At 32.8% G+C, this 121,223-nt stretch overlaps 12 protein-coding genes and 1 pseudogene across 22 annotated transcripts; 6 read left to right on the forward strand and 7 right to left on the reverse strand.

Annotated features, from left to right (window-relative positions):
* Positions 1-3,903: 3,903 nt before the first annotated feature.
* Positions 3,904-10,115, reverse strand: LOC108329221 (uncharacterized). Of its 2 annotated transcripts, none has more exons than XM_017563339.2 (8): positions 9,964-10,115; positions 8,775-8,815; positions 8,489-8,609; positions 8,330-8,393; positions 7,227-7,548; positions 5,589-6,629; positions 4,689-4,838; positions 3,904-4,602 (listed from the first exon to the last, which is right to left on the reverse strand). In XM_017563339.2, the coding sequence occupies exons 2-8, from the start codon at positions 8,799-8,801 to the stop codon at positions 4,171-4,173; spliced, it is 2,157 nt and encodes a 718-aa protein (XP_017418828.1). In that variant the 5' UTR covers positions 8,802-8,815; positions 9,964-10,115; the 3' UTR covers positions 3,904-4,170. The 2 variants fall into 2 exon arrangements, with proteins under 2 accessions (XP_017418828.1, XP_017418829.1); XM_017563340.2 differs by having other exon boundaries at positions 8,775-8,829; positions 9,964-10,092.
* Positions 10,116-19,154: 9,039 nt separating this feature from the next.
* LOC108328681 (uncharacterized) lies at positions 19,155-20,129 on the reverse strand. Of its 2 annotated transcripts, none has more exons than XM_052873689.1 (2): positions 20,028-20,129; positions 19,155-19,902 (listed from the first exon to the last, which is right to left on the reverse strand). In XM_052873689.1, exon 2 carries the CDS (start codon positions 19,868-19,870, stop codon positions 19,487-19,489), a length of 384 nt encoding a protein of 127 aa, XP_052729649.1. In that variant the 5' UTR covers positions 19,871-19,902; positions 20,028-20,129; the 3' UTR covers positions 19,155-19,486. The 2 variants fall into 2 exon arrangements, with proteins under 2 accessions (XP_052729649.1, XP_017418063.1); XM_017562574.2 differs by having other exon boundaries at positions 19,155-19,846; positions 20,028-20,110.
* A 2,483-nt stretch (positions 20,130-22,612) lies between these two features.
* On the reverse strand, positions 22,613-25,601 carry LOC108327778 (cytochrome P450 72A68). Its single transcript, XM_017561476.2, has 5 exons — positions 25,175-25,601; positions 24,828-25,045; positions 24,179-24,420; positions 23,435-23,822; positions 22,613-23,311 (listed from the first exon to the last, which is right to left on the reverse strand). The coding sequence occupies exons 1-5, from the start codon at positions 25,464-25,466 to the stop codon at positions 22,880-22,882; spliced, it is 1,572 nt and encodes a 523-aa protein (XP_017416965.1). The 5' UTR covers positions 25,467-25,601; the 3' UTR covers positions 22,613-22,879.
* A 1,226-nt stretch (positions 25,602-26,827) lies between these two features.
* LOC108329601 (uncharacterized) lies at positions 26,828-31,679 on the reverse strand. The gene is made up of 6 exons (XM_017563886.2): positions 31,314-31,679; positions 30,363-30,436; positions 29,086-29,235; positions 28,497-28,782; positions 27,729-27,962; positions 26,828-27,538 (listed from the first exon to the last, which is right to left on the reverse strand). The coding sequence occupies exons 1-6, from the start codon at positions 31,467-31,469 to the stop codon at positions 27,179-27,181; spliced, it is 1,260 nt and encodes a 419-aa protein (XP_017419375.1). The 5' UTR covers positions 31,470-31,679; the 3' UTR covers positions 26,828-27,178.
* A 5,124-nt stretch (positions 31,680-36,803) lies between these two features.
* LOC108329359 (DEAD-box ATP-dependent RNA helicase 3, chloroplastic) lies at positions 36,804-42,628 on the forward strand. 2 transcript variants are annotated; one of them, XM_017563530.2, is made up of 10 exons: positions 36,804-37,342; positions 37,429-37,562; positions 37,954-38,368; positions 39,113-39,211; positions 39,645-39,869; positions 40,463-40,840; positions 41,239-41,379; positions 41,493-41,588; positions 41,711-42,042; positions 42,182-42,628. In XM_017563530.2, the coding sequence occupies exons 1-10, from the start codon at positions 36,917-36,919 to the stop codon at positions 42,267-42,269; spliced, it is 2,334 nt and encodes a 777-aa protein (XP_017419019.1). In that variant the 5' UTR covers positions 36,804-36,916; the 3' UTR covers positions 42,270-42,628. The 2 variants fall into 2 exon arrangements, with proteins under 2 accessions (XP_017419019.1, XP_017419020.1); XM_017563531.2 differs by having other exon boundaries at positions 37,957-38,368.
* An 872-nt stretch (positions 42,629-43,500) lies between these two features.
* LOC108328568 (anaphase-promoting complex subunit 13) lies at positions 43,501-44,882 on the forward strand. 2 transcript variants are annotated; one of them, XM_017562446.2, is made up of 4 exons: positions 43,501-43,651; positions 43,872-43,984; positions 44,093-44,146; positions 44,667-44,882. In XM_017562446.2, exons 2-4 carry the CDS (start codon positions 43,909-43,911, stop codon positions 44,726-44,728), a joined length of 192 nt encoding a protein of 63 aa, XP_017417935.1. In that variant the 5' UTR covers positions 43,501-43,651; positions 43,872-43,908; the 3' UTR covers positions 44,729-44,882. The 2 variants fall into 2 exon arrangements, with proteins under 2 accessions (XP_017417935.1, XP_017417936.1); XM_017562447.2 differs by lacking the exon at positions 43,501-43,651 and adding an exon at positions 43,661-43,787.
* Positions 44,883-45,746: 864 nt separating this feature from the next.
* Positions 45,747-62,287, reverse strand: LOC108328941 (uncharacterized). Of its 2 annotated transcripts, XM_017562850.2 has the most exons (21): positions 61,737-62,287; positions 61,559-61,643; positions 60,899-60,938; positions 60,566-60,808; positions 59,603-59,702; positions 59,441-59,515; positions 57,869-57,967; positions 57,365-57,481; positions 57,153-57,268; positions 56,934-57,033; positions 56,197-56,555; positions 55,556-55,880; positions 54,606-54,820; positions 53,893-54,111; positions 50,595-50,781; positions 50,063-50,307; positions 48,739-48,831; positions 48,543-48,644; positions 48,043-48,427; positions 46,848-46,985; positions 45,747-46,779 (listed from the first exon to the last, which is right to left on the reverse strand). In XM_017562850.2, exons 1-21 carry the CDS (start codon positions 61,866-61,868, stop codon positions 46,126-46,128), a joined length of 4,029 nt encoding a protein of 1,342 aa, XP_017418339.1. In that variant the 5' UTR covers positions 61,869-62,287; the 3' UTR covers positions 45,747-46,125. The 2 variants fall into 2 exon arrangements, with proteins under 2 accessions (XP_017418339.1, XP_017418338.1); XM_017562849.2 differs by lacking the exons at positions 60,899-60,938; positions 61,559-61,643; positions 61,737-62,287 and having other exon boundaries at positions 59,603-59,755; positions 60,566-60,706.
* A 4,991-nt stretch (positions 62,288-67,278) lies between these two features.
* Positions 67,279-69,673, reverse strand: LOC128195377 (probable glucan endo-1,3-beta-glucosidase A6; annotated as a pseudogene).
* A 1,305-nt stretch (positions 69,674-70,978) lies between these two features.
* Positions 70,979-77,214, forward strand: LOC108329369 (cathepsin B-like protease 2). Its single transcript, XM_052873690.1, is given in 10 exon segments — positions 70,979-71,349; positions 71,427-71,486; positions 71,837-71,917; positions 72,011-72,223; positions 72,395-72,469; positions 72,632-72,757; positions 72,876-73,094; positions 76,584-76,697; positions 76,802-76,837; positions 76,924-77,214. Coding segments are annotated over 10 exon segments (1,122 nt in total). The 5' UTR covers positions 70,979-71,286; the 3' UTR covers positions 77,059-77,214.
* Positions 77,215-80,957: 3,743 nt separating this feature from the next.
* On the forward strand, positions 80,958-93,035 carry LOC108328993 (uncharacterized). 5 transcript variants are annotated; one of them, XM_052873691.1, is made up of 20 exons: positions 80,961-81,618; positions 81,728-81,847; positions 82,026-82,097; positions 82,203-82,273; positions 82,365-82,464; positions 82,555-82,653; positions 82,873-82,999; positions 83,950-84,083; positions 84,162-84,221; positions 84,387-84,622; positions 85,538-85,967; positions 86,696-87,019; positions 87,142-87,744; positions 87,831-88,004; positions 88,694-88,921; positions 89,013-89,296; positions 89,929-89,966; positions 90,492-90,756; positions 91,022-91,144; positions 92,340-93,035. In XM_052873691.1, exons 1-20 carry the CDS (start codon positions 81,466-81,468, stop codon positions 92,470-92,472), a joined length of 3,774 nt encoding a protein of 1,257 aa, XP_052729651.1. In that variant the 5' UTR covers positions 80,961-81,465; the 3' UTR covers positions 92,473-93,035. The 5 variants fall into 5 exon arrangements, with proteins under 5 accessions (XP_052729652.1, XP_052729653.1, XP_017418433.1 ...); XM_017562943.2 differs by lacking the exon at positions 89,929-89,966 and having other exon boundaries at positions 80,963-81,618; positions 90,484-90,756; XM_052873692.1 differs by lacking the exons at positions 91,022-91,144; positions 92,340-93,035 and having other exon boundaries at positions 80,958-81,618; positions 90,484-90,695.
* Positions 93,036-94,088: 1,053 nt separating this feature from the next.
* Positions 94,089-102,683, forward strand: LOC108327087 (glucose-1-phosphate adenylyltransferase large subunit 1). 2 transcript variants are annotated; one of them, XM_052873694.1, is made up of 15 exons: positions 94,089-94,790; positions 95,173-95,295; positions 95,385-95,558; positions 95,854-95,946; positions 96,101-96,184; positions 96,266-96,324; positions 96,407-96,500; positions 96,597-96,709; positions 98,169-98,241; positions 98,373-98,453; positions 98,549-98,635; positions 98,725-98,829; positions 99,013-99,119; positions 99,396-99,456; positions 101,153-102,683. In XM_052873694.1, exons 1-15 carry the CDS (start codon positions 94,554-94,556, stop codon positions 101,252-101,254), a joined length of 1,593 nt encoding a protein of 530 aa, XP_052729654.1. In that variant the 5' UTR covers positions 94,089-94,553; the 3' UTR covers positions 101,255-102,683. The 2 variants fall into 2 exon arrangements, with proteins under 2 accessions (XP_052729654.1, XP_017416289.1); XM_017560800.2 differs by having other exon boundaries at positions 94,091-94,790; positions 96,269-96,324.
* Positions 102,684-103,079: 396 nt separating this feature from the next.
* LOC108326985 (mannan endo-1,4-beta-mannosidase 4) lies at positions 103,080-106,279 on the reverse strand. Its single transcript, XM_017560628.2, has 6 exons — positions 106,178-106,279; positions 104,911-105,302; positions 104,626-104,820; positions 104,202-104,324; positions 103,633-103,829; positions 103,080-103,517 (listed from the first exon to the last, which is right to left on the reverse strand). Exons 2-6 carry the CDS (start codon positions 105,289-105,291, stop codon positions 103,169-103,171), a joined length of 1,245 nt encoding a protein of 414 aa, XP_017416117.1. The 5' UTR covers positions 105,292-105,302; positions 106,178-106,279; the 3' UTR covers positions 103,080-103,168.
* A 3,768-nt stretch (positions 106,280-110,047) lies between these two features.
* On the forward strand, positions 110,048-111,270 carry LOC108328257 (putative expansin-A17). The gene is made up of 3 exons (XM_017562090.2): positions 110,048-110,217; positions 110,324-110,645; positions 110,737-111,270. Exons 1-3 carry the CDS (start codon positions 110,085-110,087, stop codon positions 111,044-111,046), a joined length of 765 nt encoding a protein of 254 aa, XP_017417579.1. The 5' UTR covers positions 110,048-110,084; the 3' UTR covers positions 111,047-111,270.
* The last annotated feature ends 9,953 nt before the right edge of the window (positions 111,271-121,223 follow it).

Genomic DNA, 121,223 nt, shown 5'->3' on the forward strand with positions numbered 1-121,223 from the left:
CTCTAACCTACAACTTGTAACTTGCAACCTGCAATATGCAACCTACAACCTAGAACCTGGAACCTGTAATCTGCAACCTGCAACCTGGAACCTATAACATGTAATTTGTAACCTACAACATGAAACCTGTAACAAATAACCTATAACGTTTAACTTGTAACCTGTAACATTTAACGTTTAACATTTAACTTGTAAGGTTTAACCTTTAACGTTTAACATATAAATTCTAACCTTTAACCTTTAACCTTTAACCTTTAACCATTAACCTTTAACCTGTAACCTGAACTCTAACCTTTAACCTTTAACCTGTAACCTGCAACCTGCAATTTGCAACCTGCAACCTACAACATACAACATACAACCTGCAGCCTATAACCTGCAGTCTGTAACATATAACCTATAACTTGTAACCTATAACTTGTAACTTGCAACTTGCAACTTGTAACTCGTAACCTGCTACTTGTAATTGTAACCTGCAACTTGTAACTAGTAACCTGTAACCTGCAACCTATAACATGCAACCTATAACCTGCAACCTACAATCTATTATCTGCAACCTGTAACTTGTAACCTGCAACTTGAAACCCGCAACCTTTAACCTGTAACTTCCAACCTGTAACTTTCAACCTGCAACCTAGAATCTGAAATCTGCAATCTATAACCTATAATCTATAACGTTTAACGTTTAACTTCTAATGTTTAACCTTTAACGTTTAACGTTTAAATTGTAACCTTTAACATGTAACGTTTAACTTCTAATGTTTAACCTTTAACGTTTAACGTTTAAATTGTAACCTTTAACATGTAACCTGTAACATGCAACCTTTAGCCTGCAACTTGCAACCTGCAAACTGCAACCTGTAACCTACAACTTGCAACCTGTAACCTGCAACCTACAACTTACAACCTGCAACCTGCAACTTGTAATTGCAACCTGCCACTTGTAAATTGCAACCTGCAACCTGTAGCCTACAACCTGTAATTTGCAACCTACAACCTGTAATCTGCAACCTATAACCTATAACCTACAACCTACAACCTATAACCCTCTAACCTATAACATGCAACCTGCAACATGCAACCTATAACTTGTAACATGTAACCTGCAACTTGCAACTTGCAACTTGCAATGTGTAACCTGCAACTTGTAACCTACAACCTGTAACATGCAACATGTAACTTGTAACTTGTAACCTGTAACCTGCAGCCTACAACCTGTAACCTGCAATATGTAACTGTAACTTGCCTACAACCTGCAACCCGTAACCTGTAGCCTGCAGCCTAGAGCCTATAACTTGTAACCTGTAAGCTATAACTTGTAATTTGTAACCTGTAACTCGCAACTTGTAACCTACAACCTACAACTTGTAACTAGTAACTTGTAATTGGTAATCTATAACATGCAACCGTTAACATGTAACATATAATATGTAACCCCTAACCTGTAATCTGCAACCTGTAACCTGTAAATTGATTATTTTAAATTATTTCTTTAAATACGACATTTTAAATTCCTTCTTAACCTTTTTTACTTTGGTTTACTTTTTGTTTTCTTGATGTATTAGCTTTGGTGTTTGTATTGGTACATATTAGTTAATTAAATTTATTTTTAGACTTTTGGAATTCAATGTTCGTCGACATCTTTATATATGTGATTTACCACATTAATTACGTATGCCAAGTACGAATAATGTCTAATCGATATTCATTCATGTCAAAAATTATATGTTAATATGATTTTTTTTCATCTCTATTTATATATATATATATATATATATATATTCTTTTAAATTGATATACATATGTAAAATTAATATGATATAAGTTCTTGTACTTTTAAGACCACTTTAGGTATTTAATTACATTTTAAATTGTTTATCTGTTATAAATTTTAATTGTATAGAATAAACATTTACCTTTTAGAATTCACAAGCTAAATTACCTTATATATTAAAAATTATAAAAATTGAATCCTTTAACTAGAAATAACCTTACAGTTTAAAAACATTTAAAAATAAATTAATTAAAAAATTAAAATTGACGTAAATTGGATCCAATAATTACAAAAATTCATAATTTAATTTTTATAATTTTAAATGTAAATTTTTATAATTAATAAATAAAAGAAAGCATAAAATTGTACACACATAAAAATATAAAATCCTACACCTCGGTAAATTTTCTCTGCACCTGTATATATAGAAAAAAAATCATTTTAATCTTTTTGAATTGCGTAATTCAAAAGTTAAAAATGATTTTAGAATTACATAATTCAGAAATAAAAGATGAGTTTAAAATGTTTGGAGAAAATTAAAACTAAATCAATTTTAAATTACATAATTTAAAATTTATTTTTTTAGTCATCTAATTCGAAAGTCTTATTTTTAGAAAAAAATACTTCTAAATTACATAATATAAAACTTATTTTTAACTTTTAAAATTTTGAATTACATCATTCCAATGTCATTGAATTACATCATTCCAATGTCATTTATGAGGGTGGACAAAGTTGCCTTCATTCATAAATATAGACTCTTCTATAGCCAATTTATTATTTATTTGTCCAATTTATTCGTTTGAGTGTTGCTCCCTCCACCATCACAAACTCCTTACTCCTCTTCAAATTTTTTTATTTTCAAAACTATGTTTATGTTAAAGGTTAAATTTTTTTTACTTTTACCATGAATTTTTAATTTATTTCTCAAACTCTAATTTTACCTTGTTCATATTCCGTGAACGCAGCTACACCCCACTCCCATGTCAACTCAATCTTCTTCAACCTACTTGTATCCACGTCAGATATGAATTTTTAATTATCTTTTGTTGATGAAGTATAAAACTATCATGTATTCTATTATACCTAATACTTATTATTGAATTTTAGTTAATTAATTTTTTAAATTTGAATGATGAAAATCCATATCTGTCGCGGATACAAGTAGGTAGAAAAAGATTGAGTTGACATGGGGACGGGGTGCAGCTGCTGCGTTCTAAGAATATGAATAAGGTAAAATTAAGATTTGGGAAATAAATTAAAAATTCGTGATAAAAGTAAAAAGTTTTAACTTTTAACCTAAGAATAGTTTTGAAAATAAAAGAATTTGAGGAAGTACATGGAGCATGCTCTGGAGCAACACTCTATTCGTTTTTGTCAACTATCCTAACCATAGGCTCATCCACTAAAACAACCATATCCCTTGATATTACCATAAAAGCTAAAAAAATATATGAAAATTATTCTTTATTATATATAAAAGAATTAATTAAGTATTTAATCCTTAAATTTTTATGTGAAATTAAAATTTGTTTTTATTAATAATTTTGATATATTTTAATTTTAAAATTTTAAAAATTAAGTAAATATCTTCTTTTTAATCTAATAATGATAAATCTTATTAATATATTAAACACTTTTTATATTAATATATGAATTATTTAACCATTTTATATATTTTTATTTCAATATTTACTAAAAAATACATAAAAAGAATTTTAATATAATTGAATTAAAAATATTATAATATTTATTTTTTAAATTTAAAAATTAAAATGTATTAAAGTTTCATATAAAAAAGAATTTCAAATTTGCATCAACTAAACTCGTAAAGTTTGTGGTGAGTACATGGTCACTTAACGTTAAAAAATGGGAAATTTCATTGGACAATTGTATATATTATTTAAATATTTATTAGAGATATGAAGATGTTTTCTTCATTTTTGAAATTATCATTACCTAATACTAGTACCCATATAAGCATAAAAACCAAAAAAAAAAGTTCAGAAAAAAGTTCAGAAAAAAGCATAAAAACCACAAAAAAAATGAACAATTATTTAATGAAATTAACAAATATACTTTCTTTTATTGGTTCCAATAATTCACAAGACGAAAATAAAAATATTTCTGAGCTTAAATGGTAAGCTGACGCATTCCTATTCAAGGAACTATGAGATGAAAATGGGTACATCTTATGGTCCAAAATCAGACTAGTATACGTGCCAAGCACATGTCAAAAAAACCTAGTAGATTAGTCCTTTCAAATTGTGCCTCAAATCTAATTACATTTTCTTTTGGTACAACAAAGAATAATTACTCTAACTTCCATATGCGTTTTGCTGGCTGTGTGTAATGTCTCACAAAAATGCGTTTTGATGAATTCTGAAATAACTTGATCAACATTCAATTCGAACAGCACCACTCTCTGACTTTATGAACTTGGGCTTCCTTACAACTTGTTCTAAGCACTGAATAACATCTCCAACTTGGAAATCATACCAATTGCTAATTACTAGTCCACACTCACTTCCCTTTTTCACAGTATCCACATCCTGCTTCTCCCGCTTAAGAGACGTACAATGTCCTTCAAACACCACTTCTCCACTCCTCAGAAGCCTCATGGTTGCTGATCTTGTCACAAAACCATCAATAACACGACAACCAGCTATCTTCACATCAGGACCCTTCGACTTGCTCCCTTTGATTTCAAATATGTTAAGCACTTCTGCCTGTCCAGCCACCTGGGTTTCAGAAGTTCCAGGGGCCTTCTCTATTATCAAATTGCCTATGTCCTCCAAAAGGTGGTAAATTACACGGTGCAGGATTATCTATAACAACCATACAGAAGTCAACTTGAAGTCAAAGGTTTGTGTTAGAATCTCTAGCATGGCATAAGTTTACAAGTTAATAATACCTTGATACTGGCACGAGTTGCTGCCTGACTTAGAGCAGTAGGAGGACTTTTGACATTGAATCCAACAATGCAAGCACCGCAAGCTTGTGCTAAGTCCACATCAGATTGAGAAAGTGGCCCGACGCCAACATGGACAACATTCACCAAAACCTAGAAATTAAATTAGAGACTTTCAACAAGAAACTTAAAATTTCATGATAACTGCAGTATTTTGTTGGTTGATACAAAGCTGATTCAAGCATGAATGTCACATTTGAATTAAAAAGAAATCAGCATGTATGCCAGACCTGGTAATAATTAAAAGCAAATCATTTCCAATTTCCAAACTATATTGTGAAGGATCAACTGGAACTAATTAACAGTTATTAAATATATTTTTAAAACTGATTACTCCACTGAATACCCTTTCATATGTCATTTTCATCATACCACCAAACAAACATTATTATATGGGTTAAATGATGGCATTCATATAACTAATATATCAAGAATCAATCATATTTTGTCGTAAACCAGGCATTTTCCCCAAAATTCCTTATCAGCTATAAACGTGTCCATGAACGATTTCACTTTGTCTCACACACCACTAGCCACTCAAGCAATTTTAGTTTCAAAAAAGGATAAAACATAAAGTCACATTACCTACTGACAAGCTTAAATTGTTAGGATTAAGAAAAACCAAAACAGGAAGAAGGTCCAAACTAGTTAGTAAAGAAAAGGCTTTGATACCAAAAGGGTCAAAGCTGAAACTCACATCTCTAGCACTAGCATAATAAAAACATAAACTGTTTTCTCTGCCCTCACTCTGCCTGTGGATAAAAGGTGAAAAGCTTGCATCTATAAACACTAGCATGTATGAGCAAAAGAAAAGTTTACTATAGGACTATAATCTTCACAAACCTGAGCACTGTTTAAAGTTTTCAAAGCATCAGTGACAGCTTGAACAGTTCCCTGAACATCTGCTTTTACTATCACTGGCATTTCAACCCTCACTGGAACCTCCATGGAATCATCTGAAGTAGTTGGTTTGTCCTGTATCATCTTATCCCTTAGCCTGTTCTCCTCATATTTCTTTTGCCTACCAGAACTAAGCATTCTAGCTCGCTCCTCAGAATGAACGACAATAACATCATCACCAGCCATTGGCAACCCTCTAAGCCCTTCAATCTCAACAGGCATAGCAGGCGTTGCTCGTTGAGTTAACTTCCCTGCCATATCTTTAATAGCCCTTATTCTTCCCCATTGTGAGCCTACGACAACATGCTGACCACAAACTAGAGTCCCTGCCTTTACTATAGTAGTTACCAATGGACCACGTCCCTTGTCAAGTCTTGCTTCCACCACATATGCTTGAGCAGGCCCATCAATTCGTGCTTTAAGATCCATCATATCCGCCTGAAGTAGTAAGGCTTCCTCTAGGTTATCCAGTCCAATTTTTTCAGTTGCTGAAACTTCAACAACCTGAACATCCCCACCCATCTCCTCCAGCAGCAAGCCCTCTGAAGCAAGCTGTAGTTTAACTTTTTCAGGATTTGCACCTGGTTTATCACATTTATTAATTGCAACTACAATTGGTACATTAGCTGCCTTTGCATGGGACATAGCTTCAAGTGTTTGAGGCATGACACCATCATCTGCAGCAACAACCAGCACCACTATATCTGTAACTGCTGCACCCCTTGCCCGCATCGCACTAAATGCAGCATGACCAGGAGTATCAAGAAATGTGATTGATGCTCCTGATGGCATGACCACAACAAAAGCACCTAGATGTTGAGTTATGCCACCAGCCTCCCTGGCTGCCACTGATGTTTGACGCAAGGCATCAAGAAGAGATGTTTTACCATGATCAACATGACCCATCACAGTTACAACTGCAGAACGAGGTAAAATTTCAGTACCGTCAGCAGAATGTAGCCTCTTAACATTGATGCCAGCCTCCTGCAGCAGCAAGGAACTAATTAAGTGAATAGATTACACAAAAAGAGAAAAATGAATGTTCATCATGTGACAAATTGAGGCGGGGAAAGGAGGGTGAAGGCATGCAATACCCATAATGGATGTGAAAAAATAAAATATTGTATGAATACCTTAATATAATGGCTCAACCATGGTTTTAAGTAAATTTTTTGTTCAAATCTACCATATTTTAGGCCTGGTCTTTCCGGTTACTTTTCTTTCCTTTATTTTTCTATGCATACCGTAACCTTTAGACGGAAGGGAAGGTGCACAAAACAGCCCAATACCAACTAATTTCAGGAAAAGCTTCATAAAGCTCCACTTAACTCCATCAAAACTTCACCAATGATATTTTAGATTTGATTCAAAATTCAAATCACTAAAACACTACAAAAGCTAACTCCAAATCTCATATACTTTGAGCTAAAACATAAGTCAAACAAGAGCTACTTTGAATTTATTCTAAATGAGTTATGACAGGGATAGACAAACAAGTATTGGGATCAAAAGAAGATAGTAGGTACTAGTTCCTAATATTCACTGGTTAAAAGTCATTTGCCACTAAGAAGGAGAAAATACCATTGCGGCAAGTTCAGCAACATCCATGCTGAGAAGCTCAAACTCTGATTCAACCTTTTCACCAACATTCGTGAGGATATCCTGCAAAGAAGATACTGATTTTCCAGTGCGCTTTGCCAGTTCAACAAGGGTCATGCCTTCAAATATTTCTATTGTTTTATCAGGATTTGAATTGTTAGCTGAGACATTAGGACGGGCATAAGGAGCTTTAACAGGTGGATAGTTTCTACCATCCCTTTTCACATATTTCACCCTCTTCGGGGTCTTCACACCTAATGGTTCATCACTTCTTGCCCAGATAGGAGAACTAGCATGGAAGCACCTACAAATGTAATCAAAACACCTTATATCGGTGCCTTTTCCTTTTCATTTAAGAAACTTTTGCAGAAGAGTCAACTACTAAATCTCCAAACACTTCAGGATTTCAACTAATATCACTCCTTTATTTCAAGTAAAATGAAATAAGTTTTAGCCTAAGCATTTACATCTACAGGTGAAGATGATTGAAAAAAATCTGGATTATTTTATGATACGATTGATAGCATATTACTAATAATGCAATCAAAGCCCATCTAGATCCCTCTTAAAAGTCACCTGTTAATGCTAGTCACGTGATTTTCTTAAAAAAAAGGGATTAAGAACATAACAAGTAAAAGTTTTGCTCTAGAATTGACTAATCAAAGATCAACGAAGTATTTTTTTCCTCTACTGCTAATTATGTTACGTCAAATCTCACAACCCAATATAAGTAAGTAAATTTCACCCATCTATGTTCAATTTCAGAAACATCACAATTAATAAAATTATTTCTCATTGTTGAAACACCTATATAGGATGGTGGTAACACATTGGAATAAACCCATCTTATCACCAATGCAGTACTACCTATCTACTCGTACAATAGTTCTGATAAACTTAGGCTTCTTAAATGTTCCCTCACATAGTTGGCTTTCTGCTAGATCATATGTTCACATATTTGGAAGTTGAACTCCTGTTATTCCAATCACTATGCATAGGCCCGTTTTGTTATCATCCTCATATCACCTAACTGGTAACGCTATCAATGGTTTGCTTTGAAACATGAAAATTGATTACTATTTTACCGTATTCCACATTCTTTAGTCTCACTGCCAAAACCAGCCACTCCCTGAGATTGGTTGATGAAATCTGCATCATGTAGGTAAGGGAATTAGTGATTAGCAGAGTACGTACAATATAAGAGCAGGAAAAATAATATTAAAAGGACACATCATGTCAATTACCTGTCACGCATTTTACTGATGCATAAATAGATTGTGCAGCAAAGGGGGATGCAAAACTTGATCCTGTCACGTGCCTAAATGCCGATGCAGTCAAAGCTCTAGTAAAATTCATATATATTTTCTGCATTCAGGTAACAAAAATGAACATTATCAGAAACTGAATGAGCTACATAGCATAGTAACTTGTACAGGAAAAGTTCAATCAGTTGTGAACTGGTTAATTATCACATTTAATACAAATTATCGATAAAAAAGATATTGCATATGCAAATAAAAGTCGACCCACCTTCTTTCCAAGCTCGCGCCACGCCATTCATATGCATATAACTGCAAAAATAGGCCTAATGCAAATTATTTACAAAATAATGGACAGGGGAAGCTGTGGAAGTAATCAAAAGCTCATCAATGGTGAATTTATTTGTCCAAATATAGCCACAAAAATATGAGCAGTTAAGAAAGATTGTACAAGACGTCTCTACGCCTCTCGCCTTCCAGCCCAAAAGAGTTAGGATAATGATTAGGGAAGACAAATAATATTAAAATAAATGCATAAACGGGTCAAAAACCACCATACATTATAGATTTTTTTAAGTAACTAAAAAACTCAGTTTCTATACAAGATTTAGCAAATCAATTTGACAATGGCATTCAAGGAAACCAAGATCACCACTACACTTTTCTAAATGACAAATAATGTTGACACAGGCAGCAGTCAAATTGCATTTAATCAATTTCACCGATATAATACTACCCTTTTGAGTGTCAATTTGTAATTTAACATATTTTACTACCCTCTTTGCAACACCACAGTTGTCAGACATGAGTAGAAGAATAAACGGGAAATCATTGCCACATTTATGTCCATCTGTTGTGACTTGTAAAGGGCAAACTCACTCGTCCCAGAAGAAGCTGGAGCTTGGGGTGAGAGCTCAACAGCTAAACAACAAATCCAAAACCAAGGGTAACAACCAAGTGGATGACCAGAATGCTTGTGGGATGGACCAAAATAAAATTTTGACCCATTAGGAAAAATATTTCAAAAAAGGAAAAAAAAAATCCACCTTTGACGCATTTAATAATGGAGGGATTCAAGGATACCCAGTTAACCAATCAAACAATTTTACCAAAGGTAAATCCAATTAACCAATCCACCCATTACCTATCATGTCATTTTTCAACTTTTTCTTGTTCTTATTCTTGCTAAAGCTTGTGTGATCTAGTTTCAACTTAAATTGAGAAAATAGCATTTGGAGAAATATATATGGAGAAAAGTAGCCGTGATATAATGCAATATGATGGAAGCAAAGGTAAAACAAATGAAGGGAGGGAACATGATTAAAGCATAGAGTGCAATAGCTAGGGTGAGAGCGCGAGTGCAAACCTACAACAGCAACGTAAGGTTAATGAAATAAAGAGGGAAGATAAGAGTAGCGAAGAATTAGCTTATTGATAAGATGAAGAAAGAGAATTAGAACCTTTGAGAAAAGCGATTGGTGTGATTAACAAAAACCACGATTCTCCAGTGAGGTGATGCTAAGGAACGACAACGGCCACTACCACCGCCATTGGCCACTCTTTCTGAAAAACCACTTACTTGAAAATTATGAATTTGATCAAGGGTGGCTGTAATACATTATAAGCCCGTACGGAAAATGGCACAAAGGCCCAACTAGCTTCGCCCCACCACGAAGCCCATATATGAAAAATTATGGCAAGCATCCCACAATTAGTAACTGGACTCTAATAATGACAGAAAATTACTAAAACACCCTTCATCGCTACACATTAGTACATTACTGCTATTGCTACCCAAAACCGTAAAAAATTGTTTAAAATTTTTATGTTTTAATTTAATAGTTTAATTAATATTTCTTTTAAATAAAATTATTAATGGTATAATACTTTTTAAAAGTTATTTAAATTCTTTCGTTGTTCTTTCTCCCTCTTCTTTTATAGCTTTGTCCCATATTTAAAAAACCCTCCCCTTGACATGGATATATGCGGAATTCATGGATGTCATGTTTTTCGAGAGATAGAAAGTGGTATGAGATAAAGTTGAGATATTACAATAATTGGAGTTTATATTGGATAAAAATAAAGAAGTTAATTATTTTTACCTTTTTGGATCAGTGGATTCGTGGAAAGATGGTAAAATCCTGAGTCTATGTTTTGTTAGAAGAAAATCCCGCTGCACACAAGTTGGAAATATTTCTCTGAAAACTGCATGTGTATTTCATTGATCCATAATGACTTTAAATAACCGTGAGACAGGCCTTGGGCCGTTTACAAATAATAATAATAAACCTAAATAAAAACTGAAACAAATATAATAATCTATAATTAACTCACAAAATCCAAATTACCTATACTGCTTTTCAAATAAATAAAAAAGAGTCAAATAACTGTAATTGCCTACATTAAGTGAAACGTACGTAAGCAAACAAAAGAGTTAAAAAATTAAATCTAATAATTTTAAAGTTTATTTAACATGTTTTCAATAAAATAATACTTATCTCAAACATATAATTACAATATAATTAATAATAACATAATAATATTTAATTGTCGATATTATGTATATAACAATATAATTAATAATAACATAATAATATTTAATTGTCGATATTATGTATATATTATCTAAATAAATGTAAGTTTTGGTTCTCTATAATACAAAGAGACTTAATACATCTTATTAAATCATGTTTTTCAATATACGGAATAGAAGCAAATATATATATATATATATATATATATATATATATAATTTTATATAAATTATGATATCTGTTACATGAATATTAAAACTAATTTAATTTTTTTATTAAAATAAGAGAACTTTTCTTCTTTTCTTTTTTTTTTAAAAGTTAAACTAAAAAGGAGTTCCCTAAATAGGAGGGGATTACTATTTGTGGTAAGACCAAAGTGATAAAACTATATTTCTTATAAATAAATAATTTATTTTTAATTACAGATATTATTTTATTATATTTTTAAAATATATTTTAAGATAAAAATATAATATTTTATTTAGTATTTTCGTAAGTTTTTTCAAATTAAACAAAATCGTTTTTATAAAAATTATTTTTTTTCTGCTTTTCCGTTTGTCTTTCTTAATATATATTTCAGTATCTTTTTTAATTTTATCATATTTTTTTTTCTTGTTATGTGTTATTTAAAGAATTGTTGTTCTGATATTGATTGTTTTTCTTCACATTAATTTCGATTTTTTTGATTATGAGGGAAACCTTGTCATTTTTATGTAATTTTTTTAAATAAAAGTTAAGTTATTGCAAACTATTCTTTTGCATATAAGATATCATGTGACACATGATTAAAAAATAAAGATCAACAAGCATTATAGGCCAAGTAAGTTTAGAAAAAATAAATGAAAAATAATATTCTTAACTATTTTATGAAAAAATAAATATATTACGTACTAAAAGTTTTAATATCTAATAAAAGTAGTTACGCGCTTCCTTAATTTATATATTATTCTTTAAGTCCATCCAAAATTAATTCACTACTTTTTATTTTAAAACAAGTTACGTGAATAATAAATTGGTTTTTGTTTAAATAAAAAATATTTTTTTATTATTAATATACTTATTTTTGTCATAAAATAGATACAATCATATTTATTTACTTTTAGAAAAAAAAATTACTTGAACTATATCCATTTTTTTAATAAATATCCAACAATATTTTAGATGAATTTAAAAATAGTTTTTTAAAAACTTAACTTTTATATAGTTTCCTTATAATTAGAACATTTAAAATTAATATAGAATAAAAGAAACATCAATATGAGAGCAATGATTATGTAAATGACACATATTTATAATTAACATAGTAAAAGCTCTTAAAAAGACAATGCATGGAATTTGGACTTAACAGTTGGTGTACAAGATTTGTGATGAATACTTTTTGGCAAAAAAATATAATTGGACCATCGCTGTAAAGGAGTGTGTCAGTGAACACAGCAGCTAGCTCTTATTGTAGGTACTCTATGCCTTTTTTTGTACCATTCCAAACACAATTATATCAATTATTTCTTAGCAGTCACAGAAAGAAATAACCTGATTTTACATTTGGCTAATTTCAAGTTATGGTGTAATCAACATGTTCTGTTACTGTACTTCCTTCCCGAAACATAGAGCTTTCCACATAGTTATCGTTAGTTAAGATATACATGTATCAAAAAGCAGAATTAACCCCAGGAAAACAAAATTTCTTCACTTCACGCTACTCAAAACAACATCAATATTTTAATTTCAAAAATGATGAAAAATACAACAAAAGAAGTTAGTCAATAATTGGTGATGGAATCTCATACTGGATAGTGCTAACATCTTACACATTTTAATATTCAGATGTTCTGTATTCTAACATCTTACACTTTTTTTTTTACTTAAATTTGATATGTTATATAACGCTTCTCAGCTGACTGCATATATTTTAAATTTACTGTATAAAACAGAAACACATTCCTACGAGCCATTATAACATTATAGAAGTATGCTAGCAGAAAAGAATGATAACAGACAGAAAAATGTTGGTAATTAACAGAAAGAGAGTTTTCTGTGAAGAGGGATGGTCCTCCTTGATCTGCAAACGTGAGAGGGATGAGAGAGAACGGGAAGACCCCATTGAGTGGAGAGAACTATAGCGGGATATATGTTTTCCATGTTCATGCTGTTGACAACCTCAGTGTATAGTCTTACAATTCTGCTTGAAAACAATACCACTGCTAAGGAAAGCTTCCTACACCGTGACAACCTAAGACCACGCAATCTTCCATTCACAGACTTCACCCAACAACGTCTTCCATCCCTCATCATCTTTTCACTCGAACTTGTCAGCTTTTCATAGCCACATCTCGTGCGTTTGCTAGCCAAATATTGCCAACCCAACTTCACCATTGTGGCGTAATCAATCAACAGGAACAGATGATCGAGAGATAAAGATAACAGTTTTATATATGAATCCTTGAACTCAAACATAAAGTGATGGAATGGCTTGAACTAGCCATACCTTATATAATACATGAATGTGGCTTCATGATTCACCACACTTATTCTTTTCCATGAGGTTGAGGCAGATAGAGACAATGTTACCTCATTTTAAAACTTGTTCACACATGGCTACAAAAACGTTGCCACTTCAGAGTCTGAAAGTTGTTCTTCCGTGTTCCGAGTTAAATATATATCTGTAGCTAGTAATCCAAATTAGTTGGTGGTTGGAGGAATATTTGATGCATGTGCAATGATTGATGTGCCCGTTAAAAATATAACCTAAAACCTAATCATTTGCTTAACTGTGGAATGTATGTGGCTGTGATATTTAGTTGCTAACTATATATTTAATCATTTTTACCTTTTCTTGATAAATTTTCCCCAAGATCATGCTCTCATTTGTCCTTCTAAGAATATATCTACCAGTTTAGTCCAAGTTCCAAATCTTGTTCTTTGACTAACTTAACCACCCTTCTTCTTAATTATTTCTTTTCCAGAACTTTAGAAGGGTTAAGCTGTACCCCGCCACCATTCTGCGAACCTAATACCTAGCTATTCTTTTTTAGACATGCAAGAAAATATATTTTTAATACTCAGTCGTTGTAATTAAAGCATTCATTGAAATGTTTTATTTATAAATTTTGTATACGTCCCTATTATTATATATTTTAAAATTAAATAATTTTTTACAGCGTAAAGATAACAGAACAAAGCAATATTTTTAGTCAGTATTCAAATTTCTGTGATTTCTTACTAGCCTTTCTACCACACAACATATTTTCCATTTTGATGCATTTAAACAATGCAATATTTTCATATTTTTATCCTGAGAATTTAAACGATAGCAGGGTTGAGTCACCAATAAAATCAATCGATCATTAAATAAATTGCTCGGTCATGCGTCACAATACATTAATCTTAATATTCACCAATTTATAATAATAAAATATGATTATCCACAGGTTGTATTAGATCAATATTAAGAAACAATATATTTTAAAAACTATAAAATTTGAAATAATGAGATAAATTATGTACAATTACTATTATATTAATTACCAACAATTAAATATTGAATTAACTTTAATATTAAGTATCTTCTATAAGTTGGACGAACAATTTTACCCAACACTTAAATTTCTGAACAACGTTTTCCTTTCCAATAACATCATGCAACTCAAACCGTTTGATCTGGACCACGTCATAAGAACACATTTTTAATTCTACTCCTGAGAAAGCAAAAAAAAAAAGTCTTGCCTCATTGGTCGAAAGAGTGAGTAGAAACATGAGAGAGAGAGACATTCATAAATCAGAAGTCATAGGCCATAAACCTAATTATTTTACCTAACTCGTGAGAACACGACCAATTGGACTTTGAAAATGGTTCGGTTTCACCAGACCCATGTGTAAAAGTAACTTACGAACATATGCTATTCCTTGCATAGTAATAGGGTATTTGAAACCGTGTCACGAGTCTAAAGTAGATTTCTGTGCTATATCTGTGATCTACATCTGCTAGTGACTTTATGACACGGAAATAATCATTTTCTGGAGATTTTCCTTTTGATATGTCCCACCATTCAACTTCACAATAGTATAATCACAGATTCAATCATTTTAAACTGATAATCAAAATAAATAAAAGAAAAGGTAAATACACTTAAAGCAAAGACAGAAAAAAATAATAATATTTGGTTGACGTAATTTTTATTAGTATGTGACTATCTGATTTTATTTTTTTACTTTCTTAATATAAAGTTAATTTTTTTAATAAATAATGTGACAATTATTAAATAAGATCAAGTATATGTTTAATCATATTATTAATAGAACGAAAACAAGATTAAAAAAATAAAAATATTTTATTATAACATATCTTTATTATATTAAAAATAAAATATGTCTATCCATTTAAAAAAATGTAAGTGGGTATGATAAAAATAAATAAATAAAAATAAATGTATTTGATGTTAAAAAAAATCAATAAAACAAAAAGATTTTCATCACAATTTGAATTCAAAAACACATTCCGGGAAAAATCATCCACATTATAGCTTGCAGGAACGAGATCACGTAAGTTTTTGCTAAATTAATTTGTAAAAGTCCTTTTCCCATCAGAAGTAACTGTTTGATCTTTTTATAAGATATTTTATAATTTTTAAATAACTTTATTTTTTTATTATGTTTGTTAAATATTATGAGCATTTGTTGTATTGAAAAATAATTATAAAAATAAAGAATTATAAATAATGAATATTATTTTAGTGCAATTATAGTATTTCAAAATTAATTAATATTGTATTGATTCATTTTGTTATGTTAATACAATTAATTAATAAAATTTAATATAGTTGATTGAATAAAATATAAGTGTATTTTTGTAAATTATATATGCATTTCATTTTTACAAATAAATAAATGTCGTATGTTATTTATAACTACTAACAAGGATATTGGATTTTGTAAGTGTTTATTGGGTGTGCACATTTTTTTTATAGTTCTTTTACTTTTTGTATTCTTATATTTCTCAATCAAATTTTAGTTTATATAGTATAAGACGCGCTTTGCTGAAATGTATAAATAATAATTTCTAATATTAGTCTAATATATTTGATTTCATTGTTTTTCACAGTGTTGAATTATTTTCTTGAAGATAAGGAAACTAAATGGTTTCATAAAATTTTAAATTTAACTGTTTAGAATAATGTCTTCAATGAGTAGGTCATTTAAATGGTTTGATCAAATATAATTATGCTACAAAAAAAAAAATTCATAGAGTTGCTAATTAATTTATTTTTGATCAATTATTTTAATAAATTTTACAATAGATTTACAAAAATTTTGAACCAATTACATGGGTGTGACAATTAGAAGAAATGGACACAAATGGGTCAAAGCCCAAGTTGTTCGTAAAATTTCAGCCGTAATGCAATTTTCTTAGTTAGGAAAACTTAGACTAAGTTCAAGAATGATAAATGTATATGACAATTGAAAGTTATAAGTTAAATTGCTTAAATCTGAGATGTTATGATTAATGTAAATTATCAACTATACATTAAGTCTGGAAATGTTTGATGTGAACTCGATTATTTTCCTTTTTTTTTAATGATTAAAATCTGGGAAAATATTAGGATTGTTATAATTTTTTCATGAAAATTTAGTTGTCGTATTGTTATAATTTTGTCATGAAAAAATACTATGTATATGCATGATTTAAATGTCAATTTATTTTTGAATTTAATATGGTTATGTTAGATTGAGATGCCGAATGATTGTAAAATTGTATAAAATATTTTCATGCTATAAAAAAAATCATTAATGTGTGGTATTAAAGTTTAGTGTCATATGTAATCGTTGACAAAATGAGATAGCTATAATACATTGATGTATATAGAGGTCAGAGAAAGTACATTATAAAATTAAATATAAATAATTTTATTATATATATTTATTTTAATTTAAGAAATATTAACTTTTAAAAAATAATAAAATTTAATTTAATTTAAAAAAAACAATAATTTAAAGTAAAAATTAGTAAAATAATTATTTTAATTTAAAAAGTTATTTGAAAGAAAAAAAATACAAAAAGGATAAATTCTTTATATAATTTATATAATAGTATAGATATTTTTTTTGTTATAAAACCAATTATTTCCAACAAACGCTAAAAGAATCTAAAATATTTCAAGTGGAAGCTAGCAGGTTTGTTACATTTAGATAAAAAATAAATCTTATATTTCTTTTAAAAAATTAGAAATATTTTATTCTATACTTAGTTTTTATAATATATATATATATATATATATATATATATATATATATATATATATATATATATATATATGATGTCTAAGTTAATAATTCAAAAGATTTTAAGTCTTGGATGAATTATTATTTATCAATTCTATTATCTTTCTAGTTTTGAAATTTACACGAGTTTTTCGAAAAATAATAATTGTTTAATAATTTATATAAACAAGATTGTAATTTTTATATACTATTCAATAATCATATTTAAAATAATATATAAAAATTATTATAATCTTTTTAGTTAAATGGAAATTTTGTATTTTTTAAAGGAGTTAAATTGTTAAACTTTAATGCGAAAAAAAATTATTTATATCAGAAACTTTAACAAATTTTGATGTTCATGTCATGTCACGTGTCAACAAAATAAATATAAAATAAGAAAATTTATAATATTAAATAACTAAAACAACCTTTTATACACTTGTTACAAAAAATGATAATAAGGTAAATTTTCTAATATCTTATTTTCTTAATATATATATATATATATATATATATATATATATATATATATATATATATATATATATATTTAAAAAATTACAAATACTCTTATTACAAAATTATACGCCGATATACATTTAAAAATTACAAACGTTCTTATTACGTAATTATAATATTGCAAAATTAATAGAAAAATGTATTTTATGACTTTTATACAGTTTTTATAATTTTAATATGTATGTGAGTATTAATTTTAATACATCTTTGTTAAAATATGAATATTAAATCTAATTTAATTTTATATAAAAATCGTTTAATTTTATATAAAAATCGGTTTATATATACTACGAAATATCTCTCATAAACATAGAATCTTCAACAATATTTTATTTTAATAATTAATTTTTTTATCATCTTAGAAAGAAAATTACAGTTATAGGGTGTTTTCACAAGTCTGTAATACTGTTTATTTGTTTTTGTTTCTTCATCTGGTAGTTGCTTGCACGCTGTTTCATGCCAGTGTCTGACAGTACCATCTTACCCCTTAATATTTATTAAACGACATCGGATCGGATCAGATCAGATTCAATTACAATCCCCAAATAAATTGCATGTGTTCCCTTTGCTTCACATCTATGTTACCGTTGCCAATGCAAATGCGTTGACATTTCTCAAAATTAGTTTAAACAATAAAACCAACCTTTTTAACAAAATACTAGCAATAATTTTGGATACATATGACATGCATACGTCAGGCTTTAGAAAGGGCAAACAGATTGAAATAATAAAGTATGCCAATCTGATTGACATGCAAGCCTAGGATTTTTTTTTCCATGTAAATTTGTTTGTTGCAAGATTATAAATAGATATTTGATAAACTAGTTTCTCAAATGATTTTTTTACAGGTATCAGATTATACATTTAAAAATAGGTCTATCGATGAGTTTCCTTCCTCCTAAAAGTTGGTGATGTTATAATTGTATCAGATAGTTGCAAATGTATTTGCCTGTGACGAAAAAGCTTTACTTGGTTTTGTAGGTTTTAACTACTGACATTGAGTAAATAATTGTTGTGTAATAAATCAGGTCGTTGTGTATTTATTTGCAGAAGACCGAAAAGCTTCATTTACGGATGTACCTTTTAATTATGGACAGTGAGTAAACAGAACCATAAAGAATTGGAACATAGTTTTAGGTGAGTGCCTGCAATGCCTCGATTTCACCTTATCGTTTTATTTTTGTTATATTCAATAACTCATTAATATAACAGTGACAGTAGCAACTACCAAACACAGAGTTCCCCGTGAGTCTAGAATTCTTGATCAAACAAGAAAGAAGCTCCTTACCATTGGCAACTGGAATATAATGATAACATACTGAAAAGGAAAACCATCCACATAAGAAACTTTCTGCTGAGTTCTCACTGTTCAATGGAAAGTATGAATCCACAAACTTAACAGATAAAGTACATAAGAACCTATGATTGTGCTGGAAAAAAAGAAGGAAAGAAGATATGAATGACAGAAGAAAACAGACAGAAACACCGTTTTGAGACCAGTAACAAAGAATAAACAATATGTGCAATATATCTATTTCCTTGTCCCAATTTCCAACATGTCTTTGTAAGTACACGATAAAAGACTACACGTAGTAACTGATGAATCATGAAATGAAAACATTTTTTTTGTGTTTTTTTCTCAGTTGTGATGAGTGGATGAATAATGGTGCTACTACCAGAAACAAGAGGAAGAGTCGATTTTGCGGTTGTGGGCATTGAGAAGGCGTGAAAACCTTCTCCTGCGGTAATAGAAGCCGCATTTGATTCTGATCCTTGAAAACACCAACCTCCTAAGTTTCTTAGCAGATCGCAGCCTTAGCCACAGAATCTTCTTGACACGAACCAAAGAGCCTTTCACTCTCTCTTTCAGACTCTTCTTTCGACAGAACTGATAGCTTCTCAAGAACAGTTGCCTCTTCTCCATCATAGTATAGCTGTGCTCAGCGTCAGGGTAGTAATGCCCGAAAGACTCACTCCGAAATAACGGGTTCAGACTAAGACTACCCATCAGCGCGTTCTCACCACCTTTCCTCTGATTATCACGAACCAGTATCATGGTGGCACCAAAAGTTAAAACAGAAAAGACAGCTAGAACAAAACAATTCTAAAATTTAGCGCCATTAAATAGCAGAGAGAATGAATGGTTTGGTTTTCTAGTGACCAAAGATAGAGAAGAATGGAAAAGGGCTATGAACTGTAGAGATTCCACGCACCTTATCGTTGCTTGCAACGCGAGCCAAGCCGTGTGCCGCCGCAATAGATAAAGCTAAAGACACCTCCTTTTTTTTTTTACTCCCTTACCATGTTATTATTGGTTGGTTTCGTAGAACTCTTTCTTCTTCAAAAAGCCTAATACTTTAACACGTGGATCCTTCTATACGTTCTTGTTTTTTTTAATGGACGGTCACGTGTCTTCTGCCCGCATTCACCACTTTTTTATTACCTTTTTTTCATTGCATATTCTGTCGCTTTCACCAGAAGATTGAAATACAAGGCAATGCCATTTTCTCGTTACACATCATTATGAAAATTGAAGAATACAGTGATCAAACATGAAAATACTACGTGATATAGAATCCTACAAAAATAACAATAATCGAGTCATGAAATTAATCTTATTTTTTTTTAACATTTTCATATATCATAGATTTTGTCGCTCTTTCTTGCTTTATTTCACTATGCTATAAAATACGTGAGTGGCGATTAAGGAAGTCACAGTCTTATCCTATGATTATCCAGTGAGGGAGAAGCATAGTTGAATTTGGACGTTTTCCCATTTTTAAATTCGAAACACATTTTTTATTAGTTAGAGATGAAATTTAATAACACGTACTTAACAAAAAAACATATATAACACGAAATTTCCCAGAAAGGGGTGAAAGGTTCGTATGTAGGTCAATGGTGAGGGTTGTCCCTTGACGTGTAACAGTAAATGCAAGGAAGAATAGAAATCTTTGCAGACAAGTGACAACAATGGTACACAGTACCTAGCGGAATTCGAATAAACAAATGGTGTAGATGATAAAATTTGGTTGGATTTATGAATTAGAAATATGAGGAATTCATTCAGCATAAGCAATTGAGGTAGCATTGTTACACCTTTTCAAAGAATTAGATAAATTAAGAAATAAATCATCATGATATACGCAACCTGCGCAGGATATAACAGTGTTTGTGGTTGTTGAAAGTGTTAGATAAGAAAGTTTCAGTTCAGCTCTTTCGGTTTCTTACCAATCTACATAAGCTGCAACTACATTTAATTTGGCATCTTTCGGCATTATCTACGTGGATCTGCATTCTGTACCTTGTTCCAAATTAGTGGAAAACATCGTTTATCTTTGGATCTTGCTTGTAATTCTGTCACACATTTGTCTCGATCTCCGTATAATGAAGTTTTCAATATAAGGATTATACTACTAAGATAAACTTTTAATTTGGTATGAGTGCTACATCTTTTGAAGAAAATCAATTCAACTTGAGAAAAAACCTTCATAAAAGTTCATATCATTTTCAATTTAAAATCTTAAATAAACAGGTTTATATTTTTTTTCCTAATTAATTTTCTTATTTCTAATAAAGGTGAAACTTACATTCACACTTAAATTTCCTATAAGATTCCATAACTGAATGATATGCTTACAATAGTCCATTCAAATAAGAACAAGTTTAATTCTTCCACATATACCCTCTATCATTTTTGTTAGATATAGTCTTATTAAGTGATTAATTTTGTACGTTACATATTCCAAAATTATTAAATAATAATAATATAACCATTACGCAATTTTTTACTTCATTTTCCCATTAACTAAATGCATATTTTTGAAATATTAAATTTTTAAAATATTTATAATATAATCTATACTTTAAAAATATTATATGTTTTGAAGTTACAAATTTTAGCACAAAAAAATTCAAATCTGTGATTAAGGTAACCCCAACCCAATCAATGACAAACTTTCTTGATTGAGAAATTTATTCACACTTCCATGATTTTTTTTCATATACTCCCATAGGGTGTGATGTTAGAAGTTTAAGTTTGAGTCCATGTCATATTGATAGAAATAAAAAGTTCATCAACATGTAAGAAAAAAAATCATAAATAGGTTAAGATTTTGGGTTTGATAAAGTAAACTCCATATTGAGTGATTCAGACAAATTTTTGTTTAGATAATGTAAAAGTTAAAATTTTGAGTGTTGTGTTTTTTATTAGACAATCTATAAATAATTTTTTAATGTTGTTCAATAAATGCACAATAGAAAAGTAAATTATGGTTGTTGTGTTGTAGATGAAATAATATGGAATTATTATTATTCTTTAACATATTTATTTTATTGTTCAGTAAAATAATAATGAAAAGAATTATATGAAACGAAATACGTTTTTTATTATTCTTCAAAAAAAAATTATTGCTCAGTTAAATACGTTTTGTTATGAGATAAAAAATAAAAAGTTGAAATTTCTGAAAAATAACTTACCCAATCTTGTAATTCTTATCTAATTTGTTTGTCTGGTAATTGTTTTAGAAATTACATCATATATAATGATAAATTTAATCCAAACTAATGGAGGATTATTGTGAAAAAATTACAAATTGTACAAATGGTAAATAACAATGAAAAAATAATTTCAGATTATTTAATTTGAAACACAGCACACAGATTTTTAATATCCAAAATGCACCGTCCAAAATATTGGATAACACTGAAGAATATTTCAAATTGTATTGGAAACTTTCTAAATCAATCTATCCATAATCTTCCCAAAATCACATGAAGAAATTATGTGGATTGAGTCTTACAAAAACCCACATACATTCATTGGCGCAATATATATATTAGAAGAATTCAAAAGCATTAGCAACATCTGTTGTCATGATAAACAATTGCAAGCTGGAGCAAGACTCTAAAACTTGACTTTTGAATACATATGTTCTTCAATGGTGCAATAAAAGCATGTCAGCAGTAACATATTTTAAAAAAATAAAAGCAGCAAACTGCCATTAATTTGCATTTCAAACTTTGCAATAGTGAAATGCAAATCAAACAAGGCTTATTACAATTATTATACTTGCAGTTTACGTAAAATGACATGAGCACCATATCGGGGTTGAAGAGTAAGCACTGAAACAGGAGCATGAGCATAAGCTGGAGAAAGCTCAAATGTGAAATGTTGTAAAATCATTGACAAAGCCATCTTTGCCTCCAACATGGAAAAGTTTTGTCCAATGCACACTCTAGGACCCCATCCAAATGGAAAAAATGAAACTCTGCCATTAGTGGCCTTTAGAACTCCTTCAGAAAATCTTTCCGGATTGAAATTATCGGCATCATCACCCCAAAGTTCAGGATTATGGTGAACCATAATTGTTGGTAAGGAAACTTGCACTCCGGCAGGTAATGATAGGTTTCCAAGTTTCACGTCTTCGTCAACATTTCTATTAAGGCCAATTACTGGTGAGTACAGCCTAAGAACTTCATTCAAAATCATTGTGACCTGTTAACAAAAAAGTATTATGCTAAGGTATCAAAGACATAATCTTTGACATCAAGATAATAATAACACAAACCACTTGGTAAGTTTCACTTTAGAAGAGTCAAAGTCTGATACAGCACTTACAATCTTAAGGTGACTTAGCACAAGAAAATCGGGTTTTTGTTTTCCAAATACTTGTAAAACTTCCTCCCTTGCACGTGCTTGCCAATCAGGGTGCATACTTAAGATCACCATGGTCCAAACAAGTAAAGTTGAAGTGGTTTCTTGCCCTGCAAAGTAGAATAGCTTGCATTCCTCGATTACCTCTTCAATACTCATTCCAATAGTCTTACTGTTTCCATGTTCTTCAATTTCCTTGTGATTTGACTCCAAAAGTAAACATAACAAGTCATTCTCAGTAGTTTCACCCACCTCTAGTGCTTTCTCTTTGTTGTTAATCAAATCTGTAAGTGAAGCTTTTATTTCTCTGTTAATTTCCTTCATCCTCCTATGCATAGCAGTTGGTATAAATCTGCAAATAAGCAGAATGAGCCTCTCTCTTTTCAATATCAGTTAGCCTTCTATTATTTGTTTGGTTAACATAAAGCACAGTTTGGTTGTCTTCAGAGAAAAAAATTCTACTGCATAATGCAAATGAGACGTTACATTTAATCTTCCTAGCACAACATTGATGAATGAATAGACATTGAATATAGCGAATAGATCCTCAATGAGAAATGTTGCTTGCTAATACGTTTATTTCAAATGATAAATATATGTTAGTCAAAGTTTCCTGCATAAATATATGGTAGGTTAATTCATTTGAAAATTATTTAAGTGTTCATAGCTTTAGTTTATTCAACACTCAAGTATGCAAGTTAGTCTTACCTCCATCCAGGGATGTAATCTTTCATCATACTTTGCGCTGCAAGTTGTGCTTGCTCTTTTAGAAGTTCAAATATTCTTCTTCCTTCTTCATAACTACTTCCAAATGCAGCTCGAGCAATAATATCACTGGTTAAATTTTGAAGGAAAGGCCATAGATCTATTTCACATGATCCGTCTGAAGACATCTCCTCCCACTTGATAATTAGATCATTGCAACTGTTGAAGAATATTGGTAACATATTCTGTGATGTAACAAATTAAATGGCAAGGATTTCAAATTCACCTATCAGACTGGGCACTTAAGCATTCAAACTTCATGTCATGTTACTTTAAATTCTGACTTCACATCAAGCCTTTGGCATCAAGCCTTGGCTCCTTAAAATAAGTTATAACTCAAACCAAGTTCTTTTACTTGCGTAAGGATGTGTTGCAGGTTAAAAACTCTGGTAATTTTATTGTTCCAGTGCAAACACACCAAAAAGCAAATAATTCATCTGCATACATTAACTTCCAAGCACTGGTTGTTATAAATAATAAGCTTGCTTAGTTTTCAAATAACTATATTGAAACTCGTGTATCTACCAAAATTTTGAGTAGTTGACACAGTATAAAAAGGGTTAATACATGAAAAAATAAATTCATATCTAACCTTCAACTTTTCCATATTGAATGCAGGACTAACTATTCTTCTGTGCTTGTGCCATTTTTCTCCCTCATAATTTAGAAGACCAGTAGCTACTAACTTGACTAGAGGATTCGTGTCAGGCTTTGGAAAAGCATAGATCTTGTTAAGTACATCTTTGATTAACTCAGGCTCTGTGATGATTACCCTTGGTTTTCGTCCAAACCAAATAAAAGGATTCTTCCCTAAGTAGCATCCATACATATCATCATCAAATAATACTTTTTTTATTCAAACAAGTTGTTAACATGTGATTTATTTGGGTCACATTAACATTAATAATGTCATAAGTGATGTAAAAAAAATAGATTTACCATGTTTGATGACACTCTGCAGATGATAAGAAAAGACACGTGGCGCTATATCATGAGAGAGTTTCATGGTTTTGGATGTGACTTCCTTTTGCATCTTCATCATCTGCTTCAAATCTCCATTGAAAAGCCTGTAGGGGTTTCCTTGAAGGCCTTGATCTCTCATGAGTCTCTCTAGTCTCTTTGGCCTTAGCCATAACCAATTCAGTACCCTCCATGCGCATGTTAGAGTAAGAAGCACTATGAGAACTATGCAGGCAGATGCACTTGTACTTGTACTCCATGATTCTTCCATTGTTATATCTGGTAAAGAAAACCTATGAGGTTCTGGTTTATAGAAGGGAGAAGTTTGGCACTCACCAAAACACCTAAAATGTTTTACACATGGTTTTGAAAAGAATCGTCGTACATGGACACTAAAACTTTTCAGTCTGTCCCTATTCAACACTAATAGAATTAAAGTTATATTTTTATTTTAAATGAAACATAGTTTTTGATAGGTATTGAATAGAAATAGAAAAATTGAAAGCTGTCCATATATAATTTTTCTTTTGAAAAATAGCATACTCTTTTGACGATTAGATTAAAAAAGAATGGAAGATGAGAATAAGAGATAAACTATATATATTATTTCTTTTTAATATATAGAAATATTTGTTAACTTGTATCTATTTATTTTATAAATAAAATAAATTAGTAAATTATAATTACAACTTTCTTACAGTATAAAACTTATTGATTTCTTCTAACAAATAAGTATATATAAGTTCTAAATTTTCATATATATGAGGAATAAAATAAAATTTTCTCTCTATTATTCCTTTAAATCTAATTAATTAATAATATTAATCATTTTGAAAATTAAGGACAAATAGTTAAATAATTCTGCAATGACGGAGTGAGTTATTTTTTATCAAACTTTTATTCTTAATGTTAATGTTTTAATTAATTACTCGTGCATAATTTAGTTTGAATATTTTCACTTTTCATAAAACAGGTTGGCCGAAATGATAAGATGTTGCAACATGGTGCAGGAAGTAATAGCCTCTATTTAATTCTCAATTGTTAAAGAGGCAACGGTTCCCATATTTTTAAGTCCAAGTCAATCGAATAATCATTACACAAAATCACAGATTTCTGTCGACAGCATTCTCGTATCCTTAATCCAAGTCCATTCAAATAGAATCATTCCACTCAATCACAGAATGATTTCTGTCGACAACTTTCAATTGTAAATTTGTTCAATGCATTCTCGTATCCTTAATCTTGACATTACCGTAACTTTGTCAAACATATAAGCTTTAAAAATAAACAAAAAAAATACAGAATTGACAAATTAGAGGTATGTCACATAGTAGAATAGTTTAACATTCAAAGCAATTTTCCAGGAGCAAAAAGTTATTAAAACATAAGTAAAAAATACGACGAGTTAGCCGACCAAATTATTAAAAACTTAACGTGACCAAGGATGGTTAAGACAAAGCTTCACATGAATAAAATGCTCTGCATTTTCAACCCAGAAATGGTAGAAAGGTAACTGAGATTCTGAGAAAACCAGTATCAAACTCAAAATAAATATAAAAGGATTCCATAAACGTAAATAATGACAACAACATTATATTAAGCATAAAAAACAAGAACCAATATCTTATGGTGTATGGGAGAAAAGAATCAATTAATTCTAAATCAATATTTTAGTATTTTTCATGTTTAAACTCTTAGGCACGTCAAGAAGTTCCGTATCTACAATTTACACACAGGACACAACCATTGGAGACAATTACAGTATTAAGACCGAGATCAACATCAAGGACTGCTTTGCTTAAGAGTGAGGCCGACTAGTTTACAGAAATGTATGTTCGCACATGATCTGCTTAATTCCTTTCCCAGAATTTAAGAAACCACAATCAGTTCTTTCCAAGCACAGAAAATATGTCGGATGCCCCTCTAATCTCCTCCAGCGATAACATGTTCCCCCTCAAACCTACCTCTGAATACTCGCCATGATCACCTACCACCAGCTTGATCAACAGCAGGAACTTCTTCAGGGTAACTGGATACATCCAAGTCAATAACGGTTAAGTCATATGGTTCCGGAGTAGAATTGGACAAATCCACAAGCAAGGAAGATTTCGTTGCAACAGAATTTGAATCATCAGGCAACGAATTTGAGGGACTGCTACTGGTAGAAGAAGACAAACTTGAGAGCTGTATGTCATCCAACTTGTTTCCAAACATATTCCTATTTCTTCTCACTGAATCCATCTCAGGCCCAATTGGAACAAAAGTTCGCGACCTGTACTTCTTAGTTCCCTCCTCACCTTCGCTGTGATTATAGAGAACATATTCGTGATACGTTGGTGCAAACTGCCACAAGTTTGATTAGTATCAAATTATCCGCAGAGAAAATATGAAAGCAAAGGAGATTCATAAATTTCAACAATAATATGGGGAACTAGAAATGCATTGTGGCATAACGGTTGCAAAGCCAGGCATAAGCCTGAAGCAAATGCCATGTTAACAGTGTTACAGACAGAGCATACAAAGCAAGACTCACCTGGTGCACTGTATCATGGTAAAAATCATTTAACTTCAAAGCATGCCCAAGGCTAGCAGTCAAACCATGGGATCCACCTATATTAGCACCGGCATATTCTTTGTATGGGAATGCATAAAAGTGCCCTACAGCAGCAACAAGCATCTCAACACAAATGATAAAATTTTGGAGCAGGGCAGCTTCATCGGCATCCTCAATGAATCCAGACTTTGCAGCAAGGAAGAATAACACACCCTAAGAAATGAAAATAAATAAACATGTCACCTTGCTGCAACCCTCAACAGTAAAAAGAAAATATCCCTAGAACGAAACAACACCAAACTAACACTTAGTCATCTTTAAATTCTAAATAATTCCCACAGGACAGCAAGCTGTATATATATATATATATATATATATATATATAAGCAAAGGTGTTATAAATCCAGGGTATATCCAATGTCTGTTCAATAAAGATATATGACTTTATATCCCAAGATTTAAGACGCAAAATACTTATTTTCCTTCTTTTAAAGTGATGGAGGATTTATCTCCAAACAAGTTACAGCTCATCCCAAGATCAAACAGGACATCCTCATTTTACTTTACACTCATATCCTTTCTGAAGGTCACAAGAAAACAGAAATACAATTTCTACTCTTCACAATGTACCCAAAAAACGACACTCTTTTTTCTGTTCTTCCTATACTAAAATATAACCAGCAACAAGATACAGTCAAAATTAAGAGAAAACAATGAACCATAAATATGAATGAGATGTAAAATCACCTGCCAATAAGTCAGGAATACAACAGATTTTATTATAATAAACTTTGGAACTGGATTAAATGGTTGAAGTAGATCCTTGCATGCCACATAAAACAAAGCAAGCACATAGAGAGCCATTGTATATGAGATCATATAAATGATCGTAAGATACAAGTATGACTGCTTTGGGCTGAAATTTCCATCTTTATACTTCCCATTTGCATAAAGTACGAGTGTAACAACAACTAAAATGGGCTTCAATATCACAAACTGCAGACATCCTTGCTTGCATTTTCGAATGAAACGCCTGAAATATAAGTTTTAGAAGTGAGAAATGAATGTATATTATCATGCTACCATATTATAAGCTTCTACTAAAATCCAATCCAATGCCTCTCTGGGATGTCTAAGTTATTTTTCAATAAATAATCCCCAAAAATAATTCTGCATATCGTGTGGCAAATGATCATTCTAGAACTTACAAGTTACAAAATAGGTAATAAAAAAACTCCATAGAAAATTCAAGGTATAGTTTTCAAGGAATATATAACTAACAATATTCTGGTACAAAAGCTTTTAGTCCAAAAATATGAATCAGATATAAACCCACCCATCCAGCGGTATAGGAGGAAAGCAACAAGTCATCAAGCAGAATGATGGCTTCAGAACTCGACCACTCAAACTTATTACAACAGCTCCAGGACCACCAACCCATGCCAGGCACAACGACAGAAAATTATAAATGACCCAAGCTTCATAGCTGAAACGGTAGACAAGAGAAATCAATCATGAAATTGCACCAGTCTAATAAACATAGGTTGGCAAAATTCAGTATAATTTTAGGACAACAAAAAAATTGCAAAGTGCACTTAAATTTCCAAACTAAAATGTAGTAGGCAAGTACGCTAAATAGTACAAAGCAGAGTGCATGGAGATGCGAGCAAGGAGAAGGAATTGCCTTCTTACTATTGTGCTTGCATATGAAAGCACTCTGCAGCAGCTATACCACCTTACTTACATCAACAATGGAATGATGTAACTTTTCTTAAACATTGGAAGCTACTCGGTACTGTAACAATAAAAGGCTGTATTATCCCACCAGGTCCACTATATGAATCACACAAGGTTATTTGATTCGGTTAAAGACTAAATTTCAAAGATATTATTTACCATAACATAGGTCTTAACAACTTCTCCCAATATCCTTAAGAGTCTATCTCTCTTTCTCCTTCCGCAAGACCAATCAATTCTCATCATCGTTGGATCCAATTGTCTTCTTTATATGTTTACACTACCTTAACCAGTGCAACATTAGTATCTACTAGCATGTAATTACTTTATATCACGTGTTTTCTTGTTTGATCACAAGTTCATTTTAAAATTCTCACTTCTACTACTCTCACCCTTATTCTTAATATCCCTTTGAAATCCAACATTCATTGTCATTAACAGAATATAGCTGGAGAGCAATATGATAAAGCTTGCCTTTGAGCTTAGTAGGTACTTTGCAATTACAAATAACACACCCATTTTAGTCATCGTGCTGGAAGTTATTGTCTAAAGGTAAAAATTTAAGCAAACCATTGACATGTTTTCATATATGCTCTGAGGAAAAATCAATCTTGTTGAAGAATTACCCAAATGTTTTACTCCTAGGAATTTGAGCCTATTTAGAGTAGGGTACCATAGCAGATAGTTCTGAATAGAAAGACAATAAATAACTACTTCTAAGGCCTCCTATGTCACAGTCAGTGTAGAATAACAATATGCAATTCATGTACCACAGGTAACCATTAATCACAACCAAAACATAAAAAAAAAAAAGGAATTCAGACTAAACATCAGTAAGAATCAAGAAAATAGAGAAAGAAAGAAAGATGAACTTACACTTCCCGGATAGAATTAAAATAAATTGAACTCCCAGGTATTACAAGGGACAAGAATGACATTAGTGCATAAACCTGTAAAAGAAAATTAAACTAATAAATGTTTAAAATTAATCATAAAAAGAAATTTTATATAACTCAGAATGATGGTATTCCCGGTGAAATTTCAAGAGAGCAATGAAACGAAAATGAAGATGAAAGTAAAGAACCAAGTAAATGTCAAGAAATATACAGATAAAAACATGTGGTGGTAGGTAACTGCAATTACAAAGAAACAGAAAAATTCGGTCTTCAGGCATATCAAACTAAGTAACTAACACTGTCTGGAGGAGTTTCCATGCTCCCTCACCTAGCTTTCAGAAGTGACAAATGGGATTGTGCAAAAAAAATTATATATATACCACGTTCGGTCGTTATTTCCTGGAATCAAGTTTGCGCATAAAGTCAAGGGTGAAAATGTAGCTTTTGAGTTGAGCAGCAAATTTCCCTATAGAATTGCTTTAGAGAGAAATTGTTTCCGAACACAGATCACTTCACTTACATGCTAAAACTCATTTTTTACCAAAAAAATTTTATACAAAATCAAGGCCTTTAGCATCAAATTTGCAAACCCACTCCTCGCTGAAACACACTAAATATAGTTGGCACAGAACAAATAGTTAAACAATTAGGTCAACCAGTCACCAAGCTGTAGTTAAGAAAATCCAGTCCCGGAAACAAAAACTCTCTGCATTAAGACGATGAATAAAGAACAGCGCACAATCTGATAACCCAATTAACATTTCCGCCCCAAGATTTCCAGTGAAGAAGTTCAAAGGTTTTTGTATGAAGTGAAACGGTTAGTCCAATTACGAAAAGCGACTAAATATTGACAGTGAGAAGAAACCCTAGTTGAAACCATCAGATGAATGAATTGATGAGGTGGTTGAGGTGAAATGAAAAAGTAACTCACCGGAACCATGAAAACAATCCGAACGATGAAGCGCTGATAAGTGGGCTCAGTGTAATTGAGAAGGTGTCGGTAAATGTGAAGAACGGCCAAAGCGATAGCTGCAACGGTGCAAAAGAAAGCGACGACGTAGAGGAACAAAGGCACCAGAACCCCCATTCCGGGTTCCCTTCAAGCTTCGGAAAGCGAAAACCCTAACGACAATCGAAGATTGAAGGAATTGGAGAAAAGGCAACGAGGGAGGATCCGCTAAGTTTAAAGCGAATAATTGGAGAAGAAGATGAATGCTTCACTGTCACCAATAATGGCGACTGCTGGCTTTCCAAGGAAAATCAAAATTGGAAACTCGTCATAACAGCTATGCAAATACAATGCTTTTTTGTTTTTAACTTGGAGAATTAATTGCGTTTTTAAGTTTCATTTAACTATCGTAATTGTGTTTTCAAATACGGATAAATCAATCATTTAACTGTCTTACGTTTTACTTATGTGATGGAACTATATTATTTTGGTCCTTATTTAATCATCTCAATTGATTTACTTAGAAATGTTATAATTTTAATCTTTTATGTAAAATTTGTTGACGTATTATTCACCACTAATACACGGAGCGTGCATCACACGCCGTTGTCACGAGATTCTCCCTTAGACCCTTCCTTCCAACACGCTATGAGAAAATTCATTGTCTATGACAAACACTTGTTTCGGTTGATAATTATTTTATATTTTATCAAAATAATCTTTATTTTATTTAATAAATTTGATTTTAGAAAATACATTGATTAACGGTTGACTAAATTATTTTCTTAAATAGATTTTAAAAAGATAAATATGTTTCTGTTATTCATGTATTACGTAAAATTGAAAACAATTTTCTATCAAAACTTTTTACATTATTTGGTTTATATTTTTAAAATTATTGATTTTTATTTTTATTTTAATATTGTTAAAGTTTATTCTATTTGACAAACCGTATTTCAGTTCAAGATTAGAGACGTTGATACGTGTGGTGACACATATTTGACATATGTTATTTATTTTATTTTTTAATGAAAAAAAATTAAAAAGAAAACAGTACCGTTTAAAAATGATACGTTTAAATTAGGGAATTTTGATGCTGAATTGGGATTTTGTTTAACATATAAGATAAATTTTTAAGCTGTTAAAATATAGGGATTAAAACCAATGTTTTAAAAAATACAAGAATCAATTGGTATCAAAGTTTTGATAAAAAATTATTTCCAATTTTACATAATACTCCCCAGACAAAAAGCATATTTATTCATATTTTAAAATTATAATTTTAAGTTTTAGTATTTATTATATATGTGAAATATTCAGCTTGATTGTTTATACATATGAAAATATGAAATCTAACAATTGATTTACTATACTATTGCAAAAATACAGACTTTGGAGAAAAGCAGATGATATGATTTTATTGCACTGATAAAGTAAAATCGACATTACACTTAATGTCGTTATTTTAGGTAAAAGATAATAACGCAATTTTTCATAGAAATAACACAAGTAGTGTGAAACTGTGTCAATAGTTGATATTTCGAGTTTGATGTGGTATCGGAAACTTGCAATGCTTTACAAAACTATGTGAAATAAAATTAAGCAAATATTTTATTAAGATTCCCATTTAAATTAAAACTATTTGATTTTTTTATTTGCTCGCATCTAACATTAATTCAAATATCTAAACATTAAATTAAATATGCACTAATTCGTTTTACTTAAGGATAGTTTCCGCTTTATGCTGACCAGTGGAAATACAATTACTTTTGTTTTTATGTCCCTTTCTGTAACAAAAATAATGAATATCATAAAAAATGTGATATAATTATTATTATAATAAAATTTTTATCAAAACATAAAAATACTATTATTTTTATTGATTGTCGTCAAGGGTAATTTATTGTAGATTGTAAAAACTACAAAATTGGTGAAAAAGGATAAAATAGAGCAAAAATAAATAGGTGGAAAAAGTGTCACATTTGTTGTTGTCTTGTCATATTATTTTTATGAGGGTTACTCCGTACACCACCCATGTTGTTTATTGCATCACTACATTTTTTAAAAATTTTAAAATTATTATTTATATTTTAAAATATTTTACATCTCCAAAAAAAATTTCTGCAACGGATGTCGACATCTGTTTAAAAAAAATACTTCAACGGATATGTCACATCTGTTATCGTGACTACACCGTTCAACTTTTTTTTTTAGTTTTTTTATTAATTTAATATTTTTTATATAATTAATTAAATGGATATGCCATATCTATTAACGGAAGTGGCGACAAGTTTCCTTTTTAAGTTTATTAATTTATTAGATTTTAAATTAATATATAAATATTACTTTATTTTATTTTAAAATTTATTACATAATTATATATAAATTTATTTTATTTTATTTAATTAAATAATTATTATTATTTTAATTTATATATTATTATTTAATTAATTATTATCAATTAAATGTTGGTTTTTTTTTAAGTTTATTTATTTATTATATTTTAAATTAATATATAAATATTATTTTATTTTATTTAAAATTTATTACATAATTATATATAAATTAATTTTATTTTATTTAATAAAATAATTATTATTAATTTAATTATATATTATTATTTAATTAATTATTATAATATTTTCATATTATTAATTAAACGGATGTGTCACATTGAGTAAAGTTTTTTTTTTAGTTTATTAATTTATTATATTTTAAATTAATATATAAATATTATTTTATTTTATTTTAAATTTATTACATAATTATATATAAATTAACTTCATTTTATTTAATAAAATAATTAATATGTATTATTATTTAATTAATTATTATAATATTTTTTATATAATTAATTAAACGGATGTGTCACATCCGTTAGCGGATATGATCACATCCATTAAGTTTTTTGTTTTTTTTTTAAGTTTTTAGTTTACGGACGTGGTCACATCCTTTGATGGATATTAAAGGTGAAACGGATGTGGACATCTGTTGAAGGTGAAACAGATGTCGACATCCGTTTATTGGAAAGACAAATTAGGTATGAAGTGATGCAGGAAGAATTTGGTGGTGGTGTAGGGAGCAACATTCTATTTTTAAACACTTATGTATTTAATTATGTGTGTCCATTTACAAAATTGAGGGCTTAATGCATGAATGGACAGGCTTTTCTAATGATTATATTCTAATCTAATAATCTTACTTCACCTTCTTATGTTTTCTTATGTTTGTTTGTTGTTTGTTCTATATTACATCTTCATTTTGTGAAACAAATATTTTAAACGTTTATCTATCGTTCTTTAAGCAACATGTCGTACTTAACTTTACCTTGCTAATTAAAAAAAAAACTTTCTTCTTTCTCATACCACAAAAATTTACTTTGTAATATTATTAACTTTTGAATCACAGATATTTAGAAAAAAATAAAAGCACAACAAATTTAATGTTTCCAAAACTAAATTTGATTAATCACGGTATGCTACAAAAAGATAAAAAGTTTTGAATACCAATTTGTCCGGTGTCATTCCTTAAGTACGAGAATGACAATGAGATCCTACAACCTAATATATATATATATATATATATATATATATATATATATATATATATATATATATATATATATATATATATATATATATATATATATATATATACATACACACTCGATTTCTTATCCAATAAATCTTTTAAATTAAAAAAAATACTTTAAATATAATCCTAAGAATAGTATTTTAACTAATTTGAAGTTAGAAAAAAACATGTTCTTACTCTCGTATCTATAGTTTTTAAGAACAGTTCAACACTAATCCAAAATATATAATGTTTTTCTTTCATGTTAATTTAAGCTTATAAGAATTAAATGAAGTGAAGTGAAAAAAAAAAATCGCAATGAGTTTAAAACGGTAATCCGAGATTTAACCAATATCTACTTTTGTACTTATTTCAGATAAATTGTCTCACTTTTTATTTATTTTATGTTTAAATTTAGTTTAGACAGAAGTACTGTGACTTAATTTTTTGATTTACTTAAGATATTGGCATTTGAAATTATATTTAAAAATAAACAAAAAATTTTACTCAATTGATTGTGGTGAATTGGATTTAACATAATAATGTAAAAAATTCAACTAAACCCAATTCAATATTTTTACCTTGTGTTTGGGTTGAAGAATGAATTTAGAGAGTAAAAGTGAGTGAATTTGAAAGGATAGTTTAAATTAAAAAAGAAATATAAGAAAAAAGAAAAAAATTATAAAAATTCGTAAATAAATTAATTAATGTGGAGGATAAAAAAATTATTTTAAATTTATTTATTAATTTTAATATAAAATGGACGTTAACAAAAAAATAAATTTATTAATTTAATTATTCTTTGATTTATAATAATAATAAAATATTAAATGTTTAATTTAATTTTAATTGATTATTTTTAATATAATATAAGATATTTTTTAAAATAAAAATTAATATAAAATATACCAAACTCAATTTCTTAGTATACCCGCGAAAATCTAATATATATATATATATATATATATATATATATATATATATATATATATATATTTCTTTTTTTTTTTCTTCTATGATACTGTGCCTTGTTTTTTGAAAAAAATATATCATTCTTTGTTTTTTCTTTGGGAGCAAACTATTTTTTGCATTTGGATTGGACGATAGATATGAAAAAGTGAAAATGAGAGAATTTGAGAGAAAAAAATTTGTTCTTTTAGATTAAAAGAAAAATATTAAAAAATAAGAAAAATGTTTTAAAAAGGTGTTTATGATTTAATTGATATTTATATTATTTATTATTTTATTATTATTAATCGGGATGCTTAATATAATTAATATTTTAGTATTGTTATTATATTATGGGTAGACTTTTTCCGATTTTCTCTCTAAGCAGCAGGAAAGTTTCCAAAATAATATCACATTCTATTTTACCTCGTTTTTTCATCTTTAATCTCAAATAAGCGCTCTCTTATTTTCCGTGATTGGAAACAAACATCTTCTTACATATTAAAAAAAATAAATTTCAAAGATGCACAGACATATTAAATAAAATAATGTATTGATACTTGTACTAAGATGCTTTTCAATATTCAAAGTTTTTAAATACAATCAAATAAAACTTATCCTTGAAAATCACAACATATACTTCATATGTAATTAAGTGTTTTTACTAAAAATCTTAGAACTTTAATTAAATATACTGACTCAGTAAACATTTCCATTAACACGTGCTTATGGAGTGGTTAATAAAGGAACATTCTTTTGAATTGTTTTCTGAACAATTATTTCTTCAGAATAAAAAATAATATTTACATACCTATGAGAAAGTTTAAATTAAAAAATATAAAAAATTGAATATAATCTGTTTAGGAAGGAAAATTTAGAAAGAATGAGAGGATAAGGGGAATTTTGAAAATGAAAAAATATCTAATAATGGAGAGCTTATATATCTGGAGGAAGCAGAGCAAGGTGGAGGTTGGAAAGGCCATACATTCATTCCCGTACGACGTGGCCTCTCACCACTGTCCCTTATCATCTTCCTCACTCACTCTATCTCTTCCTCTCCAAAAATGGCTTCTCTCATAGGCGTTTCTTCCATTTACCAAACGCCTGCTCTCGAACACTACCAGAGGCCAAACTCTACTTCCACTTCCTCCGTTAGGTTGCAATGTTTGGACTCCAAGTCTCACTTCAACAACCTCCTCCGAGCCCACCGCCACTCCCCTGGGCCCACCTTCAAAACGGGCCTCAAGCCCACTCCCACTTTCCTCCCCTCCGCCATCGCCACTCCCAATTCCTCCCTCCTCAGCGAAGAAGCCTTCAAAGGACTCGGCCGCCACTTCGACCAAACCGACCACCAATTCGAACACTCCTCCGATTCTCTCCCCGCCGAACCCTCCAACTCCGACGAACTCGACATTTCCAAGCTCGACTTGCCCTCGCGCCTCGTTGATTCCCTCAAGAGCCGCGGGATTACTCACCTTTTCCCCATTCAGGTTCGTTTCTCTTCCTATCCTTTTACCTGTTAGGGTTACACTAGCGGTTTATCATCAACATTTAGCTTCATTTTGTGCGTGATTAGAGAGCGGTGTTAGTACCTGCACTACAAGGTAGAGATATCATTGCTAGAGCGAAGACCGGTACTGGAAAGACACTAGCGTTTGGAATTCCAGTTATTAAAGGCATCACTGAAGATGAAGATGAGCCTTCTCTCAGGTAATGATTGTTCATGTGTTGCACTCTGCTTCGTATAACTATGAGTATTGGTTTTATTAATTTGCTGCTCCCGTGCTCTGCAGACTGGGTCTGTGTCAACTTTTCATTTTAGTCATTATAACAACGAACTCTACGTTTTAGTCCCTACACAAGCAAATTTTATATGTTTTAGACCCTGTTGTTAGTTTTGTGGCGCCACAAAATGGAGGCACATGGGCTAAAAATGTATTAAAAAAGTTGGTGTATGGACTCAATGGTTGGATTTTTAGATACAGGGGCTAAAATAAAAAAGTTAACGTAGGCATAGGGATCAAATGATTGAATAAACCTATAAATTATACATGATGGTTTTTGTCGTGGCCATATTGATGCGGTTGTTTCTCTGTTGCAGAAGGTCTGGTAGGCTTCCCAGAGTTTTGGTGCTGGCCCCTACGAGGGAGTTGGCGAAGCAAGTGGAGAAGGAGATAAAGGAATCTGCTCCTTATCTCAACACTGTTTGTGTTTATGGTGGTGTTTCTTATGTTACTCAGCAGAGTGCTCTTTCACGAGGTGTAGATGTGGTGGTCGGGACCCCAGGGAGAATTATTGACTTGATTAATGGGAAGAGCCTTAAGCTGAATGAGGTTCAGTATTTGGTGCTTGATGAAGCAGATCAGATGCTTGCTGTTGGGTTTGAGGAGGATGTGGAAGTGATTTTAGAGAATCTCCCTTCTCAGAGGCAGAGCATGCTTTTCTCTGCCACCATGCCTGCTTGGGTGAAGAAGTTGGCGAGAAAATATTTGAACAACCCACTCACAATTGATTTGGTGAATTTTTGTTACTTTTGTCTTACACTCTAATAACCTGTCTCTGTCTCTCTCTTTCTCACACACAAACACACATGCACTAGTCTATTGATGACTCTGTTTATAGAGTGCGGTGTAAACAGATAGTACAGCATATGATTGTGCCAAAAATATATTATATCTACAAAGATTTTGTTGTGAAGAGCATTACGTACATATGTAATCTTGGCCTGTATATATGCATATGCTGTTCTATGCAAGCTGGTTTGAAATTTAGTGTTAAGGACATTGTCTAATGCTGTCTGGAGTTGACTTTAAATATTTATAGAGTGTGGTTTAGATGCTCATATAACTAAATTTGACAAAATAGATGATTACCATATTCATCTTGTCGAACTTACATTGCTTACAAGCATACGCCATTGTTCATAATATCCTAAAGTGAGTGGTGATGCGGTGAAATTTCTGTCATTTGTCTTGGCACGCACTATGCTATGATTTGGAGAGAAAAGAAAGGAAATATTCATGTGTGGACTACATTATAATCTATATGCATCTGCTCTCTGGTCTTCAAATTCATTCTGTTTAGCATTAACATTAGCCTTGGTCTTAATTACTTTTAGTTTTCGTGGTCCTATTTTCAAATGATTCAGGCATAATAGTGTTTAAGTTGCTGTATGATGCGAGTTGAATCTTAATTACAATGCATTATAATGTGAAGATCATATATTATGATTATAATGCCTTTTCTTTTCTTTGAAACAGGTTGGCGATGAAGAAGAAAAGCTCGCTGAAGGGATAAAACTTTATGCTATATCAGCTACTGCCACTTCTAAGCGGACAATTCTCTCTGACCTCGTAACTGTAAGTTATCTGTTAAAGTTTTCTACCTTACATTGATGTTCATATTCTCTTCAGTTTGCATTGTGAGAGTTCTGTTTAGTCATCATATTGAGTTATATAACTAGTTAACAGTTTAAGTAACAAACAGATATAATCTAATAAGATCAAATGTTTTGTTGAATATTTAATGCAATGCGTATTTAAACAGTTAGTCTACCAAATTTTCTTAACTCTATAATCTACAAATTGATAATTTTTGTTATCTGTTTGTTTTGAAAATCATCAAATCCATTACATCCTACCAAGTTATCTAATTTCTGGATTTTATGCACTCAAAACAAACTTATTAAATCAGTTAATTTTTCTATTTCTGATGGTTTACAATCTACTATTTCTCCAGGAATTTTTTGGGGGCAGGAGTCAATAATTTTTCTTACTGTTCCTTGTCTTTCAGGTTTATGCAAAGGGTGGGAAGACTATTGTATTTACACAGACAAAAAAAGATGCTGATGAAGTATCATTGGCATTAACAAATAGTATAACGTCTGAAGCACTGCATGGCGATATATCTCAGCATCAGAGAGAAAGAACATTGAATGGTTTTCGGCAAGGAAAATTCACGGTGCTTGTTGCTACTGATGTTGCAGCTCGTGGACTTGATATTCCAAATGTTGATTTGGTGAGTCCAAAGATTGCTTCCCAGTGTGCATTTTAACCATCTGATCTCCCTCATGGACTTATTATTTATTAGCTTAGAGTTAATGCTGATGAGTCTGTGGATTAATAAAGCAAATCACTTGAGTAATTTTATGCTGGCACTTAGGTTATTCAATAGCGGATTCACGATCTAGTTATATTTTTTTTGGAATTTAGGGTTAAATAGTTTGGGATGGCTTAACCCTAGATTGGACTAGAAATTTATTGCTTATTCTGATGTGTGATTTGTCTAGTCTTATTGGGTGCTTGCCATGGTAAAATTAAGGTCTCCCATTTTGTAAAAATGATTACATTTGGCTTTTTCTTCAGTCTTTTCCACTGTTCACCGTCTGATCTGAATAAGGATTTAGAATTTTATATTTGATAAACTGTGGACATAAAATGTTTTTATTTTAATATTTTTGTTTAACTATTTCTTCACAATTGAATCTGTTCAGAGATGTTTAAAATCTCTATTTGAATTGGAGGTTTCTATTTTAATGTCTTGGCTTGCTCTAAAACGCTATATCTTCTCAACGTATTGAAAAGCTTATTGGTGCTACCTGTTTCATTCAGATTATCCATTATGAGCTTCCCAATGATCCTGAGACTTTCGTACACCGCTCTGGTCGTACTGGTCGTGCTGGAAAACAAGGTACTGCCATTCTGTTGTACACCAGTAGCCAGAGGAGAACAGTTAGATCCCTTGAACGTGATGTAGGCTGCAAGTTTGAATTTGTTAGTCCGCCAGCTATGGAAGAGGTCTTGGGGTCATCTGCCGAGCAGGTTGTTGCCACACTTGGTGGAGTTCATCCCGAATCTATTCAGTTTTTCACCCCAACTGCACAAAAACTGATCGAAGAACAAGGAACAACTGCCCTTGCAGCTGCCCTTGCACAACTTAGTGGATTCTCCCGACCTCCATCATCCCGGTCTCTTATCACCCACGAACAGGTGTTGTGAATCTTATATTTCCCTTGTTATCCAGTCTAACAAGTAACCACTTTCTAAATGTTGCCTTCATATTTAAGTAACGTATTACTTGCAATTGAACCAGGGTTTTTATTTTAACAATTGCTCGGAAAGACTATCCAAATGACAATAATACTAATCCATGATCCAAATCAGTGTATCTTTACCTTTAAAATATTTAAAAATAGTGTCTTCAGGGTCATTCCCTAGTTCATGGAGGTTACAAAGCATGGCCTGTGGCCTGTGGATATTTCATTTGCTTTATTATGTGTTCGATTATTATCTAAATAAGGACATACCACCTGGAACAAACACTATCGGATGCTTGATTTTTTATGTTGATTTTTAACTGCTTTTTCTTAAACTGTTTTGTATTTCAGGGATGGACTACGTTGCAACTAATTCGGGATTCGGAAAATAGTAGATATTTTTCTGCAAGATCAGTCACTGGGTTTCTTTCTGATGTTTTTTCATCAGCTGCTGATGAAGTTGGAAAAATCCATATAATTGCAGATGAAAGGGTTTGTATCCGAGTTATTTTCTCGTTTTATTTTTTATACTTTCTACTTGGAACTTCAATCCTCTTGGGAACGCAACCACACAGTTCAAACGATTTGACATTGTGCCCACACAGGTTCAAGGAGCCGTTTTTGATCTTCCCGAGGAGATTGCTAAAGAGTTGCTTACTAAGGACATACCACCTGGGAACACCATTTCCAAGATCACCAAGGTATATTACAATATTTGAATAGTAATTCTTTGTTGTCTCTGCCTGTTCTCTTCTTCGTATACTGGCGCTAAAATTGTTGTACAAATTATATAAACGCATTGCATCTTACTTTGTATTGGCAGCTACCTTCTTTGCAAGATGATGGGCCTCCAAGTGATTTCTATGGGAAGTTCGCTGACAGAGAACGAGGTAACCGAAGAGGATCTACTTCTAGGGGAGGTTTTACTTCTAGGGGAGGAAGTTTTGCTTCTAGGGACCGGAGAGGTTTTAAGACCTCAAGGGGATGGGATGGGGAAGACTCTGATGATGACGACTTCAGTGATCGATCTAGTAGGAGAGGTGGTAGAAATTTTAAAACTGGTGGCAATAGCTGGTCTCGAGCAGGAGGTAAAAGCGGTGGGGATGATTGGCTAATTGGAGGTAGACGATCAAGCAGGCCTTCATCATCAGACAGGTTATAATAGGCATTCAATGATCAAATAGTTCTTTAAATTTTTTATTTAGAATTTTCATCCTGTGCGAATTACAATACCCTCTCGTGTGATATTTATTTAGTCTCTGTGTCACTGATATGGCATGAATGTGCATTGCAGATTTGGAGGGGCCTGTTTCAATTGTGGGGAATCTGGGCATCGTGCATCAGATTGTCCAAAATCTTCAAACCGGCGAAGCTTTTTTTAAGTTCCCACATTTTTTTGGGGCGCCGCTTTGACCAAGACAGATATGAACTTCTGCCACTGTTATTGGCCTGATGGGTTCCGGAAAATTGAAGCATGCTTACCGAAAGAGTTACAGAACCAATATTAATTTGCATCTCACGTGTTGGCGTGATCTCCTTAGGGACCTCTTTTTTGTGTCTATGAAATGTAGTATTTGTTTGGGCTAAGAATAGTGCTTTATCTTCTTTTTTGGGTTGGGTTTAAGGGGTTAGTTGTATGGTCCTGTATTCTCAACTTGCTATTTAATATCTTTTTGAACCTTCCCGGTTTAGGAACAGACTGGAAAAATGAATGAAAGATGAAATCCTACAGGTTTATGCATCTTTCATTATCATAAGGTAAAATTTGAATTAATCATCATTTATTATCATAAGATAAAAGTGAAAATACATGAGTATGTTTTCATTAATACGAACTAAAATGCCATTATAAACAGTTACAGCTCTTAGTAGTTACTATTTTTTTTTCTCATAAATAAAAAATAAATGTTCTAATCGAACAACAAACTGTTTATTAAGTAGTGTTAGTTGCTTTTTTACAAAATAATATGTTTTGAAAAAAATAATATGAAAACAAAGACACAAATACACACATATATATATATATATATATACACACACATATATATATATATATATATATATTATATTTTAAAATAATTTAACTTTTTTCGTACTAATTATTGGATAATAATTTCTTCAAAATTATGTGAACCTTTATATTAATTGATAGTATAAAAATCTTATACTAAGAATAAATAATTTTTTTTGTTTTGTTTACAATATACATATATTTGAATTAACATAAACATAAAATAACTCATATGATTATAAAACCAATTGAATATGTATTATATGCCATAATTTTATAAAAAGAAAACTGTCTATAAAGGTTTCTTAAAAATATTATAACATAAAAAAATATGCATATTTTTTTTAAAGATAAAATCACAGTATTCCAATTAATAAGCATTAAAAAAAAAGATATAATTTTCACAATAAGTACTTAACATATACAAAGAATAACGGTATGTGTATAGAAATGTGTTCTGTCTTGCTTGCTAGAATAATTATGTTAAACTGTTATATCCCTTTTTAGTAGGTTATAAGTGTTATATCTCATTTAGTTTTCTACAATTTTAAATTTTGTTCTTTTTATGTGTGAAGAGTCGGAACATCTCAAATATTTTTTTATTTTATATATGTTTTTATTGCTGATAAAGAAAACAGTTTGAAAATATTCACTATAATCAATTCGCTAAAGCCGTTATAAATGTATTTAATAATAATTTGAAGCGGGGCAGGGACAGCACAACCTCCGATTGAACAACTCAGTATCAGATCGGTACCTTTTGCTCCTTTTCTCCATTTACATCATCTTTTTCCGAGTCTTCAATTTCATTTTCTTCTTACCATCTTCTTCAATTTCTTTATTACTTGAGATTGTTCTTGCATCTTAGCTGTGGGGAATTAAAATTTAGGTTTTGCATACGAAAACATCCACCCTTTTTGTTTGCATTAATCAATTTATTTAGTTTTATACAATGACAATTCACATTGAACAGGAAAGCGAACAAGCTTGGTGAAAATCAAAAAAAGAAAATGGCAGAACTGAGTTTGGGAATTCTAATTGACATTGTTGATGAAGAATGGATGAGAGACACTCTCCCTGATGATGGTATGTAGCTTTTATTTTCCTTCCCTCCCTCTGGCAAGGATCTTTTTGTTCATCTTTATATCCACATGGGTATGTGATGGGCCCATACCTTTCTTGCTTTTATTACAGATCTTCCACTGCCCCCAACACTGGTTGTAAGGACAGATGATACTGAGGACTCAAGTATGTCTCTTCGTTGACAACTTCAGTAATATTTTGTGGACTATCAATTTCTTCAGTTTGGTTCGGAAAAACAGTTTTGATTGATGTTGCATTATCTAAAACTACGTTGATATACTGGTCTTCGTGAATTCAGACAAATGTTCATATGTTCGAGTTGGATTTGCAATGAATTGATTTTGAATTAAAAATCGACCCAGTCACACACTAAGTAGTTTTTTTTTTTTTTTTTTTAAGATACCCTCGTTTGTTCATTAAAATTTAATTAGTAATCTCAGAAGATACCAAATTATATCAAACTGGTGTGCTGAAAAGATTTTCTTTTTGAAGTAAATCACACATTTGTGCATTGACATGTAACAGCATCCTTAGAAGAAGATACAAAAATATGAAATTGGTTTGCGAAATATATTATCGTTAATGGGTTTGTTAAGAATTCATTGTTGGCAAGATGACTCTCTATTGAAGGGTTGTATCTAATTTTCTTGACTATTATAACAGTGTACTTTGCTATGTGTCACAGATCAGGAGACTCAACAAGTTAACGTGGATGCTTGGCACGATCTTGCCTTGGGTCAAGAATAGAAGTTTCATTTACTTTTATGTTATGCTTTGTAGTTAGTGAGTACAGATGATGCTTCCTGTTTAATGAATTCAAAGTTTATAAACATGTTAAGGTAAGGAATTGTTAAAAGTTTATAAACCTGATATGGTATTACTGAATTGTGTCATTGCTGAATACTATTTGTTTTACTGTCATGAAAGCACTCTTGGATTTTTGCTGGTTTAAGCAACTTTAGGGCATCCCCGAGCCTAAGGGTTATTGGTACGCTCAGAAGTCTATTAAATTAGTAAATGATTTATAATAGAAATATAAAGTTTTTTAAGATATGGTGGCGGACGTTGCGTCATTGGTTTGGTTTAGTGTTACGAAGTTGGAGTGGTGTGAAAGAGATTATAGATGCTAAACTCAGTGAAATCATCATGCAAAAAAAATATATATAATGGTGGTGGTAGTGTTTGTTTGTAATTACTTTCTGATAAATAAATAATCGCTTATTTTAAAACAATTTTTTAAGAAATGACAAATATAAGTCGTCACAAGTTGGTCTTGGTAGTTATAGTAACTCTATTCACGATTTACTTGCTTATGTGAGGATGCCAAAGGTGAAATTTATTCAATAAAAGAAAAATATTATATTTGTAAGCAATTATGTGTAATTTTATTCAGATCGTCACTTATGTAGTTCAATCTTTCATTATTATCTTACCAAACTTTGGTTTCTTATAGATATCAGATTTGACGGATGTATTAGAGCTCAAAACCGGCTCTAAATAGATGCTAGTGTGCTAACTTGTCTTAACTTTAATTTAAAAATATGTATTGAATAACTTTAGAAGATCATATTAAGTTTCATGCAATAAAATAGTAGGAAGCAACCGTTGAGGTTAAGATTCTAGAAAGACCAGCTCTTCCGCAATGGAGGGTCAACCAAGATATCATATTGATTCATAAATAAAAAATTGTCTCTCAGATACCCAGTCAGAAATTACCACATTAAAGGGGAAAAGTCAGAACAAATGAAAGGTGGGTAAAAAAATATAAATAAATGCATATAAAATGCAGGGGAAGGGTACTGTTGTATATAAAATCTATGAACTGTTACTGCCCATTGAACCAGAGAGGTTAACATTCAACTTGTAAATTATAAAACAGCAAAATTAAAATTCAGTCAACAAAAAATCAAAACAAAAACGAAAAGAAAACTCACATGTCCCAATCACAGCAATATGAGACAACATCGCAGCTCGTTACCATTTTCTACAAAAATTGAGGTAAAAGGGAAACGCAGCTGCTCGGTACAATTTACCTTTGGAATTTAGGCTTGTTACAAACTAATATACTAGATTTCCTTCATCTGTAAACGATTTCTTTACAAAACATGAATTATAAATGAATTTTCCAAGTGGTGGTATACCGATCATATAAAGGGATCATTTGCCGGAACTGTAGTTGTTGTAGGAACTGCAGCTATACTTGGAGTAGAAGTCTCCGAAACCTCTGCTGCTACTGGAGGTGGGAGAACCTCTGGGACTGCTGGATTTCCGGTAGACGTTTCTGCTTGACCAGTTTCACCATTAACATTCGGACCTCCGTCACTAGCTGGTCCAGTGGTAGGAACCCCATCAGCTACGGTCGTTTCACCTGATTCTGGTTGAGGTGGAGCAGCTACATGAGCTGGCGTGGACTCTGAGGTAGACTCTGACGGAGGTGGCTCACTAACTGATGCTGGTGTGGATTCAGGCTGCTGAGTAGCACTCTCTGGTGCAGCTGTGGTTGTAGGAGGTGCTTCCAGTGCCAATAGCTTGTCTGGGGGTTGTTGGGAGTTCTGCGCAGAAGAAGCTGGTTTTTTCTGGATGGAAATAGAAGCATTAAGAGACATCATCCCCGGAGGCAGGATTTCAATAGGTGCTTTCTTCCCAGCATCTGCCAAACTTGTGAGCTTAGGCTCCTCAAGAGAAGCTAAAAACGCAGCTGCAGCATCTGTCTTCTGAGATGGGGTAGGTTCAATCTCTCTCTGTAATGCTTGGTTCCAAGCCTGCACTAAGTTCTTCAAAGTTGGCCGTCCATGTGCCTGGAAATACCAAGGTCAGACTATAGTACTAAATTGAGTGATCAGGTGATGTAAGTAATAAATCATACATGAGCATGAAGCACAGCCTCTGCCAGCATTCCTGTATCTTGCCATGCTTTCTCCATCAGAGCATTGTCACCCAAAACAGCAGCAGCAAATGCTGCTTCCCTTCCCAAGCCAAGCGTAACTAAATTGTTAACCAAACCCTGCAGTGCAAGAACATATTCATAAGTTTATGAATAAAACAACATTAAGACTAAAAAACCGAAGCAGACAAGTTATTCCAAAGAAAGAGGAATGTATGCCATCTCAAATTGTCATTTTAGCATAGATAGAAGATGTTAAGTTCAAAAAAAGAAAGGGAAATTCTGAACACCAATGGAACAAATGCTAGTCCTTTTGTTTTTCATCAAACAATGAGCTGACTAGAAACCAAAAGTAGTTGAGAAGGTCATGGCCAGAAAGTAGAGAACAATGAGTAGTAGCTAAATTGACATGCACTCCTAACAAATTCCATTTTGTGTATGAATCATATTTTGATTTTGGTGAATCACTGATCTTATTATCTATTCGCTACAAGAAACAAACACAGCAAAAATAATCTTTTTTGGTAAGAACCAATACAAATATTTCAATGTCTAACCTGTACAAAAAATAATCGCAGTCCAACTTTAATGTATTTGAACACTAAATATACCCAAAACGGTGGTAAAAATGGATAGTAAACTATATGTATTTTGAGGGGCAGATCTTATAAATCAGATAGCCAAAGCAATATGTAAAAAACCACTTTTCCTTCCACATATTTTTTACATCCTAACCCCCACCCCCCATTCGCTGATTTCATGATATATTCCATCATTGTTTGTTTTTTTTATAAAATCCAGTTCTCATTCAATTTCTTTAAGTAATCATAAACTTCTCTATCTCTCTCGCACAAACACATGTTAACATGCACACACTTCTATAAGAATAAATAATTAACTGACTGACCATATTTGGCACAAAAGAATACAAGACCGTGCTATGAATGCCTTGTCATATTCAAATCACGTCTAACTATCAGTAGTATGTATGTAGAAGAACAGGCATACACATTATCACTACAACATCTAACAGTTATCTTAAAAAATCATTGAGGAACATAGCTAGGCACAAACACAAAATTAATCCAGCCACATTTAATTATAAAAGCAAGCACCCAATCAATGTAATGCAATTTACTTCCAGAAAGAGAGTGCATTATTAAGAAAGACTGCCTACACTTAGACGAGTCAACTCTCCATGATTTGCAAGACGTAATGCTAACCCTCTCAACTCATGACCTTCTAAAGCACCTTTCACCGAACCTGCTGCAGCTAACCTCTTAAGAGCCTCACGTGCAATATCACTCTGTGCAGTAGCATCTGCGGCATCAATAAGATCCAAGAACTCTTTTGCAAATTTCACAATACCCTGAACACCTTCAACCATATCTTTTTTTTTATCTGATATTTTCTCTTGTTTTTTATCTGATAAATTAAGAATGTCATTCAAACCAAGACCAGGAGTATCATCTTGTCCTATATCCCGACTGTTACTCATGGTAAGAAGACAATGAAGAGCTCTTTTCAAATCATTGCTCTTCATCGCCAAATCAAACTCCAACCTGCAGAACATAAATATCAATATGTTTCTGGTCGAACCATACCTTGCCATAAGGAGTACACAAAAATCAATAAAATTAAAACTGCAGCCTCTTGTCTCTAAGCATATAGCTATACCTCTTTGATATTCCAGGCAAATGAAGTGCTTCAGTAGCATAGCCCATTCCTAGCATAAATTGGGCTAAATCATCGTGGTGTTCTCTTCCAAGTCTACTTGCCCTGTTTCAAAAAGTATAATGAGATATACAGATATATCTGAATTATTAATAAGCAATGATAATGGAGAAAGAGGGACATAAAGAAATCAAAATACCATTTTACTGCACTAACAGCATCTCCATAAGCTGCAAGGCATCGGCAGCGAATTCCAGGATGACTCAAGGATAAGGCATGAGCACACATGTACCTACCACAACCCAGAAATCAATAACATCCTTCTTGAAATCAGTATCCGATACAAAGGAATAACCTTAAATTAGACATCTATAAGACATGCACGTGTTAACTATGTCACTTAAAAGCTAACCAGAGGCCAGAGCCAAGACAAAAAAAAACGTCAACTTTATTGGAATCAGTTGGCTGCTCTAAATAGAAAGGCATAGTATTCCACTAAACACATTTAATAAGTGCATAAATACATGTCTTTAATAATGCAACTCCAACTTTCTCCTTAATACATTTTATTCCTGATCACATCATTTCTTGTGTGGCTTCTCATTCACCATGGCATTCTCTAACAAGTACATAACATTATAACTAGGTGTTGACTTCTCAAGGTGATTAAACAACATTAAAACCGTCCTGAGTTTTGGACATTTATTTTTCGGTGTATTTTCATCTAATTGGAAAGGGCATAAGTATACAAATGGCTTGTAACTAGTGGAAATTTAAAAGGGTGGATTTCATAGGAATTCAGTGTAATTTTGTTACACTTTGAGGAAGATAGATAGGCATACTTTATCCTAATGTGAAAGCCACTGCATTAAAGTGATTAATGCATTAAAGGGAAAAGCATAACTGAAAACTCCACAAAAAACAGATCACACTAACTGCACATATGTACAACACGTTTGCACAAATTAAATGTTACAAAGGTCTCACGTCGATTATGGAGGGGCAGAGGTTTTGGTGCTGATTGTAAGTAAACAGTTATAACACTCCGGGTTGTATTAAAATCATTGAAATCATTAAAATAGTAACTATTAAACTATAATAAAGAGAGAGACATTGAGCTGAAATCGTGTTTTTAAGACAACTCAAATGCTTTCATTTATATTGAGAAAATAGAAACAATACAATAGAGGGTGTTCGATATTCTCTAATAATAAAGATATGATGCCAGAATAAATAGAAATGTTCCTAATTATACATATATAATCTAGATAATCTTAATTGCATGAGGATCTGCTCTTTATTTCTATAGTTATTATAGCAACTAGTGGACAAAATAAACTGCAGAGCTAATGAAAGATTAGAAATTTAGGATAAAAGAAAATAGTTTAATTTCTGAGGGAAATTGTGTTTTTCTTATGCATATAAATACAGCCCGTTGAGTGCAAATCACTTAATCAATTCATTATTTCCCTAGCCCATTTCCAATTTTAAACATACATGGGTAACTGCAAAGTCCTAACTACCTGTCAATTAGCCAAAGAACTCCATCCCTGACACCTACAACTACAAGAGGCCCAACCGGACGTTTCTGCTCCATTGGAAAACGGGTAACTGCCACAGCCACACCCCCACCACCAACTGCCACCTCACCTGTCTTTCTCTCTTCTGTGGCCGACCAAGAGTCATCACCATCCACTCTAGATTGTTTTGGTAATGTTAAGAAAGGTGGCACTGAAGGAGCATGCTGAAATGAAGCCAACCGAACCACCTACAGCCGGAACAACAAATACCTTTACGTTTTTGTGAGAGAAAACAAAAGATAATTAATAGCAAATCCAAGATTTACATCACACCAAAATGCTAACAGAAGAAGGTTTAAAGGATCAGCAGACATTCTCATTACACATTCCCATCTAAAATATTCATGTCAATTTCTTCCAGCGACCCATATCAATCATATCCAGAAACAAAATATTAAATCGGAGGAAAGACAAAGAGGGCCCTGAATGTTTGCAATCATTTTCAGAGATGACAAAAAGTTGAAGCTTTTGTAACCTGCAACATTGGCGGCCTCAATGCTATTCTTTCTTCCTTAGCAGACTGAGGACCTTCTACAGTAATTAGAGCTAACTCTCCGTGCTCTGCAACAGCTTTTGCCTGTGCTTCTTTCATTTTCTGCTCTTCTTTCATCTTCTTAGTTTCAATGTCAATTTGAGCAACCCCAGCATCCACAAAAACGATTCTGAAAACCAAAACGTATTAGTAAAGGTAAAATGAATATGAATTATGGCCATTGCAGATATGAATCAAAAACCATTTTAAAATCTTCGCCTAAATAATTTATTAGCCATGGATAGTTGTACATCGAAATTTTTTTCTTTAACATGTTTACGACATTCATCATTGCTTAAACTTTAAATATCACTGGAAAGATTTTCAAATGAATACAATCCATTCCACATTGCAAGAGAAACACAAAACATTGTCAGGAAAACAAATAAATAAATTGGTTTGTCTTATCTTTAATTACTATTATTATTGTTTCTTAGAGGAGGCGGTGAAGGATAAGGATGAAAAGAAGAGAAGTGTTTGGGCATCAAGTGTGTCATACCTTTACCTTTTAGTATTCATAATGAAGAACCGATTGGATAAAACACAGCTAAACATCCATGCATGTTCTTTTTCATTGATGATATAGTTTTGGTACATGCTAATTGAGGTGTAATGAATATAGTGAAAAATTATATATGGGATTAATTTCTCTTGTGTAGAAAATACTCATAAGGTATTGTATTTATAATAAAGGAAATATTGGCTAAGCCAAAAGTAAAAATAAAGAATAATAACAAATTAACTAAAATAAAGATAAGATATCTAAGATATCTAAGATATCTAATAATCTAATATATCTAACATTTTCCCTCAAGCTGGTGAATACAAATCGCATGTACTAAGCTTGTTACAAATATAATCAATTATCGGTCCCCGTAAAACCTTAGTGAAATTATCTGCTATCTGATCACTAGAGTTAATGAACTCAATCTTGATGTCGCCAGATACAATCTTCTCTCGAATGAAATGACAATCAATCTCAATATGTTTGGTCCTCTCATGAAAGACAAGATTAAAACTAATATGAAAAACAACATGATTGTCACATATAAGTGTTATTCAAGTAACATTTCCAAATTATAACTCTCTAAGCAATTGCTTAAGCCAAACAAGTTCAAAGGTGGCTGAGGCCATAACTCTATATTCTGGTTATACACTAGATCTTGCCACAACACTTTGTTTCTTGCTTTTCCAAGAGATCAAGTTACGGCCAACGGAGATACAATATCCGAATATAGATTTTCTATCAGAAGGAGATCTTGCCCAATTAACATCTGAATAACAAACAACTCTTGTATGGTTATTTCCATATAACAACCCTTTTTCCAGAAGCTCCTTTAATGTACTTTAATATACATATGATTGTATTTCAATGATCTTCACATAGGGAATTAAGAAATTGGCTTACCACACTGACTATAAAGGAAATGTCAGGACGAGTAACTGTAAGATAATTCAATTTTCCAATTAGTCTTCTATACAACTTGGGATCTAACATAGGCTCCCGTGATTTGGTAGAATTTAGTATTAGGATCCATGGGTGTGTCAACAGATTTTGAACTCATCAACCCAGTTTCCTCCAAAATATCCAATGCATACTTCCTTTGAGATATAACAATACCATCATTGGATTGTGTCATCTCAATACCCAAGAAATATCTGAGTTTGCCAAGATTTTTGGCTTAAAAATGGTGGCAAATTTTGTAGGATGAGGTAGACTTAAAATCCACTTCTTAACATGGTATTAGAATCAGGTTAGAGCCTATCCTAACAAGATTTGTTGTTTGTTGAGCATATTTTTCTACCCGCTGTTAAACCGCTAGCGGATCACCCACCACCCACTAATGTCTAGTCTCACGCTCAAGATGTATATACCTCGACGTGAGGGAGGTCTGTTGGAAGTCCAACATTGACTAGAGATAAAGACAATTTATAATATATATAAGTGGGTGCAAACCTTACCTCAGAAGCCGGTTTTGTAGGGTTGAGTTAGGCTTAAAGTTCACTTAAAATTAGCTTGTAAGGTCAGGTTTGTACCCACTTATATACTCTGAATTGACATTATTTTTAGTTGATGTGAGACTTCCAACATACCCCCTTATGCCGAGGTATATACATCTCAAGCATGAGACTAGAAATTAATGGGTGGTCTGATAGCACCTGATAATGGGTGGAACAATATACCTAACAAACAACAAATCTCGCTAAGATAGACTTTAACAATGACTATGGTACCATATTAATTATATTTAAAAACTATGTATAAAATTAATCTCCCTTGTGTAGAAAATACACATACACATGGGGTACTGTATTCATGATAAAGGAAATATGGACTAAGTCCAAAATACAAATAAAGAATAATAACAAAGTAACTAAAGATAAAATATAAAGATAAAATATCTATCTATAAGATATTTAATAATCTAATATATCTAATAAGGTGAAATTCTTTAAACGACCACAGGGTGATTATATTTATAAAAAATATAGCATATATGGAATTTATGATCAATCCACAAAGAAGTGATGATAATCAAACAGGAAGAATTGGCCATAAAGAAGTACCAAAATCTGAGAGCTTCATTGACTAGGGTGTCTATTAAAGCGCAAAAGGCTTGATACTAGTGCCACACAATCATAAAATATCCAAACAGGAGGGATGAAGTTGAGAAGTGCCTCAGGGTATCTCTGATTATAAGGGCTTATGAAACAAAGGAACCTTTTATAAAAACACAACTAAACCAGTTGTGTTAAACTGCACTAAATGGGAATCAGGTTAGAATGTTGTTTTTGTTGGAATGAGTCCCATTTAGGAAATCCAAACAAATAAATCCTGTAGGGAAAGTTTTACCAGTATTGATGTTTAGACTAGTCTAGCTAATATTCTGTTAATCATTAAGGGTGTTTTTGAAACTCCGTTGGGTCAGATTCAAAGCCAAATCACTGCAGAAGGAGTCATCGAAGGTCCATGGGAAAGTGGGAATTGGAAAAGCAAACACACTCTAAGGCATTTTCCAAAACAGTATACATATTCATGAACATTTTCTAAATCATGATTCTCCCTTTTCTGTCTTTGGTTATGATGAGTAGATAATACTTAGACCAACTGGGAGATAGACAAATTGACCATGTAAAATACAGTCTGTCATTTCCACTTTCTAAACAACTGTAAACCTACAAAAAATAATGAAGCAGTAAACAAAGAAATTATAAAATGGACCAAAATATAAAGACTTACTCGATAGTAGTCGGGGTAGCCACAAACAGTTGCCTCCTGTGCCAAACAGCACTGGTAGCATATGGGATTGCAACATCTCCCAAATATCTATATTGAGGGCGCAAAGAAGATATGACTATGTATTGCTGGTATCCAAATGCACAGTACTCAACGGTTTGGTCCCAAGCAGTCCATTCTGGCTGAGGAAGAAGGTCCCCCACTGGCTGGAATGTCTCCCAACTAAATCACAAACAAAATTATGATAGCAATGTCAATGTCAAGAAAACTTGTGCACTTGTAGTTGTAACGTCACTCGATACTACTTCACTCAACTCCCTCATTGATCAAAATCCTCGGTAAAGCCCTTAGGAAACCACCCTAAAAGACTAGATAATTAAGGGGGATAAACCAAACACTTAAATACTCCACCAAGCATCCCATACTACATAATGTGGGACTTGGGCACCCCAATATACCTTAGTCCCTACCACCCTGAAATTCCACTTAAAAACTTTATCCAATGTTCTTGTGGGTCTCCCTCCCTTTTTCAGAGAATTAAAACCATACAATCTACTCTTCGAGTGGCTCTTAATGTGTCCTAATCACTATAACCAAATTTCTATCATGTTTTCCTCAATAGGTGCTTAGCATTTCTCATCATTTGCAGCATTCACTACAATATATTATTTCAAATAAAAAATATTTCTTTACTGTACAACACTTATAAGTTTCACCTGTATAGCTGGAAGTTTTGAGGTGCTGCTGCGGTTGGAGGTCTATTTGAAGAAAATCCATCATCATAAGTAGTAAAAGAAGAAAGACCACTGCTTCCATAACCTGATAAGGGCATAGACTGAATTGTTGAAATAGCGGTGGCAGCAATAGGACTGACTCTCCTAGATGTTCGATAGGCAACACCAAGCAGTGCTCCTCCACGCAAACCAATGACCTAAAGGGATACATGAGTTAGAAACAGGCACCATAACTTTAAAATTATGGTTCCTTCTTCCATTGAAACTTTCTATGAAGAATAAAGTGCATAAAAGGTCATAATATCTTCACAGGGAAAATCAAGCAAACTTCTCATCATTGACAGAAGAGAAAAGGACTTATCTAGAAGACTTGAAAAACTTAAAACTTTATTAATTACATACTGCCATTGACACTTTCTATGAAGAATAAAGTGCATAAAAGGTCGAAATATCTTCACAAGGAAAATCAAGCAAACTTCTCATCATTGACAGAAGAGAAAAGGATTTATCTAGAAGACTTAAAAAACTTAAAACTTTATTCATTTACATACTGCAGCCAATATCACAAAGTAGGTGAACCTTCAACACAACATTTTTACATGAAAGGTGTAAATACAAAAAAGTTTTACCGGAGAATCATTTTATAAGTTTCTATACATAATTTATCAGTGAACATTAATCTATCTAAGAGTGCACAACCCCCTTCCCCTTTTTCACATACACATCTGAAAAAACAATAGAAGGTTATTTGTAGAGGTTATCAATTAAAATAAACGTAACCTGAGATAAATAATGTTTCAATTATTGTCATTCATTCACTATAAAAATTTGCAGAACTTTTATTCATATGAACAGAAATTATTCAATAGTAGGTTATTGTGACAACCTTTAAGTTTTTAGAAGGAAAATTTAATACTGAGAAAGAATCTTACTGGTTCATTGCGTGCGCCAACAGACCTCATTAGTATATTTGATGTACCATCATCTAACAAGATGCGGACTTGAACAGAAGCTGTGGAAGCAGCAGCTGCTGCTGCTGCTGCTGCTTGTGCCGCAGCAGCTTCTTTGGCTCTTTTTGATGAGCTACCCTTGGGCATTATAGGAATTCTAGGAGGTAATGCTGATTCCAATATAGCAAATCTGTCACGACAAGTATCCCATGCCAGAAGCCTTGCACTTCCAGAGTCAACAATTGACCAATCACTAACCTTGTAGACAGAGAAATAAGGAATATCTGGCCAAACAATTGCTAGATACCTGTAAACATATGAGGTGGTAAGCACACTCCAACTTCACAAAATAAATTATAAAATTAGGAAACATAGTCATAGAAAAACCCAGGCAAACAACTACACAGTAAAGACAGCATTTATTGACTTATCACTGATATATATATATATATATATATATATGGAATACCAAAAGTGAGAATTTTATCCATCCTATATTCTATAGAAAAAATCAAAGCCACTATATTATATTGCAGAACAAAATACTAATTAATTTTTAATTACAAAAATTTAGAAAAATAAAAAAATAGAGCAGTGCCAAAAGTCTGTCAGAGGCAACTTACTTTCCTGAACTGCTGACAGAAAGAACTGAGTACGAATCATGTGGAACAGGAGTACTAATGTGCTTTTTCCCCTGCTTGACAGATAATGGTTCAAAAAAGTCTCCCTTGGGTCTTCCTGTTTCTGACAAGGAGCTGTTATTTCCAAGAGATGGATTTGCAGAGTTGTTTAACTGAAAATTTAATAGCTTCAATTCCCTTTCAATTACAAATACGGCAGAATGCTCTCTACTGTCTGCTGGTGTTGGTAGAGGAGCAACAGGTGGAAGAGATCTAGCATCAAACTCACAGATAATAACACCAATGTTGGTTCCTGTAGCAACTAGATGTGGCTGCAAATGATGTGTAACCATACAATACACCTGCCACAAAAATCAGAGGAAAGATTGAGTTTGACTAGACTAAACACAAAGAATGGGAAATTCGGGAGAGAGTAATGAGGGCTTGAAATTCGGTTTCCTCTTGGTTAAAGAGGATGTTTTGCCCAGGGGTATGATAAGCATATTCTACAACATACAGAACTGATCACAGGATTGAAGTAAAGCTTTCCACAGATTTTGTTACACTTGATTTTTATCTGTCCTTGCCACCATTCAAAATTGTTGTTCTCAAAATCTTTTAATGCTTTGATATATATTCATATCATTCTAAGTGGGATACCTTAACAACAAATACCATGCCAATTCAGAAATTAGAATAAAAATAGGCGATGAATGTAACCAACTAATCAAACAACATACCCTCAATTTCTTATTAGGAGAAAGGGCTTGTGGAGGAATAACTGTGGTCAATTCACACAATGGCCTCGTGAGAGCAGAATAAGTGGGATGTTCAATTGCCCTAACAAAAGTTTAAATTAAAATTCTTAATATGTATAATGAATATAGTGTATCATCACATTATCAAATAAAAATAATTAAGAAACTTAAAGACACCAAAGAAGAAAGAAAACTACGTACCATATGTGAGAATCCTTGACACAGGTTAGAATATCAAGGTTTGGAGCTCGAGGATGGCACCAAGAAGCCACACTATGGCAAGCCAATTTGGGAACTGGCTTTATCCGTCGCAGCTCCTGAGGGTCAAAGACATTCTTATGCTAAGTCTTTCTAGTTACCAGGAGAATGTTCACAAAATTTAAAATATCCAGGTATTAGCAACACTACCACACCTTAAAGGACACAGTGTCCCATATGGCTAATGTCTTATCTGCACCAATTGTGATTAGCTGTGGAGCACCTCCCATTACCCTAGACAACTCAACTGCCACAACCCCGCCATCATGTGCCTAGATGCATTAAGAGGTTTCATTAACCAATGAAATCTACACGTACAGAATCAGCATGGATCATACAGAAAAGAATAATAAGGTATAAAAAGAGAAGGGAAAAAAGCTCCACATAAATTCAGAAGATAAAAAAGAACATTTTATTTGCCTCAATGTAAGTTTGCATTTTGCCCAGTGCACAGATTTTAGATGTTCCTTTCTTTAATGATTTTTTTATTTATCTTATACTTCATTTAAATTGCATTCTCACCTTCCAATGTGGAATGACATTCCTTGAACAACAAAGAGGAAATTGTAACTGTAACTAATCCACAACTAACACTGACTTATTTTTTCACCAATTATTAAACTGACAAAGAGGAGTTAAAATGACGAAAAGGACTGTACTTTTAAACTCAGCTTGGGTACAAGTTCACGTGAATCCTGTCCGTGGTCAGCACTCCAAATTATGAGCAATCCATCACTAGCGCCCGAAACCAGAAGAGCCTGAAAGCCAACAGACATTCACCCTCAACTCCCAATTGAAATCTCATACAAAATACAAAAGCAACTTCCAATAATAAATACAATATATAGAGGTAACCAGTCATGCAAAACCTGCACATGCATTTAACATATTAACTAGCAATTGTAATTTCCCAATAAAATATCTTAATGGACATGGTGCATCCCCAAAATGCAACTTCTGTAATAGTGTTGGAAATGCAAATCCAAACGTACACAACATAAATATAAATGTAACCCAAAGAGATTAAAAAATGGATAAAGAGAGACCTTCATAGCAAGGCAGCATTAGCATCCAATAATCCTGAACTATCCCCCAAAGAAACACCCACCTCAAATCCTTGAGTGTGCAATCAAATAAAAATATGTACAAATAAACTAATAGGAGAATCTTGAGCCAGAAATCTCTTATTGGACTCCAATAGGAATGAAACAAGAAGGCTGGATGCTGATTGGGTTCGTGGGTAAAGTAGATGAGAGGGTGGAAGAAGGAGGAGGGTGATGCAGCTAGAGGAAGGAAGTGGTCAGAGAAGTGAGATAAGTGGATGTGAAGATTTGTTTTTAGAGGTTAAGAAAATAAAAATAAGTTAATATTTTAAATTGAGATAAATGAAAATAAAAATATAAAGCTGGGTCATTGTGGAATCTATTCTAAGTTCTTCAGTGTTGCATTATTTTGTTAGAGATCTTAAATCTTCTATGGCATCGTAAAGACTAACTTGAACTCTAAACTTAGCTCTTTCCTGGAGATGCTCTATAATGCTCTCTCTTTAAAGTGGTGTCTTGTATTAGACCTCACCATCCTCTTCCTAGACATTAATGTTAAATGCTATGATGCCATAACAGCTTAGAAACTAAAAGCCAACTCCTCTTGACCCATGAGATGGCTTTAGAAACTAACAGCTTAGAAACCAAAACAGCTTTTGTTCTAGCATTTGTGCTTTTCTTTTAATTTTTAAGGGAGTTTTCTGTCAGATGTTATACACTGACTGAATAACTCCTTTCAGTGGGAACTTTTCTTTGTTTTCATTTCTTTGTCAAGGCCTTATCAGAAATTAAATAAAACAAAAGAACGAATTCATAAATGTTCCCTTCAAATGAGATAATCTCTTTTGAAGTAGTACTCAAGACAGCCTAAAATTACTAAGTTTGAAATTTTTGGCAAAATATACAACAATAATGAGTCCATTCAAATCTATGATTTTTCTGAAAAGTAATGTTACTCTTTATAACCATGCTTGGTAAGCTAGCCATTAGAAATGTTATTAACACAAGTCTGATCCAATGGCTACTAATGCAGGATATAGGAAAAGGATAAGGGTGTTAGAGCAACAATAATCTGTTAGAAGATATGTGAGGGATGACAGAGATTCCTAACTAAGTTCCCAAATATTAATGCAAGTAAAATTCGACAAAGTAGAATAAGTTATTCTTCAATAAGGAATCAAGACTTACCTCGCCAGAAGCAGCCATGAAGGACATCAAACAAGAGATCGAACCTTTATGACCTCCAGTGTACCTTCGCACAAGCTGAAAGGAACAAACACATCACATAATATGGTAATATTAATATTGAGAAGACTCATACAGATTATTATTAATATTTCATATGCCCACCTTCCATGTCATCATTGAGAGAACTCTAATGACACCATCCGATGAACCAAAAGCAACAAGAGGACCATCACCAACACCAGTTCTATAAAGGAACTCCATGCTGCAACAGCATGTGAAATTGCAAAATTGGAACTCATACAGTGTGCACAAGTACTGCAAAGTATAATATGCAAACAAGATATGTATTCATTACAATTAATTAATTTATGTCAAGATGCAGAATTATGTCACACAACATGTGCTGACAAATTCCTATCTAGGATTGAGAAAATAGGTAATGCAGTTGTTTGATACATTTAGATGAAAAGGAGAAGATTTTTCATACTAAGGACTTTAATTTGTGCAAAATAGAATTATAATACCAAAAGAAAAGGTGGCAAAAAATTATTGTCTAGGAAGAGAAATCACCTTTTGGAATCTGGCCATTTATCCATGCATATGCCCACCAAGGCATCCCTATACTTATATGCATGTCTTAATGATTGTTTTGGTGAAATGAATATAATTGGTAGTGGGTAAGGCAACAATCTCACAGTAGAGACCAATTAAGGAGCAATAAATTTTAATTTAAAGTAAAATATTTTACCCAAAAATAAATGACCATATCTTTATAAATGATTCAATTAAGGAACCCAACAGAATGCAACTATTTTCCTTCCATGATTGAGTGCTGTATAAGGTTGTGGCATGAGCCAGGAAAGAATGCTGCTAAGAAATAAGTATTTGCAAAGTTTGATACAACATAAAATTGTTGCAGAAGTTGAAGAGCATCAAATTATATCAATGACAACTTCCCAGTCATAGAAGGAACTAGAAAAATAATGACCCAGATATTCATAACACAATCTAGCACCATCTATAGGACAGGAAGCTCAAAATATTGCCTTAAAAGATAGTGTAAGAAAATTTTGTATCAATGACGGTGCAAGCTGAAGAATATTGAATAATGTAATAAAATTTTACCACAGAAGGGACTTGTTATCAAGCTCTTGCTTTGGTACATCACGGCTACGCATGGTCACCAAGTCCAAAAATATAGCTTTGTTTAAACAACATATGACAAGAAAATGTCTCCCTCTTGTTGATGGGGCAGGAGAGCTAAAAGCTGAAGTGTGGACAGCTGTTGGAGCCTCAGCAGCCGCAGAACGATTATGCCAAAGTTGCCAAAAGCGTACATCATCATCATAAAAATTCACCTGCTTAACACTTTGAGGCGGTAAAGGATCACGGTAAGTAAATGATCCACAAAATAAAAGCTAGAAAAATAAATGCAAACACAAGGCAAAGGCATGGTACCTTCCTCCCCGAATGGCTTCGGTAGGCTTCCCTTTAGACTCTATCAAACAAAAAACACATCATTAAAGTTCTGTTACCGGATCTTCACAGAAATGTGGACTGCTAATAATGATTCACAAACAGTTTATCATGCTCTTTTTCATTTTGTATAAAATGAAATTCACTGTTTAGTTGTTAAAATTTCCTGGAGTCTAATAATGGTAATTAGCCAAGCTACAAATTCAACCACACGGTTACATCTCCAAAACTAACCAAACGCTAAGTGCTAACATAAGCAGAAATGTAAGCAATTCTCACTGAGAGAAAAGGAAACTACGGTGAAACTAACCAAGAACAGTATCATGGCTGGAGACTATAAGCATCATAGCAATCAGACCCAAAGAAAATTTACCTAATTGAAGGTTTTCACTACTATGAACGTAACAATCTAGCAACAATGTATACTTAGTTAATTCCTTAAAAAAATGACAAGTACGATATCAATGCCAAAAATCAACAAATTCATGTCATCAATCGTCACTGAAGACCAGTATAGCACAGTACCATTTACGGATCACAAGACTTACATCTAAAACCTCCAACAGAAGCAAATGCAGCAGGTCTATGTAATAGAACAACTTAACAGCTCATTCATTGATAAAATATTAAAGAGAATTGAACCTATTTCTCCCTCGGCCAGCTTCTCCAACTTGGCGCCGACCAAACGCCGCTCGTCCACTCCACCAGCTTTCAACTCATACACCACCTGAATGATGCTTCCATTAAAACACAGCAAACAACATAAAGCATAAACAACGAACGGAAACGATAAACGGTGAATAGAACAAGGGTTCTGTACCTGGCGGTGCTCCCAGTTCCAAACCGAAACTCGATCTGAATCATCGGCCGTAACCATCCATGGATGCGTCGGATGCAATTGGATCTTAACGATTTTGTCGCTCGTAGGCCGAAACGCTTTCAGACGCAGCATCTTCTCCTGATTCGAAAGCTAAATGTAGTAAAAAGATAAATCAACGATGTCGGAAAGAAAATGGCTCTCGCCAAAACCGGATTCGCCTATCGGATTAGTTCAAATCTGTCCAGAATTTAAACTCCGATTAAATTTCGAAAATGTGCGTTCACTGAGCACCCGTTAATAGAAAGGAGTTAGAGAATTCCTCAGTGGTCAACAACCCTGCCCCTTTCCACTCTTATTTTCCGAGTGGCCGCACGTGGAAGAGCAAACCTATGAAGTGATATTTTCACTGGTTGATTGGCTCGGAAGCTCGAAGTTGGATTCAATGAATTGTCTTCCAGAAAATTGCGATGGTACAAAGAAGAAAGACGAAGATCTCGGCTCCAGTGCTTGTTCGTTGCTCTGTAATGTCTAAGCCTTCAAATTTGTCCTTGTCTTTTATTTTTTTAAATAAATATTTTGAGTCTTTCTCATTTTTTATTTTATCTTTCATTTTCTTTTCAGTCCTTCGAACTGGGTGGGTTGTTCTTTCTTTCTTTTTTACTGAAATACACTTTAAATTCATGTTTTATACTCTCTTTTTCCAGGTATTATGGTCATTTCTGCCATATATATTACTTCTTTGGCATATTTTTGTCATTTAAACAGTCAACAATTTGATGAACTTAAAAGGAATATTTTACAATATACTCATACAATTTTGAAAGGACTTTGTTTGTTTCAAATCCTCCTAAATCTCCCAGAAGAATTAAATCATGTTTTCCAATTTCGATCCAATGTGATTTATTCAGAGGAATGATGCTTCCATCTATCTTGAGTTTGAACAGATGATTCCATCAATAAATAAGCAGGGTGGTTGTTTTGTTGCTATGTTTAAAGTGATGTTATTAAGCACAATTTTATTAATTTCTTTCTTCAAAGGTGTGATTTCAATCAAAACTTTTCTATGTTGCTTAATTTAAAGTGATTCTAATTTAATTAAAAATGAAATTCATGTTTTAACTCGTGATTTGTAAGTCTGTGAGTAAGGCCATCTTGTTGGACTGTTACTTTTGTTTTTTAAAATATCTTGAACTGGTTTTATATTGAATGAATAAATGAAGTACATTTTTATTTTTAACTTTTTGTTTTTTAAACTTATAACCTAGCTTCATTATTAAGTAGTGAAGAAACAAGGAAATAAAAGAGAAAGTTAGTAAAGAAAAAAATTGTGAAAGTTTAAGATTAATTTGATTAATATAATAAATTAAAAGAAATATAACATGATATGTTTGATAAATTAACTAAATTTATTGATATAAATTACTTTTAATTAAATATTAAATTATACTGTTACTATTACTTATAGTATCATATAATTTTGGATTAAATATGTTTTTCGTCCTTTAAGTATCACGAGATTTTGGGTTTAGTTCATACTCGAAACTTTGATAGTTTATAGTCCTCATAGTTTTAAAACTCTTACTATTAGTCCTTAAAATTGGATAGCGTTAACTTTTAGTAGATGTGGCAAACGGCGAGGCCACGTCTTATGTCAGCTTGCCTCTTCACTCTCTGCCACGTTGTTTGTGCTTGAGAACTTCATTCGTCTTCTCCGGCAGAGCCTAGCCTCCATCGGACCCGCCATCGTGCCGGACCTTCCGCTCAGTCCAAGGCGTCGCCAACGACACCAATCGCCACCGGGACTGTTGCCGGCCGCGGCGTCGATTTGTCCCTCCTTGCCTTTTCTCCGCGCGCGAGAGAGAAGCTCTCTCGTTCCTCCACCAATCGCCGCCTGAGAGAGCCCAGCCTCCGCGAGCCACAAACCAGGATGATCACCGCCGACGCCGTCCTCGACAACCGGTCAGAGTATCAAGTCACTGTGATGAGCATTTCTATTGAGTTTTTTTGCCCCTTTTATTTTTATTTTTCAAGACATATTAATTGCTCTAAGAATTTCCCATGCACTCGTTCTTGAAAGAAGTTTTGACAGACCAAATTTGAAGTATGAAGTAATTGGCAAGACAAAGGAACCACTAAAGAAGCTCAGACAGCTACTAATTGATCGCTTCAGGAATCAGTGTGGAATTGTTTACTGCCTTTCAGAAAGTGAATGTGTTGAGGTCTCTAAATTTTTAAATGAGAAATGCAAGATCAAAACAGTGTATTACCATGCTGGCTTGGCTACCCGGCAGAGAATAGCTGTTCAAAAGAAATGGCATGACGGGGAGGTCCATATTGTGTGTGCAACTATTGCTTTTGGAATGGGGATAGACAAACCTGATGTTGTAAGTTGAGCTGCATTTTAAAATTATGATTATGCTGTGATAATTCAAAATTCTATGATCAACTTTGTTTAGGAATACTACACCTTAAAAAATATAGTGCGCCCTTCCCTGTAGATAATTCAGTGTCTTATAGGCGATATATAAATGAAAGATTACCTTACTGGTATGTTAGATTTACAGATTTTGTTACTCAAATTTTCATTTGTCATGCTTTCAGCGCTTCGTCGTCCACAATACAATGTCAAAATCTATTGAAAGCTATTATCAAGAATCTGGAAGGGCTGGAAGAGATAATCTTCCTTCAGTTTGCATTGTTCTTTACCAAAAGAAGGATTTTAGTAGAGTTGTATGCATGATAAGAAATGGTCAAGGGATATAAAAAGGAAAGTTTTAAGACAACAATGGTTCAAGCCAAAAAGATGCAAGCGTACTGTGAAATAGAGGTAATCAAGCTCCTTTGCATGTCAACCTCTCTGTTTTTTTTTTTACTTTTCTCTTTCACATCTCTTGTCTGTTTTTGAAAATGTGGTTTAAAATAGTAAAGTATGAGTTTTGGATATAAATTTTTCATATAAAAATCATCCATATATTGCTCACCGTGTTTTTAAGGGTATAGCAAACTGGCCTGTAGTGTAGAAAGACGTTTTTTCTTAAGACTTTTATGTTTTGTGTTTGTTTGGATGGTTAGGTTGAATGTCGGAGACAAACTTTACTCAAACACTTCGGGGAATCTTTTGATAGAAAATCTTGCAAGTATGGATCTAGCCCCTGTGATTACTGTATCAAGACTGTATTATGAATTGTTGTCAAGTCTGGTACGCTCTAACAAACTCTGTGGACTATCTGGAGCAGTACCTATAACATTTTTGTCCTTCAGAAAATTTTTCTTTGAGCTTACCTCCGGGGGAGACTAGTCCTCACGACTCTGATCGATTGTCGAGGACGACGTCGGCAGTGACCATCCTAGTTTGTGGCTCTCGGAGGCTGGGCTCTCTCAGGCGACGATTGGCGGAGGAACGAGAGTCTCTCGCCCGCGGAGAAAAGGCAAGGAGGGAGAAATCGACGCCGACCGGCAATGGTCCCAGTGACAATTGGTGTCGCCGGCGACGCCTTGGACTGAGCGGAAGGTCCGGCACGGCGGCTGATCCGATGGAGGCTCTGCTCTGCTGGAGAAGACGAACGAAATTCTCAAGCACAAGCAACATGGCAGAGGGTGAAGAGGCAAGCTGGCATAAGACGTGACCTCGTCGTTTGTCACATATACTAAAAGTTAACGCCGTGCAATTGTAAGGACTAATAGTAAGAGTTTTAAAACTATGAGGACTAAAAACCATCAAAGTTTCGAGTAGGGACTAAACCTAAAATCGTGTGATACTTAAAGGAACGAAAAACATATTTAACCCTATAATTTTTTATGATTACTTTTTAATTTTTGATTGATTATTATTATTTTATAATTTTTGTTTTTTTCTTAATATTTTCTATTTTGTAATTTTTTTTTACTATTCCAACTTTATTTTATTAATGATTCACATTAATGTCTATGACTATATATATATATATATATATATATATATATATATATATATATATATATATATATATATATATATATATATATATATATATATATATATATATATATATATATATATATATTACGCGTATTTTACTTAAACAAATACGTTGACATTTCTTGCTTAATATTTCAATTATTCTCATTCTAACCTTACGTTCTCTTTATATTTCGGTTAAATAATGCTCTTCATCCCAATTTTTGTGGAAAGAAATCTCAAATTGATTTCTTCTTTTTTATGCGTTTAATTTAAATTTTATTTTAAATTTTTTTATGCAATAAGATATTTTTATTAGTATTGTATTAATAAATTTAAAAAGATGTTTTGTGATATTTGTTTTTTTTGTAATTATTTGTTTATTTAAAAATAATAATATTTACAACATGTCAAGCGAAAGTTAGGTCGTAACCGTGTTAGTATAGTATTTTATACTAAATATTTTTAACCAATTTATTTATATTTTATATTAAAATTTTATTAAAATTATTTAAAAAATGTTAATAGAAAATGATATTAATAAAAAATTCAAAATTAATTTCAACTAACAAATATACTAAACTTATTTATCATTTTTATTTCATAAAATAAATTAAATTTACCAACCTTTTTAATCCTTTTAGATAATTGTGTATTTTTAAAATGTGTAAAATTCAATAATTCCAATACAAATATTTAAATTGGTTTAAAAATAATAATTTTACAAATTCAAATGTAAAGTTTTAAAATAGTTTTAAATAAATAAATTTAAAATTTGAAAACAATTTTAAATAAAATTTAATGTAAAATATAAGTATAAATAAATTAAAGTTGAAAATATTTAATAAAAATATCAATTTTAATAAAAATATTTATATAAAATATACAAAATTTAAATTTTCAAATTTAGAACGAAATTGCATCATTTAGAAAAATATAATTGAATTAAAATATAATGACCAAATTAAAATCAAGGTAATGATACTATAATAATATGCAATACTGATAATTTTACATCAGTATATAAAACAAAGTTAATTTGTTAATATGACAACTGTTTTTATTTAAAAAAAAAATTGACACATAATATATTTTTAACGTTATTAATACAGTATTAGCAAAAATAACTTAATTACATCAAGTTTTTGAAATATATAAACCAAATTAAAACTTAAAAAAGTAAACAATAATCTATTTAAAATTGAATATCAATAACATTATTTAACCTTATATATGAGTGTCATTCTTTATTTATGGTTTGACTTATATAGTCAATTCTAACACACAGTCTTTCTTGTTGTATTTTTTTTAGGTTAAACTCCTTTAGTTGTTTTTATTTATGTAGATTTTTTTCAGTTTGATCTCCGTTTTCTTTTAAATTTCCAATTGAGTTCTAAATAGTGTTAATTTGAATCAATTGATCTCCTGCCGTTAATTTGGTTTAAAGAGATTAAGTTTTTTATGAGCTGCGAGGTTGTCGTGTATTTTTTTAAACTTGGCATGGTGAGAGTTAAAACGTGGCATGATGATACCTTTATTAGTGGAATTTGGTAAAATGTTATTATTTAATATTAGGGAATTAGGGATTCTGAAATGAAATGGGATTTAGGGTTCATTCAAATTGAAATTGAAATTCGCAGTTTCGTCGGTGTAGAGAATCCCCCAACTCCTTCTTGTTCCTTCGTCCTTGTCGAACATCTCTTACATGAAAACCTCGCGCACACCGTCCTTCAGCAACGGCGTTCCCATCCTGGACTTCAGGTGTTGCACCAGGCCCTTCAGGTAAATCCCAACGTAGCCGAGGTTGGCGTCGAACTCGTTCCCGACGGCGCTAAAGCTAGGCCAACCGGTTTCGGTCACGACGAGGGGGATGGTCTCGTAGCCGACGACAGCGAGAGTGGTGACAATGGCGTCGACCATGACGTCGAAGAGGTTGCGATAGAGGACGCCGGTGGTGAAGTCGTCGCGGAAGTTGAAAGGGTATTCTTAGAAGAGCGCGATGCCGAGGGGGATCTCGGGATTCAAACGATAGAGGTTGTAAGGGTAGAGGTTGATCAAGAAGCAAGAATATGTATCCTGTAAGAATTGGAGGAGCGGACCGAAGAGTGTGATCCCTGGGGGTTCTTGAAACTGTGCGTTTGAGGGCTGGAGCGGGGATGATAGTGCGGTGTATAGCTCTGAGATGGTGGTGATTTTGACAAGGCTGTGCTGGAAGAAATGAACGTTTTCTTTTCTTGGACGTGGGGACATCGAATTTCATCTTAGAGAAATGCTCACTTCCTCAAAAATAAAGTTACAACTTTTCCCAATTAATGAAGGAACTTGCATAGGACTTGAAAAGGTCACTGGGTGATTTGTGTAGCATTTTGGCATATTTGGATATATTTTATGTTTATCCTAGTCTACATGCAGCAGGTCTTGATGCTTCGATTATTTTTCTTTTTAGGATGGACATAATCCTTATTTGGAACTCACGCTTTGAGGTCGAAAGAAAATATCTTCAATATTAAAACACCTTGGAAAGAAGTGGGGAAGTTCAAGTATAGTCGAAGGGGAGCTTATACTTTTCCCATATGATTATGGAAACTCTATCTGGGTGCACGTGGGGAATGCGTTGCCTACTGAGATGGTGGTGATTTTGACACGTGGATAGAATGGTACTACGTGGGTGTAGAGCCAGGACTCTGCTACGAAGTGGTTTTGGGCGATTTGAGAGACCATGTAGTTGGGGATGGTGAGGTAGAGCGTCGTGTTAGTGTAGAGGAGGCTCCGAGTGATGGAGGGGTCCACATTTTCCAACTGGAGGGATCTCGCCTTCAGCTGCCGGAGGCCACCGAAGATGCGCTCCACCTCCTGAGAGTGGTGGTTGGAGGAGCCGTTGGGAGCGGAGTAGGTGACGCCTATGCAGGGATGGGGGAGGGCGTGAGGGAGGAGGCAAAGAAACCAGAGAGCCACGTTTTAAAAACTGGCCACGTAAACCCCGATAAGCCAAATTTACGGCAAGGACTAAATTGATTCAGATTAGCACTATTTAGGACTCAATTGGGAATTTTCGAAAAACGGGGATTAATTTACACCTTAATAAATCTTTGCTCAAATATTGAAAGAAAAATAACAAAATATTTTTTAAGTGGCAACATCTTACTCGTAATAATAAAGCCGTACAATCATCCTATTCTTACTTAAAAGTTCTTATAGTTCTTGGAAAATAAAGTAACCATCTACTAATAAAATAAAAGATGTTCAAGAAAAAAAAAAGTTTGAGAAAATTATAAATCAAAAATAGAAAATAAAATAATATAAAATCATTTTATAATAGATAAGAAAAATTAGTTATAAATTCTGTTTAATTAAAATCATTTGAGAATATTTTGTTTCACTTTTTTAATTATTCATTATCTAGTCATGCTTGAAGAAAAAAGAGTTAATATAGGTGATAATAAATTCGAAAATAATTATAAGATGAATAATTGACAAATATTATTTGGTTAAAGATAAAAATAAGAGTTAAATATATATTTTTTATTAAATTTATATGCAAGACTTGTCTCTTTGTGAATTTAAATACATTTTAAAAGGTTTGCTTTATATTGAAAATATTTGAATTTATGTTTATTTTGAACTTTTCGAAGCATTTTTAGTTCCATTATAAGTCTCCCTCTTAACTTTAAGGTTATGTCATCCTAAAGAGTTGTTAGATGTAAGGATCTTATTAATGTTCATGAATGAAAAATCACAACATAGACCAAATTACTCGATCATAAAAATTGAAATGTTATCACATACCTTTTGTATTAACTAAGTTTACGAATTAGAGATAAATTGATGTTCGTCACAGGATAAATTACTACGCCTCAGCAGGTTCGGACTAATTTTACCATAGAAATCAATGATAGACAATAACTATCCTCAAACATAGTTCACAACTTTCATATCGTACAATGCTCTCTAAAGAGCAACTATTTTCAAAATATCAAAAGCTATTGAATTGGAAACCCATTCTAATTAAGGACTCTCGTAGTTCTAGAGAATCTAGGTACTGAAAAACGGAGAAGGAAGAACTTCCCTTATCTTAATTTTTTTTTTCACTCAACTCTTTATTATTAAAAATACTTGCTTTTAAGAATAAGTGATTGTCTTGCTCATAAATTTTAGTATATTTTGATAATCAAACTTTAAAAATAAATTGATACAATTCTTTCCATTCAACGTGATTAGTTTTTATGAACTTGTTAAATATGTTTTAAATTAATATCTAAATTCAAACAAACTAATATCTAAACTTCAAACATGTTAAATTGGGTGAATAATTCACTACAAAATGCATTTGATAAATTGAAAAAAAATTGATTACGATTAAGTTAGAAAAATAATATATATTAATTTTTAAAGTTTGAGACAATAAATTTTGAAACAAAGACAAAAGTCAATTTTATATAAAAAATGAAGTAAATTTTAAATTATAACCTTAACCTATTAAACCCGGTGATAATTTTAAATTATTGGGATATATTTGAAAAGTAACTTGGATACAAATGGATTAACAAACCAGTGATAAGAATATATCTTAATTTATTAATTACTTATGATATGATATTCAATTCCGGAATATTAATTTACAAATATTCTTAAATTTCATAGACGCAGAATTCTTATTAGAATTATATTGACAAATAGTTATAGGAAGATATATTGTAAAAATACTCGCGGGAGAATGCTCTTCAAATCAATAAGGTTGAATTATTTATAATCTATACCTTATTTAGTTAGTTTCATTTATTTTATTTTACTTCATATATTATCTATCATTATGAAATTTATCAACAATAGACATTGACTATCTTTGAATTCCCATCATTTCTCTTTTTAAAACTGTAATGAGAAATCCGATAAACAAAAGAAAAAGAAAACTAAAAACAAATATCTAACACTCTGATTTTTCTTTATTTGTATTGTGTGACGTGGATACTTATATTAGTCTTATATTTTTTTATTCTCCACATTTATTCTCTCGCATATAATAATTTGACTATCCTCTTGTAAAAACCTGATTGGGATTTATTTTATTTTTCATGAAAAAATAAACTCTTTATAAAATAAGTTTGATATCTGAAATATCTACGTAAACTTACGATTTTTTTAAATAAACTATTTTTATAAATTTCAGAAATTAGAAAAAGTTGTCATTAAAATAATTTATTTGTTTACGTAATGCACTTTCGTCAAACACGTTACATGAATCCTATAGCTGCACGCAGGCCACGAGGGAGACTTGATTGAACATGACCTATACATATTTTAATAGAAAAAAGGGAAAAAAAAATCTGAAGTCTTGGGAATCTTGGGTGCGGTGATCTCTGTCGTGTCAAGCCAGCGTTCATTGGATTGAACCACCCCCAACGGAGTCTCCAATCCCAAGCCTCCGTTGGGTTCAAACTCCGATGCCGCACCCCTCTGATTAATATCTATGAAAACTAAAATAAGCGGGTAAGTAGGAGATTATCTGTCACTGTGGCCCCACCCAACCCAATTGCAGTGCCTGGGAAGAAAAGTACAACTAATCTATAAAAATCTCCTCCCAGTTTCCTGTTCCGTTTCATCCAACAACAGAATATGGCTTTAACTGGGCTCCCCCTAGCAACCTTCTTCCTACTTCTCTCCGCTTCTTATCTCCAGGTACCACTTTTTCCAACCCTATCTCTGTAATCATGATTAGTTATTGTTTAGTTCTCAAATCGCTTTGTTATTCACAGATTGCTGGGGCGGAAGTTGAGTCGTTGACTGCTCTCAATCTTAATTCTCCAATTCTTAAGGTGGTTTCGCTAACTCCCCTCGTTTCACGTCTTTATGCCAATTTCCAGGGTCGATTTATTTATGAAATTTTGGCAAAGTCATGAGTGATCTTAATCTTTTTACAGTGTTAGTGTCTATGCTTATATTTTTATTTATTTAATTTTGGCTGGGATGATTTTTTGTTTTTTGTTTTGTTTAAGATTGTATTTATTGTTTACTGGAGTGTTTGAAGCATATGCATGTGCAAAACATTGATGGATCGAGCTTTAATAGTTTTGCTCCATCCTGTTCATTCAGATGATGTGGGATGAGTATTTGAACATACGATCTGTTGCATGTGATTGATCTTGCTTTTAACCTTGAGATGCAGAAATCTATTGCTCAACAGGTTAACGAAAATCCTGAGGCAGGATGGGAGGCTGCCATAAATCCTCGTTTCTCCAATTATACAGTTAGTCTTGAACTTGTCTTGCACCCTTTTAAAGTGTGGATTCCACTGTTTTGCTTTCAGATGATTAGTTATATAATATCCTTTGACTTACAGGTTAAACAATTTAAGCGCCTCCTTGGAGCCAAACAAACGCCTAAGAACGTACTCGGAAGTGTACCTGTTATTTCTCATCCCAAATCATTGAAGTTGCCGGTGAACTTTGATGCAAGGACAGCTTGGTCGCAGTGTAGCACTATTGGAAGAATTCTAGGTCGCCATCTACTCGCTCCTCCTTTCCCTTTATTTTATTTATTTTAGTTAAACAGTGCATTTGGAAGGAGGTGCTGACTCTTGTTTTTGTTGTTGACTATTGAATTGCTAAACCAATTTTCGCATTAAAGATCAGGTAACCCTCCAATTTTCTCAATCTAACTACTTTTAACACATTCAAGGTTCAAAGACTTTATAAGTGATCCTTATGCTGGTGTGATGACTCAGGGTCACTGTGGTTCTTGTTGGGCATTTGGTGCTGTAGAATCATTGTCAGATCGCTTTTGCATTCATTTTGATGTTGTAAGTGAAGTTTCTTATTAATGTTGAATTTTGTTTTGCTTATTGTGCGTGATTGTGATTATTCGTGACTATTTTTTAGTGTTTTCCCTCTCCCTTTGTCCCTGGGTAACACCTACTTAGTTGCTTGAAAGAGGAACTTATGTACTATATGTCTAATTGCAGAATATTTCTCTCTCTGTTAATGACCTTCTCGCATGCTGTGGCTTTCTGTGTGGATCTGGGTGTGATGGGGGATATCCCCTTTACGCATGGCGATACTTAGTCCACCATGGTGTTGTCACTGAAGAGGTAATACGGTTTCCACTTGGGGGATATCCCCTTTTCTGTAGGCTCATTTCACAACTTATCCTATATCTGTTTTTTCCTCCAAACTTTCTTACGCTCTGCAAATTCTTTTATGTGGCAGTGTGACCCATATTTTGATCAAACTGGCTGTTCTCATCCTGGATGTGAGCCAGCTTATCGGACTCCCAAGTGTGTTAAAAAGTGTGTAAGTGGGAACCAGCTGTGGAAGAAGTCAAAGCACTTTAGTGTCAGTGCCTACAAGGTCAACTCTAATCCCAATGACATCATGGCAGAAGTGTACAAAAATGGGCCAGTTGAGGTCGCATTTACTGTTTATGAGGTAAATGAGAACTCTTATCCACACTCTGCAATTAAATTTTCTGCAACTTTAAATGGTCAATTTTAAAAACTCAAAACATCCTATCTATAATTTATAATTATATGACAATAATTTGGAAACAATTGATTCCGAGTGTTTGAGATTGGTGCATGTGATCTAACATGAAAAACATGTTACAAAATAAAAACTTATGGATAGGTGGAGAGAAATGGAAATCAGTAGCAGGTTTTCATAGTTTAGAAGTAGTGGGGAGGTTGAAGTGAATATTCTATTGTTGGAGGCTCAATGACTGAGTGACTTTGACCATTTGTTGCTTTCCATTATTCTTGACTCTAAACTTTTTTAGAATAAATATCTATGTTGAACTCTTTTGTGGTTATTTTGGATCCTCTAACTAATTGTGGATTGACATTTTTCTGGAATATTGAAGATATATTACTCTTTCAAAGATTTACATGAAGTATTGGTAAGAGTTGAAAAATAGTGGTTTGCTATAGGGGGAACATTGAAGTTAGTGGCAGTGTTCTTTAACCCTAGGCCATTTCTTAAAGAATTATTATTGAATTGAGGGAAAGTTGCACAAATCTTTCTTAACCCCTCTAGTTTTAAAAAGATACTCTCCTTCTCATAGCATCAAAGAAGGGTTGTATGTATCACTTTATTAATCAAATAAAGGGTATGTGTTACTTTAAAAAACATCATAGAGGTGAGTGTCTGATTTAAATCTAGAAGGAGTATGAATGTCATTTAAGTAGATTTCATGCAATTTCTCCTTAGATTAAAGGTGTTTATTATATCTGTATTATTGAGAGCACTTGTTTTATTTTATGTTGATTGCAATGTTGGGATAGTGTTTGCAAGAGATGTAGGTTGTGCAGTTACCTAGGCTGTAATATAATGAATTAAGAAAGTTGAAAATTCATTCTAGGGTAGCAGTGTGAGTTGTTAATGTCACAACAAAAGAGGGCATGGGCAATGATATGTTAACACAGATTTTTTGACAACATTTTTACACAGCACACATGTCATTTTCTCATTTGATTTAGAGTACGTCAACACAATAACAAATAAATAGTGAAACAGTGAGAAAATGACACTTGTACTGTGTTAAAATATTGTGGAAAAATCTGTGTCAAAATATATTTTTCCTTTTGGTAAAGACCCTTCTCGTTGTTATCACCTTCATTGTTACTACCACCATCAATGGCAACAATAATGCCCCAACCATCATTACTAATACCACCGCTATTAACATTATTGTTGTTATTGGCGGCACTGCCATTACAGTTACCACCACACATAATATTTAAACTGCTATGCAGAATTCACTTACGAAATGTTTGAAATTTACCCACTATATATGGCATAGGTAGACATTTCTACAAGCTTGATTGCATTTGTCACAAAAATGAAGAGATGCTATTTTTAGAGTTATCAATTAAGAGAGGTTATTAATGTAACATTTTCAGTATTTTAATTTTTAACTATATGAAAGGTTGAGTCGGTAATAAAATCAGAACTAAATGACACAAAGTAGTGGGTGGAGATAATTTGTTGTAAATGATTTTAAAGCTACAAATTTTTTCACAAACGGATAAAAAGTGTTAAAAGAACCTTGATTTTCAAAATGACTTAAATCAGATTTCGGAGTTTCTATTTAGTCCTGGTTTAATCACAGAAATGCTGCTTAAAAGGCTCTAATCAGACGATGTTGTACAAAACAGAACAGCTCTTTTGATATGAACATGCTAAATACCTGTTAATATTGTATAACATTTAATTGGGCCTGCCGACTATATGGTACTGGCATCGAGTGGGTTTGCAAATTGAATATGATACGATTGAGGATTCTTTTGGGTATAAAAGTTTAAAGAAGATATGTTATGGGAGAATGGTTGGGGATCAGATAAATGGACTGGAGTGATAATTAGTGGGTAATAAAGTTGTCGGGTTTATAGTCTGTAAAAAAAATCTATTATAACATGGCGATTTTCAATTTTTATTATGAATTTTTCCTTATTATGTTTTCTCCTTAATTGTCATATTGGCATTGGTGCTTACTTTTAGCTACACCGAGATTTTATAATTAACTTCCCCAAACGTCACCAGCGGGGAATTTTTCTTTTCCTGTGTTTTGGGTTTTTCATACTCAATCGCAAGTCTCTCATTGTCTATATGTTGTTCATTTTGTGTATTTCATCATTTCATAGATCTTCACGCATTCCTGATCTGTGTCATGCTCATTTTTGTGGGTGCCTCTAAAGTCCATATATATGTTTTCCATATTTACCTATCTTTTAAGTTTGCTCCTTAAACTTGCAAATCATGTACATAGCCCTAGTTTTCTTTGATAAGGCTAATGTCTGTGCTGATGGGGTCAGTTGCTTTTGATCAATCCCTTTACTTTCACCAGCATTAGCTAGTCGGTGTCATTGCTCTCATCTTCGGTGGTATATTATACTCCTCCTTAATGGTTCCTTTGGGGCTGGTTCTCACTCGCGCATATGTCTGGAGCTACTGGCTTTCATGGAGGGTTTAAGTTTAATGTTTACAGATAAAGATAGAATATCAAATTTCAAATGAGAAAAAGGTGGAATAAAATGCGTATGGTCGTATGAATAACATGGTAAAGGTCTTGGACCAAAAATACTGAGTAAACTAAGATCATATTCCATTCCTACAGTTGATTAATACTCAAAAGTAGTAAGCTTTTCAAGGGTATATGGTGCTCATTAAGGGATCATATTAGGACAAGGATTGTGTGCAAGGGTTTTCGTATTAGGATTAATTTCTTAGCATTCAGTCTGCTAAAATACGGAGTGAGTTATGCATTAACAAAAAAAATGGTTCAACATTAAAGATTTATTCTTTTTCTTTCTTTCCCCCTTTATTTGGTTGCTCTCTCTATCAGAACAAAAATGGGGGCAGTTGTCATCTTTTGGACTTTAGGTTGTGGATTGACATTAGGGTAGAAAGTAATTTTAAATCAGAAACTAGTATAATCTATCAGAACTGATGGATATACAATTTTAGCTTACCAAAAATAGAACAGGCCTTACAACAACCTGGCCCTATTGTTGCATTGGTCACACCCTAGCTATTAATCCCCTTTAGCAGATTTTTGAGTCATTGGATTCTCTTTATTAAAAGCATTAACCTTTAGGAGTCATTTATTTCTTGTTTGGTCTCTTACATGCAACTACAACTTCTTATGTCACTTTCTTGTCCCCATCATTCGAGCAGGACTTGAATATATTATAGCATCCTTCCTTTTAAAACATTTCGAAGGGCTCGTCATTGCCAGTGACCTTTCAATGAACTAAAGCATCCGTGACTATTACCTGCATCATTTTGCATGTAGTGTCTAGACCTCAAACATAAAGATTACGTTAGCCTTTGTTTTCTTGTGTGAATAGTTTCAAGCATATTGAGCAGTTTGGTTGGTTGCTTAAGACAAGTTAACCTTTTACTAATTGGACCTCTTCACAGGATTTTGCTCACTACAAGTCAGGAGTTTACAAACACGTCACAGGTTATGTACTCGGCGGTCATGCAGTGAAGCTAATTGGTTGGGGAACAACTGATGATGGGGTTGACTATTGGGTATGTTGATATGTTCTTGATGCACATTTCAGTCGCCTGGGGCCTGGCGTATAGTATCTGAAATTCAGAATTTTATACTGATTCGGTACTTTTCATTGTTTCAGCTTCTCGCAAATCAGTGGAACAGAGAATGGGGAGATGTATGTTTCTTGATTTATTCGTCAGCTTGAATATCTGTTACTTAAGATGTGTCTTAGCTAATGGACTAGTTTAATCTTAATCGCAGGATGGTTACTTCAAGATCCGAAGGGGGACAAACGAATGCGGGATTGAAGAGGAGGTAACTGCTGGTTTGCCGTCTACCAAAAACTTCGTAAGAGAGGTGATTGATATGGATGATGGCGCTGCTGTTTCATTCTGAATGTAAATACGTTACCTTGACAATTATATTATATATATGTATGGGTATTGAAATCGGAAAATCTGCACTAAATGTTGCCTGTAGGCTGAACCACGCTATTTTTATGATTACCATGTTCAAAGTCATGTTAATTTTAATGGTGATATACTTAATTAAGTTTTTTTATGTGGTCAAATTGGTTTTCAAATTGTTGTTTGAAAATATACTTAATTAAGTTTTAAGTATTTGATCGATTTGAATGACTATTAACTTTTTCTTAGATTACCGAGTGCTTAAAATTTTTATATTTTTTGATTAAGTATTTGTTATTTAATTAAATTTTAAGCTTTTGAGAAAATTGTATATTTTTAATTAAGGTATTATTAATTTGTTTTAATTTATTGAGTATTAAAAAAATTTATGAGTTTTTATTTATTTATTTTTTATTTGAATGATGTGATTGACCTTATTTATTTATTATCTCATTAAAAAATGTGAAATTTGTGATTGGTAATTTAAATAGAAACAATACAAATTTTGAATATCCATTAAATAAAAAGGTTTTAAACGAAAAATTAATTAAAAATATTAAGATTTATACCAATCTTAAAATTTATTTCAAACATAAGAAAAATACAAGTAGAAGAAAAAAGTATTTTAGACTTTATCCCATAAGTAGATTAACCTACTATTTACCAGTGGAAAACACATGCCTAGCATGCGTGTTTATTTTTTTTCTTATAATAATAAAAAATAATTTGTTATTATTATAATTATATAATTAAATATAAATAGTTTTTATTTATTTTATAAGTAAATTTTTAATTGAAAAATAAAAAATAAAAAATTTAAAATATAATATTAATAAAATTATCTAAATTTACATATTTAAACATAAAATTTAAATTTAAATTCAGATAAAAAGTAAAATGTCATATATAAATATATATATATATATATATATATATATATATTATACATATGTTATTATTATTATATAAATATATATACATTTATATTATTATACACACAACCAAATTTTTCACAGAGGAATTTATTTTTGAGTAATAATATGATGACACACTTTTACATTCATTTGACACAGAGTATAAGGATAAAATGGTTTTAAAAGTGTAAAATTTTATATTAGTGTAAAGTTTTATATCTTTTAAAAAAAGAAGAGAGTAAAAAGTAAATAAAAATAGTGTTAAATGAATATAAAAATTTTAGATATGGTAGAGAATATTTTTCTTTAACTTTCACTCTACCAAATATCCTTTATCACACGCAACACTCACATAAATAGATAGAGGTGATAGACAGTCACACACACGTATAAAGATAAAAGGAAATAATATTTTGACACAATTTTACACTTATTTGACATAAGATATAAGAGTAAAATAGTTATAAAAATGTAAAATTTTATATTTTTTCAAGAAAAAAAGAAAAAGTAAGAATAATATTAAATAAATGTAAAAATTTTAGATGTCTGATGATATTTTTCAGAGATAAAACGATAAAAGTACATCTTATAATCGCAAAATTTCACAATTTTAACAAGATGGAATTACGAGATTATCTTACAAATCCACTTCGTTCTCTCGTAAATCAAGGCATAAAAAGACGTTCTGCACCACCCGTCCTTTCAAACGTATAGAGTATAAAGTACAATCTTCTTTAATTTCTTAGATCGAAAAGTGGTACAGCAGTATTAAATGTGTATAGGAAGCAGGTCGAAAAGCTAATGGTGGTTGAGAAGATGTTTAGATGTGCATGTGTGGTTGTCTCCGTTGGTTATCCAGATAAATATGACACAGCGTGACTGACTCTGAATGCATGCAGAGGGAAATGAAGTTGACAACATAACAAAAAAGCTCTCTCTACTCCTCAATAATTCCTACGCTACATCTCCACAACGAACTATCATCCAACACCTCTTCCTGCTCACGCAACGCAACCTACCTCATTTTAACACCATATCATGCCACTTCCCTATGCGTGACTCTTCACAGACTCCCACCATTTTTCGCTAATTGCCATGAATAGGATACATAATAGCACAACCTTTGAAAGAATGAGAGTGACGTGACACCTGTTTTTGTCTCTACCTTTTCTTTTTCACTATCTTTTACACACGTTGCTTTCTCAAATAAAGAATGAAACTGATGGAACAATGCTCCTAAAAGAGGGCGTAAAGGTAGTGACAGAATCTGTGTGCTGCATCCAAATCACGCTCCTTTCTTGAAACAACACATGAAATGGGTTGTTAAGAGATTAATTAATTCCAAGTAAATCCCAACTTCACCTCAGAAAAGCTCTGTCATTTGTGTGTAAGCATCCATTTCTCAATATTCTTTATGGTGAAACCAGTTCAGAGTCATTATATAAACCAGTTGCTCTCCACCTTGTCTTTCACGTTCTCTTTCTACAATTTTCCATTAATTTATTTACTTCCATTACCTTTCACACGCGCATTATTTATTTGCCATGTGTTATTATTTATAGATAGTGTGCATCTCTCGTCTCATACACAACAGAACTAACTAATTTCTTTTTGCAAATAAAAATACAACCATGATCTAAATTAGGTAAACAAACAGTTTAAATTCAATTCTAAATTTACAAGATAAGAGAAATATCCACCATTTGTATGTTCGTGCTTTTAATTTATTTAAGATAAAAATAAAAATTTCACATCGGAAAAAAAATAAGAGAAAAACATAAATTTATATACATATATAAATATTTCTATTAGTTGGTAAATGGTAATTTGGAATAATACAGAAACAATTCCCTCAAGATTTGTTCCATAGCCATGTGCAGATTTTTATTTTTTTTTAAGTTAGATTTTTTTATCATATTATTGTGAGAAAATAATTGACGAATGTTTGCTGGGCCCTCTGAATTGTGTGGTTGACCATTGTACCAACTAATCTGGGGCCCACTAATTTGCCATTTTTTCCACGTTTCTTTATTCCTTTTATATTATCTACCTTTCTGAATATGAATGACGTGGGTTTAAGCAAATCCTTCATTTTAACCCAATAAAAAAATGATTTTTTTTAGTAGACTTAATTCGAATGAACTTATTCTTAATGGAGTTAGTTATATTGGGTTGAGTTTATTGTATTCAACGTTTTGAAATATTTTTCATCAAAACTTATTGTTTCAAACCGGAATTGAAAATTTGAAATTAAAAGAATTGAGTTTAATTCCATCATAAATAATTTCTTTAACAAAAAAGTGGCGAGGATAGTTAGTTATGTAAAGCGGGAGACTTCTAATAAAAAATTTGTTGGAGGATCGCGTTACTTTTACAAAAGCTTATTTTACTTTATATATATATATATATATATATATATATATATATATATATAATGTATACCAACTTATAAACCTTATTAAGTATGAACTTTTGTTTATCTTAAAAACATTTTAAATGAGGTTAACAGTTTAAAGTGTTGTTTTTGGAAAATACATTCAAACATATTTTATTCCCATTTTTATTTGCTCTGATTAATTTAATCGATTTTGATTTTTTGTATTTTATATAGTTAATGACTAGTCATTCGGCCACATGTATAAACACACACACACACACACACATATATATATATATATATATATATATATATTAATGGAATAGTCCAACTGGTGGAAATTTAAAATTTGTGGATTTTTGTGTCACGTGTGTGCGTATTAATTATTTTTTAGTGGCTTATAAGAATAGGTTAGTGAGTTTAATAATTTGAAAATAATTTTGATTAATTTATAAGCTAGCTTGTTGAGATGTAGCATTATCCAGAAGTTATGAACGTATGTTTTATTCCTTTTCGAAATTAATTTGCGTAGGTGAGAATTTTTTGTGTGGTGAATATAAAATGGGTCGTTGAGAAGGAAAAAGGTGGTACGGTAGATGGAGAGAGAAAGCGCATGGTGCAGCCAACAGAGACATGGAGGGAAGAGAATATCCACAGCATAAGCTATAAGTTAAGCATTAATGCAGCCTGAGAGAAATAAGAATGGCTTCGGAAGATAAAAAAGTGCTTTTATATTTTTAATTTTATAAGGGCAATAATGTTAATAAGAATTAAATAAAAGCTAACACGTTAAACAGGTTGATTAACAAAGAAATAAAATCGGGGAAGATTCGTGTTTGCGAGCTCGATCACATTGAGCTCACACGCCTTTCTTCGTCACTCTTCACTCGCTCACGTCTTTCACGTTCTTGGTGTTGGTTTCAGAAATTGAGTTAGTCTTAAAGTGAAAAGAAGCTATGAGATAAAGCCGCGGGAGGTAGAGAGAGAAAATCAGCTGCAAGTGTAACGAGTGTTGTTTGTGTGAGGGGTAGAGAGAAACAAGAAGCGTGGTGAAGAGTTGGGCGTTTGGATTTGCAATTGGAAGAGAAGTGAGTGAGTTGGTTCGATGTCGCAGATACTGAAGGAGCCGGAGCAGGTGATGAAGATGAGAGGAGGAGGTGTGTTGGGGAAGAGAACGATTCTCAAGAGCGACCATTTCCCTGGTTGCCAGAACAAGCGTTTGTCGCCTCAGATCGAAGGCGCTCCCAATTATCGTCAGGTAGGTCTTCTTCGTCTTTTCATCTTCTGTCAATTCATCTATTTCCTCTCTTTTTTTTTGTTCCTTCAGAAAAATTTAATCAGGTAGTTAATGTTGTTGTTATGGTTAGGCATCGGACTCGTTGCATGTTCACGGTGTTGCCATTCCAACCATTGATGGAATTCGGAACGTTCTCAACCACATTGGTGCTGGATTGAAAGTTCTCTGGATTAGCCTTCGTGAGGAACCGGTGTGTTATATTTTAATTTTAATTTAACCTATGGCTGACTTCAAGGAGTTTAGGTTTTTGAAACTAATTCTTGTGTTGCACGAGTATTTGAGTTTAGGCTAAGTATTGTTAGTTTGATGATGGATGTTTGTGATAATGCTTTCTCCTTACTTTTATTTCCTTCCTTTCTTGGAATCAGCTTGCCTACATTAATGGTCGTCCTTTTGTTCTGCGTGATGTGGAGAAGCCGTTCTCCAACCTTGAGTATACGGTATGTAGTTTCGGGACACGTAAGTTTTTGTGCTGGCTTCAATTTAGCGTTACAAGTTGGGTTGAATTGAGTCCGTTAACTTGTGGGGCATTCTGTACTTATCAGGGAATTAACAGAGAAAGGGTTGAGCAAATGGAAGCTCGTTTGAAAGAAGACATCCTGGTGGAGGCAGCAAGGTATTTCTGTGGCTATGCTCCGTGGTTGTCCTGTGAATTTGTGGTTGTCTTTATGCTTTACTGTTAATCTTATTTCACATGGATACGACAGATATGGAAATAAGATTCTTGTGACTGATGAACTGCCAGATGGGCAGATGGTGGACCAATGGGAGCCGGTGTCATGTGATTCTGTGAAGACACCACTAGAGGTATGGCTGAAACTAGTATATGATGGTAGTGTGAGACTTCTTGATCAATTTTCTGATACAAATGCATCAAGGTTGTTTTCTTTGCTGTAGGTGTATGAGGAATTGCAAGTAGCGGGATATCTTGTTGATTATGAACGCGTTCCTATAACTGATGAAAAATCACCCAAGGAAATGGATTTTGATATTTTGGTTAGTATTTTGTCTGCATTTGTTATGCTCTATCTCATTTGGTATCACTTTCTGCATACATATTCTTTTGGTGCTATCAAGGGGTTGAGTAATGTAGTTTCCTTCTCTAATGTATTGTCATCGAGCTGCTGCTGCTGAACAGTGCTTAATTGTTTGAAATCATAGGTTTTATATTTGATAATATTTATTGACATTGAAAACTCATATTGTTTTGTTTAGGTTAATAAAATTTCTCAAGCTGATGTAGACACGGAGATAATTTTTAACTGTCAAATGGGGCGTGGTCGAACCACAACTGGAATGGTCATTGCAACTTTGGTCTACCTCAACAGAATAGGAGCCTCTGGTACTCTTTATTTTTATAATTTTTCTGATTTTAATGCTTAATTTTGTTTTATTTAAATAGTTGTTCATGGAAGAAATTTGAATGTAAGAATGGTTTCTTGTATATTCAGAAACAGATTTGGGACCATTAGTTTTGCTGTTTATTGTAAAAAACAGTTCTTTTTTTTCAAAATTTACTACTATGCTTCCACAATACTGGAGCATATGAATACACATTCCATTGTTTAGTTAGCATAAAATGTCTGGATCTTTCATAAATGTTGAATTTTAATACCAAGACAACATATAGAAGATGTCTACATCAATCCTTTCTGTTTTTGTCAGAATCTACCTTGGTTATGATGTTAGTTTTGAGTTTAATCGAGTAGGATCTGGTTGCTTATTTCTATGACCTGGTTATTTCCAACATATCTTATGGTAAGACATCTCTTTAGTTCATATCTAAAGGGTCCAGTTTTTTCCATATCTATAGCTAGGTTACAAGGCCTCAGTCCAACTAGTAATCATGGGAATGTTGCATGTTGGTATGTAAGTGGAAATGAGTCTAACATATGTCATGAAAGCACTAGCCTATTTATTTGAGTTATAGAAACTTTAGAATGAAGGTCTTGTCCACTTGTTTCCAATTCGTGCCATCCATAGTTTATTCAATAAATGTTATTAGTTTCATTCTTCTCTCAACATATCACTACTTTCAGTGGGTATGTGTGCATGCATGCATGCGTAAGACTTTAGTTCCATGAATGTGGTATAACTATTTTATACACTGAGTAACCTTTACTTAAAATTATGGAGTCGCTTGGAAAGAAAATTGAATTATGCCTAGCATCATTGAATTTCTTTAATTATTTCCTTTAGTTTATTCTTATTCTATTCTCATTAAGCTCAAATCATTAAGTGTACCAGTTGAATTGCCATTAAGAAGATATTGTATTTGTCATTGAATGACAGGGTTTCCAAGAAGCAATTCCATTGGGAGAATTTTTCAAAGTATGACCAATGTTGCTGATCATTTGCCTGACACGGAAGAAGCAATTCGCAGAGGAGAGTATGCAGTCATTAGAAGTTTGATTCGGGTGTTAGAGGTACAGTTATTGAATTTAATGTTATTTTTATAAAATAAAAATATGTTCTTGTTGTCCTAATTATTAGATATGTTTCAGGGTGGGGTTGAGGGGAAAAGGCAAGTGGACAAAGTCATTGACAAATGTGCTTCAATGCAGGTATATCTGTTTCTATTTTCTAATGATTTTATTATTGTGTTATTCAAACAAATAGTAAGTTGGTTGTTTCTATTCTTTAATTTCTGAATTATTCACCTGTATTTTGTGGGTCGAATTTTTGTATTTTCTCTTTAACTGTCTCATTGGTCCTTGTTTTAATTTTAGAACCTGCGTGAAGCAATTGCCACTTATCGCAATAGTATTTTGCGGCAGCCTGATGAGATGAAAAGGGAAGCATCACTATCATTTTTTGTTGAGTACCTGGAGAGATACTACTTTTTAATATGCTTTGCTGTGTACATTCATTCAGAAAGGGCTGCACTCCGTTCTAATACTACTGATAACTGTAGCTTTGCTGACTGGATGAGAGCAAGGCCTGAACTCTACAGCATTATTCGCAGGTTAAAGTTTTAATAATTGTGCAAAACCTTATGTTTTTTTAATTTTTGAACTAAATTGCCATTTTAGTTACCCTTTAATTATTGATCTACAATTTTGGTCTCCCTATTTTTTTTCAGTGATTATAGCTCCTTGATTCTGAAAAGTTCGCAACTTTGGTTGATATCTCAATTCTGCATGTTTTTATTTCTTTTGTTTTTTATATTTTAGCTAAGTAAATTGAATTTTTAAGATACCTTGAATAAATATGTTAGCTCTCAGGTTCCATTGGACCAAAATAAGAGAAATAATTGTTTGGAAAATTGAGAATTAAGCTGAAATTGGGGATAAAAATAGGGGGTCCAAAATTACGGATAAAAAATTAAAAGGAGACCAAAATTTTAATTTAGTCTAATTTTTATTTATTTCTGTTCATTTTGTGTGTGGAGTATGGCACGATATTTATTCAGTCAAATTGTAACTAGTGAATAAATTTGGCCCATGTATATCTTGCTATGAAAACTTTATATTCATAAATGTTAATGAACTGAGCTAGCTTCTAATTTCAAGTATAACCTTAATTTATATTTATTTGGTCTGAGGTCCTGATTGCTCTTATTGCAATTTTCTTAGTTAATTTTCACTTGAAGGCGCTGGATATCTTTGTTGATCTAATAATCATCCTTGACATAAATTTTTTCATCATGTAGTTGGACCATTTTTACCAATTGGGTTTTGTTGACATTCCACATTGACTATAGATGTGGCCAAAGTAGAGATTATAAAGGTTTGGGCAATCCTCTCCCCATGAACTGATTTTTGGGGTTGAGTTTGGCTCAATCCAAGTCCAATGGATTTTTTTTATAATCTAATTCATTCGCTTGCTTGATCTTATGTCTATTAACATTTGGCATGACTCATAACAATTAGCATTGCAGGTTACTTAGGAGAGATCCAATGGGTGCACTTGGTTATTCAAGTTTGAAACCATCTCTAAAGATGATAGCTGAATCGACTGATGGCCGCCCTTCTGAGATGGGTGTGGTTGCTGCCTTGAGAAATGGCGAGGTTCTTGGTAGTCAAACTGTTCTCAAGAGTGATCACTGTCCTGGATCCCAAAACCCAAGTTTACTTGAGAGTGTGGACGGTGCTCCTAATTTCCGAGAAGTTCCTGGGTTTCCAGTTTATGGAGTGGCAAATCCAACAATTGATGGTATTCGATCTGTCATCCGGAGGATTGGAAGTTCTAAAGGTGGACGCCCAATACTTTGGCATAATATGAGAGAAGAACCTGTTATTTACATCAATGGGAAGCCATTTGTTCTTCGTGAAGTTGAAAGGCCATACAAAAACATGTTGGAGTACACGGTAAACATTGCTTTTAACGATCTTTTCCATCAATTTTTGATTAAGGGGGATTGTAAATCAGATGTGGATGTTAAAATAACTGGGTTTTGGTTTGGAGCCCACTAGATCATATACCACCAATTGGCTTTCCCATTTTTTTCCAGTTGTTTACCAGTAGTATGGATATTTAACAAGTTGGTTTTAATTTGTAGCAGGAACTATACTACAAAAAAAATGTAGTGATCGAATTGTGAAAAAGGTGTATCTAGATGAGCAGTGTGAAAGTGTTTTTTCTTTTGGTTTTTGCACAATGTGATCTATGGAGTTATAAGGCTATTGCTGTAGTCGTAGTGTCTTTTAAGGTAGCAAAGATATATCTGTTCCACACTGAAGTATAATATTACTCTTTGAGATAAAGTATTAAAGCCACGAAGTTCTTAATCTATTGGATGAATATTGTCAAGGACTGACTTCTAAAACCTTAACCTGTTGAATATGCTTATGTCTTACAAACATTATTTGATCCATTAAAAGTCTGCTCAAATTATTTGGTCCAACCCCGTATATGTTTTCTGGTGCAGGTCATGTGTTAATATATAGTGATCAACAAATGCTGAAGCATATATAAAATGAAGCTTATCTAATTTGTTGAAATTAAAATCCCATTAGAGAACTCATTGATTTTCTTGTTAATTCGGAAATTGGTCCCCAATTGTTGGTGAATAGGAAATTGTAATTTGTTCTTTCAGGGCATTGACCGTGAAAGAGTGGAGAAAATGGAAGCCCGATTAAAGGAAGATATCCTAAGAGAAGCTAAACACTATGGTGGTGCCATAATGGTTATTCATGAAACAGATGATAAGCATATATTTGATGCTTGGGAGTTTGTTAGCCCTGATGTAATTCAAACCCCACTTGAAGTTTTCAAAAGTCTGGAAGCTGAGGGATTCCCTGTTAAGTATGCACGTGTGCCCATCACTGATGGAAAAGCTCCTAAAAGCTCTGATTTTGACACTTTAGCAATTAATATATCTTCTGCTGCCAAGGACACTGCTTTTGTTTTCAATTGCCAGGTAATTTCTTAATCTTTTATCTTGTACGCTGTACTTTTTATGACCTTGTTCATTTTGGGTTGGTCTATTTGTTTTTGTCTTTTTCCCCTACCCATTTCTTACTGTAGTTATTGATATAACAGATGGGCAGGGGCAGGACAACCACTGGTACTGTCATAGCTTGCCTTGTGAAACTTCGAATCGATTATGGTAGGCCCATTAAAATACTGGGTGATGATGTGACCTGTGAAGAATCAGATTGTGGTTCTTCAAGTGGAGATGAAGCTGGGACTTATGCCACTTCATTAACCTCAAATACTTTGTCAAGAAAGACAGACGAGAAACAAAATCGTGCTTTTGGTATAAATGACATCCTTTTGTTATGGAAGATAACAACATTATTTGATAATGGTGTTGAATGCCGAGAGGCATTAGATGCTATCATTGATAGATGTTCTGCACTTCAAAATATTCGCCAAGCAGTCTTGCAGTATAGAAAAGTATTCAATCAACAACATGTTGAGCCTAGGGTAAGGAGGGTGGCATTGAACCGTGGTGCTGAGTACTTGGAGCGGTACTTTCGTCTAATTGCTTTTGCAGCATATCTTGGAAGTGAAGCATTTGATGGATTTTGTGGACAAGGAGAATCGAGAATGACATTTAAGGTTTGGTTGCATCAAAGGCCAGAGGTGCAGGCTATGAAATGGAGCATCAGACTAAGACCGGGGCGTTTTTTCTCTGTCCCTGTAAGTATTTTTCAACCTTTCTATTTGCAATATTACATGCCCCAATTTGAAGCATGATTTATTCAAGAATGTCAATTATATTGTAGGAGGAGTTGAGAGAGCCACAAGAGTCTCAACATGGAGATGCTGTGATGGAGGCCATTGTCAAGGCCAGAAATGGTTCTGTTTTGGGGAAAGGCTCCATTCTGAAAATGTATTTCTTTCCTGGACAGAGAACTTCCAGTCATATACAAATTCATGGCGCACCTCATGTTTTCAAGGTACATTTACCTATGCAAGTACTACTAAAGAAACTAACTCATCAAATTTGTGATGCCAGAGGGTAAGGCTACACGTCCAGTGGTGACCTACAGGATCATCCGATTGTAGGTAGAATTAGCATCTTTAACATGTTTTTGGTGTGAGTTTATTTGCGGAAAACTTGATTTAACAAATGACCAATCTTGTTATCTAATAGTTGTTCAAGTAGAATACATTGTGTTACCATTAATTGATACCTTACTAATTAGTTTATTTTTCTTCAACTTATTTTATGTTGTGCTTCCTTTTTGCACTTTTCATGCACATGCTGACCATATTACAATAATTATAAATATATATTTTTACCATATATTTATAATTACTATTATTATAACTTATAGTATCAGTATTTTTAATTTAAAATGTTTTTATTCAATTATTACATCATGGTTTCCTGATAATATATAAGATGGCAAGTGGTCTATGTAGGTTGCGAGAACTCGCAAAGAATAGCAATGGTGAAACATCATTATTTGCTTAGAGTAGCTTGTTTTATTATTTTGGTGTTTGAAGGACTTTCAGAACTTTCTTTTCATTATATTCTAATTCTTGTTTTTCTTTGTAATTATTGAAAGCTTTATCTTATGTTTTTATCAATGTGATGCGGTTGACTGTGAGAATGTCATTATCTAATACTTCACTTGTTCAGGTTGATGAATACCCTGTGTATTGCATGGCAACTCCAACCATCTCTGGTGCCAAAGAGATGCTAGACTATTTGGGTGCTAAGCCTAAACCTCCATTCATTGCTCAAAAGGTTGTATTGACTGATCTGAGAGAAGAGGCAGTTGTTTATATCAATTATACTCCCTTTGTCCTTAGGGAGTTAAACAAACCAGTTAATACACTCAAGTACGTGGGAATCACGGGTCCTGTGGTGAGTCATCTTTACTATAGTTTGTCAGTTGGAAGTTAGCATATTTCATAAAATTGATTGTGTTGCCCTACTCACGGTAACTACAATGCAGGTGGAACACATGGAAGCACGGCTAAAAGAAGATATACTAGCTGAGATTAGACAATCAGGTGGGCGAATGCTTTTACACCGTGAAGAATATAACCCCTCGACAAATCAGTCAGGTGTGGTTGGATACTGGGAAAACATTCGAGCAGATGATGTGAAGACACCTGCGGAAGTTTATTCTGCTCTGAAAGATGATGGATATGATATTGTCTACCAGAGGATACCTTTAACAAGAGAGAGAGATGCTTTGGCATCTGATATTGATGCAATACAGTATTGTCAAGATGAGTAAGTGTCCCCTACTTTACGGTATAAGGGTCTTGTAAAGTGTCATGACATTATTGTTCTTGTACTGTTTGGATGAATTATAATTTGGGGGTTTGTATGTATACTTAGAATATTCAACACACCAAATATGTCCTTAGAATCATGACCAACCTATGATTGCTAATAATATGGGGCTCATGCTTTTTCTGTGTAGACTTGTCAAAATGGACTACTCGGCCCAACCTAACTCGGGTTACTTATCAGTGAGTTTCAGAAAAATGAGTTCGGTCTACCATGGATTAGTGTGTTAAACGAGTCATCTCAGTTAATTTAAAAAAAAATGCAGTTTTTTAGTTTTGCTATTTTTTCTTTAATATACTTTTTTCTTATATGAAAACTGGAAACAAATTCCAAATTACTGCAATAACCATGACAAAAAATTTATTATATTAATATGCATATGATGACCGTGACATACTTTAATATATATGAAAGAACCCGTGAATTGAGAGATTTTGATTTTGGGAGAAAAGAAGTGAGGCAGAAGCAGAGCTGGAACTCATAGGCAGTGTATATTTTGTCTATCCATTTTTTTTTAATTGTGTTGGGCTTTTGTTGGACTGTGTCAGGTTTTTTTTTTCTTTTTATCATAGGTTGATGAGCTGGGTGGCTTACCATGACTTCCACCTAGGTGAGCTGGGTTTTTTAATGGTTTGGGTTCGATTTCAGCCCTATCAAAATTTACAATTTGTTTAGCTGGCAACCGAGGGTGAGCCGGTTTGACTCATGGGTTTTGACCTTTGACTACTCTACTGAAATGAAGTTATGAGGTTATTCGTTAGAGTTTGGCTTATAGCACTTTATTCCTCTGTGAAGTTGACTCTTTACATCTTTGAGTAAGCTTAAAACAAAACATTTTTCTTAGTTTTTAAGTTAAAAGCATAGGAGATTCATACTATATTACTATAAATAAATATGTGTAATAGTCCCGTACAAGGCACAGGTTTCATACCTCGTAAATGCTTACAAATCTGTCTTACTAATCAATACATGTTAACTGCTCATCATTTTGATTCCTACCCAGCAGTCTTCATTTATTCCCTGTGTGTCTGTATCCAAATTGTCTAGATGCTGTAATCCCTTTATAGTAATCTTTGAGGCATTTTTTGTTTCAATATAGAAATGTACTAACTCTTGCTTTGTTGTAGCTCTGCAGGTAGTTACCTTTTTGTATCACACACAGGTTTTGGTGGTGTCGCATATGCAATGGCCATAATCTGTATCCGACTTGATGCTGGATCCAAAGTCTCACAACCATTATTTGGACCTCATATATATGCAGTGACTGAAGAGAACTTGCCTTCTCAAGCTTCCAATGAAACGGCACTTAGTATGGGTGACTATAGTGACATTTTGAACCTTACAAGGGTCCTCATACATGGTCCCCAAAGCAAAGCAGACGTTGACCTTGTCATTGAAAGGTTATTAGGAATTTTTTTAATTAGTTTACAAGCCATACGTTATTACTTTTAAGAGTGTTCAACATCAAAGTGAGTAAATTATGTTGCTCTTGATTTAAAAATGCATAATCTCGGGTGAGAGGAGGAGGGTTACTTTTGCAAATATTTATGTTTCACTTTTGTAGGTCTAGAATAAATTTTGCATCATTTCTAACCATCGGGGAAATTTGATCTTTAGTTATCGGGTTTCCATTGAAGATACTGACTTTTTCTATTTTATCTATAGATGTGCAGGTGCAGGGCATATAAGAGAAGATATTCTATATTACAAAAGAGAATTTGAGAAGTTCACTGATGATGATGATGAGGAACGAGCATGTCTTATGGACATGGGTATCAAAGCTTTGAGGTAGATTTACTTGTTTCACCCATAGGAACGTACTTTCTATATTTTATAGGAATTGCATTGATATATTTTCTCTAAAACATGTGGAGAGTGCACCTGCACATGGATGTGCTTATGTAGTTAAGTATATGATTTTGATCAATCCAATTCTAGAATTGTAGCCAAGTATATGATAAATTTTAGAATTTTAAACACTATTAGTCTATCGATATTTTAATTTCTTTCAAAAGTAATTTCTTTGTTAATTTAGTGAAATGAATTACTTATTACAAAGTTACAACTTACAAACTTTCTATTCAACAATGAATTTATAAGAAAATTTATATTATTGCTGTAAACAGAATTTTATCTTATAAGAGTTGCTCATGGGTGGTCTAAGATTGACTTTTATTTACATTTCTTTTCACACATGCATTTTGAATTTAAGATCTTGCCCTCGCATGCAATTGAAAGGAAGAAATAAGGATAATTAGTACCTATACATAATATTGAATTTTGTGAGGTACTCATCGCATAACAAGTCATTAACCATGTATTTTAATGAGAGTTGATCTATATATACATACTAATATCTATACCCGTGCAATGCACCGGATTTTTTCAAAACATACTAAATAAATTTGGTTTAGTATGAGTAATTGATTGACTGTAAAAAAAATTATAGTTTACATACAAAATCAAATACTATAAAAATGCGGATGATAAATATTAGAAATTACTATTTGAAGACCTTTACCACAATAAGTTACTCATAATGTAAAAATATTTAACTTCACAAATCTGCAATTAAAATTTTAATATTTAGAATTTGATATATAATACATACATAAATAAAAATTGAATAAATTAGTATGAGAATCATTTGTATACCTCTTATGCATGATGCAGTCTAAAATATGCCTTTGTTTTTGTTTTCCTATTCCTATAACAATTATAATCAATTAAATGAGTGTAAAACACATAATGTAGTTTAGATAATGAAAAACTTTTTACAAAAAAGGGATTATAAATATAAAGACTTACCATTTCATGATCTTCACTAAAACGAGGTTATAATAATGTGAAAATGATATGCATGTATATTGGATTTCTATATATATATGTATGTATGTATGTATATATGTATGTATGTGTGTGTGTTGGATATGACATACCATTTTATTGTGTAACCATTTCTGTTTTTCCCCACCATCTGCAGGCGATATTTTTTCCTTATCACTTTCAGATCTTATCTCTACTGCACTTCTCCTGCCAATGTGAAATTTGCAGCATGGATGGACGCAAGACCAGAGCTTGGTCATCTATGTAACAATCTAAGAATTGACAAATAACATGGCAATGCTTATAATCATGTCGTTACTGTTCTGTGGGCGTTTGCTGTTACAGTGACAGTTTGAGCCACCCTGTAACCTCTCCTCGTGCTGCACAATACCTTATTTTTGCTACAAAGCCTTCAAATGTAGTACACTATGCACGCATGCTACTTTGTGAACTGCAATCTCAGGCAGAGCAACATCCTGCACTCATTTTGTGTAGCTTTGTATGTTACGAGAGGCTGGCTGACACAAGGCACAAATATTGGTGCACTAAAGTGTTCATTCGAGACCTTTAGGACAGTAGGTTACACTGTTGAGGAATGTTATAGTAACTCTTCCAAGATTGTATTTCTATGTCATGTTGTTTCGGGAGGGTTTGTAAAGGATGAAAAGTAGGGCATCAATAGGATTGGAAAAGATATCATTTTAGTGTGAGGGAGGAAACTTCCCTATTTCTCTGTAAGCCCAAGATTTAATGTCCTTAATTTAGTTATTTCACTCATTCATTTGTATTTTTGTATGCTATCTTCCTTTATCGAATAGTTAATTCTCTCTTGGCTTAACATAGTTCAACAGAATTATTTGCTGTTTATCCCGTGTTCTTCCGCATTGATTCTCAATGTCTGTGCTTGCATATCAGTGGTTGGTTCTGTCATAAACAGCACATGTGCGTCATATTCTTTACTTCTCTTATAGTTCTTGACGGGAAGTGCTTTTGTAATACGGACCTAGACGCACAATATATAAGAAAATGCAGCGAAGCCTTTTATTAGGAAGGAAAATGCATGAACTTGCAAATCATGTTCTCTCGCCATCCCATGTGTAATGGGGGAGGTCACATAGTAGTATAGGTGTGTAGAATTCTAGCGAGGCTAACTTCAATCTCATGGTGGAAATCTTCTATGCATGAGATGTCTGTGTGTGTATGCATAAATTGCCAAAATATGTGACATCTAATGGCTTGATCCTAGTTACCAAACTCTCACATGATGCGTCCTACTAATTGACTCAGACAAAACCATTTATACTACTGCAATGGAGAAGGCAGAATTTCGTTACCATGGTTGAAGGAAGGTAGAAGCGTTAGGTTTCAAAATAAGATGAGCGTCGATTATTCTTCCAATAAAGAAAATGAGTCTCTTCTCTGAAAAAGATGAGTGTCATGTTGTAGTTTTTCTCGGTTTTTTTGGATCATTTCATAATCGAAGTTAAATTAGAAAGACGCAGCATGGACATTATAATTTGTTATTTTTATTTTTGTCAAGGTAACCTGGTTTCAACAGTGCAATGTGGCTGTATCCTTTTCTCAAGCCAGTACCTAATAATCTGATTCTTGGCAGAGAACACATTATTAATAGTACGACAAAGATTATAAAAGAGAACCGTAAATTGCTGTTTGGTAGATTCCAAAAGCACGCACCTTAATTAACGGACCAAAACCTCAAAAGAGGATGGAAACAGCGTACATGATCTGACAAAAACAGCGTGCATTAGGGAATAAGGATGCATTTTAGCTTTTAGTATGTTATAAGCTGCTTAAGAATCTTCAGAAACTTATAGCTCGGTTTGTGTTGTTCAAGAGATTTTCTGATTGAAATAAAAAAGAAAAAAAAAAGGTTGGTGGGTTTCCATGTTGGTTTGAAGCTATTAACTAATAAGCCATTCCTTGCTCTACCTCGAGGAAATCTCACCTTGCTTTAATTCTTTTCGATATTTCATAAAACAACATGATACCCAAACAAGACATACAAGACATATATGCTGCTGCTTTAATTTCCCCCCTTTTCCTCTTCCCTTGTACATTGCTTAAACAGAAGGGTCTCGTCTCATCTCTATTTCCATTTATATTCCTTCCCGTTAATAGATTATTAGGTACTGGGGAGCAAAATCTCTCTCATGTTTTCGTACATTTCAATTTCCATTTATTCACCTTTTTTTTTCTATATTTTATACTCTAGATAATCTAGCTGAATTAATTCTGCTCGGTGCTATTAAACTTCGGCTCTGAATAATAATCTGATTGTTCAATCAACCGCTTGTGAGAAGAACCAAATAAGACGGTTGTCATAGTGCTTAGCAATTTACTGAATTTAGAAATGATGGTGGCAAGTGAGCTACAAGGACTTTCCATGTCCCTGGCTTCAAAGAAGCCAACCTTCCACCGTGACAAGGATTTGTCTTCCTCATTCTCTGGTAGGAGAGTGAACTTGCTTCAATCAAAGAATGTAGTATCTGGTTTTCGTCCGGGAAAATTCTTTAGTGTCACACACAGAAACACAACCAGAAGATTTATGACTATGTCTACTCTTGCAGATGTTGCAAATGACTTTATGGTAACTTAACTTTCATTTTGCTTAGTGAGGGATGTCTTAGTTTATGTTAATTTTATGATATATTTAATGTTTCCTTGAACCATTCTGCTCCATTAAAATCTTTGGCCTTGATCACTGATTATTTACTTGGACAAATTACAATTGCGTCTCTTAAAATTTAGTAGAATTCAAATAACCCTTCTCTTTTTCGTTACTTTGACCTCCCTTGATCTATATAACTACACTAGAAATCATGAGAGGCATGTGCTAACGTGAAGGTAAAAAAAGAAACAATGGTAGTGAGGGAAATTTTGTTAAACCTGTGAGTGTAATCTTCTTTATTTGTTTTAACTAGCACACTTGAAAGTGTACATTAATTTGCCTAGATATTATTGCATTTCAGTCCCTTCAATCACCGATACTTACAGGAAGAGAAGCCAACCCAAAGACTGTTGCATCGATCATATTAGGCGGAGGAGCTGGAACTCGTCTGTTCCCCCTTACTCAAAGAAGAGCTAAACCTGCTGTTAGTTATTAATTTCACTAACCTGTGTTTATCATTATATTTTATCACAGGCCTAGGATTAAATTCATTCATCTGTATGTGATGCTCAGGTACCATTTGGAGGATGCTATAGACTAGTTGACATACCGATGAGTAATTGCATTAACAGTGGAATTAACAAAATTTACGTCCTCACTCAATATAACTCTCAGTCCCTCAACCGACACATTGCTCGAACATATAATTTAGGAGGTTGCATCAACTTTGGAGGTGGTTTTGTTGAGGTAAACAATCTTATATTATTAATTTATTATTCTTATCATTATGTTTTACCTTCCTTTTTAGTTATGTCTCAGCTTAAACACACTTATTGACAAGGTATGCAGAAACTACAGAATTTAATTTCTATGTACTCTTACATTGTTAATATATCTGAAATTATGGTAGTCCTGATTCTAATGTAGGTAGTGTAAAAGTCAATTTACTATATATGGCAATTTGTAATTGAATGACAATGTAAAATCTCATTACATTGTCAATGCATAAACCATTGTCTTTACTAAAAGTTTGTTATGATAGGTATTGGCTGCAACTCAAACACCTGGTGAATCAGGAAAAAAGTGGTTTCAGGGTACAGCCGATGCTGTAAGACAATTCCTTTGGTTGTTTGAGGTATTGTATAAATCTTTTTCCTGTTTATAAAATTGTAGAGTTGGCAGAGTAGTCCATTTGTCCACAGATATAGGATTACCACAAATGCAAGTGTTTAATGATTATGCCCTTCTTACGTTTACAAAAACTGATTGAGTTTGTGGTACTTGAATAGGACGCTGATCACAAAAATATAGAGAACGTTCTGATATTGTGTGGTGATCAGCTCTATCGAATGGATTACATGGACATTGTGCAGGTTGGTATTAGTTGTTAATTTTATGCTTTTTGCTAATTCACTTTCTATGGATATTTCGCATGACAACTGATCTCACACTAGCAGAAGCACGTTAATTCATGTGCTGATATATCAGTATCTTGTCTCCCAGTGGATGGCAGGTATTCTATGTAAAGCTTGCTCTGTTCCAATGTACAATATTGGTTTCTGAAATATTCATATTTTCTTCTTTTCCTTTGGCAGTCGGGCCTCTGATTTTGGATTGGTGAAGGTTGATGAAAGAGGACGGATATGCCAGTTCTTAGAAAAACCTAAGGGCGAATTGTTAAGATCTATGGTTGTTACTTTTCCAATCTCCTGTTAAAAGACTGAGTGATTATCTACTGCAGTTGTCAATATCGCCTGTCTCTGATTAAAGTACTTGTTTTCATAGCATGTAGATACGAGTATTTTTGGACTATCAGCTCAAGAAGCAAGAAAATTTCCATACATCGCATCAATGGGTATATATGTGTTTAAAATAGATGTTCTGCTAAAAGTTCTCAGGTAAAGAAAAATTCCCTGTCGGTTCTTGTTTCCTCATTTTAAGTAGAACTATCAGTTTTGTATGCGGAGGTGATTCTATGAAGGTAGTGAAGTAACTGTTTTCCTTGTGCAATAATTATTGGTGATATAACATGATATGCCCTATTTTTCGTTAGAACACAGACATAAAAAAAAATGCTTTGATGTTGATCACATATATGAAGTTCAATAAATCTGTTTTATCTGGCATCTGATAGAGGAAACAAAATCTTAAAGCTTTTTTAGTAGAACTACGGTGCGGTGATTCAATGAAGGTAGTGAAGTAACTGCGTTCCCTCCCTTGTGCAATAATTATTGGTGGTGATGTGCTCTATTTTTCGTTAGAACACAAATATACAGAAGAGCTTTGATGTTGATCACATACACGAAGTTCAATAAACCTGTTTTATCTGGCATCTGACAGAGGGGGAAAAAACCCTTGTAGAATGAGGTACTCTGTCCAAAGTGAATACAAGCTCCAACATCCCCCATTTTGTCATATTATGGCATTGAACATATAGAGACTGTGTCAAGAAGATGATTTTAAGCCTAATTCAAATTTTATAGTGTAAGATGAGGTTTCCATTCACATTAATATTTTAAATTGATCTTATTTAAGATTTTTAACACACTCCTTTACAACAAGATATATACATCTCATGTATGAGACTACGTTAATAGATGGTCCGACAGAGAGGGGAATGATATATCTAATAAACACAAATCATAGACTCTAACCCATGACAATAATACTATACTAAGAGATAAATTTTAAACCTAACTTAAACGATACAAAATCGGTTTATAAGTTAAAGTTTGCATCCCTTATGTATTATAAATTAAGGTGATGGAACATGCACTATTAGACTGAGTGTGTATAAATTAAGGTGATGGAACATGCACTATTAGACTGAGTGTGGTGCCTATGGGAGGCTGCTTCCCACTCTAAAGGAAGTGATATCTCCTCGGGGTCCGGATTTGAGAAGTTGACGGGGTCGGGGATGACCCATGGCCGTTATTCCTACAACTTACAAGGGCCTTGAGTTAAAAGAGGACTGTCGGAGCAACTAGTTCTGAAAACAGATTATAAATAAGATAACAGAAACTTGCAAGTTCCAAAAGTCCAGAGATAATAACTAAGTCGAGGAGGGTCCAATCACTTCCTCCTTAAATTAGCTGCTATATTAATTCACTACAACTACCCAGTTACCTAAATTTTCCTACTATATCTTGGTAACATCCTGAAACTTGTCACTCCCAAGAGCGACTCCGATTATAATTAAGAACAAAAGCAATAACCAAGCCTTATTCTAATGGGCATGGTTGGTTGCCTTACCTGATCCAACAATCACATTAGACTCTGCAGGAAAAAATTGTTATGAATAACTAACTTGTAATCTATTATTGTGATTTTCATTCTTCTTTTATGATAAATTCGCAGGGGCTGTTATCCTAATGCAAATGATTTTGGATCTGAGGTCATTCCCTTGGCTGCAAGAGATTTTAATGTCCAGGTAGTTGTTCAGTGTAAAAACTACTGAAGTTGTAAAAATTGTTTTAGCTGAAGAATTTTGCCAAATATTCTATGAATCTAGTTTTTGATGAATGCATAGTAATGAAGGATGGCCCATGGATTTGATCACAGGCATGTCTTTTCAATGGTTATTGGGAAGATATTGGGACTATAAAATCTTTCTTTGATGCGAACTTGGCTCTTATGGACCAGGTAGGTTTGTTAGTATTTAAGTTATAGGTCTCAATCAGAAAACCAAATCCACTGAGTTTACACAAGCTGCAATTTATTGTTCTTCCATGTTGAAGCCGCCCAAGTTTCAGTTGTATGACCAGTCCAAGCCTATTTTTACTTGTCCTCGCTTCCTACCACCAACTAAAATGGAGAAGTGTCAGGTAAATAAAACTATTAAATTTACTTCATATACTTTAATTACTTGATTCTGACAGAAACTAATGAGACTGTGCAATAACGTCCATTGTAGGTAATTAACTCTTTGATTTCAGATGGTTGCTTTTTGAAAGAGTGCACAGTACAACATTCCATTGTGGGAATTCGATCACGACTTGATTCTGGAGTGCAGATAAAGGTAATCTTCCTTTTCTAGCAACATTTTTTATCAGGAGCAAAGCTCTATCTTTCCCAATTTCTCACCATATTTCACTTCCTTTATTTTTTTTATCAAAAATATGGGAGTGAATCTGTATTTCCTGTTCAATTTCTCTTAACCTGACATGAAACCATATGAATCACATTTACAAACACTTTTCAGGATACCATGATCATGGGTGCTGACTATTACCAAACAGAAGCTGAAATTGCTTCCCTTGTAGCAGCGGGAAATGTTCCAATAGGCATTGGGAAAAATACAAAAATTGTGTAAGAATCCAGAAAATGCTTTCAAGTATTTTCACATTATACAGCATACTGCATGAAAAAATTTGCATGGTGTTGAATTATACTAATCATTACATTGGCATGCCTTTAAACAATTGTTACCACAACTACTGTTCTACTACAGTAGAAATGTAGTGAGAGGGATTTATATGATATATCCATGTGGACTTTTAGAACTGTTTCCGTCTCTTGTGTTTTGTCCTTGTTGCACAGCATGCTAGTCTGTTCTTATAACTCTTGCTCCAATCTTATATGCAGGAATTGTATAATTGACAAAAACGCAAGAATTGGAAACAATGTAATTATTGCAAACAAAGACGTAAGTTATAACTTAGTTGTCAAAGTGCTCTACTTTTGGAAGTTTTTCTTCTTATTCTTGAAGTTTTATTGCGGCAAATGATTCCTTCAATTGGTGAATGAGATGTTTGTTGCTCTTCCATGTTATCACTTGCATCCTTGTTTACAGGCCAAACATACAACTTCATTTTATACATTTTAGGTGAATTTAATCCCTCCCAATTATATATATTCACTTGTGTGTGTAGGTTATAATTCGACGATATTGAGAAAACTTCTACAACCGCTTATAACTATAGACAGAAAATAATATGCTATAGATTAACGAATTAAGAATAGTTCTAAAAAATTATTAATAGTATTATTTTTTTTAGAAAAATAATGATTAAGAATATATACTTTGTTTGGTAGAAGAATTTGTCTTTAGTACCATGTAAAGCATCATGAAAGAAAAAAAAAGGGATTATCGGTAAAAAAAAAATCAATGAAAAAAAATACTTTTTTTTATGAATGGTTAAATTATTGATTTCTTACTCTTTAAAAAAATCCCATTCTCTTTATTGATAAATTAACACGTGTTACATTCTTTTTAGTCTGAACTATCTTTTTAAATGCATTTTTTTTTATGTTTGTGCAGTTCACCATCCCTGGCAATTTTTGTGTTCAGGTGTGTTAAAAGATAAAATAAAAATGATCAAATTTTAAATTTGATGATAAAAGTGTGAAAATTTTAATTGTATCTTCCAAAGTCTTAGGGTGAAAACAGCTTTTAGGTTATTTAAAAAATATGTTAGATTTAATCAGTCATCGATTTATGTAAAACATACATACTTTTTTATTAATACTATATATACATATTAGTTATATATTTATTCATATTTAAAATCTAAAATTGTTGACATTGAAGAATAAATCTGTCTCATTTAAACGTCTTGTTTCAAGATATGTATTAACGAAAAGCTAAATGAAGTTACTTTGAACATAAATCTAAAAGAGATATGCTTCTATATTTACAATTCATTTTCTTGAATTTTAATCACTCTAACGAGTCAGTAGTTTTAGCCATTATATTTATGCATATATATATTTTAAATAAGGGTAGTTTGATTTTTGCTCTTATTTCATCATAGATAGTATTTAGACCTTAAAGACACATGTATACTGTATAAATAAATTAGACTACACTATAATATTTCAATTTTAACTCTTGTATACCATATATATAATATATATTCTTGTAATATATCTTGAGTAATATTTGAATTTTCATAATTTTAGTTTATTTTTTCGAGAAAATTCATCCTTCACCTATTGGCCGAGGAGCTTAAAATTTATAGTGTATCAACGCTTTCTTTAAGAAACTGAGGTATAAGAAGATTAGAACGAATTTCTTTATAAACAGAGGGAGATAATAAAAAATAAAATATTATTTTTTGCAAAAGTAAAAGTTAATTCACACACAACTTTTATAGTGTTTAAAAAATTAAAATATATAAGTGAATTGTAATCTACAGAAAAAATTATTGTACTCAATTTTCTTATTATAAGAAGTTCATAAAGGTGCTATCATTTTTAAACAAAGATTGAGTATTAAAAATTATGTATAAATGCTTGACTATCCTTTCAGAAGAACTTGGCATAGTTTAGAGTAATTTTAGCCAAAGATGGTATTACTGTTTTGATTAGAACATTAAGTGACAGTTGCAGTTGTGATGCAGAATGTGCAGGAAGCAGACAGAGGATCAGAGGGGTTTTATATTCGATCAGGAATCATTGTGGTGTTAAAAGACTCTGAAATAACCAATGATACAATCATTTAATCATCACTTCAATTTTTCACTCAGAATAAAGGGCTAGCTCAACCATCAATTTTTGAATCTTCTTCGATCATGGGAATCAAACAAACTACACATTTATTTCACTTCCTTCAACATTTTTGTTGGCTCATTCAACAGAACAGCCAACAAAATCAAATTCTTTCTACACCTTTATTTGTATGGCTGATATAAGCCAAAATGGTTAAAGATTAGTTGAGATTATTTGCAAGATTGAATATTACTTTTAGTTTAAAAGAAATCGATCACAGAAATAAAAGAAGCATATCTCATTCTGGTTTAATCATCAACTTTATCCAATATGCAAGTATCAGTAGAATTCATTTTTACCAATCTGAGGAATCTTCCTTACATTGCAGGGTACAGTTCCATGCTAACAACTTCTTAACATTTCTTGAGTGTCTATTACAAAAAAACCTCAATGCTTTCATACTCTTAAATGATACGCCACCTCCCTTTTCTGCATAAACCTCTTTATTTATCCTTATTTTACCCACATATAAAGACCCTTTTGTACTTTTCTCTGTTAGCAACTTTTTTTTTTGTGAAGCTTTATAGATGGATTAACATCAGTAAATCAGTATGGTACCCTGCAATTAATCCTTTATGAACTGACTTTTACTTAGTTAACCTTGAAGCGCAACATAATACAAAACAACACAGACTTTTAAATTTAATTTCTTTATTATTTTGTGCAGCAGCATCACAGAACAGAGAATGGTGTTATCTCAATTTTCACTTTCCTTTTCTTTCTCAACCAACTTCTGAAAAACTGAACCTTTTAACTGATCACCTTGTTGTAGCTGTACCATCTCTGCGCCTTGAATTAACCAAAAGAAACTGAAGCAATTTCCATTAGTATTAGAAAATTTCAATCAACTGGAAATCTACCATTAAAGTCAGTAAGTAACACAAGGCATGCATTTGTCTGTCCCTTTCCCCATATTCTCTTTGACATAAAAAATCATGTTAAAATTCAACACCATCATCCTTTATAATAAATACTCCAACATCTTTTATAATGAAGGTTTAATCCATTCTTTTGTAGCCATCGCTGTCCTTAACAGCATCATCTTCCTCAAGAAAACTTTTCAGTAAAAAACATCAGACAACTTCCTTAATTTCTTCTGGATTCACGCTCCATCTCCCATTTATTTCCAGCCCATAATTATTCCTCATTTGCATATTTATGCTAGTAATAAGAATAATGCAGTGTTCTCCATCATCGCCGACTTCCAACCACTTTATTTTGTTTTTGGCCTAATCACGCATTGAATTTATTAGACACAAAACTCAGTTTAGCTACCTCATTTATTAATTAAAAGGGTCCGTTTGAGTTTTCAATTTTGATAGAATTGATTTCTCTGTAACATTTATTTTGAGAAATGAATTGATGAGACATGATTTTATTATTTAGCCGCTAAACTCAAATTGTTTACCAGTATAATTCTCTTATCTTACGCCCAGAATTAACCCGAAGGAAAGCTTAATTTTTTGCTTAATATCTATAATGAAATATACATATCCACCACAGAAATACTGAAAAAGGAAAAGCAGTTACGTGATTTTTCAACATGAATATATACTACGTGTAACGTGATTCAAAATTATGAATGCTGTACAAACAGTCACAAAGAAATAAACATTCATTTTCGTACATATTAAGGAAAATGCTTACAAACTGTCCCTGATATATATCATTGGACCCATATATATATATATATATATATATATATATATATATATATATATATATATATATATATATATAATTCCTTCACTCGCTTTAATTTGTTAACAGCACATGGTATTTTCCTAGGAGCACGTCCAGTAAAGGGAATATATGTTGTAACATACATAAATGGATGTGAGGTAGTGGTGGAATTTAATGGTTTTGTACTAAGCAATACTTGACATTTTGTGGGATTGTTGATCAATAATTCTGGTAGTTGAAGGACTGTTCTGGAAGACAACTTCGTAACCATCATAGAAACTGTCCATTCCTTGAGCCATGAGCTGCCAAAAAAGCCCTCCAGCACAGGGTCCCCCACTGATAGCATTACTGTATATTGCATTATACATTTTGCTCAAGTAACTGTCCCTTTCAGCCACACTGTATGACCTACAGGACTTCCCAAATTCACCAACGACAATAGGTTTCCCAAGAACATTTTTCGAATCCTCAATGTGTGTTTGTAGCCACTTGTCAACAAATGCAACCTGAGCAGCTTCATTTGAGCCTGGCAGCCTGCATGTACATTTATATTATAACTTATTATTACTTTTCTTCTTTATATTAATTTATAAGTGAAAACATATATATATATATATATATATATATAATTATTATATGTCGTACGTACCATTGTTCAGGGTAGAGATGCATGGTGGCAAAATCGACATGATGAACTAGGTTGTTAGAAATGAAATCAGTGCCAATAAGTTGGTACCCGGGATTGATTTGTTTTCTATCTTCACCATAGAACCCTTCGAGTCCTATTTCAAGTAAATGATTACTATCGATGGATTTGACGTATCCAGCCATCTCAATCACCCATTCCTGCAAATGCATGACGTACATATATATATAGTAATATTCTCAGTAGCATATATATAATAATTATATATATCTATAATTGAATGATTAACAACCAAGTTTAATTATTTTTATATATTATTCACATTCGCAGCGATAATATTGAATAATCGGTGGCCTGTTTCATTTGGGAATCTTGAATTGAAGGAAAGGAATAACATGACAAGTGTAATTATATATATGCAATATGCTGTCAAAATATCAAGAAAGAATGCCAAACAAAAGCAATCACATATGTGTTGCGTATGTGGCCAGTTATTGTGCATATATATATGTACTATGATGTTTGGTAATATCTAAACTATAGTAGTAGCACGAGAGCAACCGAGAAAGGACCTGAATAACTTTTCCGGAGTTGTCGTGTTGGGAACGGGGTTCGTTCATAAGTTCCCATGCAAATATGGCAGGATCGTCCTTATATGCCACCCCACTTACTGTGTTTTTTCTCGTCAGCACAGCCTGCATATTTGTAAACCACAAAGAATTAGTTACCAAGTTAATTAAAAAAGTGAAATTTGAAGAACATCATTATTTTTTAAACACATAATGAATCTACGAGATTGATTAGTTTTTGGATAAAAAAAAGCATTAAACGTAGTAATAATATATAGTTTGACAGTGAGAGGTGGTGATGTTTATATTTCTAGAAAACGTAATTATGGTTGCAACGGCAGAAACTACACGCAAAGAAATAGGTGGTCCACCACTACTATAGTTGTTGTGGCTATGCTGGTGTGCATGCATGGCTGGATATAGTTACCTTGATATGGTTTTTGAAGTGTTGTTTGGCCAAAGGATGCGTAAAGAAATCATCTTCAGTGTTCACGTACTCACCATGCTGCTTCACCCATTCCACATACTGATTTTTCCCACCAAAATCTTTCCAGTTGTTCACCAAGCTCAGTATCAATCGTACACCATTTTTTCCCGCTTCTGATATCACAAAGTCCAATCCCTACGCAACACGCATGCACTACTTCATCACCATGGAATTTCATTACAAAGAAATCTTAATGGAAGATGGATTCAGTTAATATATACTGACCCTGAATACTTTCTCGTCGTATGAACCAGGAGAAACCTGAAGGGCTCTGTAAGCTCCATCGTTGAAAGCCCAAGTTCTGGCAACGGTTAAGCCATGGCTGGAAGCTTGTTGCAAAACGGAAGTGACCTTGGGCCTCGTTGATGGGTCAGATGCCATTAACATTAACCAGTAAGCGTTGAATCCGTTGAAGTAGAAACGCTTGTTGTTCAGAACAAAGTTGGTGCCGCTTCGTCGAACGAAGCCACCGTTCTGAACTAAATTGCGTGCTGAGTCACGAACATGATCAACACCTTCCTCGCACCCCACATTTTGAACAGCCACCATGGCCACCATAAAAGCAACCATCAACACCATGCTTTTGAGACCTCCTTCCCAATTCATTGTTTAGCTTCCTGATGAGAATGAAGTCAGAATAAAATATATCACTACCAATGCTATCTTCTCTCTCTATATATACATACTATTTAACGTAAGTAACTGTATATGCATATATAGTAGTAAACAGTATTTATGATAATGGTTTTTAAATCAGCTAAGTAAAAAAAAAAACAGTATTTTTTATGCAATAAACTTCTACACTTTTTTCTCCTGTCTTTCTCTATCACATAATGGATAATAACTAACAGTTTAAGAAATACAAAACTTAAAGTTTAGACTTTTAAGTATAAATTTAACTTGGATAGGTTTAATCTGATTTAGTCATAGAAAGCAAAATCACGTAATATAGAACCTTAAATATCCTTTGTATTGAAATTTGAAACTTCAAGTCAAGATAAAATTTAGTTTTTTTTGTTTTGTTTGACCTGCTATAGTTTCAAATTTATAACAGACACAACAACATATTTCATCACCTCTTCTTATTTTATAATAAACTTGTCTATCATGTTTTCCTTTCTCTCTCATGCAGAATTTGTTATAAGACGTAGCAATAAAATAATTAAAACAGTGGCAGTGCAATTCTCTAAAAATAGTGACCGAGGATTCCACGTCTACTAAAACTAAGTGTAATCAATTCCATTTTTAAAGTACTACTTTCTCCTAATAGTCACCAAAATAAATAAATAAATAAAATAAGTAAGTTTTCAAATATTGAACGCCATACTAAATATTTCTCAAAGTATAAAAAAAATATTAACAAAATACATTGACGTAAAAGCTAAACTAATGAATACTTACATAATTTAATAAATACTTTGAAAGATATTCAGTAAAGAAAGTGGTGGCTATAGTAGCAAAATTGATTATTTATTTATTAAAAGTAACTAACCAAGGAGAAAACACAGAAAGAGAGACTAGCTAGGACGGCAGAGCATAAGCTTTATTGAAAAGTGGAAGAAGAAGAGTTTGTGGGGAAAATGGCATATTCTTGGGGCTTTTTATAGTTATAACGAGACACATGTACAAGAGAAGAAGGGTTTCACTATTACAGATATGCATCGAAACAGTTTTAAATAATTAGGTACATGTCATTATTTTAAAAATTTAAGTATGAGTTAGCACTTTAGAATTTTCTAATTTATGTTATGCAGACTCTTTTAATTATTTTCATGCTTCAAAGAGATACAATGTATATGTATGACTATATTCTATGCAAACTCTTTTAAGTACGAGTTTCGATGTAATTCATGCAAACCAAACACATTTGGTTGGTTCTATTGTGTATTTTCATCAACATCACCAGTTAAAAGTATTTTCATATAATGAATGATATTTTTTTGATGGGGTTATGTTTATATATATCGAGAGAGAAAATAAGAAAAAAATATAGTATGATAAAGAAAAAGAAATATTTTGAAGTCTATCCAGAATAATCACACATCGTTTAATACTTATCCTTATATCCATTACAGAAGAGTCTCTTTAATTTCTGTGTCTTTGTCAAATAATTTGATGCTATTTTGTATAGAGAAAAAATAAGAATACACTTTTTTTTTTTTTGTAAAAGTTAATAGTTGCGTTGCGTAACGTCCAAAAATGGAAACAAGTGTTTGGAAGGATAAGAGGAGAAGGTAGTCCCACCAGCTTAATTGAAATGCCATTTTTTCAATAATGTTCTTTGAGAAAAAGGAAAATGGAAAAGAAAAGAAGATGAGATGCAGTTGTGAACAGCTGGTTATTTTGGTCCCACTCAATAGCTTCGATTGTGAATGAACCAAAACCAAAACCAATTAATACACATATCTTCTATGCACCAAACAATGCAGATAAGCCTTTTCTTAAAAACTCTTTATTGCTTTCGTAATTCTCATTTTGCTGTCTGCAAAATGTACTATTCATTCCAATATATATCACATCTTATCACATTCAAGGAAATTGCTAATCTGCATATTCACTTCTCTCCTATTACCTACACGATTGAATCAAAATAGCATGGATAATGCTGATGACTCAACCCTAAAACTGTTGATTAAAAGCGTAAATAAAACTTAATAATAGACCATATATGTATGCCAATTAAATAATGGGAATTTAGTATATTTGTCTCAAACTTCTTTTTTTTTTTTTTGTAATATACTGTTCAGCACGTCTTTTCCTTAAGCATTGATTGCTCAGTTTAACAACATCGACCAATTAGTTCGTTATTATCCCTTACAACGAAAATTTGAAAAATAAGACACACACATACACACCCTCAAAGCCATTGTTATCCTTAAGAGATAATGTCGAGAAGCCATTTCCAAAAGCGATTTCAATAATCATCTAACACCAAACCAAAAACGGTCCCAGCATATTCAAAAACTTGTAATTATCTAACTTTTTTAAGAGAAATATATCTGTGACAAACTTATATTATTGCATAGTTATAACTTCTATTGCTAAATTATTATATGTTAATGATTAACAAAAAAACGTAAAAAAAACAAAATAAAAAGGCGTGTCTATTGATAAATTATTTTCAATTAATACAAAGTGTATGTCTTTTTTATTGAATATTAAAAATGCACTCATATTAATATATTTTTAAACAAAAAAAATCATTATCGATAGGTGCATTTTGAAAACAAAATAAAGACAGAAAAAAAAAATCAGAAGAGAATCTAATTTTCTTCACACCACAGGTTCTTTTCTATGGTAAGACTCGTTTGGACTGAAAGAAAAGTTTTGCTGAGTTGCTTTGCTTGGTGTGGGCCTTTCTTATTTGGGCCCTTGTACTTCCCAACGCGCAGGTTTCTACGCGCATTGACACAATGTTATTCATTAATTAAGAAATGCTCTTTCTAACAAGAATTCTCAAGGTAACGTTTAAGCAAATACTTTACTACAAATACACTTAATTATGTTCCTTTAGTTCAAATGTAATGATAATTTTGGTTTTCATTGTTCCATTTTGTTCTTACAGTTTTTAAAACATGATAACTTTAGTCTTATTGTTAATCTTTATAATTTAACTTTTAATATCTACATACATGTGTGTGATGATCCAATAAATCTAAAAAAGTATCTATGTAACTATTTTGCTTTTGGTAATTTCAATAATTTAATACAAATGTTAAATAAAATATGAAATTTTTTACATATAAAATAAAACAACAAAAAATCATTATTGATCAAAACCATTAATATTATACTAGGGATTCATTAGGCGATAATTATCTTAGGAATTAATACGATCTTATAATAGTTGAGTAAAAGATAAATGAAGACAATTTAATTTTTTTGGGTGATTCTATATTACGGAATATAAAATGAATTTGAAATATTTGAGATTAATTGTTTTTTATGAAAGGTCTTTTTAAATGGATTAAAAATAAGAATTAATTAATCAAAAAGTCATGTGTCATGTGCCATGTGCCATGTGATGGGTGCAGTAATACATGGCATCTAGCCATGAACCTAGTCATACACTTATTATAATTGATGTGTGTGAACGAAGCTGCTTGCGACCCCATCTCTTGATATATATATATATATATATATATATATATATATATATATATATATATATATATATATATATATATATATATATATAAACAAATATGATGATGGCATATAATTAGGTATTGCATGTTACTACAAGTATGAAAGTATTAAATATTCATGCATAATACCCATAATTTCTTTCATCCAATTGACTTTTCATACATTATATATATATATATATATATATATATATATATATATATATATATATATATATATATATATATATATAAGTACGGAACTGAAGTACTTTCTATCTGTTTCTTTGATAACCTATCATTCAAATGCCCTATAATTTATACCATTTATCATTATAATATCATGCATGTTGTGTGCTGCAGAGCAGCTTGTGGGAACTGCATGTGCTGTACCACTCACGTACTACGGACATCTTAAATCGTCGAATCTGTGACATGGATTTCCTCAATTACCTCAATTGGGTTAAAAACCTTACACCCAATGATTGGATAAGGTTTTTCAAATTTAATTTGAAGAATAAAGTAAAAATTTAGTTTTTAAACTACACTCTTTTTCTCACTTCTACCTCCCTTCTGCTCATACCATTTATCATCATTACTTTGATGTAATATCTTTCGCTGAATTTAAGATCTATCAATCCAACATAACTGTTTAGAAAATAGATCTTTGATTCATTTGGTTTCATAAGCTTTTGTGTAAAATGTATAGAACATGAATTTCACGTTAAATGGACCGTTTAGCACCATGTAAATATAGAATGTTTAACTACTATACACTAAATTAGTTAGATTATAGTATTTTAATCCTGTTTAGTTTCAACATGTTGGTAATTGATATTAAGGTTAACTTCCTAAATCTTTTTTAATATAAAATAAATAAATAATTCAAAACTTGATTTTTAAAAGTTAATATTCACAATACATTTAAATTTACATACCCTACTAACTCACTTTAGAAATTTATTTTTTTCATTTATATTGACATAACACCCTGTTATACTTAGCATTGTAAAGATCCACGTTACACATTACTCTTGGATCGATGTCATCACTTTTAGTATTTTAATTAATGCATTTAATCGAGAATATTCAATTCAATATAAGAGGAGACAAATTTGTTGGTCAACATTTCTTTTCCAACAATTTGAATTTCAGCTAGCTGTTTCTATGGGCTAAAAGGCCCTACTGCTGCTATAAATGATAATAGGAATATGCCATAATAGTATCAAATTAAGCAATCCTTCATTGTCTTGTCAAAGAGAGAGAGAGAAGATGGAAAAGTTCATTATGAGTGGTTTCATATTGCTTGTGGTGCTATTCACTACAGAACTTGGACTGGCATCAGCTGCTTGGTTGCGAGCTCATGCAACATTCTATGGTGGAAGTGATGCCTCAGGAACAATGGGTAATTAATTAAAATGCATTTTCTTGTCTCATTTTTTCCCTTCATATCATGTCTATAGAATGAAGTGCAACAAACAAATAATCATGACTAAGTAATTCATTGGCAGGAGGAGCATGTGGCTATGGAAATCTCAACACAGATGGTTATGGTATAAAAACAGCTGCTTTGAGCACTGTTTTGTTTAATGACGGAAAATCATGCGGTGGTTGCTATACTATAGTTTGTGACGCAAACCAAGTGCCCCAATGGTGCCTTAGGGGCACTTCCATCACTATCACTGCCACGAATTTCTGTCCCCCAAACTATGCTCTCCCTAATGACAATGGTGGTTGGTGTAATCCTCCTAGACCACACTTTGACATGTCTCAACCTGCATTTGAGACAATAGCAAAGTACAAAGCTGGGATTGTGCCAATTTTTTACAGGAGGTATGTTTATGATGTTATTTGAAAAGCCTTTAAATGACAGATCATATGATGATGAACTTAGCTTTTGCTAACTGGTAATTGTATTATGCAGAGTTGGGTGCAAAAGAAGTGGAGGCATCAGATTTAGCATCAACGGGAGAGACTATTTTGAATTGGTGCTTATAAGCAACGTAGGTGGAGGTGGAGAGATTTCTAGAGTTTGGATCAAAGGGTCGAAAATGAACAAGTGGGAAAGCATGACAAGAAATTGGGGTGCTAACTGGCAAAGCCTCAGATATCTGAATGGTCAGAGTTTGTCTTTCAAAGTTCAACTCAGCAATGGGAAGACTCGCACTGCAATCAATGCAGCACCCTCCAATTGGAGATTTGGCCAGTCTTTCATCCCCAATGTTCAGTTTTGAAAACTCAAATTAATGCATCTATCAATATTACTGTTTGACTCTTCTTCTATTCCCTAAGCCTGTAACAATTACTGCTATAAATATTCCATGTGGTTGTGGCTCAGCAATTCGAGTATTGCAATGAAGCCTACCAACTTTGGTCTGTATTATTTACATAAGCACGAAATATATTGAATTAATATTGGAAGCATACATTTTACTTATGACGTACTAATATATCTTAATTATCATTTTCTGATATCTTTTTATTTATTTTTAACATTGGTATAAAACACCGACATCCGAATCAATTTTTTTTTTCAATTTGTACATTTAATCAGTTTTCTCGCATGGTTTATGTTGTGATTTCAGACAAAAACTTTTCATATAAGTTACAGCATTAAGGAAATAAAGACTAGTTATCAAGCTGAGATGTAAATGCAAACTATGAAGAAAAAACAATAGATGAAAAAAAACATACAATTGGAAGGTCCTTGCAAGAAGCTGAGAAAGAAAGTGAATTGGACCAAATAGTAAGAAGAAACTCATCGATCAAATTATGTTATTGAATTATCCGACCAAATAAATATTTTTATTGTTAATACTCCATTTGACATTATTAAGTGATTAATACTTTTTTTCTTACATGATGAAAGGTTCTCTATAGAAGAAAATACTCGTAGTAGGTCTGGTTAACTTAAAATAGTCGGACAATTATTTAGAATCGCAACAAACATTATATTCTTTATGCGAAAATGTAAATTTTTAATGGGAGTTAATCGTATGTAGATAATGGATGATGATTTTGACAAACCAACAAAAGTTAATATATATGGTAAAATTCCATTTTCATATATTTAATACAATTATATGTTCTGAAATCAAGCTCGAGATTATTATTAAATTAGAGTAATATAATATTAGTTAATTCACTTGTTTAGAGATAATACATGCTTAAAAAATGAATGAAATAAACATGACAATTTGGAGAAACCATGTGGAGATTTGAGTTTGAAGATAAAAATCAATAAATTTTATATGAGAAGCGTCCTTTATAAACAATTAGTTCTGTTATCTTGTGTCCATTGGATCTTCACTAATCTCATCCTTTTCATTTTTCAGTGTAGCAGTTTCTTCATCACCCTTGTTAATTTCTTCCTGCTTCATATTGGGAGGTGGTGGTAATGTTTTCGTCACCAGGTCAACTATTTCGGTCACCTCTTCATCTGGAAAACGCCCCTCACAATTCTCTATGATCTGTGTAATCAAACTGATTAATTACAGTTTCGAAAGGGTAGCTATTCAAATAGACTGAATATTTAAAGGCGTATGATCAGTCAAATCTAAGTCCTACCAACACTGGAAAACTCGAGATTTACAATTAGAGATGACAACACTCTTTAGCCACAAAATTATTATCAAACACTCTTTAATTTTTTGGATTAAAAATTCAAGCATTCCTATTTCATATGCATAGTAAAAAATGGCAGACTTGCAAACCTGATGATTCCAAACACCTTGCTCCTTAGACAAACACAATTAATTAATCAGGAGTTAACATATCCAAAAGCAAATCTCACAAGAATATGAAAATCAGGGCTAAAAAAGTATAGTCCTTCCAAAAAAAAATATTTTTATTTTAGTCTGTACAAAATAAATGACAATTTTTAGTCTTTCATTTATTTTTAACCCTCTCCAGAACTAATTTTTCTTAAACAAAAAAATATCATAGGCACTGAACAAAAATCCAAAGTTTTACAGGGACAAAACTAGTTAATCCTTCTTAATAAAGTTTGAAGTTTAAAACCTACGTATAGACCATAATCTGTCATGTAAAAATATTTTATCTCGTCATCTAATTAGAAATTATCGTGTATAACAAGTTTAAAATGTATAATAATATACTCCACCATTCCCTTAAATGAGCAAAGCTTGTGGTAAGTAAAAGTAAAAAAAGGAAGAAAGGTAATCTGCATAAAACTCTGTATATTCATTCTCAAAATGATTACATCATATATATTCTGTGCAAAAGGGAAAAGGTGTGACCTAAAATCTTGAATGATAAAAGCATATTTTTGTACTACCTATTGACAGCTCATTGTTGTTCTAGAATGTCCACTAATAACAGAAAAGATTCCTCTGCTATGCTACCATTCTGTTATTGATTACGTGGTATTTAAACCAGAATGATATGGTTTTTCTATTAGCCCCCCACAAGCTGGAGGTGCAAAAATGTTGTGCAACTGCAGCTTGGATAAGTTTAGCTTGAAGGAATGTGGAGGTAAGGCTTTTGTGAAAATATCCACGAGCTGGTTGGCAGAAGGAACAGGGAGTAGTTTCATCAAGCCTTCTTGGGATTTTTCACGCACAATGTGACAGTCTATATCCAGATGTTTCGTTCTTTCATGGAATACGGGATTGGCAGCAATGTGAAGGGCACTGTTATTGTCACAGTAAAGTAGAGAAATCTGAGAGGGGAAAATATGGAGATCTTTGAGCAAATAAATGATCCATTGTAACTCGCAAGTAGCGGAAGCGAGGGCTCTATATTCAGCCTCGGAGGATGATCGTGGCACAGTGGTTTGTTTCTTGGTTTTCCATGAGATAAGAGAGCTTCCAATAAAAAAACAATAGCCCGTGATAGAACGTCTTGAATCCCCACAGGTGGCCCAATCAGCATCACTAAAACCAGAGACGTGAGTAGGACAGATTCTAGGGAAGAATAGACCTGTACCTGGGCAACCTTTAAGGTAACGAAGAACATGCATGGCTGCAGCATGATGAGCTTTGGTGGGCTTGGACATGAATTGACTCAGTTGTTGTGTTGCAAAAACAATGTCAGGCCGAGTATTTGTCAAATAAACCAATCGGCCGACAAGGCGCCTATATGGCAAGGGATCATCAAGATAGCCAGAAGCATCATTGCGAAGCCTAAGAGTACTGTCCATTGGAGTGGAAGAGGGTTTGCAGCCAAGCATTCCTGAATCCATAAGCAAGTCTAAGCAGTACTTGCGTTGACAAAGTGAAATCCCCTTTGAAGAGTGAGCCACTTCAATTCCTAGAAAGTACTTGAGCTTTCCTAAATCCTTGATATGAAAATTGCTGTGAAGGATCTGTTTAATGTGGTTGATTTCTTGGACAGAGTTACCAGTTAGCACAATATCATCCACATATATTATCAAGGCAGTAAAAACTGAACCATGCTTTTTGGTGAAGAGACTATGGTCAGCATGAGCTTGTTTATAACCACATATTAGCAACAAATTAGATAACTTTTCATACCATTTCCTGCTTGATTGCTTCAGCCCGTAGAGGGATTTGCGCAATTTGCAACTTTGACCAGAACGGTATCCTGATAATCCCGGTGGCATCTCCATGTAGACATCCTCCACAAGGTCTCCATGTAGGAAAGCATTACTGACATCTAATTGTTGGATGTGCCAGTCGTTGATAGAAGCTAGGGCAAGGATTATACGAACAGTGGTCATTTTGACGACTGGGGAGAATGTTTCGAAATAATCGATGCCTTCAATTTGTGAATACCCCTTTGCTACCAATCGCGCTTTGTAGCGCTCTATGCTTCCATCGGGTAACCTCTTGATTTTGTATACCCACTTGCAACCTATGGGTCGAACAGAGGGAGGAGTTTCAACCACATCCCAAGTATGATTCAACTCGAGGGCTTTGATCTCACATTGCATGGCGTCACGCCAACACTGTAGCTTCACTGCTTCATAGAAACTGGCGGGTTCACACTCAGAAGATATGGCCATGAGAAAACGATGATGTGAAGGGGAGACATTGGTGTATGAGATAAAACTTTGAATCGGATGTGAACATCTTGTGGATGATTGTGCAGACTTAAGGGAAGGAAGCTTGTATTGATATTCGGAAAGGTATGGAGGAGGATGGGTGTCACGTTCTGAACGGCGCGGTGGTGGGGCAACAATTGGGGTTGGTGTGTGGCTGGTTTGGATTTCTGGTGAAATGGAATTAGGGTTGGAGGTTGTGGTTTCAGGGAAAAGGGAGAAACTTTGTTCTGGTAAAGATGAAGACGTGTTTGGGTTGGGGCGATGAGTTTCTGGGGGTTTTTCTTGTGGTGTGGATTGAGAATCTGGGTTTGGTTCTATGGTTAAGGTATGTTGGGTTATAAGTGTAGGGAGTAAGGGAGAAGTGTGGAAAGGAAAAACTGTTTCATGGAAAATAACGTTTCTAGAAATGAAAATTTCTCTTGTATTAATGTCTAGAATAACATATCCTTTTGTGCCATTTTGTAAACCCAAAGAAACACCTTTTCTAGATCGAGGTTCAAATTTATGAATTTGATTGTGAGTGGATGCATAACATAAACAACCAAAGATTTTGATCATTGAAAAATTAGGCGGAACTTTATTTAGAAGTTCAAAAGGTGTTTTATATGAAATGATGGGTGAGGGAACACGGTTAATGATAAAAACAACATGTTTGATAGCATAGGACCAAAAATTTGATGGGATTTTGGATTGAAACATGAGGGCCCTGGCAACATTGAGAATATGCTGGTGTTTGCGTTCCACTCTCCCATTTTGTTGAGGTGTGTAAACACAACTAGTTTGATGTATAATTCCTTTAGAATTGAAAAGGTCTTTTAGAAAAAATTCCGGTCCATTATCGGATCGGATACATTTAATTGTGGTTTCAAATTGATTTTCAACTAAGTTGATAAAATTTTGTATATGCATTCTCACTTCACTTTTTGATTTTAATAGAACAACCCATGTATATCTACTAAAATCATCAAGTATAGTGAGAAAATACTTGTGCCCATGAATAGATGTTTTGGAAAAGGGGCCCCAAATATCCATATGAATCAATTCAAAAATTTTAGAACCTCTACTAGAGCTAGGAGAATAAGGCAATTTCTTTTGTTTAGCTAAATGACAAATGTCACAGATTTCATGAGAATCCTTTGAAATAAAAGGAAATTGTTGATTCAAGACATTAAGACGGCTACTAGATAAGTGTCCTAATCTAAAATGCCAAAGGTTGGAGTTATTGATGGTGGTGGTAGTATTGTTGGTAGATGGGCGTCTTTCCTTTCCGATTGTCAAATGAAAAAGTCCTTCCTTTAAGTTAGCTGAACCAATCATCTTCAATGTGTTCATGTCCTGTATTTGACAAAGAACATTAGAGAACTCATTTGAAAAAATTATACGGCAAGGAACAATAGTTAATAATTTAGGAAGAGATAATAAATTAAAAATAAAATTTGGAACAAGAAGAACATCATGAATAATGAAATCCGGAGAAAATTGTATGCTTCCAGATATATGGGCCTGAACAGTAGACCCATTTGGTAGATTGATGTTTAATGGCTGGATTTCAGAATACTCAAAAAAGTGATCTAATGAATTTGTGATGTGATCGGTGGCTCCGGAATCAATTACCCATGGTGTGGTGTGTGAAAAATTATTGAGTGCATGTGCGGTGTTAATGGAAATAAACCTACTGTCAAGACCAGAGTTGTGAGATTGGTTTGGGTTTGAGTGAGTGAGATTGGCCCTTGAAGGGATTTCTGAGTTTCCCCCACCAGATCCAGAAGCTTTGTTAAGAAGGCTCATTAGTTGTTGGAATTGGGCCGTAGTAATGTGAAGACCTTGGCCCAGAGTTGAAACATCTTTTCTTTCTCCTTCATGACTTAGGGCCGGCACAGCATCTGAAGAGGAAGATGCAGTAACATTATTCACGTTGCCTCCGACGGTTGCGCCGCTGCTACCAAAGGTGTTTCTGTTATTGAAAAAGCGTGGTTTTCCTGGATATTTGGGATGTCCAGGGGGATAGCAAAATTTGGTATAACACACATCACTGCTATGTCCAACACGATCACAATGGGTGCACTTTGTCGGGTTGATGTTGTTTTTCTGGAAGCACGAATCAATGGTGTGTCCGAGGCGGCCACAAAATTCACATTTGCGAGTTGGTTTTGTCCCCCCTTGCTGTGGATGGCCTCGACCTTTACCAGAGATGACATTGATGAAGGGATTGGTTTCCATGGGAGAAGACGGGTGATGCTGTTGGCGCTCATGTTGGATGATCATGGAGAAAACACGATTAGCAGAGGGAAGAGGGTCAAGTAATAAGATTTGTGAGCGAACCATGGCAAATCGATCGTCGAGCCCTTTCAGAAAGCGGATAATGAAGTCCTGTGAATGGTAGGTGCGAGCAGAGCAAGAACAAGGGGTCAGGGTTCGGTAGTTGTCCAACTCTTCCCAGAGTGATTTTAGATGGGTGTAGAAGTCGGTGACGGAAAGCGCACCTTGTTTGAGAAAATAGATTTCTTCCTGTAACTCAGCGACTCGAAGCAAATCTCCTTGAGAAAAACGCTCGCGAAGATCAGTCCAGACATCAATAGCTCGTTCAAAAAACACAACACTTTGAGCTATTGAAGGAGAAAGGGAATTGAGGATCCATGACATTAACAGAGTGTTACATCTTTCCCAAGAGGGGTGTAAGGGATCAGTGGGTGCTGGGATGGGGATGTTGCCATTGAGGAAACCCATCTTGTTTTTAGAGATGAGGGCCATTCGGAAGGAACGAGACCATGACTGGAAGTTGTTGGCCGAAAGAGGTGGGGAGACCACAACAGATGAAGGGCTCTCACTTGGGTGTATGTAGAAGGGGCTGGAAGGATTTTGGTTGGGATCAACAAAGAGAGGAGGAGGTAGAATATTTTCGTCCTCATTTCCAGAGGAGCCTGAATCGGCCATGAAAGAGGTAAGCTAGAAAAAGCTTGAACCTTTAGATGGCTCTTGATACCATAACAGAAACCATGACAGTAAAAAAAGGAAGAAAGGTAATCTGCATAAAACTCTGTATATTCATTCTCAAAATGATTACATCATATATATTCTGTGCAAAAGGGAAAAGGTGTGACCTAAAATCTTGAATGATAAAAGCATATTTTTGTACTACCTATTGACAGCTCATTGTTGTTCTAGAATGTCCACTAATAACAGAAAAGATTCCTCTGCTATGCTACCATTCTGTTATTGATTACGTGGTATTTAAACCAGAATGATATGGTTTTTCTATTATCCACCATTCCCTTAAATGAGCAAAGCTTGTGGTAAGTAAAAGTTCACTATGGTAGCAAAACAGAGAGATTTAAAAACTAAGAAGACTGAATGTTGTTGTAGATTTGGTCCATCAGGATTTGCCCATGACCACTACCATATGTATTCAAACCAAAGGCGAAACCCTTGCATGAAAACCTCCTTATGGATATATGCAGCCTTATCCTCGTAAATGGAGAATGGAGAGCGTGTTCCCAATATTTGAACCTATGACCTCTATAGTTCACAAGGCAGCACCTCACTTTTCACTACAGTTCACCCTCTAAATTTCACTAACAGGTCTCTATATAAGTTGGTACCAAAGAAAGTTAAAGTTAAGTCTAATTGTCTGCATGCTTCCAACTAAGTTATCATTACAGGTTTTCCAAGAAAAGCAATTTGGGAATGCATAAAAAAATCTAAATGGTTAAAAAAGCATTCAAAATTCTATTGTTATTAGATCTAAGATGTGAATTGTGGAACGACCAATTACTTTATCTTTTTTATCATTTTAAGTTATTAATAACGCAGAGACTATGTTTCCAAATTGGCTGATCTTACCAATAACAGTTTCTTGTAAATTATGTTTAGATATTATCAGAACAAATTAGTTATTGTTGTAATTAGAGAAAATATTTATAGAATATTCTTAATTAAAAAAATATCTATAGAATCTCCCTAATTAGAGAAAATAGGTGTATGATCTTCTAGATTATTTTTTAGTACATTGTTTTCTTATCTTTCTTTTTTAGAAGATTAGATTCTTATAAATAGAGGTAAGGAGAATGTAATTGTCAAAAATGAAAATAATAAAATCATTCTCTTTTTCAAGTGTTATGAGAAGAAAAATAGGAATTATGCTATAATAACTGTTAATTGTAAGAAATTTTTTTGTTGCTTATATGCTAGTGTTGAAAAGTTACATTACAGAAAAAATGATACAAGAAAATACTTCATACTTTAAAGCTAAAGACATAACAGAAAATACATAGCAGAGCTAATAACTCTTAACTAAATGGTTAGATGTAAAATAAATGGGAAAATTAAAATTTTGATACTTACAGGGAATATTTCAACTTCAGCAGCTGGCCTAGTGTTCAATATGTTCAGAACCTCAGTTTTAGCTAGGTCATGCCGTTTAATGCTTGTCAAAAACTCATCTATGCTCTCTCTTGTTTGATCAGAGGCAGCAGTGTCAACCAAATAATCATAAACCTGCTCATATGCAGCAGATTCATCTACCAATAAAACTTAAAATATATTGTCATTAGAAAAAGCAAATTTAACCTTGTATTCAGAGTGAGCTACTTTGGTAATAACCCTTGTTGGATCCTTTGAAGCTCCTTTAGCTTGTAAAAAATCAAGGACCTCAAAATTTGTGAGTGCACCAGCATTGACCTCTAAGCTATGACACAGTTAGTAAACATCAACTATATGCCGATAGATAAGGGAAAGGTTCAACTGAAATTAGTGTATTAATCTGAAAACAAACAAAAATGGTGGAAACATACATTTTCATTTGTGAGTCACTAAAGAGAGAGAGAAAAGGAAGTAACAGAAAGAGAGTGTCTCCTTTGCTTCTGCAACAAAGCCAATATATAAACACAAAATTAAATAATTGAATTTTCACAGAATACATCGTAACACAGTTTAAATTTAGCACGCTAAATTTGGGTGGGGTGGACATCAGAAGCAACAAAATTGAGTAGGGTGTGGTTAAAACAATCCAAATCGGTATGTCCCCATTCCAAACTAAACAGATTTTGGCCAACAAAACCCTACCTCCCAAACAAAGATTTAATTTAAACCCAATTAAAAACAAAAACAATTAAGAAATGAAAAATTGATAAATTGGAAACCCAGAGAAAAGGAATGAGTGCTCACCCACGGCGTCCTACTGCCTTCCACTGTCGATAAAGAGCATGATTTGATTAGAGAGGTGATACAGAGAGGAAATAAATGCACTTTCTTCTTGGCGAAATGGGTTTCGAGGGAATGGCCACGACTAGTGGGATTTGGAGCTCCTTCACTCTACTGAGGGCACCAGAGGGAACAATTGTGTGGTACTAGTTTGCAAAAAGTACTATTTTTATTTTTGCAAGTATTTTTTTTATTGTTTTAGTTTTTATAACTAAAACTTTTACTATGTAATTCTTGCAAATATTTCTATTTTTATTTTTGAGTCTTATGAGTTTTATTAGTAGTGTAAAAACTGTAATTGTAGATTTTAATAACACAAACACAAATGTTGAGACAATAGAATATAGGAACGTAAGAAGGAGAAGTTGTTTATTTTCAAAACTGATTTTTTTTTTTTGAATGAATATGAGCATAAGAAGAACCCTATCAGTTAAAACTTTCGAATACTAGTATAACTGGTTAGATTTATATAACTTAAAGTATGCTAAAGTAAGAATGTAAAGGGAAGAAGTGAATATATATAGTATGGGAGGAAGGAAAAGCGACAGAAAGGAGTTGAAGTGTGTCGGGTAAGAAGAAGGCAATGACTATTGGAAAATTTGTAAAAAAGGTAGTGGTTGAGAATGACATGGTTGGAAAGGTAAGTGTAAGAATAAAGCTTGTAAAGATGAATGGAAATAAAGAGAAGATTGATGATGTATGGCTAAGGAAAGGAGAAAAGATTAATGTTTTGAGTTGGCTTGTGACAAAGATAGCTACTTTATACAGAGATGGAGCAGATGCATGGTAAATGATCTGATGGTTAAGCATTAACAAATTAAAGCCCTTCAACTTAAATTCCAATCAGCCAATTAGACCATACTGGTTTTATTTTTATTTATATTTACATTATTTTTCATCTCAATTTTACCTCTTAATATTTTTATTTTTCTTTCAATATTTTATGACGTTTATCATTTTTTTTCTGGTTCAAAATCACCCTCAAAATAGAACAACTTATCATAGTGCAAGTTTAAACTAAAATTAGAATTTATGATCTATATCGAAGTTGAATTTGTTAGGTGTTATTATATCATAAACTCTTGTTTCGTTTTATTGTTAGCCTTCAGAAATGGTGGTTTGGAGTAAAATTGTTGAATGAATTGGGTCCCACAAGGCAGCGGCGGCTTCAGACGTTGCTGTCAATG

The sequence above is a fragment of the Vigna angularis genome, chromosome 2 (assembly GCF_016808095.1).
Source record: "Vigna angularis cultivar LongXiaoDou No.4 chromosome 2, ASM1680809v1, whole genome shotgun sequence".
NCBI classification, from domain to species: domain Eukaryota; kingdom Viridiplantae; phylum Streptophyta; class Magnoliopsida; order Fabales; family Fabaceae; genus Vigna; species Vigna angularis.

Excerpts from the sequence above, each read along its gene's own strand:
- LOC108329359 (XM_017563530.2), top strand. The coding sequence starts at position 36,917 with ATGGCTTCTCTCATAGGCGTTTCTTCCATTTACCAAACGCCTGCTCTC. Across the intron at positions 39,870-40,462 it reads ATATTCCAAATGTTGATTTG|ATTATCCATTATGAGCTTCC; the intron begins GTGAGTCCAAAG and ends TGTTTCATTCAG. Across the intron at positions 40,841-41,238 it reads CTCTTATCACCCACGAACAG|GGATGGACTACGTTGCAACT; the intron begins GTGTTGTGAATC and ends TTTGTATTTCAG.
- LOC108328941 (XM_017562850.2), bottom strand. The coding sequence starts at position 61,868 with ATGCTGCGTCTGAAAGCGTTTCGGCCTACGAGCGACAAAATCGTTAAG. Across the intron at positions 55,881-56,196 it reads TCTGTCAGCAGTTCAGGAAA|GTATCTAGCAATTGTTTGGC; the intron begins GTAAGTTGCCTC and ends ATATGTTTACAG. Across the intron at positions 54,821-55,555 it reads TTGGCGCACGCAATGAACCA|GTCATTGGTTTGCGTGGAGG; the intron begins GTAAGATTCTTT and ends GTATCCCTTTAG.
- LOC108328257 (XM_017562090.2), top strand. The coding sequence starts at position 110,085 with ATGGAAAAGTTCATTATGAGTGGTTTCATATTGCTTGTGGTGCTATTC. Across the intron at positions 110,218-110,323 it reads TGATGCCTCAGGAACAATGG|GAGGAGCATGTGGCTATGGA; the intron begins GTAATTAATTAA and ends ATTCATTGGCAG. Across the intron at positions 110,646-110,736 it reads GTGCCAATTTTTTACAGGAG|AGTTGGGTGCAAAAGAAGTG; the intron begins GTATGTTTATGA and ends TGTATTATGCAG.
- LOC108326985 (XM_017560628.2), bottom strand. The coding sequence starts at position 105,291 with ATGAATTGGGAAGGAGGTCTCAAAAGCATGGTGTTGATGGTTGCTTTT. Across the intron at positions 103,830-104,201 it reads ACTCCGGAAAAGTTATTCAG|GAATGGGTGATTGAGATGGC; the intron begins GTCCTTTCTCGG and ends ATGCATTTGCAG. Across the intron at positions 103,518-103,632 it reads CATCTCTACCCTGAACAATG|GCTGCCAGGCTCAAATGAAG; the intron begins GTACGTACGACA and ends ATGTACATGCAG.
- LOC108328993 (XM_052873691.1), top strand. The coding sequence starts at position 81,466 with ATGTCGCAGATACTGAAGGAGCCGGAGCAGGTGATGAAGATGAGAGGA. Across the intron at positions 84,084-84,161 it reads GTTTGATTCGGGTGTTAGAG|GGTGGGGTTGAGGGGAAAAG; the intron begins GTACAGTTATTG and ends GATATGTTTCAG. Across the intron at positions 88,005-88,693 it reads GCGCACCTCATGTTTTCAAG|GTTGATGAATACCCTGTGTA; the intron begins GTACATTTACCT and ends TCACTTGTTCAG.
- LOC108329601 (XM_017563886.2), bottom strand. The coding sequence starts at position 31,469 with ATGGGGGTTCTGGTGCCTTTGTTCCTCTACGTCGTCGCTTTCTTTTGC. Across the intron at positions 30,437-31,313 it reads GGATTGTTTTCATGGTTCCG|GTTTATGCACTAATGTCATT; the intron begins GTGAGTTACTTT and ends TTTCTTTTACAG. Across the intron at positions 29,236-30,362 it reads TTTAATTCTATCCGGGAAGT|CTATGAAGCTTGGGTCATTT; the intron begins GTAAGTTCATCT and ends CTACCGTTTCAG.
- LOC108328681 (XM_052873689.1), bottom strand. The coding sequence starts at position 19,870 with ATGATACTGGTTCGTGATAATCAGAGGAAAGGTGGTGAGAACGCGCTG.
- LOC108327087 (XM_052873694.1), top strand. The coding sequence starts at position 94,554 with ATGATGGTGGCAAGTGAGCTACAAGGACTTTCCATGTCCCTGGCTTCA. Across the intron at positions 98,242-98,372 it reads CAAGAGATTTTAATGTCCAG|GCATGTCTTTTCAATGGTTA; the intron begins GTAGTTGTTCAG and ends ATTTGATCACAG. Across the intron at positions 99,120-99,395 it reads GGGAAAAATACAAAAATTGT|GAATTGTATAATTGACAAAA; the intron begins GTAAGAATCCAG and ends TCTTATATGCAG.
- LOC108328568 (XM_017562446.2), top strand. The coding sequence starts at position 43,909 with ATGGCAGAACTGAGTTTGGGAATTCTAATTGACATTGTTGATGAAGAA. Across the intron at positions 43,985-44,092 it reads AGACACTCTCCCTGATGATG|ATCTTCCACTGCCCCCAACA; the intron begins GTATGTAGCTTT and ends CTTTTATTACAG. Across the intron at positions 44,147-44,666 it reads AGATGATACTGAGGACTCAA|ATCAGGAGACTCAACAAGTT; the intron begins GTATGTCTCTTC and ends TATGTGTCACAG.
- LOC108329221 (XM_017563339.2), bottom strand. The coding sequence starts at position 8,801 with ATGGCGTGGCGCGAGCTTGGAAAGAAG. Across the intron at positions 8,610-8,774 it reads GGCGCGAGCTTGGAAAGAAG|AAAATATATATGAATTTTAC; the intron begins GTGGGTCGACTT and ends ACCTGAATGCAG. Across the intron at positions 4,839-5,588 it reads AAACTTTAAACAGTGCTCAG|GTTTTGGTGAATGTTGTCCA; the intron begins GTTTGTGAAGAT and ends TTTAATTTCTAG.
- LOC108327778 (XM_017561476.2), bottom strand. The coding sequence starts at position 25,466 with ATGGAAGAATCATGGAGTACAAGTACAAGTGCATCTGCCTGCATAGTT. Across the intron at positions 25,046-25,174 it reads GCAGAGTGTCATCAAACATG|GGAAGAATCCTTTTATTTGG; the intron begins GTAAATCTATTT and ends GATGCTACTTAG. Across the intron at positions 24,421-24,827 it reads TCAATATGGAAAAGTTGAAG|AATATGTTACCAATATTCTT; the intron begins GTTAGATATGAA and ends GTTACATCACAG.